Source organism: Lynx canadensis, chromosome A3, assembly GCF_007474595.2.
Source record: "Lynx canadensis isolate LIC74 chromosome A3, mLynCan4.pri.v2, whole genome shotgun sequence".
Classification (NCBI taxonomy): Eukaryota; Metazoa; Chordata; class Mammalia; order Carnivora; family Felidae; genus Lynx; species Lynx canadensis.
In genome coordinates, this window is record NC_044305.1 from 54,983,708 (window position 1) to 55,127,886 (window position 144,179).

The 144,179-nt window shown below is 45.1% G+C and overlaps 1 long non-coding RNA gene across 3 annotated transcripts; it reads left to right on the plus strand.

Annotated features, from left to right (window-relative positions):
- Nucleotides 1–5,808: 5,808 nt before the first annotated feature.
- On the plus strand, nucleotides 5,809–75,408 carry LOC115510452. Of its 3 annotated transcripts, XR_003967725.1 has the most exons (7): nucleotides 5,809–6,702; nucleotides 11,961–12,083; nucleotides 12,171–12,478; nucleotides 14,240–14,327; nucleotides 16,381–16,511; nucleotides 72,823–72,989; nucleotides 74,062–75,408. It is a non-coding gene; the product is annotated as an uncharacterized LOC115510452 (long non-coding RNA). The 3 variants fall into 3 exon arrangements; XR_003967726.1 differs by lacking the exons at nucleotides 72,823–72,989; nucleotides 74,062–75,408 and adding an exon at nucleotides 35,923–36,775 and having other exon boundaries at nucleotides 5,810–6,702; XR_003967727.1 differs by lacking the exons at nucleotides 72,823–72,989; nucleotides 74,062–75,408 and adding an exon at nucleotides 28,324–29,180 and having other exon boundaries at nucleotides 5,810–6,702.
- Nucleotides 75,409–144,179: the final 68,771 nt, after the last annotated feature.

Below are 144,179 nucleotides of genomic sequence, written 5' to 3' on the forward strand. Positions count from 1 at the left end.
TGCTTAGACACCAGCACCGGGAAACCGGAAGCACCAGTCCGAAGTGAAGTGGGACAATTGCCCAGTGAATCAGGGGGATCTGGCAGAATCAATCGGCAGGTCTCACTTCGCAAATTCACCTGTCTGCTCTGATTTGGATGTGATGCTCCAGGCCCGTGCGGATGGTGTTCAGAGTGGACTTTTTTTGGAGGTGATTCCCATTGACCACTGAACTGTGGAGATCAAGGTTCCGTCTTCCCCCTTGCAGGAAAAGGATGGCATCTTGGACCCTTGCCTGTGGCCTGGGTAGTGTTACAACCTTCTGTGAGGCCTCTGGGCATTTGTGTCTGTAAATACTCCTGCTGGCTGAACTAATGATGGAGAGTAGAGATTCTAGCCCAAAGCTAACACCCTAGAGCTTTACTCCTCCCTCACTCCCCCCCCCCCCAAATATTAACAAAACAAGGACGTTATCACATTACCAATCCTGGGTGCAATTGAATGTTTGCCAAGAATTCCACGCTTCCCCCTCCCATAATACGTTTTATTTTTCTTTTGGGGATTTGTTTTCTGAGTCAGTTTACTTCTTCGTGGTCCAATAATCACCAAATGGAATTCTCTCCATCTTTCATCCTTCATCATTAGGGGGAAAAATACGGTATCATTTTCTGGTGAGGAATAAATATCTCAAAATGAAAGACAATATTTAGTGACCAAAAAAAAAAATCCCTCAAGAGCACTATTTTTTCTGATGAATCAGAGCTGGAAGTTATTAAGGGCTCGGAGCATTAAAACAATGAGCACTCACGTCCATTCCTTCATTTTCATAAGAAAATCAAACATCCTCTTTTAAGGAAGTGGGGAGTTGCTTAACAAATCTTTCAAGTGAGCCATAGATAAGTGCATTGGCGTGGTTTGAGGAAATGCATAGAGGAAATTAAAAATATTTATTTTATTGAACTAATATTCCCAGCTGGAGATTAAAGTAGCAAATGGAGCCCACAACTGTAAGGTGGATGCTATTCGGCCGTTTAGTTTCTATTTACTTAGTTCCTAGCTGTCAACTTGAACCTGAGTGAAAGTTTTCAATTGTAAACATCTTAAGTGCTTATAGGAGTGTTCCTTGTATATAAAATGGGGTCATCTCCGATTATATTTTCGGATAAAAATATGTGGAGTTTGATTTTCTTTGAGCTGGTGAATTTTTTTTTTTTTTTAATACGCACAGAATTTGAAATTCCTGGGACTCTAAGTTTGACTAAAATTTTGCTGTGGCGTAGAGAATTATGATTTCATGATCGTGCTAGTCGGGAAAGTTTCTGATGCCATTTATAATAGCTTTCAAAGGAAAACATTTTTGAAGGTGTTATTTAGGAATCGGGGCTCGCTACGTTCATTTCGGGCTGCTCCCTCTTAGCTATTGGATCTGAGCGTATGCTATTCAAGCTTCGTTGTGGTCGTTTCAGTCCTCAGTGTCTTCTTCACGGATGGACAACCGTAGTACTTTTTACTTTGGATTTATAAGGGAAGGGGTCTCTGGAATGCAGACATATCACACTGAGATAGTCATGTTTGCTCAAGAGGCAAGATAGTAGCCGCAATAGGTAAGCTTCCATCAGTAGTTACTGTGTTCCAGGCAATAGACTAAAGAAGTTTATGTCCCTTATTTCTTGTGGAGACAGTTACCGTTTTGTAGTAACCATAATTATCATCATTTTACAGGTGAGGAAATTGACCTCTCAGAGCGGATACCTAACTTTCCCACCAGCCCCTAGCTGGCATGAGGCAGAGCTGGGGTTCTCCTGGTACGTGCCGGCTTGCTTTCTCCACCAGACGTTGTGGGGCTTCTCTTACAATGACAGACCCGGGTGTTTAAAGATGGTCCTAAAGCTCCTGGGGCAAAAGGTGATAAATGCAAAAGCAGGGCTGCGTTTTTCCCATCCCCTTCCAGTTCATAGAAATTCTCCTGCAAAACAACTGTGCATTTGCAAGCAGGCTTTTCCATGGAAAAGCTAGCGTGGGCACACATTCAATTCAATTCCCACTGTGCTTTCTCGCAGAGGTTCTTCCACAAGATTACAAAGACTGGGAACCTAGCCTATTATTATTAATAATTTTTAAAAGTTATTCTGGCTTCTTTCAGGGCCATATCAGTTTCAAAGATCGCTGTCAGGGTGGGAGCAGCTGAAGTTGAAATGGCCTGAATGCTAAATGTAGCCTGAGAGCGGAAACTTTGTTCTTCAGAGTTGAAAAGTCGGTGGAATATTCATAGAAATGTAATATGAGCACAGGATACCGAGTCAGTGTCAAAACTTTGTTCCAAACCATATTTGCTATTTGTAAAACTGCCTCCTCAGGGAGGAGGCTGGGGGATGAGAGGGCAAAATGGGGTGGATTACAGCATGCCTTGAGACAGGGCTGTGGGTTGGGGGCTCTCTTCCCCACAGAGGGAGGGTCTTTTCTCCACAGGAATTAGAGTTCTAGGGGGACAAAGGTAGTGGGGTCCAGCCTTTCCAGGAGGACCATCTCTGCCTCGGATATATGGAAACCTTCCTTCACGTTTCCACCTAACATTTGTGCCTGAGTTTGAAAAAGGAACAATGGAGAGATCTATGTGGAAATCGTTGTGTGCGTTTTTTTTGCAAGTGCAGAAGTGACTCCATTTGCTTTTTCCTTGAGGTTCTCCTGATCAAGATATTGATTAAAAAAAAAAAATCATGGCGGTGTAGATCCCAATGAGTGCCGTCTTCTGACTTGGGATTGTATCTTAAAACTAACCAAAGGAATCATTTACTGATGACCCAAATTTCCTTTCACGAATTAACAAATTCTCTCTCATTTTTCCCCCCGTGGAACTCTACTCATCTGTAGTTAATCTAAGAATTAACATTTAGCAAATTACTGCCTTCAATGAGGTATGTGCCTAGTGGCTCGGTTGATTAGAACCCTGTGCTAATGAGATCACGAGTTTAGTCCTCAGGAGGGCTGGTTCCCTTCACCATGGTCCCCCTCTGAACCCCAGCCAGGTCTCTAAATGAACACTGCTTACAAGTGGCCTTCTGGGGAAGAATCAACACAGATTTTTCATCATTTGTGGGAAAAACAACAACTCAAAGCAGATGCCTTGAGTATGACAGTGATCCCATGGGGTAACAAAATGGCACCCTAGAGGCTGCAAAGACTTTTTGCAGACTATGGAAGGCTTTCGGGCTGGGAAACATGTTTGGTATGTGTAGGTGGCTCCAATCCTACAAAGTTAAAGGGGGAGTGTCATCTAGGAACAGTAGGAAGCTGGATGCCAGGGGGCATCTGTGGGTACAGACTGAGAGGAGCAGACTTCGAGGGACACTCGAGGGCAATTTTGTTGAGTTTTCACTAGTCATTTCTTTAAAAGACGGATCATTCTGGGCCTCCCCATTAAGGTCTGTAGTCATCAACCCATGTGACCATTTCTTCCACAGCCAGGCCACTCCAGCCTTTTGTCTCAGGCTGGCAGGAGACACAGTAGCTAAGAGCTTGAAGAGCAGGGGTGGCTCTCACTCTCTTGCTTTCTCTCCATTTTCCACTCCCAGCAACCACTTTTTCAGATCCAGGTCCATTTCCAAGGCTAAATCTCTCCCAAGCCTGACTGGGTGCATTGATATCCTCCGAGGCCATTTCTTGGGTTTAGGGAAGAATAATGTGTAATGAGCTCCAGCTGTGCCTGGTGGCATTCCCCCCCGTTGAAACCAGCAGGCTTTACTGGCTTTCTCCCATTTTCCAAGAATATGCTTCTCTAGGCAAGGGACCACCTCCTTTTTTTTTTTTTTAATTAAAAAAAATTTTTAACCACTGCACCCTTATCACTTAGCAGATTGCTTTGTATTTAGAAGTTCAATAAGTATTTGTTGAATATTCAGTTATGCAATGGGTTCCACTTGAACAGGGGCAGTTTCTTAAATGTTATCATTTTATTTTTCTCTTTACAAAATTATACGTGCTGACGGGAAAGAAATTAGAAAACAGAGAATAAATATCAGTAGCCTTTCTTGACATTTTGGGGTGCATGATATTTACATCTGTATGCATATCTGTCATCTATACGGGACTCAGACAATACATATTATTGTGCAATCTTGTTTTTACTCCTATAAAAATCTTTGCATGACATTATATATTGATATTATACACTCTTCCGCTTGTTATCTTTAATTTTTTTTGGAGCACTTGATTGCATGACTGGACTTCAGCTTAATCAGTCACATATTAAAATCTCCTTGTCGCTTAAACTTTCTACACAGTTTTGTTTATTTCCTTGGGACGAATTCCTACAGGAGGAATTGCATGGTTCCGTGGTTTTCTAATTCACTATGTGTTGGCAAGTTATGGGTCAGAGAGGTAGCACCGATATGAACTCCCGCCTGCAACAATCTAGCGAACAGCTACTTTGCTCCCTTGAACTTGAACGGTATTATCTTTCTTTTATGTGTTTGCTGATTCACAGGCAAAAGATATCCATGTTCGTATACTTGGCATCTCCTTTATTAGTAGCGGAACCGAGTATTTTTTCATGTGGCCATTTTAATGCCTGCTTTGCAAGTTGACTGTTGACATCTTTGAAGAGCTATGTGTTTTGGGGGCCAGTAGACTTACTCCTCTCTGTTTCACAGGGTTATTGTAAGAATTAGTTGAAGCAATCTATTCGAATAAGCTTAAAACCTACAAAGCGATACAGAGATATGTTGATCAGGTTTGTGACCCGGAAGGGTGAGGGTCAGAGGGAATGGTACCTGCCGACAAATGGGCTCAGTAAATGGGTACCAATGAAGGCCTGCGTGAGCTCTGCCAGAGGAGAGGGCAGGGAGGGACACCTGTGAAGAAAGGGAAAGAAGACCTGGCCTGAAGATCTGTTACCTTGAGAAGGTCACTGGGAATAGACAAGGTCAGAGATAAGACAGGGACCGGCAGCTCCACATGGGAGCCAATTAGAAACAAAAGGGAGCAAGATGGGTCCGGGAGCTATAGGAGACGATAGAGATCGTGCCCCGGGGGTGCTCCACGGTCTCCCTGGGGGCTGGGGTGCAGGCATCTCCTCAGATGTCCCTAAACCAGCCACGGAAGAGAGAAAACATCAGCAGTGCCACTTTTCTGAAGGCTCATCTCCAGTCCAGCGTGACCAGGCCAGGTGTGTTTAGAACACAAAGGGCAGCCGGTGCCACTGCCCACAGGTGTCACCTTCTGGTAGGTGTACACCTGTGCTTTCCTGTAAGTCCCAGGAGTAACCACATCTGGGAAAGGGAACGACAGAAATAAGTGGTAATTAGTTAAAGGTAAAATACTGCACTAAAATTGCCCAGCATGTATATTACCCCAGTTATGTAAAATAATATATATAAATATATGTCCTATGGGGCGCCTGGGTGGCTCAGTCGGTTGGGCGACCGACGTCTGCTCAGGTCATGATCTCACCGTTTGTGAGTTCCAGCCCCGCGTCAGACTCTGTGCTGACAGCTCGGAGCCTGGAGCCTGCTTCGGATTCTGTGTCCCGCTCTCTCTCTGCCCCTCCCTCGCTCATGCTCTCTCTCTCTCTCTCTCTCTCAAGAATAAATAAAACACTAAACAATAAATTAATTAAAATAAATGTGTCATATATATAATTATAAATATGTTAATATGTTATATACCTGGTATATATATATATATATATATATATATAGTGTGTATGTGTATAGAGTAATACGCAATACATATACTATACATATAGTATGCATATTACTATATATATGATATATATATATTTTACCACATATATAAAATACATAGTTATAGGCATATACATGCATGCCCATGGTCATCTCCAGAGAGTGGTAATGAGGGGAGACAGGGAGGATGAATTATCTTTGCTTTTATTCACGTTTTTAGGTGTTGCTTCACTTGCTCCAACAAATACGTATTAATTCTCTAATCTGTAAATGATCGAGTAAAGAAAAAAAAATTGTTGAGACTAAAAAGACGTCTGCTGTGCGTGTGACCTGGCCCTGTCACTGCAGCATGGGTGGAGATTTGTTAGGCAGCGGAGCGGGCTGTTACCTGAGTCCCTGCTAACTCGGACAGAGGAACCCCTGGAAGTCCCTGACCGTCACACCTGGGCCCCGCAGAGTGCTGGGCTCATTGGCACGTCACACTTAGATGACAGGGGTAGCCGTGCCTTCTTGGCAGGCAGGACTCTAGCCAACAGGTAAGACCTTTCCAGGCTGGGAGTAAACATAGGCCGCCTTTCCAGATCAGGTGAGCATCGCCACCTGGCAGGGAGGAGGCACGGATTCGTTGCAGGAGAAAGAACTTGAGCTTGGGGCAGGAGGAAAAATGAGAACTTGAGTTCAAGGGCTGCCACTGCCGCCATGAAATGAAGTATCTGACTGGGACTTTTTGCTTTTACATCAGGGAAAGCTGCTTTAAGGCAATCCTGTTTCCTATGTCTTTCATGTTCCACTGTCCTGTGATCTGGGGACAGAGTAGGGGAACAAGATTGAGCTGATCTCTGACTTTCTGGAGCTACACTGGAGTTGGGGAGATGGACGGATGGTACACCATGGACCGAGCAGAGAGAAAGATTGCTCCGAAGGAAACCAAAAAGAGTGGGAAGATCAGGACTGGCCTATTTTGGATCCGGAGGTAATGGGACGTCTTCCTGAGGAGAGGATGCTTTAAACCGAGTCAGGAATGAAGAGAAGGGGCCCGCAGGTGAGTAGTAGCTGGCAGAAGGGGGATCCAGGAGGTGGGACTCGAGCTCAGCCTGTTGGCTGTGTGTCTGGAGAGCAGCAAGTGTGGGGAGCTGGTCAGGATGAGGTTTGAGAGGCCAGCAGGTATCAGGTCACGCCTGGTCCTATATGTGGGCCATATCTGGATGTTTGATTTTATCCTCAGTACAAAGGCAAGGTCAAGTGTGCTTAGAAATCTGACATAATAATGCAACATTAAGTTTCAACTCGGCATGTGTAAAGATTTGCTGAGTGACTGCAAAATAAATAAACGGATTGATGCTCCAGGGTCAGAAAATGTCTTTTATTTTATTTTATTTTATTTTATTTTATTTTATTTTATTATTTTTTATTTTATCTATTCTATTCTATTCTATTTTATATTTTATTTTTTTTCTATTTTATTTTATTTTTAAGCTATGGTTTTGACTTCTGTTACATGAAAAATCACTCCCATTTAGATTTATTTCCTCCAGATGAGGAAACCATCCCAGCGAAGTGACAAAAGACAGGACCATATCCCTGTGAAACCAGCAGGCACCCGGGAGCTAGCAGGAGGGAGAGAACAAACACGGGCTTTGAGGTCAGGTAGATATGGTTTCCAGACCAGCTCTGCACTTACTGATGTGGGGCTTTGGAATAGACACCCTGTAGGTTCTCTGTGAGGCCATTTTCCATCTTTAAAATGGACGTAATACCATTTACCTCCTAATATATCGGTGTGGACTCAAAGGGGAGAATTTAAACATCTGGCACACAAAAGACACTCAAGAAATACTGATTTCTATGTTCCTTCATCCCCCCACATTTGACCAAGCCTTCCCCAAATAGAACATCCTTTAGAGTCTTACCCATTTTTTGTTGTCACTGATGGGACATCCGAAAGGATGTGAGGGTTTTTTTTTTTTTTTTCTTGTTTGTTTGTTTGGTTTGTGGTAAGCTGACTTTGCACTTTAAAAGGGAAAAGAAGGAAATCCGTAGTACCTCCAACAATGAGCCTTTTTAAAGCCTGCATTGGACTCCAATTTCAAAGAATATTCTTATTAACATACTTTCTTATAAATGGAGCGCTGCTCATCAAATATTTATAAGTAGTAGCCCGAGAAGCCAGCACAGTGCTTGGCAAGCCTGGGGACATTTCCCACGTGCGCTGTGGGATGGCGTAGGCAGGGGAGATCCTTTAATTTTGTGACATGGTTTGGGGGCTCCAGCGTGAGCTAGTCTTGGCAAGGTTTCTCCCTGCTCTTGGCCTGTTCTGGAGCCTTTCAGGACTCCCACGTAGACCGTCCTTGCAGGCAACTCCCTTTGAAGTCCCCGGGAGCTCTTTGAATGGAAAACATACACAACGGGGTGTTGATGCAAGGAAGCATCAGACCTGATATACGTGGAGAATAAAGGTGCTTCTCACCCCAAATATTAGCTCTTTAGCCCAGAAACTATGGTTTGATCATTAAATAAAAAGGCCACCCCCTCCCCCCCAAAACCCACAATCTACCACCAAAGCACCACCATCCACTCACTCAGGAAACGATAAACCTGCTAATTACCAGAGAGTTTTAATTAAGCAACAGATATAGACAGTGCAGGGCTCTGTTTTTACTTTAGGCATATCAATAAAATAAAATTCCCAATTCCAGGGAAACTTGCTAAATGAAAAAAAAAATAAACATTACTGTCTTTTGAGATATCACTCATCGAGTGCGATAATTTAGAAAAATATCTCTATTAGAGATAGTTAGAGATATTTTTTGGTTGCAAATGCAGTCGCCGGTACAGCACCAAGCTGCAATTCGCAGACAGGTTAAGTAAATTAAATCACTCACTGTCTTTTTTTTTTCCAATGGCTTTAAAAGTTAAAGGTAATTTGCAAAGAAAATGCTCCGTTTGAATTGGTTTGTAATATCTGTTAATGATCTTTAAAAAAATCCACTTATTCACAATCCTGTCCCTGAGGGAATTCCAACGTGCTATCAGAAAAATTTCTTAAGTCTGAAATGTCATTAGCTAGTGATTTCTTTGAAGTAAAAAGCCCTGAAAAAATAAATTATATAAGGTATACAAGTGCGCAGGACAATCACTTTGATGAATAATATCTGTGTTTTTCGTACCTAAAAATGCAACAATTGAAATCCAAGCTGCTAAATTATAGAGCTGTCTTCTGAATTACCTCAGTGTAGGTATGCCTGTTCTGTTTATTTCACACGTATATTGAGTTCTTCCATATATTTATAGATTGTTGATGTGAAAACAGTAGTGTTGGGCCAATTTTGATTATGTTCATTGTGTTTACCTTTTGGAAACGCAAGGTGTTGCCTAAATACAGCTCTACAGGTGTTGCCATCCAGAATTAAAACAATAGGCTGTTTCCACGCAGTATCGTGGATCCCAGGGCCAGGCGCCCCAAACGGGGGTGCAAATACCTTCGCAGGCCCGCGAATTGTCCAATATTCGATAACAGAGCTGTGAAATACTACACCAAAGGGGAAATTTTCTTCCTGACCCCAGCTGGCTATCGGTTTTTGCCTGGAAGCAGGGGAGTCTTTGTAATACAATATTAGGCAGTGTAACTGCGGATGCTGGTTTGGCTGCTATAAATAGCTAATCTTTGTGTTTTTTTTTTTTTTTCTTTTTTTTTTTTGAAGGAGGAGTGGGATTTTCTTAAAACCATTGGCTGCAGGTTAATTACACATTTCATAAGAACACATTTCCTTGTAGCCAGCCTAAATTTGTTACCTTTTAATCCTGCTTTATATAAGGCTAGAATTGTATGAGCCTCCAGGAGCACCTTCATTAAGTCTTTATTTTCTACGTTGGACCTTTAACTTTTTTTTTTTTCTTCTTTTTACACATCACTTACCTCTTAGCTAAACTGCGAAGGGACCCAGTTTTATTCATTTTCCCTCAAGGAGAAGGCATTCTCTCCTTCCTAGTCCAGCTAGGTGTGATTCTTATTTTCTGCTCTGTAACTGACATCTGGAGAATACACTGACCATAGGTAAGAACAAGCCACTGATTGATTTTAATAAAGATGTTCGATAATATTTAGTGCTTCCATTTACTTCACTGAAGGAATGGAAATCAATATTTGAAATGTTTTGGGGAAGTTTTCTTGGGGTTCCATGTATGGAAGATTACACAGAGCAGGAACATGGGACCCAATATGCTATCCTGGAGAGAACACATCCCGTAATTACCTTGCAGGACAAGAAAGAGAATATACAGCCACCGTGTCCGATGGCCTCTAGGATGGGACTCCCCTTTCCTGCTTAAAGATAACCGCTCTTCTGATGTCTAACACCACAGATTTGTGTTTTGTTTTTGTTTTTCAACTTCAGGTGTATTTATGGGCTGTATCTGTGTTGCTGGGTGCAATCCTATTTTCCTTGTTTCATTTCCTTTGATTGTATTAATACCCATTTCAGCCTTGATGATCATTTTGGTTGTTTTCCGTTTTTGGCTCTCTCAGAGAGTGCTACTGTAAGCTTCTTCATGCACGTCTTTGATGGGTGTGCGTGTGTTTTCTTTGGGTAGATAGACTAAGGGGGAAGTTACTAAGTAGTAGGGCATGACTGTGCTCAGCTTTAATGATGTCCATTTTCCAAAGAGGTTGTATCAGTTTCCACTCCCACCAGCAGTGGGCGAGAGATCCGCTGCTCTAATCCTTATTAACATTTGGTATTCTTCCTCTTTTTGATTTTGATCATTCTGGTGGTATGTACTTGAATCTCATTATGGTTTTAATTTCATTTCCCAGATTATTAATAAGTTGAGTATCTTTTCATGTACACTGGCCATTTGGATATTTTGTGAATGGGCTTTTCAAGGGTCTTGGTAATTTTTCCATTGCAATGTTCATCTTTTCTTTTTTTTTTTTCAGTGTTTATTTTTGAGAGAGAGACACAGAGTGTGAGTTGTGGGGGGGGGTGCATGGAGAGAGGGAAACACAGAATCTGAAGCAGGCTCCGGACTCTGAGCTGTCAGCACAGAGCCAGAGACGCTGGGCTAGAACTCATGAACCAAAAGATAATAACCTGAGCCAAAGTCAGACACTTAACTGACTGAGCCACCCAGGTGTCCTGTGTTTTTCATCTTTTCTTACTGTTTTGTAGGAGATACTTATATATTCTGGATGTGATCCTTTTTTATTCATATATATTGCAAATATACCACCCTGAGTTTGATTTTTCACTCTTTTTATGGTATCTTTGGATGGATAGAAGATTTTAATTTTAATGTAGTTTAATTTTTGCAATATTTTCCTTTATAGTTAGTGCTGTCTATGTCTTATTTAAGAGAGCTTTGTTTATCTGAAGGCCATGAAAATATCCTTTTATACTGTCTTCTGGAAGCTTTATTGTTTTACCTTCCACGTTTAGATTTATAATCCACATGGCATTGATTTTGGCCTATGGCGTGAGGTTGGGATCAAATTTGTTTTTTCCTCCATGATATCTACTTACTCTGTACCATTAATGAAAAAGACTTCGTTGCCCAGTACACTGAAGCAATCTGTTTGTCATAAATTAAGTACTCACTTATTTATAGAATGATCATATGATTTCCTCCTCCCCCCTTTATTCTTTTAGAATGTGAATTATTTAATAAATTTTTGAATGTTAATCCCATTTTACATTTCTGGACTAAACCCAATGTACTTATGATATATTATTTATTTGAAGTATTGCAGCGTGTTTTGATAATTTTTCCAACAATGAGTATGCCTGAAATTTACCTGTTATTTTCCTTTACCGTAATACCCTTGTCAGGTGCATTATCGAGGTTTAGCTGGCTCATAAAATGAGTTGGAGAGGCGTCCTCTGTATATTATTTAACAAAATTAAAACATAAATAAGACTAATCTAATATAGTTATTTAAAATATATGTAGTTTGTCTTAAGTATATCATTAGGTTCTCCAGAGAAACAGAGCCAGTGTGTGTGTGTGTGTGTGTGTGTGTGTGTGTGTTTATTATAGGAATTGTCAGCACAGTTACAGAGGCCAAGAAGTCCCACAATCTACTGTCTGCAAGCTGGAGAGCCAGGAAAGCTGATCATGTAACTCAGCCCAAGTCTGAAGGCCTGAGAATCACAGGGATGTGTGTGGAGGGCAATTGTGTAAGTTCTCGTTGATTCTGAAGGCTTAAGAACCAGAAGCTCTGATGCCCAAGGGCAGGAGAAGGTGGATGTCCCAGCTGAGGCAAGGAGAAAATTCACCCTTCCTCTGCCTTTCTGTTCTATTCAGGCCCTCAGTGGATTGGATGATGCCTACTGGTGAGGGTGACCTTCTATACTCATCTACTGGTTGAAACGCTAGTCTCTTCCAGAAACATCCTCACAGACACATCCAGAAGTAATGTTTTACCAGGTATCTGGGCATCTCTTAGCCATGTCAAGTTCATGCATAAAAATAACCAGCACAGTAAGTATTCACCACAATGTTCTTTCATTCCAGGCTTCTGTAGATGTTAACTTAGACTTGCGGCAGGAGACTGGTTTTGTGTGAGTTTGTTTGGGGAAGAAAATGGAGGTTCCACTATCTTCTGGGAGTTTTCCGTGGGCACTGACAGCCTGCTCGTGTGCCCAGGGCCGAAATCTGTTATTCCATCTCAATCCTAGAACCCACGATCACAGCTCATCCTGGGTTTAAAGGAGGGCCTATGAGATGAGAAGCTTTTTGGACATATGACCAACATTCAGATAAAACACCTGCTCCCACCGAGAACCTTCAAAGCCAATTTCATCTGCTTTTGGCCCCTTCAGGTACTGTTCCATGGAGGTTTTTTTTTTTTTTAATTTTAATCTTCTTCAAAACTGTATATCTCATACCTGACCCCATCTCTCCATTCCTACTTGCTATTGTCCAAGTTCAAGGCCTTATCAACTCTTGCTTGGACTATATGGCACTTGTGGGGCACCTAGTGTCCATTTCATCCCCTTTCCAGCCGTCCAAGTGCTCACTCTAAAATGGGCAGCTGGCCTGTAAGTCCATGTTGAAAACTGCTCCGTGGCTCTCCATTGCTCTATGAGGGGAAGTCCGGGCTCATGAACACGGCACACGACTTCTCCTATGACCTGGCTCTTGCTTGCCTCTCCAGCAGCTCTCTTCTCCTCTTCAGTCTTTGCCTCACACTCCGGCAGCTCTGTCTGCTGCAGTTCCCAGTGTTCCCCCAGGGTTCTTTGTGTCCCAGCTTTTGTGTATGCTGATCTTGCCCCAGGGGATGGACTGTCTGTGTCTTTTGCCCGGGCAGTCCATTCTTTAACAATCAACCCAGGCCAGAGACCCTTGATCCCACCCAGCTGGAGCTGCATGGTCTCCTTTTCATCCATGCCTCTGTCTCTGATTAGACTCTGAACTTCCTGAAGGCTGGGTCCAGATTTTAGTTATTCCTACATCTATAACTCACTATGTGTTGGATGATAGCAGGTGTTCAATAAACACATAATAGACTTAAACAGAAGGAACAGCGCTTACTAGTTGACTGGTTTGAGTTTCATTCCGTCTTTTTTTTGGAAGCCCCAGATGGAATGAAATGGTCCAAATGCCATGACTAGAAGGGAGGCAGGAAGGCAAAGGTTATGGAAAATCTGCAGATATCAATCTCTTCCTGAATGACTGATTGCGGTTCATCTGATTAAGACTCTTATGATGGAATTCGCTTTTTCTAGAATGGACTAGTAACAAGGATTTTCTATAAAGATAGATTTTTCCAGAGAAACAAATTTGAACACTTTCCTCCAAGAACTTAAATGAAAAAAAAAATAATCCTACTTGAAAGGCAAATTGACCAATGTCCTTCCCCTTTTCTCTTATTAATAAAAGAGTTTACACAGAAACTCTATAAGAAATTGTGTAAGAGATTCACAAGGATCATTAAAGTCTCTACTAGACATTCACTTTCACTTTGCAAAATTGGCTATACCCTCAAAATGGTATCACGTAAAAATGGACTTTCTGGGGCTCTTATATATGAATGGGTTTTAGTTGCACAGTGGGGCCATTCATTTTATTTGGCCCATTTATTGCAAGTACATTCTAAATTTGGCCTTAATTATTTTTCCTTTCACAAAAATATTTTGTGGGATCTTTTTGAACCCTGACTACTTCCTTCTTGCCCCTTAAAACAGAATCCAGGAGTGTTATTTTTGTTCTCTTCTAATTAAAATAATTGCTTGGTTCCTTTTAACTAGATTCATGCAGTTATTAGCCTAATACATGGATGGGTGCCATGGGGTGCTTGAGAAACAAAATGAAAAGTGATCATGTAGCTTCACATGAAAAAGATTCTGTGGTGCCAAGGAGTATTATTCCTTTCAGCCGGCATCTTATAAGGGCCTTTAGTAAACCTTGTCCCCCACCCCCCAGACCCTTACTAAAAGACTATTAAGTGAAAGAATGCTTCTATTTTCTCTATTAGGTAGACAGTGAACTCGGTACAATTTGAAGAGGGGCACTTGATATGCCGGGTATGGCACAAAGACTGGGGGTCTGGTTTTAATCTCTGCCCCTGCTTTGTCTTACAGAGTAGCTGCAATTGAAGGATAAATGCTCCATGCCAGTTGGTGTTTGTTCAGAGGACACTGGAAGAAGAGGGACAAAGGTGGCTTGGATGTATGTGTTCATCAAGGGTTGTCAGGACCCCATTTCTAAAAGGAGGTTTTAAAATAACGTTTTTGACATCGAGATGGTTCTGGAAGTTGATGTCGTCCAACAGTTTGGCAAACGAAGGAAGGAGGCCTGTGGGCTAAAGCTGACGTGTTGCCTGTCTTTTGTAAATAAAGATTTATTGAAACACAGGCACGCCCATTTGTTGACGGATTGCCTGCTGCTGCTTTTGCACTAGAACACGGAGTAGTAGCGACAGTGACCACATGGCCTACAGAACCGAAAGGATTGACTGTGGTTCTTTACAGAAAAAGGGTGCTGGCTCTTGATGTAGTCTATCCAATTCGCTGAGTATCTTCTAAATAGCTACTCCATGCTGACAAATGTATTCATAGGCATTCGGATAGCAGCTCTCATCTGATGAAATGCTGAGGGCCTTTAGGAATGTGCTGATGTAACGGGTGTTCAGTACTTGGCGTATGGACAGCAGGAAGTGACGCAGATTTGGGGCCGGAAGTCATGGTTGAGAAAAGACTCTGTCATTATTGTCTCAGTGGCAAGTCACCGATCACGGCTGGGCTCTTCCTTTGTCTGCTACATGAAGGAGAAGGTGCTGAAACTTCTGGCTTGGAGTTCACTTTTATTAACTACTTCAAGACCTTATGGAGGTCAACATTATGGAGGTCTGCCTCCAGGCCAAAAGTTGGGCACCCCTTGCCACTAATGGGTCATTGAGTGGGTCAAGTGAGAGAATGTGAGTCTCTAAACCGTAAGATGCTGTATTTGTGACATATGAAAACAGCAGGGTAAGTGTTATTTCTGTTTGGCTTGTGAAGACGCAAGACAGATAGCCTACCCCAGGTCAAGTGCTAAGCCATTAGAGGAGCTGGAAGCTAGGTTTCCTGATTTAAGTCACCATTCTTTACAGCATACCATATGCTGTTTTAAAAATTTTATTTTATTTGAGAGACAGAGAAAGTGCAAGTCGGGGAGGGGCGGAGAGAGAGGGAGAGAGAGAGAGAACCTCAGGCAGGTTCCTCAAATCAGTGTGGAGCCCAACTCACAGCTTGAACCCACGAACCGTGAGATCATGACCTGAGCCGAAGTTGGACGCTTAACTGACTGAGCCTCCCAGACGCCCCCACCATATGCTTCTTTACAGCATGTTTCTTTCCATGGCTTCAGAAAGGCTCAGTTCTTTCGTTCATTCATTCATTCATTCATTCACTCATTCACTACTGAATATTATTTAAAAGCCTGCTATGAATGGAAAAGGAGCTGAATTTTTCAGGGAGAGTGAGGACTATGTAAAGAAAAGTTGGAAGACTCTTAGAATGATTTTGTTCTTGAATCGTGATGAGAATCCTCCAGAAGGATACAGATTCTTCTCTCGATTTCCTCTGTCCTGCCCAACGGGCTGGCCCTTAGTTGAGATATGGAGAACAAAAGAGTAGATGGGTTGGAAAAGGAAGAGCAATCCTGTCATTCAACAGCCTGACATGTTCTTTTATGGTGTGTGTGCGTGCGTGCATGCGTGTGTGTGTGTGTACTATTTATGTGTGTGTATATACCATGAAAGCAAAGAGAGAGATGCTGAAATGTTGATAGCAGATTGTACCAGCAACTAACGGTTGCAGACCATCTAGGTTTGGAAGATTTGCAAGTTAACATTTTGTGTATAAAGTCCAAGGGCCTCCAGATCAGAGGAATTTTCAAATACGAATTGTCCAATTAAGTGACATAAATTAAACATGCCAGATGTGGACTTATTTTACCACACTGTTTAAATACAGCCTTCATTCAGATTGTATTCATTCAATGATGTGTCCTGTAATTTTTGAAATGATGATTATCAAATGTGCCCAGAGGAAGCAGCTTCCACCAAAATACTAAGTTTGCCTTGTCATGGTCAGAGAAGTGAAATTCTTGAAAGTTTCTGTTTTTTTTTTTTTTTTGAAAGTTTCTGTTTTTGATACTTGCTATTTTAACAGGGAAATTTGCCAATATTTTCTTAATATCCAGTGTTGTGGGCTACTTGTATTTTGTTTTTTTTTTCCAGGTTGATCCGCGAGCCTAAGTCTATGGTTCTCTGAAGCAAAGGTGCCAGTGAAGTTGCCTCATAAAAAAAAAAACAAAAAACCTTCCAGAATCTTCCATTGGAGAATTGTCACCTGCAAAGACCTCTGAGAGGTACAGTAGAAAATTCTGCCTTATTCTCCTCCACCTCCCATCCCATAAGTCAGTCACAGCCCTGACAACTGAATTTGGGGGGGTTGGTAGTATCTGCTTCTGTAATTCATTAACGAAACCATGTTACTTCTCAGATGGTCCCAGGACCCAGGCTGCTGCTATTTTAAGAAACGTAATTTGGTTCAGCACACAAAAAACATATTCATAGCAGGTCTTAGTAGTGATACAGGTAACACTTTTCAGATAACTGTGAGAAATTTGTAAGCATTAACTAATTTATTTAACTTCCCTGTAATTGAGTGAATTTTCTTCCATTTGCGGCGGGAAAGCCCTTCCTTTTCTAATTCTAATCTTTTAGCAGGTGTTCTCCTGAATAATTGTCATTAGGGTGGAAATGTTTTGTAGAGGGGAAATAAATCTTTCAACACAGTGTAAAATCCCACCAGAATAGATGACCTCCATTTCCTCAGTGTATAGCCTATTTTTAAGTGATTAAACAATGCTCTGGAAAAAAGTCACATTTCCTTGAAAACCATAGGAACCGTTCTCATATTACTATAGCCGCTGTCACTACCACTAATGTGTGTCATGTTCCTGATGGTTTACACGTATTACTTTGAGTTCCCCAGGAAGGAGAACTTGAGGAAGAATTTCATGTGCTGTCTCTTTAGTGGAGAGGTCAGTCCCAGAATGGGATGGGTTTGGGAGAATGGTGGTGAGGCTGAGACGAAAGGAGCAGATACAAGGGTGTGTTATTGATGTGGTCCCAACTTGGTGTGTGGCGTAACTGATTGCTCAGTCCTTGGGAAGGTGGTAGGCTAAATATTGACCTCCAGAGAAATGTCTTGTATCCTAATTCCTAGAACTTGTGAATGTTACCGACTGTGCCAAAGGCTTTGCAGATGTGACTAAGGGTCCTGAGGTGGAGCGATCACCTTGGGTTATCTGGGTAGGTCCTAAATCCGATTGTAAGTGTCTTTATAAGATGGCGGCACAGGCAGAGGTAGATCTGACACATGGAGGAGAGGGCAGTGTGATCAGGGAGGCAGGAGTTAGAGTGATGGGGTCACAAACGATCGCATGTGGGCGGTCACTGGAAGCTGGAATCCATGAGGAAGGGACCCTCCGGTAGGGCCTCTGGAAGTGGCACAGCCTCTACTGGCCCCTTGGCAGTACTGACCGCAGACTTCTGCAATAATCCACGTCTGTTGTTCTGAGCCATCACGTTTGTGGCAATTTGTTATAGCAGCCACGGGGACCCAATACAGGGACTGTCCTCCCAGAGCATAAACCATGAGGTCTCAAGATGGACTAATAGAAGGAAGATGGCAAAAGAATTTGTTGGCTAGTGCCAACCACCGGTTGGTGAACGGTTTTCCTCGTGGGACATTAACACCCCCTTACTTCCCCGTCTTACCTCTGGGCTGAGCATGGCTGGGAGTGGAGTTTCGCTGGAGTTGTCTCATGCTTCGTGGGTGATAGGGAAGCTCCGGGAAGGGAGGGCAGAGCCCCGCCAAGGGGACAGAAGAAGAGGCTCCATTGGGTTGCACATGACGAAGTCTGTGGAGTGGAGGCAGGGGGAAGCAAATAGCTGACAGTCCCGAGCAGTGTGGCCAAGTCGCCACCTGAAAGGTGGCACACAAGGGGATTTGAAGCAATGTTCTCCTTGGCCCTCCTCACAGGCGCACGAGGCACGGGTGGTATGATCTCGTCAGCATGCACTCATTCTCCGGTCTTGAATAGCATTAGCTTCTGGAGCTCACTGTCACTCAGGGCTGCACGTGTCACCTTCAAATGCGGTCATGGAAGTCCTTTCCGTCAGTTGGGTCAAAAGCTGCCTTCGCGGACTACTCCACGAGTGGCTCTAGGTTTACTTCTTGATGCACATTAAAATAAGGCTCATTCTTGCACGTGATAGCTCTCTGCAAATATTTGAAGACAGTTTTTATCCTTTTCCCCCCTACCACGCAGAGCTCCTCCCACTTCTTCAACTGGAGCATAGGGGAGGAGCTTTCTCTTTGTGGCTGGTGGCCACGCCCACCCCTCCTCTGGCCAGGTTTCAGTTTGTGCCCCCGTAGGGAAGCTCACAGAATGCCCCAGAACTTCAGGTATGGTCTTCTCGGGCATATGGGGTTCCTCCCTCCTTGGTTCTTACATCGTTTAATGTAGCCAGAGATTCTTGTTATTTCATTTTTTGCCAAGCACGATGTTTTTTTTTGGTTGTACTGAGCATAGTGTTGATCACAGCGCTTCTGACACTTGTTTGTGTACGGATGACCCTGGAAGTGTAGGTTAGTACCAAAGGTGTCCCAAGGGCTCCAAAGAATGAATCACTTTGCAAGTGGTGTTACTGTATGCTCAAATCGTGGAGATCAGAGTGTCACCCCACGTCAAGGCACATAAACAGGCACAGTTTTGTGCAGCGTTGAGGTCAGTTGGGGATCCCTACAGGTCAGCACCAATTGGCCACGTGAGATTGAAGGGCTCTCTCAGCCAACCTGCCCTGTTACCGGCCTTCCTCCTCAGAACAAGGAGCCAACCAACCAAATCCAGTTCTGGAGAGGGAGGAAATCTACCCTGATAGAGCAGGCAGCGTTCTACTTGTGGTCCAATCCAAGACCCCAGCACCTTCTTGCAGGAAGATTACCATGGACTAAGAAAGCCAGTGGACAGGTGTTCTACATCCATTATCTGCCATGTTCACAGTAACCCTGCAAGGTAGATATTTGCAGTCTTCAGGTTACAGATAGAGAAATTAAGGCTCAGTTCAAAGGAACTTTCCCAAGGTTTGAGCATAGCAGACCTAGGGTTGAGATTCAGGTGGGTCAGTCTTTCTGCTACACCGTGTGGTGGCTAAAGTGATTTTGAAGCCGTAGGAGAGGGAAGGGTGGGGGGTCTTTGGATCTCTGTAGGTGCACTGAGCCTTGAGCTGACCCTTCCAGGCCTCCCCAAAGGAGCTGGGTAGAACACGGTTGGCATTAAATGGCTAGTCTTTGTAAGTTCTCCCTCAGTGACTGGGTCTTCTAGTGTCATACACGTTAGGAAACATCTCCGCCACATCTGGCCCAACCTCCACCGTTCACAAATTCGGGACTTTCTTTGGCCCAACACCCATTTGCTAAGCACCTTCTGGGTCTTTTGCACCAAGCCAAGATAGGGACGGAAGAACAGGGGCCCTTGGTTTAGGTCATGCAGGCTGAGAGTGCAGGGGTTTGGATGAAGGTCTCAACTGTCTAGGTCATTGATTCCAATCCTGCAGAGAAGCCAGTAACATTAGAACTTCCTCTGGGCGTCTACCCAGACTGAGGTGTTCTTGAACCCATGAGGTTGGATAATATTGTGTGAAGCATTATCCAACCTTGTACCTCTATCTAGTTTTTTCTTTTCACTTTTACCTCATTCAAGCAACTAGGCCAGTGGCTATTTTTTTTTTCAGGGAGGGAAGTGACAGTGAAAAATACGTCTTCCCTGGTGGTGGCAGATTCTTTAGGTTGACGCTCTCAATCCCCGCCCTGCTGGCTATTTCCTGTAACAGAGGCTAGGAAACCAACAGCTCACCTTGCCACCACCCTTCAGATCGGAGTAGGCGGATGCCTCCAGTGCTGGCGGGAAACGTAGGCCATGGTCCATCGTAGCCACTTCCTTCCCAGCCAGCATTTGTCCTGCTCACATGATATGGGATGCCCAGGGGACAGCGGCCATTGTTAAACAGCGCTAAACAGGCTGGAGGCTAGGAAGAGCCTGGTTCTTTGACTGCGTCTTTGTTTAGCCCTGTGCCCGATTTTTTAAAAAAGTTTTATTTTATTTATTTTTGAGAGTGGGGGACAGGGAGAGAGGGAAAGAGCGAGAATCCCAAGCAGGTTCCGTGCTGTCAGCGCAGAGCCAGCACGGGGCTTGAACCCACGAACTGTGAGATCATGACCTAAGCCGAAACCAAGAGTCGGACGCTTAACTGACCGAGCTACCCAGGTGCCCCTGTGCCCGACTTTTTTGTGTCTCACATTAAATTTCTATTTGGTCAAGCCTCTGTTGTTGGGTTTCTGTGATATCCTTCCGGATGCAAGCCTTACTGTTTTGCTACATTCTTGGGGGAACAGAAAGCCTTTAGGGCCCAGCTAAAGAGTGGAGATTACAAAGTCTGTGGGTACATTTCACAGTCTTGATGGTGGGGGAAAGGGCAGGGAGAAGGAGATCTATCCTTGGTCTCTTGACCATCTGGTAGGAGCTGTAATTGTGGAGCACGAGGCTGTCCAGAAGCTTGGGCAGAAGGCTTGTGAGGACCAAGGAGGGGGGGGAGGACTGAGCGACATATCAAAGGTTGCCTGAATAGACACATGACATCAAACACTGATGGCCTCTCCCTTACCATGTCTTAGAACTAAAGAATCCCCAGAACTTGGCCATGGCTTAGGCACAAGGGAGGCCCCAATTCTGATATATTTCTCTCTCTATATATAAAATATTTATTTTGAGAGACAGAGAGAGGGAGCATGAGCGAACCCAGGGGAGGGGCTGAGGGAGAGGTAGAGAGAGAATCCCAAGCAGGCTCCATGCTGAGCATGGGCTCAATTTCATGACCGTGAGATCATGACCTGAGTTGAAATCAAGAGTCGGATGCTTAACCGACTGAGCCACTCAGGCGCCCCCAGAACTTACATATTTTTAATGCCTGAGCTGAGGACTGAGATTAGCACCGGCTCTGTGTTAGCATGGGCAGAATATGTAGAAACCCTCTTCGCAAGGTCGAAATGGATGAGTCACACTGGATGAACCCAGGGGTCTGCCTGCCTCCACTCCTGCGTGGGGGCGGGGGGCGCGACACCATACCCCTGAGTGGTGGCACGGGGCTGCTGGGGTTCCGAGTGTTTTGGGGGTCTCGAGCTGACCTCTGTGACGGGCTCCTTGTTCTCTCTTGCGATCCCTGAGGTGCTCCTCAGTGTCAGGACTTGTTTCCATTCAGCGGGTAAATTCAGGATGGAGGTTCAGGGAGGGTGGGCCGAGAGAGGATGTTTGTCTCTCTGTCCTCACAGAAACGTTGCTCAAGACTGCTGAGGTGAAAGGGGGGGAGAATTCAGCAAATTGGTTTTGATTTTGGAGATGATTATAATTAAGCCAAATCGTTTCCTGCCTTCTTTCAAGGCTACCACTTTTCCAACTTTCCGTTCAGTTCGGTTCAGCCGCAGCACTGGGGTTATTTGGTCCTCTCAGAGTTGGCTGAGAGGCGCTTTTCCAGCCCCTGGTAACCGTGTGACCTGGGGCAAGTCACTTTCATGTGTCGCCGTGTCATCTGTAAAACGGAGTGGACGACTGGACCCCCTCACAGGGTTGGGTGAGGGGTAAAGCCCTGGGAACGGGACTGACACGCAGCACACAGAGCACGCCGTGGGCTACTCATCGGGCTCAGGCTCCCTCACCTGAAGCCCCATCATTCCCTAGGAGACAGGGGGCACTGGCATCACTATGAAAAAGCTACATCATCCGGTGCAAGTCTAATGCTTGCCTTCCGACAAGAGCGGCGAGCTACAAGTTCACGTTTAGATCTTTGCCTAGGTGTCTACTGAGTAGCATTGCTTTTTGCGTTTTGTTGGAGAGGAGGTCATTGGCTTCAATTCGCTCCCTTGTGCTGGAAAGGTGGTGGCTTGATCACCGAAGGGACCCTTCTGCTCCACCCCCGTAGGGGCTTCCGAAGATTGCCCGGTTCTATCGCGGGGTTGAACTTCCCATCAGGAAGTCAAGTATGGTCGGAATAAATCTTTTAAAATGAAATCCCTGCTTGCATCATTTATGGTTACATCTTCTTTCCTTTGCTCGATCCTAATGGTTGCTCGAGTTTGGATGACGATCCCTTATTCCTCATCGCAGGAGCAACCCTCCCCGCCCCCACCGGGGGAGAGGGTTCTCCATGAAAGTTGGTTTCACTCTGCTGCTCAGAAGGGCTGTATTCCAATGAGCTCCTTCCCTTCATTCGTTATGCTGAAATCATATTTCTAGAGGACAGAGATGAATGCCGTGTACTTATCTGATGAAAATGCCTGTTGTTTTAAATCTATTCTCACAGACTTTTCCCCTCTGATAGACATTCGGCGACACAACACATTAAAAATTATATCTGTATCAGTAGTTTCCTCTGTTGTCGTTACTGTGGCCTGTGCGCATGTGCTTGGATCGAAGCGAGCGGCGCTAACCCAGGGGTCCCCTGTTCCGAGCGGAATGTATCGACAATTCTGAAACAGTTGCCGCTTTGGAAAAAGCAAGATTGGGTTATATTTTTTATTGATTGGCTAGAAAAATCGCACAGTTGTGTAAACACCAAATGTAAAAATTACATTACAATGAAAAAGTACAAGGAGACACTATTTACCAAAGGCTTTTTACCCAAGTGGCAGTAATGGAGTGACCCATTGTTATGGGCAATTCGGCAGGTCTCTCTTCTAGGCCATTTTCCAAGTGTTTTTGCTGTTCAGCAGGGCCTGGGGATCAGGACTGAGTATAGTTTAGTCCTTGCCCACCGGCGTCATCAAAACCTCCGTTCATCTTTGAGTTCTGTGCCCCCCACCTTACCAAAAGAATAACGCCTCCCCCAGAATTACGCAAAAATCGTCGGCAAAGTTAATTGAAATCCGGATCTCTTAATGGTTTTCTCTTTCTTAAGTGATGGCTTGCCTTCTGAAAAGTGAGGTTTAAGTCAAAAGACGGCTTTAATTGAAGATGAGTGAATTGGTAGGAGAGAGAAAGTGGAGGTAGAAAATTTTCCAAGAGACTGAAAGATAGTGTTTGCATTTAGGATTTCCTTTCCTTTCAAGTTTTACGCTGGGGCTTAAGGAATGTTACCAGATGCGAAGAATGACCACGGCCGCTGCTCCGTTGTCTCCTTCAAGGGCTGGAAATGCTTTGAAGGAGACCGGCCTCTTCCCTTTCCTCCCACGGGGCCAGAGAGAGCATGAGGGGCAAAAGAGAGCACTGGAGGACTTCCTACCACCAGAAGGAGGTCAGCTTCTTTATTCTAAAGATTCTCCACCTTTCTGATGAGTGAGGTATTCATATCATAGGGATTCAGGCCTGTGATTTGGCTTAATGCCAGCAATACGTGTTATATTTAAAGCAGCTGATAATCTGCAAAGTAAACTCCTTCGCTGGATTTGCATGCCCATTTGGGGAGGCAAACGTAACTGGTATTTTAATCTCTACTTTGTGCGGGAAGACACTGAGACTCCAGTGGATTGGAATTTGTCCAAGATGACCCAACCAGTGAGGGGGACTCAGGTCTTTCGGCTTTTAGGGGAAGAGGTAGGGGGTCAAGGCCCAGGCACTTACCTTGATGGAGCTCCCGATGCCGGGGTAGACAAGGCTCATCGTCAGCCACTAGGGACCCACACGGTGTCCCTATAGTGCCCTCACTTAGTGCCAGTCCTGCCACTGGGCTTTGCAATTCAGAATGCTGTTCTGACTCTCTTTGGTATCTTCCCAAATATTCAGACAAAGAACTCCAAAAGGCATCTGGTCAAGCTTTGCGAGGGGAGAAAACTTATCCTCCGATTCCCGAAGCCCTGAAGTCAGGGATTTGATTATGCTTATCATGATCTCAGCTTCCACCGCTCCAAATGTGATTAGTTTTGTAATTAGTTAATGTCATTACCTGTCATCAAATCCAGACAATGTTGGTCTCTCAAACCTCCCGTGGCACACAAACCCACAACCTGACATCTTTTCACTATTTAACAGTGAGTTGCTTTAAGAATCCTGGCAACTGTCCCCTCTTTCCTAGACCACAGGTCTGAGAGTTAGGGGAAAGATGTATTTCTTGTGTTTCTTTAAGGCGATTTAAAATTCTTCGGTCCGCTTCCCAAAACTTTTCTTCACTCCAAGCAAAGCATAAATATAATCTTTTCAGCAAATCTTATACCCCACCGTATTTTCCTTCTTATGTATGTTGGCTATATTTTGCTTTGGGCGGAATGGCCAAAATAGGACCCAGTTTACCGTAGGGAAACACCCTGTTAAGAACTATTTTTACCTTATAGAAAATGCTGCTTGTCTTATTACTTACTTGCTACTAAAGACTGGGCAAATGGTTTTCTTCTTTGCTTCGGTTCTACCATCCAACTGATATTCTCTGCATGCCTGTTGGGTGCAGGTACTTGGAATACAGCGGAGAACAGACTGGTGAAATCCCCGTCCTCTGGGAGCTAATGTTCCAGTGGAGAAAGGCAGAGAATAGGAACTGAGTGTTTAAAAGTACAGGACACAGTATGTGGGCTGGACATGTTCCGTTTGTCCCTCCAGACCCCCTCTTTCCCCTTTTCCACCCTGCTCTGTGGAGAATCCTGGGAAAGTAGGTCCCTAGGGGTGACATCAATGGCTTCTTTGCCAATAGGGTCTGGCTGGATCAGGAGCTGGAAACTGAGGCACAGGAGAGTGAGGTCAGGGTGCTGCTGACGGGTGAGTCCCTCCCGCTGGCCCTAGGGGGACACAATTGCTTTTCTGTGTGGCGGGAGTCACCCCCTCCCCAGTGCTGCTTCAAGCCTAGGGGTGATATCTGGTCGCCACAGTTTTGATTTTCTTAACCCCAGTGACGCCTCTGTAAACAGACCCTTTGCTGGCCTCTCCGGAGTCACCCATTTGAATGAGCCCTCTGTTTCTCACCGGGACCCTGACTGGCACAGTAGGTTAAAAGGCAATGCCATGGAACAATGCCATTTCTTCCAGGCGTTCCCCCCCCCCCCCAACCCCGTTTGTCGGCTACATTGCTTGCTGTCCTGTGCACACTTTTGGACTAAATGTCATCTGACTTCAGGCTGCAGTGCTCCCCTAGGACTCAGTTTCTCATCGATGGAGGCCACGTGATTCGTCCTCATTATACGTTGCAAAACAAGGGCACCTCCTCTACATGCTCTGAAGACGGCGATTGTGTTCTGCGACCCTTGGCCAGCCCTCAGCACCTCGTGAAGTGTAAGGGGGCCACACAGACTTGCTCACTCCTAGACGGGTTCAGCAAGCCCCTGCTAACCAACAGGAAAGTGCGGGTGCCTGAGATGTGGTCTTCGAGACCCTTCCCAGCCTTGCTTCCTGCCCCCACAGCCCTACCCCCTGCTCTGTGCCTGTGGGGGCAACTCGTGCATTTCTAGCTCACCATGTACTTTTATTCCTCTGTGATAAAGACCCGATTCAGGAGTCCTCTTAGAAGACTTTGCTGGTTTCATCATTTTACGGAAAGGGAGATGATAGATAGGTTAGACAGATAGATGATAGATAGATAGATAGATAGATATTTAAAAGTTGTAATTTAATTAAATTTCCTAATTATGAGAAAGTTTCATGCTGACCATAGAGAACATAAAATACAAGTTAGGAAAATTCATCTTCCTATCGCGTGTAGGTACCACAGACATTTTGGATATATTCAAGAGGCTTCAACTCTAGCTTTGAGGGGAACGCACTTATCCGTTGCCAGGCCATCCCTGTTGACCGACGCCTTCTTGTTTTCTAAAAACTTTTATAGATTCTTGGACTCTTTTGCCTGCCCGGTTCACGCTGGCCTGAACTGCCCACTTAAGCCAAACTAAGTATTTTCCTTGTCTGCATTGAAGCTTATTGCTTAGGTTTGGGGAGCGAATCCAGGCTCTGTGCTTGGTAGTTCATGGCATCTCCTTCTTCTTCAAAACAGGGTCCAAGGTTTCAGATGGCCTGGAGCGCTCCCCATGCTTGTGGGTGGTTTATATACTTATCACCTTCCTTCTGGAAACCCCTGAAGGATGCTGTCCAGTCAAGGAGCTTTTGCTCCTCTGTAACCTCCCCCCGGCTAGAGACTTCAGCGTGTGTTAAGGCCACATTAGGGCTTCCTGTGCAAAACGCCCTTGAAACCTGAAGTTCCCCATTTCTCTTGATAAAAGTGAGGTGGAAAGACGAAAAGCGTAACAGCTTTGTTACCTGATGGCACTTATTAGTTATCTTTCCTCAGAAACAGTACTGACAGACTTCATGCGGATTTAAAAGTTATACTCTGGGGGAATTTGTCAACTCAAGCCACTGACTGAATGCCATTCATATGTTCCGTTTTTGTTTTGTTTTGTTTTTAGTCTGAAATAGGATAGTGCACTCAAGAATCATTCAATATAAGTTTTAGTTTAAAATTCCCAGTTTCCAGCAGCCTATTCAATACACACACACACACACACACACACACACACACACAGGCACGCAGCAGTCTGGCTAAAAAATATCCTCAGGAAACCAGCCTGGAAGAACAGAGGGTGAAACATGAATGAGCTATTTAGCTTTTCTTGGAAAATGGCATAATTCTCAGAGGGACCAAAGCCCAAGCATTCCCCAGATTTTTGTCAGGCACATGTACCAGTCCACAAAATGCTGGAACCCCAAACACAGAATCTGGATTCATTTCAATTTCAGTAATTCAGGTGTTTGTGGCATAGAATAAACACCACCCAGAAGGCAGCAATCCTGAGTTACCAGAAGTTCCAGCGTGCAATATAATTTTAGGCAACATTTTCAGCTTCTTCTACAGAGGGGATAGTTAAGTTAGTCATTCAGTTCGCACAAGCAGAATGTTTTACTATTTGAAAAAGAAATCCCGAATCAACCGGAGTTTGGGACTAATATGGCTGAATTAATTTATTTTTCTAAGGTCATGTAGATCGAGCTTCAATCTGCTGGTGTCTTTATTTCGGCAAGTCGGTGGAGTGTCCGTTGAGTGGATGTGACAAAGTCCTGTTGTGTTAGACGTTGTGAGCTGGGACTTGACGTGATATCTGCTGCTTCTGGGGGAGCTTGCGATCCAGCCGGCGAGAGCAGACAATTCTTATGAAACAATCAGTGGGGAGCGCAAGGCATTAAATACAAAGTGTGAACAAGTATGGGACAGGAATCGAGAGGAGAGAGGGAGACAGAGTGGACTAGACTGTTTCTGCAAGGCTGGAGGCCACAGGGGATAGGCTGGAGGGATTTGTATAGGTTGAGGGGGAGAGATGGTTTGTCGGGCTGGGATTTAGCAAGAGAAAAGCCACTGCTTGCAAGAAACATAAATTGAACATCCACATGCCAGGTATTTCTTAAAAAGAACTAAGATCTTTACGTTCACGAGCTAATTCTAATAATAACCGCAAGACAAGGTATTTTAGCCCCGATTTTGGGCATGAGCAGGATGACTTTTAAAGATACTAAAAAATTTGCTCAAGATCACCTTGAAGGAAGCTGCTAACCTAGGATTGTCTTGGGTACAGCAAAGAGGTCTGCCTGTTTATTTCCCTGGCTTCAGATTAGAGCAGGAGGCACTCTGGTCAATTGCGTTTTGCACGTCCTGGCACAACGAGTGAAGACATGGATGGGAAAACTTAGGGGTGAAAACAAAACACATCTGGATGTTTGCTGAGCTTCGGAGCCCAAGAAGAAGGGGGAGGATTGCTCATGCTGGAGGTAGCTGCAGTGATGGCCACCCTGGACATCATGCGACCCCCCCACCCCCAACAGCTCCCATGTAGCGGGGGAGCTGGGGGTGGGGAGGAGGGAGGTCTTCTTTCTCCACTCAAAGACAGAGTCAGCACATAGGTTCTGCTGCCCTGGGACAGGCCTCAGAAAGTTTTCTACTCGGAAAGGAGTTGAAAAACATGTGGCAGATGGCAAATTTTCCCTAAATCTGTCCTCCTTTTCTCCCTGGACGTGAAGTCATTCAGCTAGAGACCCTACTTCCCACCCTCCCTTTCTGGACGTCAGACGAAGTTGTTGCCTATGAAATGTGAACAGAAGTGATGTGTGCAACTTCTGTTTTCAGCTCCTAATTGGAACTCATTCTTCCTAGGCTTCCTTTCTTCCTCCCTTCCGGTGGGCTGGAACCCGGATGTGCTGGCCGCCCCATTAAACCAAGCACAGTGCCCTGCAGGATGGGGGGCAACAAGAGGGAAGGATCTGGATCTCTCCATCACTGTGTGAAACAGAACATTCTGCCAGCCTGCACTGTCCAACTCGAGAGCGTGAAAGGGAAAGCAATTCGATCCTGGGAGCCACTGTGTTTTGTTGTCTGTTTCACAGAAGAGCTGAGGTTTTTACCCTGAATAATGCAGAACATTTCTGGGCTGGGAAGCAGAGAATTGATTTCAGGTCATTATCTTGTCTTCCCTCATTTTTTTCCTTCTTTCCTTCATTCCAAAAATATTACCGAGCACCAACTCTGTACCAGCCATGCTAAAGTAACAAAAGAGTCATGCTCCTATCCTGCCGGCGCCTCCCTTCTAGCAGGGAAGAGAGACACAGCAGGTAGACAGACATAAAATTGAAGCACCTGCCGACTGGAGTATGTGTTGCGAAGAACATAAACGTCCAGATGCATGGGCGACAGAAAGCCACTGTAGCCAGCATGGTCAGAGGAAGCCTCCACGAGGAGGTGGTGTTTCAGCCGAGCCCTAAAGGAAGACAAGAAATAGGTGTGCAGAAAGTGGGGACACACCCTTCCAAGCGGACGAGAGCGTGTGCCAAGGCCCCACACGAGGAAGAACTTATTGAGCACAGGGAACTGGAGACAGGAATGAAGAGTGGAGAGAGACACATTCCAATTGGCGATATGGCTGGGGGCTGGTATACCAGTGGCTTTTGAAGGGTTTCAACAAGGGTGTGTTGCGGGAGAGAGAGAGAGAGAGTGCACTCACTCCATTATTAAGATCGCTTTTACTACTTTATTTTTTTATTTTTTTATTTTTTTTAATTTTTTTTTTCAACGTTTATTTATTTTTGGGACAGAGAGAGACAGAGCATGAACGGGGGAGGGGCAGAGAGAGAGGGAGACACAGAATCTGAAACAGGCTCCAAGCTCTGAGCCATCAGCCCAGAGCCCGATGCGGGGCTCGAACTCCCGGACCGCGAGATCGTGACCTGGCTGAAGTCGGACGCTTAACCGACTGCGCCACCCAGGCGCCCCGCTTTTACTACTTTATAGACAAAGTACTGTGAGAATTTCTGCAGCTGGCATAACCTCTAGTGGTCCTAGCAGTGAAGGATGAGATGGGTCATAAAAGTCGCAGGGGCACCTGGGAGGATCGGTCAGTTAAATGTCCAACTTTTGGTTTCGGCTCAGGTCACGATCTCCCAGTTCGTGGGTTCGAGCCCCGCATAGGGCTCTGTGCTGACAGTGTAAAGCCTGCTTGGGATTCTCTCTTTCCCCCTCTCTCTGCCCCTCCCCTACTCTCACCCTCTCTCTCTCTCAAAATAAATAAACTTAAAAAAAAATGTTACATTCACGTAGATGAAAAATGCAGCATAGGGGATATTTTAAAAATCACAGAATTTCTCTATCCATATAATATTTGAATTCAGTTAAAATAAATACAGGGGCACCTGGCTGGCTCAGCCGGTAGAGCATGTGCGTCTTGATTTCGGGGTCATGAGTTGCAGCCCCACGTTAGGTGTGGAGCCTGTTTAAAAAACAAAGTAAGTACAAGCCAGTAGTTTTAAACATGAAGTTGGAAGAGGGTTTTGTAAGCAACGTGTTGTCAATTTCACACAGGCTGCGAAATCCTGGTTCAGACTTTAGAGGTGCCGGCATCTTGTCGACATGTGTAGTTTAGGGGTGTGGCTGAGGTTGTTGAAAAAGGGGTCTCCCCAGAGACACTGTGCACTGCCATTTCTGGGGCTTGTAGGGGTTGTTGCCGTGGTGGGGCTTCTGGAAGCTTCTCAGGGCCCTGGCCTTTGGAATTTCTACTCCTGGTTTGGAGACAGTGAAGAAGGAAATGGGCACATTTTCATTTATAAAACTTCTCAGACTGTTAAAGCTACCTGTTTTTTTCTCAAGCAAGTGAAGGCTGTATTTAAGAACCGTCGTTTCCTTCAAGTATTAATTTTTCTGAGTGAGATTTTGCCTCTTAAAGGGCAATATCCTGACTCCTTTTGAAATAGCTGTTCACAGGCAAGTTCTTTCAGGAAGGAAATGATACAGTTCCCAGACTTGCAGATGTCAATGCAGTTATTATTGGGGTGTTCTTTCTAAGGTTTTGTGTTTCCCCAGCCTTGCTGAGATGTAACTGACATCTAACGTTGTGTAAATTCAGGTGTCCAGGGCCTGGATTAGACACACTTACATATTGCACATTTCTAATTTTTTAACCGTTGTCTTCAGAAATAGGACATTGTTGTTTATCTTTTTTTTTTTGGACAGATGAGTGATATCAGGGTCTGAGGTAGACCAAATTAAGGATATTGTGAGATGCTAATTTCTTGGTGATTTTTTTTTTTTTTTTTTTGCATATCTAAGAAATCTAACAAGAAAAGAAGTCCAAGTTTCAGCTTCTGCACATCAGGAAATGGTTAGTGTGGCCCAGTCTCGCCTTACAGACCTGCTGGGGAGGAAAACCTTCCTTTCTCTTCCCTTCCCCCCATCTCTTTCCATCTCTTACCCCAAAGGATTCTCCGAGGGAACCGGGGTACGCTTGACTGCCCCTGGAGAATGGCCGCCCTCTGTACAGCTGCTCCCGGGAATCAGCCTTGGAACAGGGCTCTCCTGGGGGCAGGAGGAGGGAAGCGGGGTCAAACATAGCTGGATTTCCTATGGCCAGGCTTCCTTGCATGCTCTTTCTTCCTCTGCTCCAAAAAAAAAAAAAAAAAAAAAAAAAGCCCCTGGAAGAGGCCTGGGGAGTCAGATCAAATGTACTGGCCCAGAGCCAAAGCTTGACTTGTCCCAGCCTGAGTCTCCGACCAGGGACTCCACGTTCTCAAGTCTTCATTTCTGTCCCGTTGAAACTGATAGGGAAGGTTAATGAGATTAACATGGCCAAACACTGTAGGCTTCTGAGAAGGAGCCAGATACGTGCCGGCCGCTGCGGAAAATACTGGCGGGGCCGTTCTTCTTGGGGACATTTTACTGGACTCTCCTCTGGTAAAACTTGATTGTTTTTATCAGACAATTCAAAAGTAGCGTGTATTCAGGGCTAGTCACACCAGTGGCTACTCAGTAAATGCCTGCTGGGTCCACGCATGAGTGCCTTATTTTATTGTATTTCGCTTCTGACCTTTTCACCAACTTGGCCCATCCCTGGCCACCTTTCCAAATATACAGTGATTAATATTTTCTAGGATAGGTCCTTTGATTCAGAAGAGCCATTGGGTCTGTGATGAAATGTGGTAAAACGAAGAAAGAGTCAAGGACAAACCCCAAACCCTGTATGGGGCAGAAAGAGGAACTCTCTCTGTGGTTGGAGATTTTCTGAATAAAATGTTCCCGAGAAAGGTGGAGAAGATGGAAATGTTTGTGTGTCTGTGTGTGTGTGTGTGTGTGTGTGTGTGTTTATGAGTATTTTTAAACACGAACTAGAAGCGAAAGGCGGAGAAGGAGGAAGAAATTTTGGTAAATCTATAAAGTCCCCACAATTTATGAGAGTTTAAAAGGCAATTTCTTTTTAAGGGGCAAATTCCTAATTTCCCACATAAAAGTATGGGAATTGAATGGTAAATCCTTCTGTGGCGACAAGACCCCTGAAAAGAGGTATGAAAAAGAGTTACTGTTCCTTTTCCATTCATGTGTCTTGAAAGCCCGTGGATGTGAAACTGCCCTGCCAACACACAGCCCGGGGTTTCAAAGCTGCCCGGATGACTTTTCAGAAATGATCTATTGTGACGCTTTGTTTTGTCCGGGTTGCCCTCGTTTTGTTCTGCTTGGGCTGTATCACTCTTCTGCCGCTGCCATGAATCCACTCTGTCTGCTCCTCCCCATTCAGAGGTATTTTTACCCCCTGCCCCGCAAGGGGAGTCCGGGGACAAGTGGCTGAAAGGCTCAGCATTGCTGCTGTGGAGAGAGGGACCGAGGCCGAGAGGCCAGGGGTGGGGGCGGGGAAGGAGCAGGTGGGTGGGGTGCTGGGTGCAGAGACTCACCTGGGTGGTTAGGGTGTCGGGGAAGAAAAAGGACAGGGAGCTGGGTGGGGCAGGGGGAGGGAGGGGAGCGCGCAACGCAACGTGCACGGGCTTTATCCTCTGCCTGCCGGGAGGCTGAGCACCGTGGAAAAAACCTTTCCTTACTTACACTTGAGCTGAAGGGCTGAGCTGCTTGGGTGCGGCACGGGCACCAGGAATGGGGGCCCCCGCAGAGCCTGCGAATGAAACCCTGCCCTTAATTTTCAGTTTTGAATCGGTTAACTTACCTGCAGTTACATACATGAGCTCCCTGGAGCCCGGGTGTGGTCGGACTGGAATAAAATGACAAACGGTACAATGGTTTGTAAAGCAGACCATTACATCTGAAATTTGTTGTTTGGGGAGTGACTCAGATGTGGTTGCCATCCTCTTGGAAATATCATTGGTTTTCAATTATATTCTAAATAGGGAAGATGCTTCTTTTTTACATCTCTGTCCTACACATCACTCGCTTTTTTAAGGAGATTTTTTTAAAGTTTATTTTTATTTATTTTGAGGGGGGTGGGCAGAGGGAGAGGGTGAGAGAGAATCCCAAGCAGTCCCTGCGCTTTCCACTCTGAGTGACCGCTGCGAGATCACGACCTGAGCTGAGATCAAGAGTCTGATGCCCACCTAGGTGCCCCGCATCACTTACTTTTTAAAAAAATTTTTTTCCCAACGTTTATGTTTGAGAGACAGAGGGAGACAGAGCACAAGCAGGGAGGGCAGAGAGAGAGGGAGACACAGAATCCAAAGCAGGCTCCAGGGTCTGAGCTGTCAGCACAGAGCCGGACGTGGGGCTCGAACCCATGAACTGTGAGATCACGACCTGAGCCAAAGTCCGGGCGTTTCACTGACTGAGCCACCCAACCCCCCCACCCGCATCACTTACTTTTAAGTGCAAGAGGGCTGCTCAAAAGTCCCAAAGGGTCCCGTGATAGGCTGGGTTATAAATTAGTAACAAACTCCCGCCGAATACCACAGTAGCTTACCACATTAGTTTTGTTGATCTCTGTACACATCCAGCAGGGGGCAGCAGGGAGCTCTGGTCATCACAGCTGTTCAGGCATGTGGTGCAATAGAGGGTCAGTCTCTGTGCATCCATGATCTCCGTGGACAGAAGAAGGTACCTCTCAAGACTCTCACACCGGCAATTAAACGTCTGACCCAGATGGTGCTTTCCCTGACAACTAAGTCCAATGGCTGCACCCTGTTGCTGGGGCCAGGAGGCTCCCTCGCTGGGGTGCAGGAGAAGGTGGAGAACCAGCCATCTGCCGGAACACGTTCTTAGGAATAAGCAGAGGGCTGCATAAAAAGAAGGAAAGAAAGAAAGAAAGACAGAAAGAAAGACAAAGAAAGACAGCAAGCCATTTTCAAAACTTTAACCGAATGGCAAAAAACCGAATGGCACATGTTTTGACCACAATATGATTAGCCCTAGCCTCTACTGTCCTTTGAGCTGTGTGACCTCAGGCAGATTACCTAACTTACCAGGCCTCCCTCCATTCCATCACTGATAAAGTGAATCGGTGGGTTTGATCACTGGTTCTCCAACCTGAGTGAGCTTTAGATCACCAGGGTCTTATTAAAGCATTCGTGATGGGACCTCACCCCCCACCGTCTCTGATTCAGCCGGCCTGGGGGTGGGCCCAAGACTTCGGATTACTAACAAGTTGCCCGGCGATGTTGATGCTTCTGGTCCAAGGATCACATTCTGAGCTGGTCTCCAGGTGAACTCTAGAGTCTGATGCAGCTGAGAAATTTAATCTTTCCTATAGGGAACGGGGTAGAATTAGTCGAGGAGTTGCCTAAGAGCTGCAGTAAAGCTTTCATGTTGAAATTTGACCGGAAAAGGATTCACCGGAGCGTCACCAACCCCTAACCTTTTGTGAGAGCACATTTGCATGTTGGGTTGACACATAGAGCTTAAAGACACATCTCAATTACAAGATGTGGTCCAGACAGCTGCCCTTGCGGGGACAGAGGCGGCCACTCAACTCTGAGCAATTACTTAAAATTAGACTTGTCAAATTTGTTTAGGGTGACCAGGCAAGTACATACATTGACCTAATGTCACTCTTCCTAGGGAGACGTTGTAATGATTTTGTATATCAGTCAAACTATTCAAATACTAACGCCGCCTTCATGCCGTAATCAACATTCTGGTCAGATGTCATCTTTAGAAGCCCTTGGGGATTTGCATCGCTTAATTATTCTTCAATACCCAAACCAAGCATTCTTTAATTGGTGTAAATTGAACGGTGTTCCAGTGCAAACAAGGAGAGGGCACACTGATCAATGATTCCGTGCATGTCTATTGGAAAGCCATTGCCATTAGATCAAATCACAAACCTCAACTCCTTTTGCTTCAGTGGGAGCACTAGCTCATGGAACCAGCAAATACTATTTCTACTTACGTGGTCACGATTGACACGCACGGGGTCTGTTGTGAATCCGAAAGGTCTCGCCTTTCAGGGAAAGGGTTAAAAAATCCATCCCAGAGGTACTTTCTGTTCCAATGTCAAAAACTGCCTTTTGCTGAGAATTCAACTAGAAACAAAGTGTTTCTATCCTCCTATCATTTGGTGTCTGTCTCTTTCTTTCTCTTTCTCTTTCTCTCCTTCTCTTTCTCTTCTCTTCTCTTCCTCTTTCTCTTTCTTTCTCTTTCTCCTTCTCTTTCTCTTTCTCAATTGGACATGATATGAAATTTTCGTTAATTTGTCAAGCCATTCTCTCCCATGATATACTTTTTGTTGTTGTTGCTTCTCCTGAGAGTGTGTGATTCACCCCATCCTACATCGGGCTGTGGCCGGGTAACGGGAAACAGGTGTTCCCTTCTACTTTTAATATGACTGAAAAAAACCTCGAGGAACTGTACATAAGAAGCCCAGGAAAAATCCTCATAAATGTGTCGGGGCCACTTTTCATTCTTGTCCCTTTGTATCAACTCTCTCGAATCATTCTTTGTTGCTGGGGTGGGAAGAAAAGGAAGCCACAGGACCGTCACACGCCCCTGGCTCAGATCTGCCAGTCTCCCGCTCCCTCAGCTCAGAAAACCGCGCTGATACTCGAAGTGTGGTGTCCATGTGAGTTCGTTTCTAGTCTATGTTTTTAGTCTAGTTTTTGACAAAATGCGCTGGTTCTTAGGCGGGGAGTCTTTCAGGTTGATTTAAGTTTGACTTTCAGAGCGGTCCAGGGTTGGATGCTTCCAATGGAGTAGGGGTGGGGTGGGGAGTAGAGAGGTGTCAGCTTCCTTGACGATCTTTGTTCAATTGCTTAGATATAAAGAGGGACTTCTGGTGGGTAAGCTTGTTGGGGTAGCGTGTCTCCATGTCGGGTGCTGTCATTTACACGCATCCTGACAGAGAGTATATGGCTTCGTTTCTAGCAATCTAGCCAGAAGTTTTGAGGACCTCGGTGCAGGCGTTATGAGGGTGACTTAGAGTCCGGGGCTTCACCAATCGAGCCCTGCTGGAAGCATGCAGACAGGGTGACATCTGACGGCCATCTTCCTGTGCCTTGGTAGGTGTCACGGACCAGAACATCACTCTTAAAATAAAAGCGCATCTGTGCCGGGAAGCCAGAGGAGATCAGCGTTTCTTTATCTGGATCAGTGTTGAGAGCGAAAGAGCAGACTTGAAAATGGGCGGCGGAAGCGATCTACCCCCCAACCGTTTTGAGGGACCCCTCGGAGTCTGCCGTGATGTGGTTCCCCACCCTCCCTGTGTCATTTTTACCACCCTTCCTCCTACAGACACAGTTGCCTGGCTTTCTGCAGCCCTGAGACTGTCAAATATGACCTGAGAGCAAGGTTCCGGTCCTGGCGGCTCCTTTAGAAGACGTGTGACCTTTCTGCGTTTCGATTTCATCACCTGCAGAAAGAGGGGGTCTGACTAGGAGAACTCTAACATCCTTTGGGGATATAACAGCTGAAGAGCTATTTTCTCCGGTACCAACGCCCATGGAAGCCAAGGGAAGGGAGCCCATGCTGCCTTTCTTTGGAGTCCTTGGTCTGGGCTCTCATGCATGGACATGGCCATCAGGTGGCCTGGAATCACATTTACAATGGAGACTCTGGTTCAGTAAGTCCGAGGTGGGGGCTGAGACATTTGCTTTTCTGACAGCTGTCAGATGAGGTAGCAACTTGGAACAGTAAGGCCTCGGGCAGTAGGCTAAGTGGAGCGCCGGGGTTGGTGTGGTTTCCTCAGCGCTGGGTGTCCACACAGCCCAGTGCGTTGTTCGGTGTTTGAACAAATTCATGCCGGGATGGGAGGGGGAGCATTGGAGAGCAGGGTAAGCCACGGACAGCTGATCCTGTGCTCAGGTCTCATCGTCACCATCTCCCATATTACTTCATTTTTGTCTTTTTCTTTTCTTTTTAAAGATTTTTTTTTTGTTGTTGTTTTTAAGCAGTCTCTACATCCAGCGCGGGGGTCGAACTCACAACCCTGAGATCAAGAGTCGCACGCTCTACACTGAGCCAGCCAGGAAGCAGGAGGGAGGCAGAGACTTAGGGCAGGCACGGGGTGGGAAGAAGCAGGTATCTCTGCTTCACGTCTGTCTCCTGATTCATCATTTGGAGACCATAGCTCTCAAGCACATACTCTTTCATGCTTTCTTTCCTCCCCCTGTTGGTTCCTCTTTCATGTCCATTTCAACCACAGCCAATTATTTAGAGGGAGTGCAGGGTTCTGCACAGCGTGACTGTGGCTCAAAACACCACCGTTTTGTGGAGGGAGCGCTGGGCTGGGAGGGAAAATATATGGGTGATATTCTGGCTGGCCCACTGACTAGGGCAGTGAATGACGATCCATCAAATGCTCTGAGCTCTGAAGTAGGAAGGACCCTTCCAGCCTAACTGTTCACAGGACATAATGTTTGTGAAGGTCTTACTCCACATGTAGGTTAATGTGAGTTTGAGTTTTCACTCTGCTGTCCCAGGGGTAGTCCTCTCTGGGGGCCAGAGATCCTGCCCCAGGCTTCTCTTGCCACCCTGGGCTCTCTTGAGTATGAACTTAGAGAAGCAAGTTCTCTCCCGCTTCCCTCTCTGTCTCCCTCCCTGCCTCCCTCCCTCTCTTTCTGCTTTTTTTTTTTAATTAAGTTTATTGATTTATTTTGAGAGAGAGAGAGAGGTCATGAGCGGGGGAGGGACAGAGAGAAAGAAGAAAGAGAATCCCAAGCAGGCTCTGCACTGTCAGTGCAGAGCCTGATGCGGGGCTCGATCTCACGGACCGTGAGATCATGACCTGAGCCGAAGTCGGATGCTTAACTGACTGAGCCACCCAGGCGCCCTGGAAATGTTTGCTTTTGCATGTAATCTATTCTGAGCACACAAATTCCCTGAACTTTACTGATAAGAATCAACTTGGGGGCGCCTGGGTGGCTCAGTCGGTTAAGCGTCCGACTTCGGCTCAGGTCATGATCTCACGGTCAGTGAGTTCGAGCCCCGCGTCGGGCTCTGTGCTGACGGCTCAGAGCCTGGAGCCTGCTTCAGATTCTGTGTCTCCCTCTCTCTCTGACCCTCCCCCATTCATGCTCTGTCTCTCTCTGTCTCAAAAATAAATAATCATTAAAAAAAAAAAATTAAAAAAAAAAAAAAAAAAAAGAATCAACTTGGGTTCTTGAGAAGCTCCCTCCACCGTTTCCAGGCAGTTTCCCCGAGTCAGCGGGTCCCGGAGGGGTCAGGGGGCAGTGAGAATCAATCCTCCCGTCCTGTTCTCCTTTTCTCTGTCTTTTCAAAGACTTCCAATTGGTTCTTATTTTCAGAGAAGTTTAGGAAAGAGTGTTTGGTGCAAGGTTCCTGGTGTGGCTGCATTTTGGGTCACCTGGGAAAAGTCCCGATGTCTGGGTGACACTCCAGATCAGAAAGGCTGGGGATAGGACCCTGCATCAGTAATGTTTAATATCTCCCCAGGGCATTCCCAGGTGAAGTCTGGGTTCAGAAGCTCTGGCTCCATTTCTGACTGACTCACATAGCCCACGGAAGAAGTCGGGGGAGCCCATCACCTCGTTTGTAGGTCAGTGATTCCCTAACGTGACCACACATTAGAACCGTGCAGGCACCTTTTGAAACTCCTGATGCCTAGGTCACACTTTATACCAATCAAGTCAGAATGTCTGGGGGTGGGAGCCCGGCATCAGGATGTTTTAAAGATCCTGGGTGAACCCCCTGGGCAGCAGAGCCCAGATTCTATGTGGATGCAAGTTTCGGTGATGAACCATGTGGCTCAGGCCTTCAGCTTCGCTGCTACTGAGGATAGGCTGTCTTTCCCCCGTGGTCTTGAAGCACCCCCAAATCTGCTGGGGAGTTCTGTCCCATCTTCACAGGGACTTCCTAGCAGCGGACCCCGTTAGCACCAAGCAGGAGAAGCCTCTGCCTAAGCGTGTAGCATTTCTTCCTCTCCTGTAGACAACCACCTGCTGACCTAGGAGAGGGACTTTTCTTAGTATACAGTGTGCTGCTGAATTAGGGTGAAATTCACATGACGTGGTAAGTTTTCATGGGCACAGCCACTTTAGTTGATTTACCTACTATCGATGCCTGCTTTGGCATTCTAACACCACGAGTCGTCATGACAGAACCAAAAGCCTGCAAGGACTAAAACACTCACGATATTTTGGGGAATCTTTGTCATAACCCCATGTATGGAAATTCTGAAGTTTCAACATAGTTTATTCTTATTTTTTTCATGACATAACTTATAAGCTCAGCTAGATGAACGCATAGGATGGAAAAGCTATGAAAATTTGGAAACAGAAGAGTAGTGAGGGGACACTTGCCCTTCCCCTCGTGAGGGAGATAGTACATATGTCACGGAGCTGTATTAACTAAAGGATGTGGTGCAGGTGCAGAAATAAGCAGGTCAATGGAAAAGACCAGAAGTTGAGATCGAGGTGGCGTTTCAGGCCGCTCAGGAGGAGAGAGATTCGTCCGTAGAAGGCGTTAGACACATTTCATTGAGACTGGCCGTGTAGAAATCAGGAAGCTGGGGGGCGCCTGGGTGGCTCAGTCGGTTGACCGTCCGACTTCGGCTCAGGTCATGATCTCACCGCTTGTGAGTTCGAGACCCGCGTCGGGTTCTGTGCTGACAGCTCAGAGCCTGGAGCCTGCTTCGAATTCTGTGTCTCCCTCTCTCTCAGCCTCACCCCCACTCGTACTCAGTGTCTCTCTCTCTCTCTCTCTCTCTCTCAAAAATAAACATTAAAAAAAGAAATCATGAAGCTGGATCTCCTTCTACTCCTTTGAAATACATTCCAGAGGAATAAAATATTTAAATGTGGGGCGCCTGGGTGGCGCAGTCGGTTAAGCGTCCAACTTCAGCCAGGTCACGATCTCGCGGTCCGTGAGTTCGAGCCCCGCGTCGGGCTCTGGGCTGATGGCTCAGAGCCTGGAGCCTGTTTCCGATTCTGTGTCTCCCTCTCTCTCTGCCCCTCCCCCGTTCATGCTCTGTCTCTCTCTGTCCCCAAAAAAAATAAATAAACGTTGAAAAAAAATAAAAATAAAATATTTAAATGTATAGAAAAAATAGAAAAGTATCAGAAAATAACACATTGGTGACTACCTTAGTAAGTGTGTAGTAGAAAACTTCTTCTAAGCTTAACAGAAAAGAGGCAATAGAAAGCAAAAAATTGATTAACTTGGCTAAAATGTAAAATTTTTATACTAGAAAAGTAATGCAAGAAAAGCTTTAAAGATAGAGCGGAATTAACCTCAGAAAAGTACTTTTTGTTATAGACAAATGGTTAATATCTCTAAGCGTAAAAAAATGAATGAGAAGCTGAAAAGGACAAAATAAATAAGGGGGAAATATACAAACTGGTAATAATGTAGTGAATGCAAATGGCCAGTGAGCATGATACTGTTCACCTTTGCAAATGATTAATGTCAATGCAACGTTAGTTTAAATAAGGTATCTTTTTTGTTGTTGTTTCTTTCGTTGACGAAGATGAAAAAAAATCAAGATTCCACCGTGATGGTAAGGGTATGGGGAAAAAGGCTTTGCAATACATTCTTGGGTTCAGTATTTTTGGAGGGAAGCTGATGGTACAGATCACATTTATAGATGCAAATACCTTTTGTAAATACTGTCATCAACCTGACATCTTGGGCATTTGGTTTATAGAAAACCAACATAAAGATGTTCCTTGTGGACCCCATGAGTAAAAATTAGCGCCGTAAACAACAGAAATAGAAAAAAAAAAAGATGGTCCCCGCTGCAGTGAAGAGCTGGAAACCGTCTCAGTTCTCATCAGCAGGTTTTAATTTTATTTATTTTACTAAAAAATTTTTAAAGATTTTTATATTAATTCCACTCAGTTAACATATCGTGTAATATTAGCTTCAGGTGCACAATATAGTGATTCAACACTTCCATACATCACCCTGTGCTTATCAAGTAGGTTTTTTTAGCCCATTTTATGGAAGTTGACACGTAAAATCTGTGCATATTTAATGTATACAACTTGGTGAGTTTGAGGATAAATGTAGACCCATGAGACCATCACTGATAGGATCATAGCCACAGCCACCACCTCCCAAAGTTTCTTCCTGCATTATTACCACTACTATTTTATTTTTTTGTGGTAAGATCACTTAGCACGATATCTACCCTCGTAGCAAGTTTTCAGTGTATAATAGCCAAATTCTGGAAAGAGCCTACATGTCCATCAACTGATGAATGGATAAAGAAATTGCGGTTTATATATACAATGGAATACTACTTGGCAATGAGAAAGAATGAAATCCCGCCGTTTGCAGCAACGTGGATGGAACTGGAGGGTATTATGCTAAGTGAAACGAGTCAGGCAGAGAAAGACAGATACCATATGTTTTTACTCATGTGGATCTTGAGGAGCTTAACAGAAGACCATGGGGGAAGGGAAGGGGTAAAAAAAAGTTACAAACAGAGAGGGAGGGAGGCAAACCATAAGAGACTCTTAAATACAGAGAGCAAACTGAGGGTTGATGGGGGGTGGGAGGGAGGGGAGGGTAGGTGATGGGCATTGAGGAGGGCACCTGTTGGGATGAGCACTGGGTGTTGTATGGAAACCAATTTGACAACAAATTATGTATAAAAAAAAGAATTGTTAGCTATAGGGACTGTGTTATACAGTAGATCTCCAGAATTTATGTATCTTGCGAAACTGAAACTTTGCACGCTTAACCGTCACCTCCCCATTCCCCGCCCCCCCCCCCGCACCCCTCCCCCAGTAGGAGTTGATAAAATAAGTTGTGATGTATCCATATGATGGTTTTCCAAGGAGCCATTGCAAGAGAGGTAGAGTTTTCAACATTGATATAGATTCTAAGTACTTTGTTTTTTTTAAGCAAGCTTGTAATTATGTTTGTTTTCCTCTTTTATTAACAAACCCATCTTCTAGCTCCATGAAGGTGCACGATAATTCACCTCACTGCCAGCCTTGTACAAATGATGGCTGTTCCGTGCCTTTACAAGTTGTGCTTATTCATTTTTACCAGAGATATTACATCTAACATAGAAGACCTGAAACATGTAACTCCATGTTTTCGAACCATGGGCTTAAGTTTGTGTGTGTGTGTGTGTTCACACCTGTGTGTGCACAGACACGTATGTTTGTACGCAGGTACATGTGTGCATGTATGTCTTTGTGCCTATGAGTGTCCAGTCCTTGGATAGCCTGTCGCCTAGCTGAGGATGCCAGCTACCCCACAGCCACACCCCAGCTACCTGGAGAAGTTCTGTTCCTTTTGAAGACAGATTTCGGGCATTAATAAACCAAGTAAAACCACCAGCTGTCTCTCTGAGGATCGAACCTTTCTACCTGTAGGACTCTTTTATCTGCTGAGTGGAGCAGCATGGGATGTGCAAGCCAAGGGAAAGCACAGATGAGTCTGATAAAATTTGCCATTTGGCATGAAGATCCGTAATCGTCACTCAGTCCTTTGAAAATTCTTGCCTTCCTTTTTGAGTTCTTCTGGGGTCTTGGCCACCTCTTCCGGTCCTTTGGAATTCCACCTGGTGACTGTGGCCCTGCCTGCCCACCTCACTCTCCATTTTGTCTCCCTGCTCCTTCCATCCAGTTGGTCTGGTGTAAAAGGCAACGGTATTTCCAGTTGCGTGGGGTTCTCGGTCCTACTTACAGACACGGAGAGGTTGATTGAGAGCAGTGACTGCCAATCTTTCCAGTTGCTCATCCTCATCACTAAAATATTTTGAGCATAAACTTCTAATACATGCCTATTGATTGATTGATTGTGCACCTCTACTATTGTCCTCATAGATTGTATACACTACAAAACATACATAAGAGTGAAAATTCAAAATGATGCCATTAATAAAGTATAGACGTTCTGATATTTTCTTGCCATGTAGACCCGAGGGGGAAATGGCTTTGCAAGTCTAACTTTAGGGGCCTCAAGGGCACTGCAAACTCTTGGCCTCTCATCCAGGGCGAGGCTTCCTTCTCTAGTGATCTGCCTGGTCTAAGCTGCCCACTGGGCTGCTGCAGAGCACAGGACACAAGGTGCTGTTGCAAGGGACTTGAACGATTTTGTCTCTCGGAGTTTCTTTCATGCTCTGCCCCCGCCCCCCCTCCCCCCTTGCAGGTTTTCCCCTGCTCTTTAAGCCACACTGTATTCTCTTTCGTGTGCTCGGTTTCTCGGTTAACTCATACTTGGCCAACCCACTCCTAAGCCAAGCAGGCAATTCCAGCCCTGCCCTCCTCCGCCTCGTGGGCAGAGCCCCTATTTGGAAGGACCCTGCTTCCTCAGCCTTCTCGAACTGGGACTTGTTTACCTCCATCTGTACCAACGCTGGCTTGACGTTGCCATGGGTGGATGGTCTTACAGAACTGGTCCAAGGTCTTGAGGAGTTTGAAAAGCAAGGATGCAGAGACGTACAACATGGGCTGGACCTGTGTGACAGAACGGAGCCAACTGATGGGTGCCTCTGAGATGCAAGTCCCATGGGAGCAGAGAGTTTTCCTGATACTCCTCTATCCTTAGCAGCTAGAGCAGTGCCCGGCACAGAGGAAAGCCTCGTTGAGTGAATAAATGATACACATTTTATCCTGGAGTGGTACCAATCAGGAAAGCTCTTCCATTGGTTGCTTCAATTTGGGGTCTGAAAAAACAGCTCAATTCGCACGCAGGTTGTTCTTCTTCCAGACTCGGAAAAGGGATGCGGGAAAGCCAAGTTCAGCTTTTGGGTGTAATCGAGTAGGCAACTAGACTATTGGGTAAGAAAGGCTTTAATGTCATTTCCAGCAGTTTCTGTATCCAGCTGTGCTAGTCCCCATTGAGACTCCTTGCTTCCTCTGAGACTTGATTTCATCATTATGCTTTTTTCCCTTGTATCTCTGGACACATTTTTTTTCCCCTGCTGACTTGTGCGCCTCTGCCTCAGAAATCTCTTAGCTCCCCCCTTATTCTGCCCCCCACCCCCTGTCACAGATGAACTTTTGCTCTGGGCTTCCTTTCTATTGCACCCCCCTCCTCCTTCTAAAGGAATTAAAACTTAAGTAAGGTTTTTAAAGTTTATTTTTATTTATTTTGAGAGAGATAGAGAGCAAACGGGGGAGGGGCAGAGAGAAAATGGGAGACAGAATCCTAAGCAGGCTCCACGCTGTCAGCGCAGAGCCCGATATGGGGTTCAAACTCACCACTGCGAGATCATGACCTGAGCAGAAATCAAGAGTTGGACACTTACCTAACTGAGCTACCCAGGCACCCCAAGTACACCCCAAGCACCCCGAGCTACCCAGGCACCCCAAGTACTTTTTATTGTGGTGGAAAACGTAACGTGAAATTTACCGTCTTAACCATTTTTAATCCTATATCTCGGTAGCTTTAAGTATATTTACATCATTGTGAAACAGATTTCCAGAAGTTGCAAATCTGAAACTCTATACCCATGAAATGATAACTCCACTTTTTCCCCTTACCCAATCCTTGGTAACTGCCATTTTAATTTCTGGGTCCATGAATTTGATTATTTTAGGTACCTCATGTAAGTGGAATCATACAGTACCTGTATTTTTGTGACTGGCTTATTTCACTTAGAGTCGTGTCCTCAGGTTTATCTCTGTTGTAGCCTGTGACAGGATTTTCTCCTTTTTTAAGGTTGAATAATAATACTTCATTGTATGTACAAATGATATTTCCTTTATCCATCCATCCATCGTTCAATAGACATTTGGGTCTCTTCCACCTGTTGGCTATTGTGAATAATGGTGCCGTGAACACGGGTGTGCATGTATTTCTTTGAGACCCTGTTTACAGCCTTTCGAATTTATACCTAGAAGTGGGATTGATTGTTAGATCATATTTTTAAGTTTTCGAGGAACTTCCATGTTGTTTTCTTCTGTCATGTCTGGACCATTTTACAATCCCACCAAGAGCACAAGAGTATTCTTTGCTAACATTTGTTATTTTCTCTTTTTTTGATAGTAGCCTGCCTGATGGGTGTGAGGTGATATCTCATCGTATTTTTAATTTTTTGTGGCACCTCCATACTGGTCTCCACAGTGATCGCTCTGTTCTACAATCCCACTAAGAGTGCACAAGGGTTCCAATTTCTCCACATCCTCACCAATCCTTGCTATTTTCTGTATTTGTTTTTCTTTTGATTTTGTTGTTTTGTCTTGATAGTAGCCATCCTAAGGGGTATGAGGTGAGATATCCCTTTGTGGTTTTGGTTCACATTACTCTGATGATTTGTGATGTTGAGCACCTTTTCATATGCTTATAGGCCATTTGCTTGTCTTCTTTGGAGAAATGCTTATTCAAGTCCTTTGTTCACTTTTTATTTGGGTTATTTATTTTTTTAATTTTTAAAACAATTGAAAAGAGTTTTTATTTAAAATCCAGTTAGTTAACTTACAGTGCAATATTAATTTCAGAGGTACAGTAGAGTTGTAGGAGTTCTTTACGTATTTCGCCTATTAACCCCTTATCAGATATATGATTAATGAATATTTTTTTTCTATTCTGTAGATTTCCTTTTCACTCTGTCGATTGTTTCCTTTAATGTGCAGAAGTTTTAAAGTTTGATGTCGTCCCAGTGTTTAATGTAGTCCCAATTGTCTATTTTGTTTTTGTTACGTGTGTTTCTAGAGCCATGCCAAGAAATCATTGCCAAATTCCATGTCGTAAAGTTTATCCTCTATGTTTTCTTCTGGTAGGTTTATGGTTTGAGGTCTTAAATTGAGGTCTGCGATCCGTCTTGAGCTAATTTTTGTATATGCTGTAAAACAAGGGTCTGACTTCATAATTTTGCATATGGATATTTAGTTTTCTCATCACAATTTATTGAAGAAACTGTTTTCTGCACTGAGTGATCTTGGCACCCTTGTCAAAAATCATTTGACCGTATACACAGAGTTTATTTCTGGGCTTTTTATTCCATTCCATTTGTCTATATGTCTGTCTTTATGCCAGTATCACACTATTACTGTAGCTTTGTAATAGTTTGTAATAGCTTTTGTAATAGTTATGAAATTAGGAAGTCTCAACCCACCAGCTCTGTTCTTTTTCAAAATGGTTTTGGCTATTTGAGATCCATTAAGTTTCCATCTGGATTTTAGGATTTCAAAACATTTTTTTATATCATGCCTTTGGGATTAGGTAGGAATTGGGTTGAATTGGTAGGTTGTTTTGGATAGTATTGACCTCTTACCAATGTTATCCTCCAATTCATGAACATGGGATGTTTTTCCATTTTTTTTGTGTGTCCTTAATTTCTTTCAGGAATGTTTTGTAGTTTTCAATGTACGAGTCTTTCACCTCCTTGGTTGGTCTAATTTCTAAGTATTTTATTCTTTCTGATGCTATTATAAAGGGGGTTGTCTTCTTAATTTCCTTTTTGGTTCTTCATTGTTAGTGTATAGAAACACAACTGATTTTTGTGTGTTGATTTTGTATCCCACCACTTTGCTGAATTTGTTCATCAGCTCTAACAGTCTGTGTGTGTGTGTGTGTGTGTGTGTGTGCAGTCTTTAAGGTTTCCTACATATGAGATCATATCATCTGTGAACAGAGATAATTTTACTGTTCCCTTTCTAATTTATATGCTTTTAATTTTTTTCTTGTCTGATTGCTCTGGCCGGCACTTCCAGTACTATGTGAATAGAAGTGGTAAGATGGGGTATCCTTCTCTTGTTCTTGATTTTAGATGAAATGCTTTCAGTCTTTAACCGTTGAGAGATGTGAGCTTTTCACAGACAGTCTTGACTGTGTTGAGGCAGTTTCCTTCTTTCCTACCTTATTTAATTTTTTGATCGTGAAAGGATGTTGATTTTTTTTCAAATGCTTTCTCTGCATCAATTGATGATATCATGTAATTTTTGTCCTTTATTTTGTTAATGTGGTGTATTTATGCCCTTCTTAACATAGTTCTGGATCCTGTTAAATATCTCTTCTCAATCTTCAGCTCTCTGACAATACTCCAAATCTTCAGTAACACTGTGGGCGAAGATTTTTGTCAATGTTATATGTTGTGATACAGTAATTTTAAAGACATATTTGATTCCTCTAGCACTCACTATTCTGAGTTTTGTTTAAGAGAGCGTGACTCTGTTCGGAAATGATCACCCAGCCCTCTATTTACAAAATTTCTCTCTGATTTTTCTTTGGATTCTTCACTACCTTTAATCCCTTCTCAGTTCCCTAAGTAACCTCCTATGTATCCCCTCAAAATATCATTCTGAAATCTTTTCCTTTTTCGTGAAACTGCTCAGTATGGTGACTCATCACTGAGATAATATTAAAACAGTAGTAACTGGAACTTGACATTCCCCTGGATGCCAGCACTACCTTCTCATTTTGGGTTTTTTCTGAGTCTATGCCACTTAAATGCAGGTGTTAAGCACATCTCTGGTGACTGGTGCAAAAGAAAACAAACAAACAAACAATAAAACGAAAGGATAATAAATGGACCTAGCAGATATTTGGTAAGATGGGAATTTTATTTATTTATTTTTTTTTTAAATTTTTTTTTTCAACATTTTTTATTTATTTTTGGGACAGAGAGAGACAGAGCGTGAACGGGGGAGGGGCAGAGAGAGAGGGAGACACAGAATTGGAAACAGGCTCCAGGCTCTGAGCCATCAGCCCAGAGCCTGACGCGGGGCTCGAACTCACGGACCGCAAGATCGTGACCTGGCTGAAGTCGGACGCTTAACCGACCGCGCCACCCAGGCGCCCCGGAATTTTATTTTTAAAATCAGACTATACTTTCAAACTTAAGGTCACTTTATCCATGCTTTATTTACAGATGTAATCCGTTCCGTTCAGAAAGACATGCCTAAAGAATTAGGTCATGCATGGAGGAAGAAGAGCATGGAACATAATATAAGAACATGAATCAGGAGAACTCTCTTGTCCTCACTGATATTTGTGATCCCCAAGCTCTGTGTGTGTGTGTGTGTGTGTGTGTGTGTTGGGGGGAGGGCGTGTGCGTATGTGCTTTTTGTTTGTTTGTGTGCTTTGAGAGGCTGGAAGTAGGTAGACATGAGGGTGAAACAGAAGGGGAGTAGCACAAGCTCATTCCCAAAATGCTGTCTTATAATTATTTTCTAAATACTGTTATAATCACACTTACCTGCTAGCAGATCAGTGATACTGATGAAAATGGCGTATCTAAACGGGACAGGTTACATCAAGTTTTCTATCGGAGGCCCATGAAAGCCAGCTAAAAAAATTTTCGTAACTTCAGCTAGGACATTTTTTAATTAGGTAATTGGCAGTTGGGTCTTAATTCAATGTTTTTTGTTTTTAAAGATCAAAAGCCTTTCCTCTCTCATTGGTGTCCAAGAAATAGGTGCCTGCCTAACCCTGTTATTTTATGGGTAAAATAGTTCAGTCTTTATACCACTATTATAAAATTCTGGTGTCAATAATTCAGTTATAGGGCCTACAGAGAATTTCCTATGAGAAACCCATACAGACATCCCAGTCAGCTTGCAGTAGATGATTTATCATTGCCTACAGCACTAGAAACTCTTCATCCCTTGAAACCTGGGCTGGACAACTGAAACAGGCAGGGAACCCCAGATTCCTGTCTTTCCCGAAATTGCCAGGCAAGTGGGAATCGCCTGAGTTCGCCGAGGTGTTAGGTTGAACTCGTTCTAATCTCCTGTGTGAACTCGGGTTTTCTGCCCCTCCGATGGGGTTGCCGCAAGCATGATGCTCTTTGTCATGGGGTGATTGTACTCATTGAATGCAGCCGAGCTACAGGAGTGTTGAATTTACCTTCAAAACCTTGGCTTTGTGGCTTCCCCAAACCCCAAACAAGAATTCTTCGGGAAGAGCTCCTTCAAGAATTTTTGCTTGGCTGGTCCAACTCCCAGGGGCTGGTCTGTGGCGGGATAATCTCTTGTAAGGGTGTTAGGTTCTGTCTTATTCCCTGTTACATCCGAGCTCTTTGCTGGGAACAGATTTTGTGTGGGTACAGCCACGGTGATCACCTCCAAGAAACCGATGGGGTTTAACAGTGGTAGGGAAAAGGACAAAGTAAAGTCCTAATTTTGTCCTACTACAAGTGCCAGTATGTGAAGAATTATCATTAAGTAATATGGATTTAAAAGATTATTTTGACAACAAATAACACAAGTATGTTGGGTCCCCTTGTTACTGACAACCACTGGGCTGTGTTGCTCAGAAAGAGAAAGGGGAGAGTCTTGGCCCACAGAAAGGACCCCCCAAGAGCTCGTCAGGCTCTTGCCCAATTTTTGTTCACTCAGCACCGTCCTTTCAGGATTTCTGTTGACTTAGGGAAGTGGGGGTAATTAGCTCCCTGCTGCTTCAGGAACTCTCCGTCCACGTGTTCTCTGACCATCGCAATTTGGAACAGAGTATAAGCCTGAGAAAAAAGGCTTGATCAATCATTGGTCAATTAACCCAATTCAGGAACCGGTTAAGTGGCCTGGCAGGGTGGCAAGTGACGTCCAGGCGTCTCCCACAGTGGGTGCGACCTTCTCTCTCCTCTCCCTTTCCCTGACAGCTGGGCTTCCAGAATGCAGATGTGGGGCCACCTTTTTGACACACAGTGGTAATTTTGGCTAGAAGGAGAACATCTGGGGAGCTTCCTGTAGCAATCTCGGGAGGCTGAACGAGATAATCAGGCTTAGCAAATTGGGTTGACTAGACAATGAAATATTTATTGTGATTCCTCCTTTTTTTTTTTTTTTTTTTGAAGTTCAAAAATCCTTGTCATCCCTGGGCTGAAGTCTGTATACATGACAGGAATTCACAATTAGATTAGAAGTGGCCTGCTACCACTTACTGATGACCTCAACCTACGCAGGCAGAAGGCAAGTGATTGTGGCTGCATACGGGCTCCGTTTAATGGGTTTTCCCCTAATAAAACAGAAAAGTCCATGAAACAAAAGAAAGCAATTCAGAAAACCAGCCTGCGTGATAGTCTTTCACTAGTTTTTGGTGCATGAAATATTTTCTTATACGGGTAAAAAGAGAGGCAAACGACTTTAACGTTGTTATAAGATAGACTTTTTACATGAATAAGGTTTAGTCTTGAAGATATTTATTTTGGGGGCACCTGGGTGGCTCCGTCGGTTGAGCGTCTGACTTCAGCTCAGGTCATGATCTCACTGTCCATGGGTTTGAGCCCCGCATCGGGCTCTGTGCTGACAGCTTAGAGTCTGGAGCCTGCTTTGGATTCTGTGTCTCCCTCTGTCTGTGCCCTTCCCCTCCTCATGCTTTCCCTCTCTCTCTCTCTCTCTCTCTCTCTCTCTCTCTCAGAAATAAATATAACATTTTTTTTAAAAAAAGATATTCATTTTTAAGTTTACCTTGAATGTGTACCAAAAGCATTGTGGGATTACTAGGTGGTTCAGACCAAAGTGCTGATTTCCCTTTAAACATTTAGATAATGGAAGAAAAACGTAGCTACATCTGCCTTGTGTGGTTAGTGACCAACTACTCTTTTTGAGTTAGTTGATTAGGTCTTGGCTGCATCCTTGAGCCACGTCGCATAACAGTGGAGAAGCCTTACAGATTTGTCATCAAAGAGGGCTCAGCTTTCTGCCCAGGGTGGACGACTCACACTAATTAGTAATTTGGCACCTAAAAGTTTCAATCCATCAGCAATCAACACTGATTGCAGAGGAAGCTGAAGGTTCCTCATCTGGGCTTAAGATGACATCTGCTTGGGGCCTCCCTTCCTGTCTCGCCCCAGTCCCTGCCACTTCCCAGGGGATCCCATGTTCCCGGGAAATCTTGGCGTTCCCCAAGCTGTCCAGATCGCTTCTTCCTCCGTGACTCGTTGACACCTGCCGTGTACTCCTAACTTTGCCCTTTGGGCAACCTCTTGCCTATCTTCTCTTGGAAAGCCCCTGTTTCCATCCTTTCTTCCTCCTCGATACATTTCCGAGCAATCCACCTTCCTACCGTATTGTACGCTGAGAAAGGCATCTCTCCTTTGGGGTCCCGTGTCCTCCTCCTCGTGGTTCCAAAATATCACTTTTTCTTCTTACAACACCCCCCAGATATTTATTTAGTGAGGGCCTCCCCTGCGGTAGGCATTCAGATAGATTATACGCAAGACACGTAAAAAATGATGGTCTGTACCACAGGTTTTTATTTCTATTAAATTGTATGGCATATGATCTTGAGCAAACATTTATAGTCAATATTTGATAAAAAGTCCGATTCAATCAGGTAAATAAAGCATTAGAAAAAATAATTTCATTCCTTTGCTAAACTAAATCCATTAAGACCCTAACACAAGTAGAACTGAGGACAAAGACTCTTGAAAACAAAACAAAAGAAAACAGTGAGACCCATTGCACATTTGCATTTTCAAATTAATTGCTGCCCTAATTATTTGTCAGTAGAAGCATAAATTGAGCAAATATAACTTACAGTAAGCTTTTGGACACCCACAAGATTCTCCCCTCAAGAGTAAATTGTCATAAGGGCTCCCTGTGACGGTTTATTTTTGCTGTCTTTCCACGATGGAGAAAAGAGAGACGATTGGAAATGGGGCCGTGTGGAAATGAAACCGGGACTCCAGGTGAAGAGACAGACACAGGTAGGTGATTTTAATCTGCCCCTGTAAGGTGTGAGAAGGTAACAAGCGAGAAAGACCGTTGGGGCCAAAGATACGCTTTGGAAACCTTACTGAAGCTGCTCCTCCGTCCACATTAAGTGCAACTCCCTGACCCCAACATGAAACCAAAAGGTGAAAAATGCAGTTAAGCGTGGCGTTGTCATTCATCGTGCCTTGCATAAATAGGATTGATTGGCTTGAGTATCTGCTCCATCTGCTTTCCCTTACACCATGTCAGTGGAGCTATAGGCATCTAACACAGCTGGAATATTTTTTCTCTCACACAATCAGGCATACATTGTTGGTGATCTCTCTGAAAAGCTTATGAAACAACACAATGATGTTGAATAACAAACAGCTCCAAATCTCGGCGACTTACGTCAACCGCCATTTTTGCCCACGCTTCCGGGGCTGTGGGTCATCTGTGGCTTGGCTGGACTAGGCTGGGTTCGGGTAGGCAGCTCCCCTCCGCTGTGCTCTGCAGGTGCACGGGCCAGTCGCGATGATTGTTCCGTGCTTCGGGTCCAATTCAGTTCTGTCTCACCGGACTCCCCTTCTGTAAGGGTCATCCGGAAATTATCCGGCCCCCGATCTTTTCAAGGTAGAAGGGGAAGCTCTCAGGGGAGTGAGCGTAAGCATGCAGTGCCTTGCCACCTAGACTCCAAACTGGCTTATGGTCGTGTCTGCCCACCTTTCATTGGCCAAAGGAAGTCCCACTGTCAAGCTCCACGTCGGTGCGATAAAGTAAATTCTTCCCATGGAGGTCAGTGTGTGTGTGTGTGTGTGTGTGTGCATGTGTGTGTGTGGGGGGGGCAGGGAAATGAACATATGCCGAACAATAGTTTAATCTACTATATCTCTCCGTATTTAAGGGAAGACCTTCATTGTCTGATTTGGGCCTTCACACGTGAATTATTTAAAGTTTGCCTTTCCCCGCCCCCCCCCCCCTCGCCATGAGTTTGTTAATTAAAAATATGTTAGATTAGCCAGAAAGACCTCTCAGAAAGATAACTATATGGAAGATTCGGAAAGAGATGTGAATGAACCTCCAGCAACAGTGGCCGGATGTGACCCAAGTGAGTCTTGCCCTGCTGTTTGAAGAAGGGGGTCCGTTGGATATCGGTGTGCGGGTCTCATTTGGCTTCGAGACCATGCACTGAGCTGCCTGGTATAGACCAGACAGGCAGAGATTCTGCCTCAGCAGATGTGTGCGTGACTTCACTGCTCTGATTACAGCATCACCTCTCCCCTGTCACCAACTGGCAACCCACAGCAAAGGATGTTTTTCTGATCATTTTGCACTCATTAAATGCAGCTGTCACAACAGTGGATGCGAGGATGCATGCAAAACTTTTCTGCCACGTCAAAATAAAGCTGAAAAGCTTTTTTAAAAAAGCGCTGAAACCTTTGAAGCCTATTCTCAAGGAATATTGGAAATATTGCCTTTTGTCGGTGACAAACGAAAGGGTTCTGTCGCAACACAAATTAAATCTTGGGCCAGGCTAAAGAAGCACCGGCCATCAAAATTTTGCAGCAGAAAGCATTTGGCCAACCACTGGGGTTCCGTTGTGTTACTCCTGGGTCCGAATGCCCTGGAGGGCATTCCCATTGGAGTGGCTGATCCCTGCTGATGGTTTTTTTTTTTTTTTTTTTAATTTTTTTTTTTTCAACGTTTATTTATTTTTGGGACAGAGAGAGACAGAGCATGAACGGGCGAGGGGCAGAGAGAGAGGGGGACACAGAATCGGAAACAGGCTCCAGGCTCTGAGCCATCAGCCCAGAGCCCGACGCGGGGCTCGAACTCACGGACCGCGAGATCGTGACCTGGCTGAAGTCGGACGCTTAACTGACTGCGCCACCCAGGCGCCCCCTTGCTGATGGTTTTAATGGGGCACAGTAGTTCCCCGATTCTTGAAGAGATGCTAGCAGAATGAAATAATTGGGTGCCTACTACATACCCTATTAGAGAAGACAAGTGGATTCTGGGCCTGTAACGCAAACCTGCTGATTAGACTCTCGGAATGGAGGCGAGGGCCTTCCTTGACTTTGGCTCACTCGTCGGAAGCCATTTCGCCAGCACACGGACCCGCAAAATGACTCTACACTCAGTAATGTGCTTCTTGACGTAGCATCTCCTAAACTTTCCTGGTGTTTACTGAGCTCCCTCCTCTATTTTGATCGTTGCAGCGACCACCCTGTCCCTGCCATGGCACTGTCTGCTCACAGATCTCCACTAGACCGGGATTTTGAGAGTAAGGACTGGATTTATCATCATATGTGTGGCCCTAATGGTGTAATGCAGGGTTGCCTCCCCCCCCCCCCCCCGGATGGTGAAAGGCAGGAGAGAGGAAAGAAGGGAGGAAGGCAGTCAGTGGCATCAGACAGATTCAAGGAGTGGGGAGGCACATCTTGCAGCCAGATGTTGTTGGTGCCCATCAGGCCACAGAGATACAGATGTTTTCGCCTCGTCTCCTCCCCCCACTAGGTGTACCTCACAGGTCCCTGGGCCCGTGGGCAGTGATTATTGATTAAATAATCAGAGACAGCACTTATCCCTGGGATGAGCGTATCAGTCACGGTCCAGTCAGGAGAACCTGCCTCGCTCGATAAGTTTTACTTTGGACAGAGCCTAGAGGGGGCAAGAGAATGTGTCCCAGCCTCACAGCCATAATGCAGGGAAAGAAGAGCGGGGGCTCGGTGACAGGCACGGCGAGGGCCAAGTGGCTGGGCCGTCTAGGGGGGGTCCAGATCACTCTTGCCTCACAAGACGTGACTCACTTCGGTGACCCAGAGCCTGCCGCACCGGCTGTGGGGTCTGACGGCTACAGGCGCCTCCCTCGCCATCTCGTGATAGGGGATGATGCCACGGGAGACTTCAAGGACCGGAACCCAAGGCACTGAGATGCTGTCTTCTGCATGATGCCACATCAGTGAGCAAATCCAAAGACCAGAGAGAAGTGCCGGGCGTAAAGGAACCGTGGGTGCGAACCTAGGATTCTCTGGTGGATTGGTTGCTGTCCCGGTAGGGACCCGAGATCTGAAATAAGAGGTGGAGGCAGAGGATGAGCAAGGGCCGAGCCCGGAGTGTGCTTCGCTGGCTTGGATGAGCCCGCGAGGGAACAGGAGTCCGTGGGCCACACGACGCCCTGCCTCCTCCGGGAGAGTGGAGAACTCACTTCCTGGTTGCTTTGCCTCTGCACAAGTATATTTCGACCAGGTTTTCTTCCTAATTTGAATGTTTTGGATCTAGTGGGTAAACAGTGAGCAAGAAATCCGGAATCTCTGGTTGCGTGTCTGCGGTGTGCCAGCGACCGCCGGCTACAGAGCTAACTCCTTCCCTTCCTTCTGTGACTCACCTTGAACGTCCCCTCCGCAGAAGCCGTCCTTAAACACCCAGTTCGACGTTGCACTTCTCCATCATTTCCTACCTTCGGCCCTCGTTGTTTCCCCTGCCCGAGGCGGATTAGAATTTATAATTAGTCCGCGTACCTGTTTAGCTGTTTGTCTGCCTCCTCGAGGAGGGCGAGGCCAGCATCTAGATCCTGACGCCCCGTCGCTGGCACGTCTTGGAAATGACAGATGAGCATGACTAAGTAAATGCGCAGAACGTGTAGCATGAAACTAAATACGATCCACTCCTTTTTCTCAAAGGCTTCGCGATATCGGGAGGAGACACAGACCCAGAGAAGTCACAAAACGAGGCCTTGCAAGACAGTCCCTTTTTAGAGAGACACGGCAATGAACTCTGATAGAAAGCGCTGCCGGGGGGGCGCCTGGGTGGCGCAGTCGGTTAAGCGTCCGACTTCAGCCAGGTCACGATCTCGCGGTCCGTGAGTTCGAGCCCCGCGTCGGGCTCTGGGCTGATGGCTCGGAGCCTGGAGCCTGTTTCCGATTCTGTGTCTCCCTCTCTCTCTGCCCCTCCCCCGTTCATGCTCTGTCTCTCTCTGTCCCAAAAATAAATAAACGTTGAAAAAAAAAAAATTAAAAAAAAAAAAAAAAAAAAAGAAAGCGCTGCCGGTGATCTTGGCAATGGTGTAAGGGCTTCGGCTGAGGAGCGGGAGCGGAGCAGAGTGGGTTTGTGGTAGGAACGCGACCGGCATCCCCTGGCTCCTGACCAATGAGCTTTGCGCTCACGGTGGATTTTGACCTCCGGTCAGCGTGTGTGTGCGCGTGCGCGTGTCTGGGGCCTCAGCCTGAATCATCAGGTAGTTTTGGTGTCATGGAGGGTCCAGCCTGTTCGAGGGGACTTGCCCTAGATACCTTCTGGTTTGTCTCATTGTACTTCCATCGCTGTCTCCCCTGTCCCCCCTCTGGGGTGGTCCAGGTGTCTCTGTCATCCTCAGGGGGTGCTGGTAACTTACACCCATTCCGTGGGCGGCAGACAATATTTAATCATATTATCCAGGCATCTCTTAACAGTGCTTCTCCGCACCTCTCATTTTAATGAGAAAGCGCTCACCAGTCGGTATCAATAGAGACAGTTTTGAGTATTTCCTGAGAACTCTTGGGGATAATTCAGAGGCCTCTGGGGTGTGGCGGAACCAAGGCTGGATCTCAGAGGGTTAACAATGCCCCCCTGGAAGGCGACCCCAGACACCGGCAGCTTATGTGGAGGGACCGGCCCAACCCCAGCCCTGAGAATTAGGGAGGGCAACCACCTAGGGTCGGGGGAGTGGAAGGGGGACCACCCGGAACTCGGGGAGGCTTTAGAATTTATATTTTCATTAATGAATGCTTCAGAAAGTGTACTGTCCCTAATTCCCTTCCTTGAAAGATGGAAACTTTAATGTGCAGTTAATTAAATGTTGTGTTGATTTGCAAGCCCTGAGCTCTCAGAGGCCTCCGGGAGGTGGAGGCAAGTTTAGAAATCAAACAACGGGAGGACTGGCTGTCCCCGATCTGACCACAGAGCGAGTGGCACTGTTTGCTCCAGACGCCCGGGAGGCGTGCGAGGCGCCCCTGTGGCCAGGACCTGCGTTCTGGGCCCCGTGGTTCCCGCACGGTCTGTTTACCGTGGAGAGGAGCAGACCAGGGCCGTGTTGCCTTCAGGGGCATTATTATTTTTTTTTTTCTTTCCTTTTTTTTTTTTTTTCCTGGTGTTCCAGCACTTCTTTGTGCTGAGAGGAGCTGTGTCATACTGGAATTCTTTTCACAACAAACTAAAGAACCCAGCTGTGGCGCTGGATACGTCCCTGGAAGCCGCAGGGTTCTGCATGCAGTCGTTGATGGGGAGAGCGGTTCCGCTGCTAAGGTGGGCTCCGTGTACATTACAGTGCCAGCCGGCCCGTGTGGGAGGGGGACATCCGAGTGGAACTTGGCCCTCGGAGGAAACCCAGGGCCTGATGGATATCCAGGTACGGAGGATCAGAGGCTGAGCAGGGAAGGGCCACAGGGCTCACCGTCCCTCACTGCCACTGATAGGCGGGGAGACGTGATCAAGAAATTCACTAGCCTGGTTTCGCAAGAGGAAGTCTGGTCTGCTCCAAACAGCGAGCACCTGTTAACAGTGACAACCTTATCATCCATTTGGCCCTGGCTAAAGGCACGACTTATGCAATTACCAAATGACATCTTGCAGGGTTATCTGCCACCAGAGCACGCTTTCCTAGACACCACGCCTGGCAAGGACAAAGCGCCGATACCTGATTAAGATACACTTGCGTCTCACTCTGGCATCCGCAGTCCTGACTTGTAACTCTTCTGTGCGGTCATCTTGTTGAGGATGCCCCGGAAAGCTGGCAAAGTTTCCAGGATTGACTCTGGAAAGGCTTGGCGGTGCTACTATATTCTTATTATGAATAAAAATTTTAAACCCGAGCTGATAAACATATTTTTTTTCACACTGAATTCATCAGGAATACATTAACATTTTCTAAAAGGTAAAGGCAGAAAAAAAAAATGAAAGAATTAAAAGGAGAACAACATTAGGATGTATTTGGCCATTAGGATCCCCGTTTCCATCAGCTCCTGTTTACGAGCCAGAACTTCACCCCGTATAACTAACACTTGGGGAATTAGCCTATGGAATAATTATCACTCCTGATGAACAGAGTAAGAACTTGTTCCCGTGTGTGTGCAGAGCCATTCATCCTAAGGAGGAAATCTGGAGTGAAAGCTCACAGCATATTTTACATAGGTCCTGTAAAAGGATCCAGGCAAAACAGGCTTTGCAACATTAGTTATGATCATATATGGAAAAAGCAGTTACTTTCTGTGGTGACATATGGCTGAGTTGGTACGATGCCCAGGAATCTCAGTGTCCCCCCCCGCCCTGCCGCCCCAAGAAGGGTGAGCCCCGGCCTCATCCTCGGCCCCGTTGTCATCGGGACCAACAGCACAGGCAGCCCGTGGAGACGTCGCCGGTGAAGAAAAACCACATCCAGGTGCACCACGACCAAAGCTGCTGTTGGGCTCTGGCGGTTGGCAGGTGCCACCGTCCCCGTCTGTGAAAATGATTTTTCCTAAATCAGGGAAATTGTGAATGGAGCCCAGGCCCATCTGCTTAAAATTCAGGCAGGGGGACCTCCCACAGTAAACAACGATGGCCAAGAACAATGGTAAGAAACACACCGACGCTTTTATTGTAATGACGACTCTATCCTTCAGCGATGGGAATGTAGACTCTTTCTGCTGTTATTCTATAAGCAGAGTGGTTCCTTCCAAAATGTCTAACATGGCCCAGCAAAGAAATTGAGTTCTGTTATAGGAGAGACGGAGAAATATGACCCCCTGAGAGCATGGCGTTCATTCACCTGCTCCCTCACCGATGTGCCCATTACTTGATTTCAGTTAAGCCTCTGTGAGTGCCAACTCTTGATCTGCAGGGTATCCACTCCCGTGAGAAGGGCAGCAACTCACAAGGAAGCTACCGACTAATTCAGGCTTCGGTTATGAGGATACTTGAAGCGGGTGGGAAACCCCTTCCCCTTGGCCCTGGGGGTGGGGCTGGGAGGGACTAAGCCTTCTGTGTGACCCCGATTGCTGAAGGCAGGTGGGGAGGGCAGGGCCGCTGGGGTCGGCCCATTGGGCTGAGAGTCCTGCTCAGCTGCTTCCTAGCCACCTACGCCCGATGGATGTCCCCAAACCTTGGCTTCCTCACTCACAAGACAGAGAAGCAAAGCCTCCTGCCTCCGAGACGTGATGAGGCTTCAGTGGGGAGTTGTATGGAGAGAGCTTTGCAGGACCCTGGCGGTAGGGAGTGCTCAATGGTGGTGGCACTGTGTAGCTGGGGGTGTGGGAGCTGGGCTTGGAGAGGGGTGGGGGTCCCTCTGGGTGACTTCGGGGAAGATGCTGTTAGCCGTGTGTTTCGTGAGGAACACTTTGGGGACATTTTGGTGCGTGGGTTAGGAAAGGGAAGGGTGGAGGGTGTTGAGCTGTGCCCCAAAGATCAGTATGGAGGGTGGAGAGGCTTTGTGAGGGCCCCTCCTGGTGGGGTGGGGGGAGGAGAGGACCCGACTGGGGACATACTTGGAAAGTAAAATAGGAGAGACAGAGGAATGAGACAGAGAGGGAGAGATGGGAGGAGGCGGTCGGGGGTGGGGGGAATGAGAGAGACAGAGACATATACAGAGAGATATACAGAGAGATAGAGAGAGATAGAGAAACAGAGGGGGAGACAGAGAAAGAAGGAGAGATATCCAGAGATATCCAGAGAGATATCCAGAGAGATATCCAGAGGGGGAGACAGAGAGAGAAAAAAAGAGAGAGGAAAGGAGATGGGAAAATGGGGGGTGGTAAGGGAGGGGGGCCAAGAAAGAGACAGGTACAGGGACAGAGACAGAGTCCGAGAGATAGAGAAACACAGGGAGAGAGGTGGGGAAAGCGAGACAGAGAAAGAAATGGAGAGAGAGAGAGAGAGAGAGAGACAGCAAGGGGGACATGGGGGGATTTTGGTGATGGAGTTGGGGTTCACGACACCGACTGAGGTTAAGAATACAGCAGGGAGGGGGTGCCTGGCTGGCTCAGTCGGTAGAGCAGGCCACTCTTGATCTCTTGGGGTTATGAGTTTGAGTCCATGTTGGGTGTACAGATTCCTTAAAAAATAACGAACACTTAGGGGCGCCTGGGTGGCTCAGTCGGTTAAGTGTCTGACTTCGGCTCAGGTGGTGATCTCTTGGTTCATGAGTTAGAGCCCCGCTTTGGGTTCTCTGCTGTCAGCACAGAGCCCGCTGTGGCTCCTCTGCTCTTTCTCTGCCCTCCCCCACTCACGCTCTCTCTCTCTCTCAAAAATAAATAAAAACATCTAAAAAATAATAAATACATAAAAATAAAAAAAAAAAAAAGAACAAGAGTGCAGCAGGGAGGAACTGAGTAGAAAGGGTGTGGGGAGGAGAGCCACCCTTCCATCCAGAGCAGAAACTGCCCCCTGACGGTGCCCGACTGGGTGGAAGGCGCTCGGCTTACCCCCAGTCCAGAAAGTCACTGCCAGGGGGTGGGGGGGGGGTGCCCGTGTGCCTGTTCACGTATTTCCAGCTTGTTCCCGAGCTGTGTGCCCAGATCGGGGCGAGGCTCCGGAGGGTGAGAGCACGCTGCCATCCGTGGAGCCGAGGAGGAACGCTGTGTGGTTTGGGGCCGAACTGAGTCAGGGGACCAGAGCTGAGAAGCAGGTGCTTCTCCAGGCATTCAGACTGCAGGTCTGTTTGGGCACAGCATCCTCAGGCTCCATGTGCCCCCTTCCACCCCCCCCCCACCCCCCCAACGCACCTGCTTCGGGGCTTGCAGGCGTCACCACGTTCACACGTTCACACATTCATCAGCACCCCAAGGAGCGCCTCCTCCTGCCGGGCGGGCTCGGTCCAGGACCCCACGGTGATCCAGGCAGAGACGGGGTCCCCGTCCTCTCTGCGCTTCCGGCCGGGAGAGGAGTTTGGTGCTCCAATCCTTTTCGCCACCCGTGGCCCGCCGGGTTGGCTCTCTGGCTAGAGAAATTCCAGGCAGGTTGTGATTGGAAAACAAGGGGCTCATCCTCCCGCTTTGAAACCACAGCTGCTCTGCCTTCTGCTAGCACTTCCCTTGGGCCTTGGCTTCAAAGGCCCCACGGAGCTGTTTTTAGGGGAGCAGCTCCGGGTTCTCCCACAAAAAACATGTTCCTGGGGAAATGCGAAGAGGGTGGCCTCAAAGAAGAAATGAGGATATTGCCTTTTCTTCTGCAGACTGGTGCAGACTCTTTAGCAGTCTAAACCAACGATTTCCTTTTTTTTTTTTAAGTTTATCTATTTATTTAGAGTGAGTATGCGCGTGTGTGTGGCGGTGGGGGGGGGGTGCAGGGAGGGGCAGAGAGGGAGAGAAAGAGAATCCCAAGCAGGTTCAGTGCTGTCAGCTCAGAGCCCTACACCGGGCTTTGACTCACAAACCTTGAGATTGTGACCTGAGCCGAAATCAAGGGTCAGATGCTCAACTGACTGAGCCACCCGGGCGCCCCTAAACCGACGATTTCCATAACGACTGGTGTGGCCTTAGCCGATGTTCCCCAGTGCTTTTGCCAAAAGCACTCACGAAGCACTTTGTGCGGGGGCAGGGCCCGGGCTGTCGGTCAAGTGCACCACATCTCATCTAAGCCCCACCGCCAAGGCCTGTGAGGGCGGGAGGACAGGTGGACCCTTGAATAACACGGGTTTGACGTGGCACGTGGGTTTTTTTCAAATACATGGATTGGAAATCTTCTGGAGACCCGCAACAATTTGAACAAACTCACAGGCAAACCGTGTAGCCTAGAAATACCAAATAAAGAAAGCAGGAAAGAGAGAAAAAGGTGTTATTATTGTAAGAACGCAGCATGTAATACACAAAATCTGTGCCAATCGACTCGTTATATGATCAGTAAGGCTTCCTGGCAACAGTAGGCCATTAGTAGTTAAGGTTTGGGGGAGTCAGAGTTTACACATGGATTTTCCACTGCTTGGGGGTCGGTGGCCCTCACCCCGGCACGGTTCAAGGCTCAGCTGTGTTTGAGAGTCTCTGTGGTCTAGGCAGGGGCCACTGGAGTTCAGAGAGGTTAAATAACTGGTTCCCGGTCACACGGCTAGTCACGGCTGGAGATGACTTTTGAACTGTGATCTTTGGAGTCTGAGAACAGAACTCATTGTATTATAGCCTATCGCCTCTTCCACATTTCTTGATTATCAATGATTTCGTTTTCCGCTCTCATTGGGCGCTTCAGCAGACTTCGGGGTGGGAGGGGGGAAGTTCAAGGAAGAGGTCCTGGGGGGAGGGAGAGGCTAGTGCTAACTTCACGGGCTATTTGTTAATCAAATGAGCCCTCTTCTCGCCTTCAAGTAGCATTCTCCACGCGCCCTGCACCTGGATTATCGTTCCTCTAAAAAACAGGGATGAGTGGCACGCAGTCCTCAAGCTTCAGCAAGACAACCCTTGATCTAGTAATTTCGGGCACGAAAACTTGCGTTCGGGTTGTTGAGCCCTATTGAACGCACACGCGCTCATTCCGGGGTGAGCTGGCCCTCCAGCTGTGGCCGACCCTGGCAGCTGTAGACGGAGGCTCACCCCAGCGCTGTGACACCTGAGGCCACGCGCCTGCAGCCAGTGCCCCAGGAAAGAGTCACAGACACACACACAGACTTCTCTCCTTCCCACACACATCCTCGCGGAAGGGTCCAGCGATTTCGTTCCCTTTTCGCTGTTTGAGAAGTAGTGGAGGAGGGGATCCCGGCTAGAAAAAACGTTGTTGGTTTTCCTTCCCTGTGCTGTGAAGGCTTCTTGGGATGCTCTTAAATCCTCACCCAAGGGACAGGTCCGCTGTGTCTCCTCCACTTCCCTAGCAACCAGAAGTCAACCGTGGATCTCTGTCTTGTGTCCCTGCTCTGGGGTTGGACTTTAGTGCTTGTTTCTCTCGAAACTTGTTTGTCCCTTAATGGTGATTGAGTGAGAGGTCATTCTTCTCTCAAGTCCTCCTGTCTCTGCTCCTTCTTTACCAGTTCCCAGTGCACAAAAATGTTCAGATTCTGCATTTCGCGCTCCTTTGAACCAAGTTGCCCGTCCTCTGGCCTGCCATCCCCTCCCCCAGCAAAGCAGCCCACACGTCCTTCAGGAATGGGGCAATGGTAAAGGGGCGTGTGAAGCTTGGACATATTTGTACACACTGAGAAGTATTCGATAGGTGTGTATTTATATATGTAATTCACAAATATATGGAGACTGTCCATGGTCCCTCCCCGCCTCCGAATTGTATTTCATGCAAAAAGAACTTACTGGTGAAGAAAGTCACTTCAAGTGGCCATCGGTTCCTGCAGAAGTTGGTAGGTTGCACGTGGATTCCAGAAACCAACACCTGCCTATGTCCACGGGTTAGGAGGTTTTGGGAGGGCTGCTCCCTCCACCCAGAGTTTGGAGGTGTGTCCCGTGCCTCTTGCCAATGGGAGAAGGTTCTTTGTCATCTCAGGGTCCTGACTTCATGTGGTTGGAAGGCACCACTGGGCGGGGGGTGGGGGGTGGGGGTGGGGGTGGAGACCCTGGTGGTCACCAGGAGCAACCCGGATAGGCTTCTTCCTTGGTTCCATCCCCAAGAGGGCAGAAGCAGGTTTCTTCACCCCCCTTCATCAGTATCTCTTCTAGATACAATCTTCGCTCTAAGATTGTGTCCTGAAAAGTACTGTTGGAGAACAAACCCCTGCCACTTTCTACCATTTCTGACAACCTTAGGTTAATTATACGGGCCTGATATTGTCAAGTCAAATTCAAAGGCAAGTCAAAGATGATGAGAGACAGCCAGATACTGTTTTCACTGTGTGCGTGGCTTTCTTCTTGAAGAAATGCTACTGAGGCATTCAACCTGGGGGGTTGGGCAAGTGCAGCTCATTGATGTGGGTAGGGTGAACGACACTCCAGGGTCCTTGGCTTCCTGCATGACAGACCCTGAGTCTATGGCTGATTGGGGGTCACTGCTCAAATGGACGCCGTGGCCTTTCCTTAATAAGAGCATGGGCTGAGGGAATTGCCATGACTCATGGTCACTCACAATGGGCTTGTGTGGTGCTTTGGCCTCTGCATTGCTTATTTGTACGAGGTAGCACATTTCCTGTATGTGGGAAAAACTGTAATTTAGACTCAAAGACCTTGACGCTTTAATATTAGCACCTCTGCAGGTTATCATCCCCTCAGGGGCAGGGATCAGACCTTCAGTCTACATGCCCCATTGCGGCATCTTGTAAGGGCCAACACTCGTAGGAGACTCCACCCTTGGCCCCATTTTCATTCCTACTTTTGCCCTCACCTGAAGCCTAGGATGGATGGATGGATGTCTTAACAATCCTCATTGTCAGGGATCCTTTCTTCCTATTGACCTTAAATGCTTCTCACTCAAGTCCAAGCCAGGAGCTTCTTGCTCCCTACTAGATGGGGGGTGAGGGACAGCTGGTTACAATCTTCTGTGTGTAAATCCACAGTTCTTGGAGAAATGAACACACACACACACACACACACACACACATACCCTCAAAAGCTCAGATTTCTACCTTTAGGATTATTTTTTCCCCCTCTGGAAAATATTTCCCAGATGAGATATAAATTAACTTTCAATTTCTCAAAAATAGGATTGCCTAGCTGATGTCATTTCTTTACATATATTTTACAGGAAAAGAGTGGATCCTTAAGTTGTGGAGTTTTAGAAGTCTTGCCAATAAACTTTTTCTTTCTTGAGTTTATTTATTTTGAGAGAAAGAGAGAGAGAGAGAGAGAGAGAGAGAGAGAGAGAGAGAGAATGCGTGTGCATGAGCAGGGGAGGGTCAGAGAGAGGCAAGAGAGAATCCCAAGCAGGCTCTGTGCTGTCAGCCCTGAGCTCGATGTGGGGATTGATCTCCAGAACCCTGAGATCGTGACCTGAACCCAAATCAAGAGTTGGGTGCTTAACCGACTGAGCCACCCAGGCACCCTGCCAATAAACTTTTTGAAAATACGGACGAGAAGTCTTCTATGGAAAACCATGTCGTAAATAATAAACTCTTGAAAAGAAAGTGTCCATGAACTTAAGGGTGTGTGTAATATTGTCTCCCTGAATCTTAAGGCATCAGGAAGTAGGTTTTTAAATTTGGAAAAATGTATGCACCATAGCAGCTTGTGCTGTATCAGAGGATAAGCCTCAGTGCTTGGCTCTGCTCTATTTTTATTTCCATTATGGGTTGCGGAACCAGGACTGTGTAGGTAAAGAGTTGGCTTCCCCTTGGACCATGCCGGAAGCAATGGGTGCGGGATGGGCGGGGGTGAAGAGAGGTGCCGGGAAGGCAGTGGGAGTCTCGGGAAGGAAACAAGACCTTGCCTTCCCTCCTTTCCACTCCTGACACCGTCCTTTACGATCACAGCCCCCCCAGCAAAACGCAGAAGCGAGAGGAAACCCTGAAGACCCACGGTGGGTGTGGAATTCTTGTGGGGGAGGGGATCGCTCCTGCTTTTGCCGCAAAGGACAGGAGGTAAGAATGATAAAGAGAAGGAGAGCAGGAAGGTGAAGTGCAGTGGAGAGAAGGGGGAGGAGCAGAGGGGAAGGGAAGGTGCCTGGGGAAGTGCAGGGAGAGGCGGGCACACAGCTGTCAGTTTCTGGGAAGAGAAGCAGAAAGTAACAGTGACATCTCAAGGTGCAGCAGCCTCGGGGCTGCTAAGAACTTGCTCATTGGATTCAGCCCCTGAACCAGCTGTTGACTCGGGCCCCCACCCCCATGCTGACACCTCGCTCTCCTCCTGGCCACTGGGGGCGGTGTTGGGGTCACCCAGCTGTGTCCTTAACAGCTTCTGGAGCTGTTCTCTTTCCATTCCCACCTGGACCGGACTAGCTCAGGACCTCGCTGGCCTTGCCTCCATCTGGCTGCATTCCATGTCTGGCCCCTTTCCCTGAGACCCAACAGCCCCTCCGGGGCACAGCAGTGCTCCAAACATTCATGCTTCTGGCCTGCGCCCCCCCCTCGTCAGCTGTCTCTCCCACCACCTGACCTTGAACCCGGTGTTCCTGCCACCCAGAAGTAGTGGCGGGTCCCCCAGGCCAACCAAGAAACGACCAGCACTACAGGAGCTCATGCGAGCGCCAGGCAGGCACTAGCCTTTCTCCCTTTGAGGTGGGCACTGGGATTGTATCTGTTTTCCAGGGAAGAAAACTGAAGCTTAGAGAGGTTCACAGAGTCAGGGTCCTCTTGCCTTTTTGGAACAATGTAGTAGATAAGGAGAGAGAGAGAGACAGAGAGAGAGAGAGAGAACTGGCACACAATTAGTACCTACTGTGTACCAGGGGCCATGCTAGGCGTGGATACGTGTTCCCGATCGAAGATGCTGTGACTCGAGCGCCCAGCTGTCGCATTTTTCTAGAACAGAGACTTTTGATCTGTGTTTAGTTAGAGGAGAGACAGCCTGTCTTCCGCAGACTTTGTTGGTTTGTTTTTCATCTGGCGTGATAAGGTAAAGGAGTTTCTCTGTCTGCCTCCTTCCTCATTGTCAATCTTTTTTGTTCCTTTGCTTGCAGCTGTTGTCTGTCTTTGAGTCACGCGAACCACTTGCAGGAAGAGCTCTAGAGAATTTGGGAAGTGGGGGGGGGGGCGGCGGGGTGGCTGGAAAGGAGAGACAAAAGGTGCGTTGTTTTCCGCGAAGCCGGAAGACGTAAGGAAAAGAAAGCTGTTCTCAAGTATGTCGCCTGCAGCCTTGTGAGGTAACATTTCTTTAGATGGCTTCTCTTCCCCTCCCTCGTGCCCAGCTGGCTCTTCATCATTTTTTAAACATCTCTTTGGGGCGCGGGACATGAAAGTGAACGGCAGGTCAAAGTCAGGAGTTCGGGGTTCTGGCGTGGTTTGGTCTGATAGCCTCTCTTCCTCTGTGGCTGTGCCCTTAGTGGGGGCAGGTGAGGCTGGTTCACAATTCTGGTCACATCACCCTCTCCTGGATGACAGCATCGCACCTTCATCTGTCCATTTACATTTCAAACCACCTCCCGCCTGCTCTTGATTAATTATTTAGTGACGCTGGTCACTTGTGAGCATTTCTGAGCTCCCATTTCACGTACAAGGTCCATTCCTTTTTTATCCAAATCTTCTTTCCCTGAATCCTTGTGTAGTTTTCGAAATGAAATGCTACATATTCCTTTTGAGCCCCCAGCACCCATGTATTGGCGCCTCTTCTTTGTGGCGGTATACCTGGATATTCGGCGAAGGGGGCGGATTCGCCTGTGGGGCTCCCCCTCTCTGCCTACCCCTGACCTTGATCAATTCCCCTTTGTGGGAGCTCCAGTTTTTAATAAGTCAATACAGGGATTTGGAGTGCGCCGTCTCAAGGTCTCCACTATTTTTAAATGGTGATGGAATCTATGAGAAGTAATAGAGGGACATGGGCTTTAGAACCCAAGGGAATTTGGGGTGTCTCCCCTGGCTCTGGCACTTACCTGCTTATTTGTATGGGACACCTGGTAAGTTAGGTCATCTGTCTGGCTCTCACTTTCTTTCTTTTTTTTTTTTTTCAACGTTTATTTATTTTTGGGACAGAGAGAGACAGAGCATGAACGGGGGAGGGTCAGAGAGAGAGGGAGACACAGAATCGGAAACAGGCTCCAGGCTCTGAGCCATCAGCCCAGAGCCCGACGCGGGGCTCGAACTCACGGACCGCGAGATCGTGACCTGGCTGAAGTCGGATGCTTAACCGACTGCGCCACCCAGGCGCCCCCGGCTCTCACTTTCTTTACCTCTACAATGGGTGTGGAGAGATACAGAAGTGGCAGGGGGTTAAGAGGAATGCACGGAGGGACACTGAGAATGCACCTTGAGTGTGGACCGTGAGGGAGATGGTGCCCTAAGGGTTTAATCTTGACCTTCTCAAACAGGGTGAATAAAATGGTTGGCATGGAATCAACCTTCAAGAACAGTTAGGCAGTTTACCGTGGGGTTGCCTTTACCCCAGGCAAAATTCTTACCCATACCAACATCCGGTAGTGGGAGAACCGCACTGCAAAACAACCTGTTCTCGGAGTTGGAAACCTGGGGTCTGTTCTCCGGACTTTTGAATTCCGGTTCTAACACTTGTTAGTTGTGTGATGTTGGAAAAATGATTTAATCTTCCCCAACCTCACCTTCATCAATGGCAGAATGGTCCCAAATTCAACCTACCTTAGAGGGGACACTGTGAAAAAATGCAACGCTAAAGATGTAAACACTCAGCACACAGCAAGCATCCAACTGATGATTTTGCTTTCTTTCGTTTTTTTTTTAAGTTTATTTACTTATTTGAGAGAGAGAGAGAGAGACAGAGCATGTGTGCACAGGCAAGTTGGAGGTGGGGCAGAGAGAGAGAGGGAGACAGAATCCCAAGCAGGCTCTGTGCTGCCAGCATGGAACCCGACCCGGGGCTTGAACTCACGAACTGTGAGATCATGACCTGAGATGACATCAAGAGTCAGGTGCTTAACCGACGGAGCCACCCCTGATTTTGCTTTCTTAACCCTGATAAATTAATGTCGGTTGGTGAACGAGCTCTGATCATCTCTCAAGAAAAAGAAGGAAAGTTCCGATTTTTCTATTTTGTCACCAAAAGGATCACTAGACTTTACACAAAACAGAGCACATCCTTCACCACATAATAAAACCGAATCTACTGGTTTTTTTTTTTTTTTTTTTTTTTTTGGCAAGAAAAAAAAGCATAAATACAACTGACATCAATTCTCGGTGCATATTGTGTCTCGTCTCCCTGTTTTACAGTTTTCGGAAACCAAAAGTCCATCTGTCTCTGAGACCTTTCTAGTTTCCAGAAAAGAAAACACTGTCTAGATATAGTAGTGCTGTATCATTTGGCTGACTCGCAGCGCCCTTGCACGCTTCCCTTCTGCCGGCGAGCGCGGGATGCCAGGATGCGGATTTCTGGCCGCCGCTGCCCCTGCGGGTTAACCCCTATCACAGGTCACTCTGCTGTGTTAATTTCATCACAGCCTAACCCCCCGGCGCTTCAGTGGGGAAATCACAACAGAGAACGCGCAGCTCGATGCACATTGCTCATTTCCGCCGGTGTGAAAAGAAGGGCGAAGATGCCCTGGACACCCACGCCCTTCCTGCCGCAGGGTTTATACAGCCCCGGATCAATCTGAGAACGACCGATCTAGTACGCCCGTTCGTTAGCCGCGCGCACACTGGACTGCTTGATGGAGAGGCTTGTGCTTGAGAACATTAAAATCTTGACTTCCCCTTTTCTAGTGAGGCTCCTTTGGCACCCCCCTTGACTCATCAGTTCTAAACTCCACACTTCGTGTTTCAGTTCAAATGTCCCCTTCCTCCAAAAGAGACAGAGAGAGAGAGAGAGAGAGAGAGAGAGAGAGAGAGAGAGAGACAGCTGGGTCCTGTTAGCACTCGGACTGCAGTAAAGAACAGCAGCAACAACAAAATTGCATCCATTTCCCATCTTCAGTGAAAAAGTGACAAATCGTGGAAGACAAACCTCACTTGGTTCTCAAGTAATGTCCCGGCTCCCACAGGGGATTGGTGCGTCAAGCCTCTGTCTCTGTCTTGCATAGGGTTGAGTGGCTGCCTGCTGGGGGGAGGCTCCAAGCTCCTGGGGGGAGGTCAGCAGGGACCTAGGTGGGAAGAAGGCAGAGTGGAGGGTGCAGCCTGGGGAAGCCTTTCTCCAGCCCCTTCCCTCCCTGTATTCATGGCAGTACCCAAAGCCCACCCTCGTGGATGGTCTCCTCAACCCCCGCCCTGGGCAGGTCTCAGAGGTAGCTGGAATCTCCCTGCTCCATGGCGGGTTTTGGGGTGCAGAGGGGCGGTTGGCAACTCTCAGGGCCTTGTTTCCTCGATTCAAGATACCAAGAACGGGGTTGCCCATGCCTACGTAGCAAAATTTGTTACGAGGATTAAGTGGAATAATACCCAATGATGTTAATACAAGAGCAAAACAGCACAAATACTCAGGGGTTTAAAAAAAAAAAATCCCTGCCAACTGAATAACGGGTGGGTTGGGACCCCAGGGCCAAACTCTGCGTGCCTGGCAGTGGTAGTCAAGGAGGCAGGGTGGCGGCTTGACCTGGTCACGTGACTTCCCATCAGTCATGGAGGACAGTGGTGTGTGGGATGTCCAGGGTACCTGGTGCACCTGGCTAGAGCTGCTTCCTGCCACTTCCGTTCTCCCCTTCTGGCCCCAGTTGGCATCACCATTCACCGGGCCAGCAGCTGGTGTCTCCAGGACGTGGCGTCTGGGGCGGAGAAGTCGCCGGAATGTGCGGGCTGGGTGCTGCCTACCTACATTCCGCGACCACTCAATAGGAATACGGCTGTACGCTGGGGGAGTCCTAGAGGATGCCGAATTCATGATGGCGATGACACTTCTGTATGGAGGGAGGCCAGAAGCCCTTTCGGAACAATAATTGTTTTCGTATAGCCTCCCATGGCTCCCATGCTTCCTCAGGCCAGCTCTAGGCAAAATTGCAAAGCTTTGTCATGGTTCCCATCATTGTTGTTGTTGTTGTTGTTGTTGTTGTGTTAATGAAGTCTGTGAAAATTGTGACAACATCCAGGCACGATGGACAATAGTCAGACTGACACTCCAGCTTCGCTTTGAAGAGCATTTAGATGGGTGTGAGATGATAACACTGGTAAAATAGGATTAAAGGCATCATCAGTGCCAACATCCCTGACCATTGAAGAGCAATAGAATGAATGGCCAAGGTGGGTTACGTGGAAATGTCATCAGTGGCCGCACAGGTAGCGAAAGTCACCACCATTGAGGATGAAGTTGGACTGCGCACAAAATGGGATCCGGTGTGACTGTAGCTTCAGCAGGATAGAGTTTACTTTTCTTTTGCACGAAGTCTGCACGTAGATGGTCAAGGGTTCTGCTAGCCTTGGCCTCCTCTGCTTTGTGTCTCTCCTCTGGAGTGACGATCGCTTCGCTTGTCTAACACGCTACCCTTCAGCGGTGCCTAATTGCCGCTCTTGCTGCTTCTTTCTTGGGCTTGCATGGGCTTCTGTTCCCAAGGACATCTTTTGGTCCAAGATAACTGCTCCAGAGCTGCTCCATCACACCTGCTTTCCTGCCAGCAAGAAAGAGGGATGGGGAAGGTGTGGCAAGGGGCAGACGCCTGCTGTTACCTATGGAAGTGTCCCAGAAGCTCCGATGTAACACCTTCACCTACATCCCCCTGCCCAGCCATAGTCTCATGGCCACACCTAACTGTCTCCGTCCCATTGCAAAGACCAGGTGCTATGGAAGAAGTGGAGAACATAATGGGGGCTGGGGGGCACTCATGGTCTCTGCCAATCATGTAATTTCAGAGCTTCCGGAAGGTGACTTTTGCCTTCCCTTCCACTTAGCTGATGCCTCAAGTTTCTCAACAGCATTGAGTCTTTCATTAAAACAAAGTGGACTTTCTTATGCTGTGACCTCCAGGTCATTTGTAGGGTTCCCGGCGCTAGTTCCTTCCCCCTCCCCCCCCCCCGTCCCCCAGCAACCCCCCAGCCCAGCTGAGCTGGTGTCGTGATAATACCGTGTTTTTCTGTTGTGTCCATATTCATAGAGGGCAGTAGCTATTACAGCAGCCAACGCTTACTGAGGCTTACACCACTCCGGCTCTTATACTCACAGTTAGAGAATCTTTTGCTCATTTAACTACCAGCTAGATAAGGGCTCTTAATGGAAGTGTGGACTTGAGCCAGGATACCCACTTCGGGCACAACTGTACCACTTAGCCCTGGTGCTAACCGTGATGCCACATGGCTTCTCCTTTATCCCGTCTGATTTCCAGGTAGACCCCGGCACTGTGTCGATTCTAGCAGAAGAGGCACATTTTTCTGGGTCCTGGCTCTGAGTGTGCGTGTGCGAGGAGTGGAGGTGAGGTGGGGGAAGCCACGCGAAATACCCAAATGAATGTAAGGCCGTTTGGAAAGTTCCCTAAGAGGTGAAAGCAGGTGTACTTTTGCTGTAGGTATTCAGGAGACATAACGCTAAGGCCCTAGCAGGGACGCTATAAAACGAGTTAATTGCTTTACTCCCCTGCATTTCCTTCCTTATGGAGTAGCTGGAGGCCCTCACCAGCACACATTCCAGCACAGTTAAGGTCATGTTCCTGTGTGAGCCAGCTGTCAGCCCTTGGGGATCTGGTCAGACTTGACTGGAATCCTTATTCCAAGTGTTTTTTTCATCAAAGGTCACTCTTACACGGACAGTTCCTGAGTTTGGTAGATTTTTCAGAGACTAGAAGGATTTCTAGAGACAGATTATTCTCTCTCCCCCCCCTTTTTTTTTAATTTGAATGTTAGTTGGTTAATATACGGTGCAGTATTGGTTTCCGCAGTAGAATTCAGTGACTCATCACTTACATACAACACCCAGTCCTCCTCTCTAGATTTCTAGACAGATGTTATTATGGGTTGGGATCTTCTCTGGCATCTCCTCCTGCCTTCTCTCTCCCGCCTCCGGAACAACTTCGGTTTTATTTGTGGGACACATGATTCCCTGGCCTTTGTGAGTTGATATCCAATCGCTGACTCAAGTATGTTCCTCACCAAGAGCTGATTCCTTATGCTACGAGAGATTCTGGAGAATTCAAGTCTCCTTCTCTTCTTGCTCTTGGTGTTTTGGTGGCTAGATTGATACAGCAGGAATTAGTCTGTATCTTCAGGTAAGAAGTAGATGACCCAGTGCTCCTGGATGGTGGTGATGAAAGAGCCTTGGCCCTTCGTGGCGGCTTGGAAGGCAGGGCCTCAGATCATGGGGAGTTCATTGTCCCCAAAGCAGTGGGACTTGCTGTAGTCTTCAGAGGTGGCGGCCACTGACAATTTTGAGGATGATTGTCATGAAAACATCTGCTCCTTAGTGGATGGGTTCGGTCACTGGTGGAAGCGACCAGAGATGCCTGGTGCTTTCCATATCTAGTCTCCCTTCAACCCTGCGCACACGGGAAGGCTCGGCTGCCCTGAAAGTGGCTGGAGACCGTAGGACTACAGCTGCCCAACGGGCTCGTTCCGAGTGAAGCGACGTGTCATTTTTGGTCTGAGCCAGTTAAGAGTTTTCCATACTCTCTCTTCCCTGGGAGCCATGTGTTGAAATGATAGCCTGGCCAGATGGGAGGAGCCTGGATCCCCGAGACAGTAGGTGGATGAGGGCCCTTCTGACCATCCTTGGACCTGGCATGCACCAGATATAAACTTCTCTCGGGTGATGAGTCTTGAGAGAAACACCAACAGAGAGAAAAGCTCCTGCTCTTTTGGCCTTTGTTACCATAGCATGGCATGGTACGTCCCCAGTACAGGTGATATGGACTTTCTATGGACTGCACTCCGCCCTACCACTGAGATATTCCTGGACGTCTAATAGATTCCAAAGTTTTGATGATCGGGGGATGTTTCAGGATTAGAAGAAAGGAAGGATTTTTCTGCATTCCTTATTATTTCTGGGTTTTTGTTTTTTTCCCCTCCCTTAAGTGGCCATCATCTCAAAGAGACCGGGTGAGAAGGTGGCAGGTGCTGAATGGAAACGCCAACAGACAGAATTGGAGAGGAGCACTTGGTAGGACGCTTCCTAAAAACCCTGCTTTGCCTCATCGGTATGCTGTTCCGGAACAGTTCTGCCTGACGCGGTGCTCCCGCAGGTTAGTACAAAGGAGGACGTGATGCCGAATCCATCTGTTGCCATCCCCCCTTTCACAGCAGCTGAGAATCCAGGCTCCGTCTCCATTAGTAATCACCCAGCATCACGATTAAACCCCTATCGCACCAGATGAGAAAACCCCAGGAGGGCGCTCCGTGTCCGTTCCATTCAAGTCCGAAACCTGTTGTGCATATGGGCCTAGTGGCACCAGCGGCTCGAGGGGGAGACACCCCCGAAGATGATTAAGGTAGCAGAGAATTTGCACAGTCAACTCCTGGAGTGCCGGATATGGTGCCCGATACGGCACAAAGCGAGTGTTCATTCACTCGGTGGTGACTCTCAGTGGAGAATGACTGTGTTAATTAGTAGCAGAGATTGTTGAAAAACGCATTCTGCTGTGCAGAAATAGCATGTGACTCCTTGTCCATATTATCTTCTCCAGCACAGAGAAAGGACTCGCACAGCTCAACCTACGTACGGTGTGCGTGACTCCCTGTGATAAGCCAAGTTTAACTCTCCGCCCTCTATTCTCTGATGCTATTCCTGGGGACAGGGACACTCCAGCCACACAGTCACAGCTGGCAATATCAGCAATCCTTCCGTCTAGTATGGAAACCAAACTGTTGGCGTAAGGGCTTGCGAGCAATTCTGCTCATGTGTACTAGCTGTGCAGCTTCTAGAAAACCCCTTTTGGTAGAAGGAGGTGCTGAACTAATGCAGGGCTGCAAGAGGATGTACTGCGCTATAAAGGAAACCTGCTTCTAACTCCCAGACAGAGCCAGGGGTGAGGTTCTGGCTCACTAAACACTTCCTTTCCAATCTGACTTTTGGGGTTTCACCTTAGAAGGTGGAAAAGGGTCTCCTGAGTCTAATAGCTCTCAGAGAGAGAAAGATTTGTCTTGACCCCCTCAATGAGGAGCTTTGGACACTGTCCATGTGTTCGGTGACCTTGTCTCTGATGGTGAATTCTCAAGAGCTCCTACTCTCTAGGTGGGCGGGATGCCAGCGTTCACTTGTCTTGTCGAGAAAGGAGGGGCTGAGCAGGTGAAACCTTTCTGATTTTTTCTTTCCAGGATGCTCTCCAGGAACATTCCGGTTAGCCTACCTCAGAAGAGTAACAGCCTGTGCGTGAACCCGTTACCCTCAAGACTTTGCTCTTCTTCCCACAATACCTTTTGGTGGCCAGTCGACTTCTTCGACTTCCTGTTAGCTTTTCAAATGGTTGATTTAGAAACTCAAGTTATTCTAGCCTTGGTTATGTGGTCTCAGGATTCTCACAACTAGTTTTCCTCGTTATGAATATTGAGAAGAGTTTGTTGGCATGTTGTATGATGAGGAAGGAGCCCTGGGATGGGAGTCCAAAGGTGTTGTAAACTGGGGCGGGGTACTTCATCTCTCTGAACCTCAGCCTTGTCAACAAGAGGGTGGGTTAAAGTGCTTCTTACTACCAAATCCTAGAAGTCCTAAGAACTGTGCTCCAGAGGAGAAAACACACATTGGCAAATGTGGATTTATTCACTCTTCCGCCATGCGTTTGTAGACTGGTTTGAGAGAGTTCTGAATTCACCTAGTAATAACATTAGCTTAATTTCATATGGAAGGACACAGGTTCCACGGCTTAACCACAAAACTTGTACCCTGGTTGACTTCCACCCTTTCCCTAACAAAGTAGATGAATTAATCCAGACAATTACTGTCAGGTGAAGGGGCAAGGTTGGAGATTCTCTGAGAAATCTGATGGTTGTACAGATGATAGGGTTAATTTGCAAGACCTCGTATGGAACACTTTCATTATTTCGGTTGCTATTATAGTTAGATAGTGCTGGCTGGGTAGAAATCTATTAATGTTATAAAGTTTGGGTCAATTTACCAATGGAAAGGACAGCACCATTCTAGGTTTTTTTCCCCCCTCTCTTTCTAGAAACCATAGCATTTAGAGAAATTATATGATGATATTGGACAAATATAGCCAAACCCAATCAGCCCAAAAGTAGTGGAAAAGCAAACCATTAAAACCCTCTCCCAAACAGAAGCCTATTGGGAAGCAATGTATAAATAGAGGAAAGCTTATGAAATGAAATAGACAGGATATAAAATTTCCATATCCTCAATCCCGCAACAAGGACTTTTCCTACATATATTGCCATTACCCTGATAAGATTGGGAGTTGACCAGTGGCTCTATGAATTTAAAGCAAATGGTGACAATTAGGTCCTCAGGGTATACCCTCATCTTCTTCATTCACTGCATAGCCATTATTTTGGAGTTTTCATTTATATTTTTATGTTTATGGTCCTTGGAGGAGGCTGAATACTACATTTTGACGGTGGAATCTGAAAGAGCTACAATTCTAGATTCCGTAAATACTTCTTGATCATAGAAACGCCTTAGTTTTTGGGGCGCCTGGGTGGCTCAGTCTGTTAAGTGCCCGACCTCAGCTCAGGTCATGATCTCACGGTTTGTGGGTTCAAGCCCCACATCGGGCTCTGTGATGACAGCTCAGAGCCTGGACCCTGCTTTGGATTCTGTGTCTCCCTCTTGCTCTGCTTCTCCTCCACTCATGCTCTGTCTCTCTCTCTCTCTCTCTCTCTCTCAAAAATAAATAAACATTTAAAAAAATAAAAAAAGAGAAATGCCTCAGTTTTAACTTTGAGAGCTGTCTCATTGGTCAAGCTCTTTGGATGGGATATACATTAGGTCAATCCCCCCAATTCACGTTCTTGAGGTATGCTTTTCAGAGGTTCAAACTGTGGGTGGCTTAGTTCACATCCTTTTACCCCAAAATGAAAATTCTGGGATTCTCATTAGCCTTCTCCCAAAGCAAACCTTTAAAGCTTCCCCAACACGTGTAAAAACCAAACTTTATGAGGATCCGAGACCAGCCAGGAAATTTTAACAAAGACTAAATTTTAGAACAGCAGATCTTTAGTTGTGCAAAGGACATTGCTAAACTTCTGGGTTGGAAGGTATCCTGATCTACCTAATTCTATTTATGAAACTGCATATGTGCTTTGAAACTCCATTTAGATCCAACTCTCAGCTAGAGATGGAAACCATATGTGTGTCTAAGGCCCATATGTTAGGGCTTGGAGAGTCTTAGATTTTGTTTTGATTTCCAACTCCGCATCATTTTCAGATTTGGAGGCATCTGGGTATGTCCTTGACCCTCTGTGTCACGTGGCAATATTTTTGTTTTCCCTTCTTCTTCTTCTTCTTTTTCTTCTTCTTCTTCTTCTCCTTCTTCTTCGATGATTCCCATTTCCATATGCTTGGATAGGTGTTGTGGCCTTTCATTCTCAAAAGATCATTCTAAGGAAAACACAGAATTGAAGCAAATACGTGGCAAAATCAAGTTCACAGTCTTGTATTGGGTGAAAAAGTATTTTGTTTATTGTCTACTGGAATTCATTAGGGCTTCTTTTTTCCTTGATTCCTTGTTTCTTCTGTTTAGTGTGGACTTCTATTTCTGCTGCACACGTACCCAAAGATTATGGACATAGCCCAGCTTAAAGATGGCTGGCTGACCCCCAAATCTTTTCCCCCATTCTTTCGAGGTAATAAGCTAGTTGTAGCTGGCCATGTGGCCTCTCAGCTAGGGACTATCTTTGAAGCCTCAGTTGTAGGTGCGTGTTGATGAAATGTGAGAAGTAAGGATAGGAGACATTTCAAGGCCTATATCCTAATACATAGCCTTCCCCTTGGTTGGTACTAAAATATAGAATATTCTAAAACCAGCTTTGAATGCAGATGATAGCAACATCCTGGGCAATGATGGAGAAGCAGAATGGAAAGAACCAAAGTCTTCTAATGTCTGCAAGGATAAGAGTCACCTGCTGACCCATCCTACTGCTGGATTAGGAGATAAAAAGCTTCTTTGTCCAGGGGCCTGGGTGGCTCAGTCGATTAAGCATCTGACTCTTGGTTTTGGCTCAGGTCATGATCTTGTAGCTTCGTGAGTTCAAGCCCCTCTGTGCTGGCAGCGTGGAGCCTGATTGGGATTTTCTCTCTCTCCCTCTGTCTCTCTGCCCTGTCCCCCTCCCTCTGCTACTTGCGCTGTCTCTGTCTCTTTTACAATAAATAAATTCTTTAAAAATAAAAAAAATTAAATCTTCTTTGTCCTTAAAATTAGCTTTTACCCTAAAATTATGTGTACACCTTGGGGTTCATGCATCATAATTAAAGGAAAAGAATTCCTTTTCTACATAGAACCAAGAGAGATTCTTAGGCTGTGGGGACATGAATTCAACAGGAAATAGATTTTCTGGACAAAAAATGAATAGATCCATTTGGGAAAAAGTAGCCAGTCTGGTTATTTACCCTGACAGTGTTTAGAGTTAGAAGAATTCTTTACTCAACATAGGAACTCATTTTTCTTCTTCAACTTTTTAATGTTTGTTTATTTTTGAGAGAGAGACAGAGTGCAAGCAGGGAAGGGGCAGAGAGAGAGGGAGACCCAGAATCCGAAGCTCCAGGCTCTGAGCTGTCAGCACAGAGCCCGACGCGGGGCTTAAACCCACGAACTGTGAGATCATGACCTGAGCTAAAGTCAAACACTTAACCGACTGAGCCACCCAAGTGCCCCTACTTGTGCAATTTTAAAAAATCGAGTTAATGATGGGGTAAATGTTGCTTCACAGCAGCTTTTTAGTGACCGTGTGCAGACATGAGAATGCAGTGCAAAGTGCCCAAGATTTTCCTTAGGGAAGAGAGTCGGGTAGCTTTCTCTCCGTAGTTCACCTCCCCAGGGGCAGGCTTTGGTGGGCAGCTCCTGGGCTTCGCCAGGTGAAATCCGGCAGGACCTCCATCTATGAGTTTACCTGACTTAACCTCAACTCCCTAAACGACCCAGCTCGTTCACTTTTAGGTTTGGTAGGTATCTCTTATGGTATCGGACCCATGGCAAGTGTTCAATAAACAATGTTCTGAGGTCGAGGGCAACTCCTCACAGCCTCCCACTGCTGCTGGCGGTTACCTGAATGGGGTGTGGAGACAAGGAATGAGATCCACGTTTCTATGAGAGTGAACACAGAGGGGCTAGACTTGCAGCTTTGCTTCCTTCGATTTATTTAAGATTTCAAGATGCACCAAGCCTTTTTTAGAGATCTCAAAAAAAATTAAGATTTTTTTTAATTAAAAAAATATTTCTAACGTTTATTATTGAGAGACAGAGAGACCCAGAGCGTGAGCAGGGGAGGGGTAGAGAGAGGGGGAGACACAGAATCCGAAGCAGGCTCCAGGTTCTGAGCTGTCAGCACAGAGCCCGACGTGGGGCTCGAAACCACAAACTGTGAGATCATGACCTGAGCCGGAGTCGGTTGCCTAACCAACTGAGCCACCCAGGCGCCGCCCCCCCCCCAAATTAAGATGTTTTTAAACATAAAAAGCATTTATCGTAGTGTTTCAGGGTTTGTATTTGACTCGATGCATCGTATTTGGTTGACAGAGTGTAATCTGGGGCAATGTTTGAATACACGTACACATCGTTCAGTGGGACTTTCAGTAGGGCTTGTGTGATGTTTACAATGGTATTGAGTATTAAAAAAACCAAAAGCGGGGCGCCTGGGTGGCGCAGTCGGTTAAGCGTCCGACTTCAGCCAGGTCACGATCTCGCGGTCCGTGAGTTCGACCAGAGTCCGCGTCGGGCTCTGGGCTGATGGCTCAGAGCCTGGAGCCTGTTTCCGATTCTGTGTCTCCCTCTCTCTCTGCCCCTCCCCTGTTCATGCTCTGTCTCTCTCTGTCCCAAAAATAAATAAACGTTGAAAAAAAAAAAACAAAAACCAAAAGCATTGTCTGGGTGTTTTGTAGACAGATGCCATGTTCCTTTTTTTTTTTTTTTTTGCATTGTATGGTTTAATCAGATGGTACAGAGGAGGGCTTTATGCAACACGTGGTAAGTAGTAACAAACAACAGTGTGAGCTCTGATGTAAAGACAGTGAGGGCCGTGATGCAATTTCTATTCAGTCTTCCACGTACTTTGATTCTGAAGACAAATCATCATGACCAGGCTTACGTCTGTCGTAAAGCTGCGTTAGGAGTGGCTTTCCGTGACAGCCTCCAGGCCGCCTGAGAATCCGGCAATCACACTTTTGGCCTGGAATGATGTCAGGTGTGCTTGCTTGTAGCAAATCCGTTGCTTGAGAAGATTTGGTTATGGCTGCAACGAGCATCCTCAGAACAAAGTGAGCTCAGTGATTGATTTTGGCCGTGAAATGATCAAGGTAGGAAAGTTCATGATTGATTTACTACAGTGATCGGTCCATTAAAGAGTTGAACAATATGAATGAACAGCAGGGCCCGGGTTGTTGGTCGTATGCAGATACTACTACTTCTGTGGCTGATTGTTCTCGTGAATTTATACGTGAAATCGTTGTGTTCGTATACGGAAAATAAAGTAGATGCTCGAAGCAGTGTTTCAGAGAATCCAAATTGCCACTTTTTACCAGGCACCTGAGTAATATATATTAAATATTTAGAATATTAAATAACAACTGAGTGCCACAAGGTCTGAGTACAGAAGGAAACACATATGGATTTATAAACCTATGAGGTCACACTGTACAATCAGTGACTGATTTATTCATTGATAAGACTAAGGCAAACGTTGTAGGTCTACCGTCTGTGGAGCAGTTGGGTTCTTTGGCCCTGTACCCAACACCTGTACCCAACACCTGATCAGACATCTTGCACATGTTGTCACTGGGCTGCAAGGAAGAACAGGCATGCGAGAGAGGTGTGGACTGGTGGGTTACTGTTATCATTCCAGGTGAGGCAACTCTATATAGCCCTTCTGAGGAAGAGGTACAAACTTCCAGTTACAAAATAAATAAGTCACAGAGATGGGAAGTAGAGTGTAAGAAATACAGACAAGATCTGTTGTGTTTCTCAAATTCCACCTATAAGTGAAATCAGATACGTGCCTTTCTCTGGCTGACTTGTCTTGCTTAGCATCATACCACCTAGATCCATCCACGTTGTTGCAAATGGCAAGGTTTCATTCTTTTTCATTGCTGAGTAGTATTCCAGTGTGTGTGTGTGTGTGTGTGTGTGTGTGTGTGTGTGTGCGTACTACATCTTTTTTAGCCATTCATCAGTAGATGGACATTTGGGCTCTTTGCATAATTTGGCTAAACATAGGGGAAGGGAAAGAAAAATAAGTTAAAAACGGAGAGGGAGGCAAAGCATAAGAGACTCTTAAATACAGAGAACAAACTGAGGTTTGGGAGGATGGACAGTAAGGAGAGCATGTTTTGTGATGAGCACTGGGTGTCACATGTAGGAGATGAATCACTGTTCTACTCCTGAAGCCAAGACGCCACTGTATGGTAACGAGCTCGGAAAAAAAGGAAATACAGGCAATGGTATTGTAATAACGTTGTATGGTGACAGATGGTGACTACACTTACGGTGAGCCCTGAGTAATGTCTAGAATTGTCGAGTCTCTGTGTTGTGCACCTGAAACTAATATATTGCTGTATGTTAGTTACACTTCAATAAAAAAAAAGAATACCACGGACCTTTTGAAGGTGACATCTCTCTGTTTTCCTCCTACATCTCCAGTTGCCCCTTCTGGGGCTCTTGGTCTCTTAAGTGGAGGTTTCTTCACAGCATCTTATGGATCATCGCAATGTTTTCACTTGACTCCTGTCCTGGGAAGTCTCACCCATCCCTGTGGTTTCCGTTTCATTTTTACTCCATACCTGCCCCCTCCGGTGTAGAGCTTTCTACTGAACTTCAGATCCATTTTCAGGTTCAATTATTAACATGCCCGTTTGACCGTCAAATTCAAAATGGCTGCATTTGACTTTATCACTTCATCTTCACATCTTCCTTCTAACCTTCTGTCTCCCCTGGCTCTCCCTCTCTATCTAGTTGCCCAAGATTCCCCTTCCCTCAACTCCTCTCCACAATCAACACATCACCCCATCACATGGCAGTCAAATCTCCATGTTCCCGGGCATCCCTTTATTCCAGGTCGCCGTCGTTTCCCACCCCGCTTTTCCTTCAAATTTCCCATTTCCTCCCGCTGCCGGATCCATGCAATCCCCCGGCTCATACTTTTCCTTCGTAGCATTTACCTCGGTTTGCGATCGTATACTCGAGTGACGATGCGTGATGCTCGTCTCTGTCTGTAAATGCGAGCTCCACGAGCGCAGGGACTGGACCCGTTTTGGTTCTCATTGTCTGGTTACTTAGCGCATGGTAGGAGCTTAGTTCACATTTGGTATTTGTTGAATGAATAATTGAATCAGTCTAGCTTCTTGCTATAGCCTGATCACACTCTCCGTCTTTGGCCTTGCTCTTATATCCACGTATCATCTTGCACAACATTTTAAAGCACCTCTAAGCATGCCACGTCCCTGCATGTCATCCTTCAATGAATGATGAAGTCTGACCCTCTCCACACACCTTAGGAGTTCATAATTCATCCCCACCAATGTTTCCCATCTCATTTCTTTGATTTTTGCTGGTTGTCTCCCTCCTGTCTCCCGCCTTATCTTCCTCTGCTCCCAAACCCTCCTAACCTTGCTAACTCCTCCTCATCCTCCGGGTCTCGACTTAGATGTCACCTGTCAGGAATCTTTTGGGGACCCTCCAAGATGCCTCATGAACCTGCTTCGTGCCTCTGCGCTAATTGGCATACGTCACAGCACCTTGAACTACAATACTGATCCGTTATGTGTCTTTCTCCCCAGTGTACCCTTGAGGGTAGAGTCCAGCACCTGGGAAAACAGTAGATGATCAACACATGTTACTACGTGCATGATAGACGGATGTACAGCTTCGAGCACCAGGATGCATGATTTCATGGCCCAGGGCTGTCTTGGAATGATGGTGAGTTAGGACCAGTGTAGACACATGGCCACCTGGGGTCACTGAGCCCTGCAAACGCTCTTCTCCATCTAACTGGATTCTCCTGATCCTGCCGGGACCCCCACTTCAATAATTAATAAGAGAGAGGGTAAGGAGTGCGAGAACGTAATAGGCGTACAACGAGGAAGGAGGAGGGAGGGTGGAGAATGGATAAAAAATATACAGCAACCACACAAAGACAGTGATAAGGAGCTAGTGGTGTTATCGCTCGTTATAGCCTGAGTGATTTGTGATCTAAATTGTTCCGTAGTGACAACATTACGTGTGATGGGAGTTCTCTGACTTTGTTTTATTGGGGTGTGGTCGCTCTATGGAAACGGCACAACTCTTTGGTACTTTGGGGAATACGGATCTTAATTCCAATTATTGTTCTAATTATTAATTCTAATTCTGGCCAATCACAGCACTGCCTGTTGTCTCTGTCCTTTTTTTTTTTCCCCCCCTCATACAGCTTAATTAGAGTTGGGTTTTCAGTGATTCTTGCCCTTTTGGTACCTAGGATAATTTTTAGAACAGCTTGAGCTCGGTTAATATTTAAAATTTAAAGTAATACGCCACAGAACTCCCGTTTTCACTTGTTGGTGGCTTTTAAAAAATTCCGCCACTTAACTGAAATTTCCATGCTTAGTCACAGCCCAGTTTTTAGGTAATTAACAGTTAGTGCATTTCAGATACTTTTCAGTTAAGTTGAAGACATATTTGTGCTTTGTGAATAACGTTTCAGAATTTTTCTAATTATTGGTGAATCAAAACACCTAAATCGAAAAGCCCAGAACTATATAGACATAAAGGTGAGAGAATTTAAAAACAAACACTTAAGAAGAAGCAAATATTGTTAACTTACCACTCGGTCATTGCTGATTTTCTGTCTACTGAAGATTATCTTTATTTCCAGTTAAGGCTTTGTCTGTCTTTAATTGTGAGGTATGGAGTGAAACCAATAAAAGAAATTTGTATCATTATATTCGCTTCGGTTAAATTCAGCAGTCATTTCTTTTTAAATATATATGTGCATTTCCTAAAATAAAGATTATATATATTTAAGGTGTACGAAATGATGATTTGATATACATATACCCTAGTGAAATGAATACTGGAATTAAGCTAATTAACATATTATCTTACACAGTGATCATTGTGTGTGTGTGTGTGTGTGTGAGGTCACCTGAAATCTACTCTTGTAGCGAATTTCCAGAATTCAATAAAGCATTAGTAACAATAGCCACCACACTGTCCATTAGATCTCTAGACGTGTTCATCCTACATAACTGCAGATTTGCACTTTTTGGCCAATGTCTCCCCATTTCCCCCACCTTCTTGCCCCGGGTAGCCACTGTTCTACTCTCTGTCTCTACGTATTCGACTTTTTTAGATTCCACCAATAAATGAGATCATGTGGTTTTTTTCCTTTCTGTTTCTGGTGTATTTCAATTAGCATTATGGTTTCCAGGTTCACCCATGTTGTTGCAAATGGCAGGATCTCCTTCTTTTTTAAGGCTGACTAATATCCCATTATATATATATACATATATATATGTATATGTACATATGTATATATGTATATGTACATATACATGTGTATACATATACATATATATGTATATATACGTATATATGTATACATACGTATATATATACATATATACGTATATATACATATATACACGTATATATATACATATATACGCATATATACATATATACATACGTATATATATACGTATATATATACATATACGTATATATATACACATATATACGTATATATATACGTATACGTATATATATGTATATGTATATATGTATATACATATACGTATATATGTATATACATATATACGTATATATGTATATACATATATATGTATATATGTATATATATGTATATGTATACACACACACACACACACACACCAAAATTTCTTTATTCATTCATCTGATCTTACAAACCATTCCCAGACCACACAAACTAAAGAACAAGGTGACAAGCACTGTAAGATAAGCCCTGCCAAGCATTGCTATAGAGAAAAAGCCATATGGAAACTTGGCCTTGAAGTAGGAGTTCATGAATTAGAGCCCTGGATGTATAAAGCCATGAAGCCACTTCTCAGTCTGTCTGGAAGGTCTGTCTGTCAGTTGGGTTTGGTGGAAATAAATGTGTGTGTGTGTGTGTGTGTGTGTGTGTGTGGGAAGGGGACTGGGGCAGGACTGGGGGTCATGGATGACAGAAGGCCTCATACTGAACAAGGAGAGAATAGTCCTCGGGCTAGATTTTCAGGGCAGGCTAACCTTTGGGGGCTGGTCAGAGAAAGTGTAGGGAGTGAAATCAATCAAAAACACAATATTAGGAGGAGGACACGTTGGTCTCCTGGAACCAAGGATGAAGTTTCCGATCAGCGCAGGTTTGCTGCTGCATTTCTCTCTTTTCTGAGATGGGAATGACGCTGTTTTTTTCTTCTATAAGAATTGTCGCGATCGCACTGTGTCGAGCCCCGCGTCGAGCTCCGCACTGAATGTGAAGCCTGCTTGGGATTCTCTCCCTCTCTTCCTCTGCCCCTCTGTGTGGCTCACATGCGGTCTATTGATCTCAAAATAAATAAGCATTAGAAAAAGAGAAATTTTCTCGTAAGAAAGTTTCAAAAGGAATCCAAAGAAAAAACAAAGCTAATTTATTCTCGGATCCTAAAACCTAGCTTAGACCAACCAATAGCCATAGCGGGAGCCTGGAGCGCCCCACAAAGGCCCACTTACTCCAAACACTTGCCCTCCCCCCTTCTTCAAATGGTGCTTTGTCCGGGCGGTGCCCAACTCTTGACTTTCTACCATAATTCTAACGGCTTTATCATTATCAAACAGAAGGTGATACATTTTCAGAGATAAGAGAGGCGGCTTCTCTAGAGAGGAAAAAAAAAAAAAAGAGGGAAGCATTGAGGCAATGGTTTGGATGCTTTAAGAGAACAAAAGTGTAATTTTTCTTAATGACCTGAAGGTTTTTCGATGATTGGAAAACTTTAGATTGGAATTATTCAGAATACTGATCCAGGACCTCAGAGTCTCTGGGTAAGGGCTTCCAGAAATGAGGTCTGCTCTTCCAAATGGTCTGGTCTCACAAGACTGACTAATCGTAGCAGTGAAGGGCATAGATTTGGAGTCAGGCTGCCTGGGCTCACATTCGTGTTCAGCTCCACTCACTGGCTGTGTAACGTTGATCCGACTGCTGGGCTTCTCCGTGGCACAGTTTCTTCATCTGCAAAATGGGTGTAAGGATAGACTGTCCTAGCCTGAATGTTCCTAGAGGCTGAGTGTGAACAAAGGGGTATCTCTGAGGTGTTTATGTGAGAAAGGGACCCCAGACAGCAAGGGGGAGGACAGGGGAAGTATCACAGGGACAGAGGAAGGCCAGTCCAAGGATGTGGATGTCGGGACAGCCACCGCGGTGGGTGGCAGATTGCTCCAATGCCGGGGACTTCATCTGTCTAGCAAAGACACCACGTGTGGCATGTCAACTGTGGTTGGTTAAGCTTACAGCAGTCCCTGGGCACTTGCCAAGCTCATCTGCTTTTTTGCAGGACCCAGAAAGGATAGTGGCACTGATTTTGCAGGTCCCCCCTTGGGTGCAGTATTGCTTCTGGTCTCCTGTCTTGTGCATATATGTGTGTGTGTGTGTGTGTGTGTGTGTGTGTGTGTGGTGGAGGGTAGTTTCTGGAGTGTCCACTTGTTTTTTTTTATTTTTATTTTTTTACCACAGTGGCCCTTATTCCACAGTAAGTAACCAAGGTCTGTCAGTTGCTAAGGTTTTCTATCCCAGTGACATTTTAGCAGTCTCGGGAAATGACCAAATGACCACAGGGTACGGCATTCTCCCAGCGGGAGACGTACTTGGGAATGGACTTGGGTCAGATCATCACGGTACAAAGACACCCTAGATGAGATCTTTGCAGATCTTCTGGGAAGAGGAAGGCTGCTTTCCTCTGGCAAGGAGGACATTGCTTCTGCCAGCGCAGAAGCCTGCGGTTCAAGACTCCCAGGCTCAGTGGCCCCAAACCAACCCCCCTTCCCGGACTTAGCTCCAGGAGACCTGCCCTGGCTGTGCGCTCTGTCTCCTCTGTGTTCCTGCACCCCTTAACTTGACCGTGAGTATGGTTCTCAGCAGTCTGCTCGCAGCTTTTTCTCCTGACCTGCTGCCATAAAACGTCTCTTGCTTTGAAGGCTATCTTGAGGTAAGAGCTGCCAAATCCAAGTCTACTATTTTCCTCTTATTTGGGACTTTCTCATATTCATTTTTTTTTTTAATCAACAGACTTAATTTTTTAAGGCAATTTTATGTTTATGGACAAATGGAGCGGAAACTTGGAAACCGCAGAGAGTTCCCATGAACCCCCTCTACCCACCATCCCGCTCACACCCCACCCCCCGACAGGACTTCCTCAATTAGTAATATTTGCATCAGTGTGGCACAATTGTTACGCTTGATGAGCCGATCAACACTGTATCAAAATATCCATCCGTCAATAATACCAGTAAAACTATTTAACTACAGTCCCTAGTTTCCATTAGGCTTCACCCTTTGTGTTGTACCTTCTATGGGTTTTGACAAACGCATAATGGCATGTGTTGTTTCTTTTTTCTCAAGATTTCCAAAGCAATGAACAAAACCCCCACCACCATACTTACAGTCGCCATTGCCCTGCCACGTGCCATGTAAGTGCCAGGCTATTGCTAACCTGTGCTGCACCTTCCACCTGTCCCTTCTCCCAGGCAGTCGCAGGTGAGAGTCCCAGGGACCGTAATCAGATCACCCCACTCACCCCCAGCGATGACTTATTGCCATCTGATGGCCATCTGATGGCCATCTGATGGCCAGTGATCCAGCTCCGGTGCGTTATTCTGAGTGACTGCTTACTAGAACCGCCCTGTTCCCAAGCATCCCACCCTGGATGGTCCCAAAGCAGAGGCCAAAGACAAGCCTACTGTGTGAGAGAACAGGAGTGGGGAGCTGGGGGAGAAAGACCTGGAAGGGCGGAGAGCTTGTATCAAGGGGATTACTGGGGAGGCCATGGTGCACGGCTGACTGCTCAGTCCTGGGGACCTTCCTTGCGAGACGCGCCTCAGAGCTGTATGCCTTTGACCCCAGAGTGGTCAGCAGCCATGCACTTCATGGATTGTGGGAGTGCTGAGCAGGACTCTGTGGGCCCACCCGCACCATCAGAGGAGCCCGGGAGGGGAGGTAAGAGGTGGAGAGAGCAGAAGACCTGTCACGGTGCACCTGAGCTTGCGACCCACATGGGACCGATCAGTGGAGCCGTGCCGGGCTGGGACTGCGGTGAGGACAGGAGGGCCTGAGGTAGTCATGCTCCCAGGGTGGGGGGTGTACAGTCAAAACGAAGGCATGAAGTACCCAGAACACTGCTGGTAGATGGTGAGCTCTAAAGATGGGGCGCCTGGGTGGCTCAGTCGGTTAGGTGCCCAGCTCTGGATTTCGGCTCAGGTCATGATCTCACAGCTGGTAGAATGGAACCCTTCTTTGGGCCCTGCGCTGACAACATGGAGGCTGCTTGGGATTCTTTCTCTCCCTCCCTCCCTCTCTCTCTCAAAATAAATAAATATTTTTAAAAATAAGACATATTGGCTGTGATGGTGACGACGGTGGCATCGATGATGATGATGATGGTGACACCATTCTCCTTCTTACCATCACACGGAGAAAAAAAGAACCAAGCAGCAACCTACGCACTGAGTGTGCTTGTCTCTCTCCCCCCGGGAAGGTGCCATATACTATAGAACGGTCTTTGATGTTCCCTGACGTCAACCAGTTTTTGGCAGCCCTTTGGCCGAATTTGGTCTCCTGCAAAACTCAGATTTTTAAAATACGTGCCTCTGAATGGCTCGGGCCAGGAGCTGCACTGTCCTATCCAGCTACAGCTCCACTGTGCTCTCCAGTTCCCCCACTGCTTCCCGGGGAAGGGGTGACATCCCCCAGTTGGTCCCGACGTTGGTGGGCCCGGAGTCGTTGCTGGTTGGTGGAGAGGAGTTAAGAGCTTCCGTGGTCTGAGTGTCGCCATCGCTTTTTTCTGAGTATGGCACGGTACACGGGGGACCGTCAGAACAATCCTCCTTCTGGAACTGAGTCTGGAGAGAGGGGAGAATAGAGGGCGGGCATAGACTACCTGCACCGGGACCTGAGTCCCATAGGCGAGAGGCAGTTCCTACTCAGTGCTCTAGGTGGCGCCATTCACACCAGACTCCACGTGGTGGGTGTCCCTGGAGGTGTGTTCACGACCCTCCTGGTCACGTGGCCAGTGGCTCTACTCCTTGGCTAGGTCACAAGGGAGATTGGAACTTCCCTGGCTACCTGGGGTCTTGCTCGCGGGACTCAGCGGTATGCTTCTGTTGCGTGCTTCTGTTTTTTTCAAGCGCTTGGCTGAACTCACCGACAGCATTTTGTTCCCTTTGGCTGTGTAAAATCTGGTCTGCTCTGCCACCGCACGCTTGCTTCCATCAGTTAAAGACCAGATTTGGAAAGCTATACTGTCACCAATAAGAAGAAAAATTTTCATCGAGTCTTTTTTTTTTTTTTTTTTTTCTTTTAGAGCGAGAGACAGAGTGGAGCAAGGGAGGGGTGAGAGAGAAAAAATCTTTTTTTTTTTTAATTAAGTTTATTTATTTATTTTGAGAGAGAGAGAGAGAGCACGAGGAGGGGAGGGAAAGACAGAGAGGGAGAGAGAGAATCCCAAGCAGGCTCTGGGCTGCATGTGGGGCTTGAACTCACAAACTGTGAGATCATGACCTGAGCTAAAACCGAGAGTCAGACGCTTAACCAACTGAGCCACCCAGATGCCCCTTCATTGAGTCTTTTTATCTTGGTTTCATGACATGTAAAAGGCAGCTTGCTGGTAAAAGAAATATATTTTTTTTTTTAAATTTTTTTTCAACGTTTTTATTTATTTTTGGGACAGACAGAGACAGAGCATGAACGGGGGAGGGGCAGAGAGAGAGGGAGACACAGAATCGGAAACAGGCTCCAGGCTCCGAGCCATCAGCCCAGAGCCTGACGCGGGGCTCGAACTCACAGACCGCGAGATCGTGACCTGGCTGAAGTCGGACGCTTAACCGACTGCGCCACCCAGGAGCCCCGGTAAAAGAAATATTTTTAAGAATATTTACAAATAGGGGCGCCTGGGTGGCGCAGTCGGTTAAGCGTCCGACTTCAGCCAGGTCACGATCTCGCGGTCTGTGAGTTCGAGCCCCGCGTCAGGCTCTGGGCTGATGGCTCGGAGCCTGGAGCCTGTTTCCGATTCTGTGTCTCCCTCTCTCTCTGCCCCTCCCCCGTTCATGCTCTGTCTCTGTCTGTCCCAAAAATAAATAAAAACGTTGAAAAAAAATTTAAAAAAAAAAGAATATTTACAAATACTCCAAACGTTTCCAAATATTTCAAATATTTTCTAATATTCCTATTATTAACTTATGCCAGTTAATAGGTTTTTTTTTTTTTTTTTTGTCAAGTTTACAGAGAAATAAAAAGACATCATGGATAAACACCACATTATGGCTAGGTTGGAAACAAATTTCAGGAATTGAAAGATCAAAGACAATTTACAGGGATTTAAGATGTATGTGCTCACAATATGTTCTTAAATACAAGACAGTTTGATTCTAGGTCATATTAAACCTAGATCCATTCAACAGAAATGCTTTTTGCAATAAGTGAATGTTATAACAGTTGCCAAGGTAATAAATACCTTCTACCTATTTCACCAAAATATTTTTTGTTGTTGTTGTCGCTAACAGAAAGAAAAATACATTTGTCAGCCGTAATGAGTTTTCAAGAGGTTCTAAAAACTCGGGTGTGCCTCGAATTAAGAAAGCCAGACATTTAAATAGTTGACCTTACAGAGCACATAAATTAGAGGGTAATTACTTAAATGTTCTTCAGTTTGTGAAAGGATTTACAACAGGGTTCCTCTAAATAGCCAACTCTCTAGCGAATTTAAATTGCTGGTGTGTGTATGTGTGTGTTAAAATTCATTCTTTTTTGTTGTTGTTGTTTAAATTTAAAGAAACACACCTGTCGCGTAAAACAGGGTGTGTCTGAATTAGGAAGAGCTGAAGCATTTTTCTCTACGTTAGGCACATTTTTAGATTGCATTATGACTTATACACAGCAAGCTTCCTTTTGGGAGGAAGGACTTTTCAGCAATAACCCACCAAGTCACTGAGGAGCTCACTACGCTCTAGCTCCTGGGAATCGGGTGGTCTTGCCTCCAGGTTCATCCTTGGAGAGAAGAACTTCCACAGCATTCGATGCAGGCTTGGGACTGAGGGGAAGGTGAATGGTTTGTGGAGCCCAGGGCTGCCCTGGGTGGAACCTTTCTATCTGGGGGTGGGAATGGGGCGGAGGTGATCCCGGGAGGTGAAAAGCAGTAAAGAATAGGAGGAGAAATCATTGCCTCTTACTACCGTTTTAACATGTACCTAATTGTACATCAACTGTTACTTCCCTGTGATTGCAGATCTTGGCCCAAAATATCATCCTACCCCTCTTTCTTTACCCTGCCTCTTTTTGGTCATAAATAATGCACTTAATAGCATTATTAAGCAAGCTATTAGATGGACAAGTATTACAATGTTTAAAACCTAGTACCTGGAGTTGCAGATTTATTATTTTTTTAAAAAAACGTTTATTTATTTTTGAGAGATGAGAGAGACAGAGCACGAGGAGGGGGAGGGGCAGAGAGAGAGGGAGACACAGAATTCGAAGCAGGCTCCAGGCTCTGAGCCATCAGCCCAGAGCCCGACGCGGGGCTCGAACCCACGAACCGCGAGATCACGACCTGAGCTGAAGTCAGTTGCTCAACCGACGGAGCCACCCAGGCACCCCAGTTGCAGAAGATCTATGACACCCCTCCACCCCCTTTTACTGTTAGAACTGTCCAGGTTTGGAGAAGTCCTATGGCCATCCTAGCCACAAGCAAAAAATCCATCAATGTTAGGTTTTTCTCGTTTTGCAGTCTTTTTTTTTTTTTTTTTTTTTTTTCTGGTGGGGACTAAAGCTCACTTTTCAAGGGTGAATGATGGGATGATTTAACATGCCAATATCTCTTCTGTGCAATAATATTTTCCCTCTTGATGCCTGTGAGGAGAGAGACAAAACTCCCTAGATTCACAGAATTTCTAGGCAAACATGATTCGTTTTCAAAGTGGTGGTCGAGGGTCCGACCGGCACCTGCCTCAACAGTATTAATCACAGCGATGATAATTAATGAATTTCTTTGCTTCCTTAAGCGCCCAGGGGGATGCAGTGAGGGTGATTCTTACAGGGCAGAAGAGAGGTGTCTCTGAAGGCTGGTGTATGGCTATTGTGCCCCTCCCTCCCCTTTCCCCCTCCCCCCCCAATATCCCCAGCATGCCTCAAGGGGACAGGCCTAGAAACCAGTCAGCCTCCTTGTCAGAAGACATGCTTCCTGCAAGGTTTGTTCTCAGACAACCTGGGCAGTGAGCAGGGTCCCACCATGTGGGACCATGTGCGCCAATGTGGACCATTCTGGAAATTAGGGTGGATCTGCTTTCAGCTATCACAGCCTAGAGGGATTCCTCCTGCCCATGGCTTTGATGGCATGGGCAATTAAGCCTCTGTTGGAGAAGGAGTGGGGGAGAAGGGAAAAGAGCACAGGATTTTGAGCCGGACCAATCCGGACTTTGGTTCCACCTGTAGCGCTTATTGGTTACTGACCGTGGCCAACCCGCTTAACGTCTCTGAGCCTCAGTTTTCTTCGTCTCGTAATCGTGCCAGCTTGCAAGTGTCCTACTGAGGATTAATTAGGACAAGTGTTAGACAGAACACAGGAACAGGTATAATAACAGCCACCTGGCTGGTTGTTGTTGTTTTTTGTTTTTGTATTTGTTTTTGTTTTTTTGCATAATGAACTTGGGTGACAAATGTTTCAATGCTGTTTGCCCTCAACTCAGGTTGCTGCCCCCTTCTACCTGGAACACCTTTCATCTTCTCTTTATCTCTCTACATCTTATCTCTCTCTCTCTTCTCTCCAATCCCTATTGATTTCTCAATCTCTCTCCCTATCTCTCCATCTCTGTCTTTGTTCATGTCTACCTTGAGCTCATCTAGCCTAGAATGTAATGATTCTATACACCACTTGAACCTGTGTCTTCCTCCTCTCCACTCTGCTAGAGTGTTTTTTGAGCATAGGGATCCTGTTTTGGATGTGGTAGGGCTCAGGCTGTATGAAAAACAAGTACGGATTGGTTGTCTTTGAAAGAGGGAGCTCCGAATGTAGAGGAAATGCTTTTATTTCGCGTAGCACCCAAATTCATATGGGCAGTACGGGGAGGGTTGTGCTAGCGAGTTCCCTGATACATCCCGACGGTTGAGTGTTGATTTTTAAAAACCCAAAAATACACAGTCGATGACATTGCTCTTTTCTCCATGTCATAAAAAATTTGGTTGTGAAGCAATGACTAAAGACATCGGGCCCAGGAAGTTTTTAATACCTGAACATGGCAATCAGGCGAAGAAAGGCTTATTTATAGTGGTCCTCTATCCATCAAAAGCATCTGTGGATTTCAGTGTCTCTTGGCTCAGCTCCAGGCATGGCAGGAAATCGAGAATTGTGTGCCATGGAATACAGCAGTGGAGGTGTCAATCAACTGAAAGGAACTTTCTCGAGCCAAGGCACAACAACTGGGCCATGATGCGTTGCCGATTGCACCCACATTCGCTCTGTGCCAGCCAAGGAAGCCAACTTTTGAAGTTAGATAAGGTGGAAGTTGGGGGCGGGGTAGAAATAAAATCCAGAGTTATAAAAAGAAACAGCAAAGATCAGGAAAATATTTAAAAATTCTCTGTGACCACATCCCTGGATCTAAAATATAGCAGAAGGAAATAATTTAAGACACTTGTCATACGTTACAGTTGAATGGTGACCACCTTCTCATGGCACTGGCAGCATCCTCATGACACAGGAAAGGGGCAAGAAAAGGCGAGAGCCAGGAGAGAGCACCGGTGTAATGAGGGCCAACTTTTGACATTAATCATCAACTGGAGACCCTCCTACTCAATAGAAACTTCTGTAGGGCAGGCCTGTGTCTTTTATATCTTGGTCTTCTTAATGTTTATGGTATACAGTGCCCATTCAATAAACGACAGTGAGATAAACGATGACCGAAACATGCGCTCTGACTTTATTCCTCTAATTTAAATGATAAAAAATGCATATACTGCTTCTTAGTGGGAAATCTGCCAAAATATACAAAGCACTTTAGAGTCGTCTCTACTGTTCCTTATTCCTTCCCCTCTTCTCCAAGTACATGAAAACATAATAAGCATCTATGGGAAGTCAAGTACGGAGCTACTTTATGCCTGGGTTGTGTTTCCTTCGAGAAACACACATTCACTCTAAATTCTAGGTTTTTCTTCTCTGTTGAAAGGTAGGATATCATTCGGAGGTTTCTGGGGTGACTTTGGTTATGGGGATTGTTCTTGTACATTTATCAGACACCATTGGTTAGAGATTGGGGCTAACTTCAATATTTCTGAATTGGAAAGAGACACCTTTATGCATATGCATTTTTGTGCTCTTGCCCGTTCATTTGCTTCAGGTAATTCCCTAGAAGAGCATTCTGTGTTACGGAGCATACGTATTCAAGGGGTTTTGACATGTTACCCAAACGTGCCCCATCACGCGATCAGTTATTGACCAGTGCCAAGCAACCAAAGCATACCTAGCTAGTTTCAACGAAGAGGAAATTATTCTCAGTTATTGGGTGCTTGCGGTAATCGGAGGGCTGGAGGACCCGTTCTTAGGTTGAGCCTACAGGGAAACCGCTAGACCCCGGGATTTCGTTACCTGTGTTGTCACGAAGAAAGCAGCCGGTGCTGCGGCAGGAAGTCGCAAGATCCGGAGGCTGCTAGAAGTAAGTCTTAACCGCCTCCACTCACATCTGTGCTGTTGAAAGGATGTCTCATCAGGTCAACTGACAATGGTCAACAGGTTTGACTATATCCCCTGTGCTGTTGAGGGTGCATTAGTAAGTGGAGAAGTGCAAAATGCCAGCCCAACTCCCTTTCCCTGCGCGCTGGACCAACGTGTTCCAGCGAGCAAGATACCGTGTCACATACTGGTTGCTGGTTCAGAGCATGTAGTGCAACTATAGGACAGAACCTTCACTTTGCAAGGTTGTTGTGGCACCGAGGCTTCAGTAGGCTATTCTGCCATTCTTTAAGGGTGGCTGCTTCTGGGGGATATGAGGCATGTTAAACTTGGTGAATCCTTTGAGTGCCGGCCCATTGTCTCACTTTCTTTTCTGCAAGGTCAGTTCCTTAATCAGAAGCAGTGTGTTGGATACTCTGTGCATAGCACATTCAATAAGTCCTGGGGGTTGTTGGTAGAAGGAAGGTGAGAGGCAAAGGAAGCTTCCACTTCCGTATGTCTCCATGCAAGAGAAGACGTTGAAGCCCCTGCCATTTTGGAAGGGGACCAGTCATGACTAATCTGCTACCTGGTGGCTGGCCAGACTTTGAGTTATAAGGCCAGCTAGACCAGTCTTGTTGAAGAGAAATCCATGATGATCTCCATCTTTACCACCCTAACTACTTAACTCATGAGTCCATTGAGAAAGCATTGGGGGAGCTGGAAATGCGGCTGATGGATGTCCAGAGGGTTCTGTCTTGTTCCTCTGATTACTGAGAACCTCTTTCATGAGGAGAGCTTTTCGTGAGCATTCACACCCCACTCTGAGTCCATTCTAACACATGCGTTCATACACCTATTCTCCAAACCTCCTTGTCACTAATCCTTCACTCTTGGTTTTCCCAAAGTTTTCACCATATGGCCAAACCATTATGCATACACAACTCTGATGAATTAGTGTAGATCTGTACCCCTGCTTGTCTTTCTAGACAAAGCAAACAAAACAAAACAAAAACAAACCAACAAGATGCACTTGAAGTTCTGCCAAAAAAAGAGGGTTTTCTTTTTCTGTTGTCTTTCAGGGAGTACTGAGGTGATGTGTGAAAAGTCCATTCGTGACTGTTACCAGTATTATCACATAGGCCAGTCCATTAAGCAGGCTCCATTTTTTCCTTCTTTTTAAGGCAACTGTCCACAGAGAACTCCCCATGAGGCTTGAACTTGACATGCTTGAGTGCCGGGTACATCTGAGTTTATGGCTTGGTCACTCAGATAACACCCAGTTCTGGATGGTCAACTCAGGACACATGGTTACTCATTGTCCTATAGTCAGGTATTCGGTCTACCAGAATCCAGAAGTAACCCAATATCTGTTTCCCAGCAGGAGAATAATTATATTCTTGGGAACACAACTTTGCTCCAGAGTCTTAGGAGCTTGGATTATTATTGACTTCTTAGGCTCTGCACGGTATCCAGCCCTGCCTCAGACACTTTGAACACAACTTGATCTGTATCTTAAGGTCTAGATGTTTTCAGCTACCAGGGCCATCTGGAAAGCCTTCTCTTGTCCTGGGTCCCCCTAAAAGGTGGTGTCCTTTTGGTTCGTTTGGTAAATGGATCGAATCAACACCAATGAATGCAGTCTATATTGCCTCCGAAGTTTAAAGAGGCCACTTTATTACTTACAGAGTTCACGATGTGCCATATCTCTTGAACTTTGAAAAGGCTTTCCTAGTATGTCCCAGACAACTGTAACTGCTGAACTTTTGATGTAGGGCCAACTCTTTGAATTTTTATCTCCTATTCTGGCACTCCTGTGTCTCACCAAGAAACCTAGGGTTTCCGTTATCAACATTCTGCCTTGTGCAATGTGAGAAGATCAACGCTTCTGTGGGATCGATTATGACAGAGTGAGATAAAAGGGTGAGATAAAGTTTGCTTTCTGGGCAAAAGCAAATTACTTCTAGTGAATTATGGTTATTGGGAAAGAAAAAAATTCACGAGATTCATCGATGTATACTAGTTACCAGAATCTGTTGATTTGCTCCAATAATGAGATTATTTTAGGAACAGCAAGGGCATTTATCACATAATATCACATATCTGATATATCGCATAATATCACAATCTGATAAAATTTTTGAAATTCAAAAATTTTCAAGACCCCCTTTTTTTTTTTTTGCATACACTAAGTGATTGAGTTCAATGGGCTTGGGATTAGAATGAATCATCCTGAATCTTTTAGGATCATCATCACATAATATCACATATCTGATATATCGCATAATATCACAATCTGATAAAATTTTTGAAATTCAAAAATTTTCAAGACCCCTTTTTTTTTTTTTTTTTTTGCATACACTAAGTGATTGAGTCCAATGGGCTTGGGATTAGAATGAATCATCCTGAATCTTTTAGGTCTTTGTTGGTGGTTCTTATCTCCATGATTCTACCTGTGATGTGGGGTATTGCTTTTGGTTTACTATTTTGTGTGAAGATAATGTTAGGGAAATACAGTTCCAAAAATTTCCACTTGGTTCCGCATGCCACGGCTCAGTTTCCAAGCATGTCTTTCCCAGCTACACACTTAGGAAGGAGGCGCCAAGCAGGGGACGGATCCGCAGATCTCAAACCTTATCTTTCTAACTCTTCACTTGACTGGTGGGCCACAGCGATGTTCTGGTTCCCCTTGAGTTTGGATTTGCTCAGAGCCGGCACCTAACAATCCCTGGAAGAGGTGGGTATTTTCCTTTCATCTCTGATTCTCATTTTCTTCATCGGCAACATGGGGAGAAATATCGCAACCACTAAAATATTTGTCTTGAGGATTAATGAGAGGGGAAAAGCAAAACTCTCAGAAAAGTACCTGGCACAAGGTTCAGTACGAAAATACCAGTACCACCAGGATTCTTGATGACGAGAATGCTGCTGCTAATGCTGATGATAATGACGATGGTGATTCTACCTCTTTTGAAGCCATCCAGTAGACTTCTGGATCTTTCGCCGTTTAGACGATGAGCACTTCTCATTACATTGGGTTTTTGGCATTTTACCATCTTTGTTGTGACTGCTGTCAAGGGGCAAAGAAAATTCCACACTTGGGGAGACATACGACACTAAAAATTTGGCAAGCTGGGTCATGTCCATTTTTTTTGGTGTGGAAGATTTGAGGTTTGATTTTTCCTGCACTGTGAACCCATAAAGTAATGAGGCATGGCGATTCCGTCCAGAGCTTAGCACTCTGGCCAATGGTTTCTTCTAAGTCTGACTTCTACACTAGACCACAAGTTTCCTGAGGGCCAGGGACAAGTCCTCGTTCACTACAATAGCCCTACCGTGTGGCTGCCTCTCGTATGTGCTCAATAAGTATTTGTTGCTTGAACAAATAAATGCCTTTACCTATGTATGTCTTTAAAGCATCTTATTTTCTTCTTCCTTCCTACCTTTTCAAGCTTCCAACTACATCAGGCTTCTGGCTTTTCACTAAATACTCCGGGATATTTATTCCTCTATGCCTTTCACATGCTTTTTTTTTTTCTTATTGGTATTATGTCTTTCCACCTGTCTATCAACTGGAAACTGTCGTGTAAATGTCCTGCAAGAAACCTTTCTGAAAGATTCATCAACCGTGTGAGCGACTCTCTGACTCAGGCTCTAATAACATTTTACATTTGCTCCTAGCATAATCTTTATTGTTTTGAACCCTATTTACCTGTGCACATATCTGCCTTCCCACGTAGGCTCTGTCCAGCACAGACTCGGGCACATGGATGTGCAATCAATGTAGAATTAAAGCATGAGGCTCAGTTCTGACCTTCAATTGATGGAGAACAGGGGCAATACCTTTTCCTGGTTCAGACGGCACCAAACATTGCCCATATCACTCTTTTGTGATCCCTTCTAGCTGCGAGGCAATCAGGACTCTTTCTGCACAATGAAAACTCTCAGAAAGTTGTTTCTCCCAGTTGGCAATGAGAAGAAAGGGCAACACCTGGTTTCTAACCACCATATTGTCTTGTTGAAAAGCCGAAGTTTCAAACAGAACATTTTTAGACATGGCTTAAATATTAAGGAAGTAGTTTCTATATTGGAAGAATGTGGACTAGCCATACAAAGGATGAAGTTCTTCAAAAGGAAAGGTGGATGGATGGAGGAACAAAAAAACCAGGGGCGGCACCGAAGAGTTTACCTGGTAACCCACGTTGTCACTTTCATTTGATGGCATCAGAAGATAAGCATCTTGATGCATGGCATAGAGTCTCCTTTCAAATAAAGTTATGAAAATGAGAATAGCATTTCATTTCCTGAACTACATCAATGCAGTTTATTTATATAGCTCATGAAATATATAATGTGAACTTTTTGACAAGGTTTAAGAGGGCAAGACGATCTAATGAGTGATTTTATTAATTTTAAGACATCCCCGTTTCCAATAGAGGTGGAGGAATGGTTTAAAGAAGTCAAAGGAGGGGCGCCTGGGTGGCTCAGTCGGTTGAGCGCCAGACTTCGGCTCAGGTCATGATCCCCCAGTTCGTGGGTTCAAGCCCTGCGTCGGGCTCTGTGCTGATGGCTCCAAGCCGGGAGCCTGCTTTGGATTCTGTGTCTCCCTCTCTCTCTGCCCCTTCTCGTCTCCCTCTCTCTCTCTCTCTCTCTCAAAAATAAATAAATGTTAAAAAAATTTAAATATGTCAATGGAAAAAAATCTCAACTGCAAATAATAGGTTATTTTAGAGACATGGGAGAATGAATATAGCAGCGTTCCTCTGAAGAATATTGGAATTGTGAGCTTTGGGCTAAGTTACAAAGGAGACGATCCTTTGGGGCAGGTATTTGGAGGTATTTGGCATGGTTGATGGCAGTATTAAAGAGAAGAAGATGCTGAGAGGGTCTTAGGTTGGCAGAATAATCAAAGTAACAAAGACGGAAGGATAGGAGGGTTTAGAGAAGGTAGATGGAACATGTGAATGGGTTAGTATTCTCAACTTTTACTATTAAGATTGGACGAATAAGCCCACAAATACATACAGGTGTGGTCTATCGATAGATAGTCTTGTACAATGAGGACAGGAGGGGCGCCTGGGTGGCTCTGTTGGTTAACTATCCGACTCTTGGTTTTGGCTCAGGTCACGATCTTGTGGTTTCGTGAGTTCGAGCCCCATGTTGGGCTCTGGGCTACCAGTGTGGAGCTTGCTTGGGATTCTTTGTCTCCCTCTCTCTACCCTTCCCCCACTCGCACTGTCTCTGTCTCTCTCAAAATAAATAAATAAACTTAAAAAAGTGAGGTATGGAAACTAAGCACAAAAATTCATGGCTATTATAACTATTCGGCCACAAGGTACCATGGTTTAAAGCTTACAACATGGAGCCTGGCTGAAAATTTCGAAGCCTGGCCCCCCTCCTTCCTTGGACAAGTTACTGGATCTCTCTTTCTCTCAGTTTTCTCACTGGTGCAATGAGACAGTGAAATCAGGGCTGTAACATGGATTGAATGAGTTAATATTTCTTTAAATTTTTTTAATGTGTATTCATTTTTGAGAGAGAGAGAGAGAGAAAGACAGAGCACAAGTGGGGGAGGGGCAGAGAGAGAGGGAGACACAGAATCTGAAGCAGGTTCCAGGCTCTGAGCTCTCAGCACAGAGCCCAAACGGGGCTCAAACTCACCAACCACGAGATCATGACCTGAGCCGAAGTCAGACGCTCAACAGACTGAGCCACCCAGGCACCCCAATGAGTTAATATTTCTAAAGCATTGAGCTTGTATAATTCTGTGATATTCTTCTTTATTTTTAAAGTTTATTCATTTCTTTGTCTATTTATTTATTTATTTATTTAGAGAGAGAAAGAGAGTGCATGAGTGGGGGAGGGATAGAGAGAAAGGGAGACAGAGAATCCCAATCAGGCCCTTCTCTGTCAGCGTGGAGCCCGATGCTGGGCTCGAACTCACGAACTGTGAGATCATGACCTGAGTCGAGATCAAGAGGTGGGTGCTTAACTGACTGAGACACCCAGGTGCCCCAACTCTTTGCTATTCTTATCATGCAACATGTAGATAACACCTCACATTTTCCATTAATTTCGTGGTCTGTATCAGTATATAGTTATGATTACCTCAGTGCTTTTTATATATCCAAATGAATTGATACTCTTCCTGTTTTGGTTTCTCCGTGACATTTGGTCACTTGAGATTTAAGTTTCGTTCATGGCTACATGTTGAACATACAAATTTCACAACAAATTAACAGATGATTTTATTTATTTAATTTAAAAATGGTATCATAGCTGCCTTTATATTCAACAAGCTGTCATTCCACATGGGTTTAGTGAGTGCCAATTGTTGTCAGGCACTGTTCTAGAGAGACAAGGATCCCCGCTGTCCTAAAAGATTTCTGAGAACCAAGCAAAAATTTGGTGCCTCATACTTTTTGTAAGCAATTTATCAGACGTTGGGGTTGACACTGTAAAGGAAGACCCCGGGGAAAAAATGAAATATTTCAAAAAGGTTTGATGCAAAAATCAGAATTGCATTCTCCCAAATGACACGAAGATGTGTAATAAACAAAAATATGTTGTCGGTTGTATCATAAAAGTTATCCAGATTCCTAGGTTGTTACCAGATGCTAAGGGTTAGGTTCTTTCACTGTGGAGACGAACTAACAGAAACAGAAGGGAAGGAAAACCAGTCAGACAAAAAATAATCCTGGAAGAATAATTAAACCCAACAATTGAAAAAGACAAAAGGCTGAGAATTTATTACAAATTACAAGGAAACACTTTAATGAAGTCTGATTTCTCAGCATAAAAATCAGAGATTACGATCACCAGAAATCAGGAGAGGAGAAAAAAAATGAAACCGTATGTGAGTTTATAATCTTCTGAGAACTGTCCACAATGAATCTTATTGAGTCTTTATATTCAAGCCTAAGGAGAATTTTATTTTCCTCACTTAGGAGGAGAGGACAGAAGATTTGAAAGGGTGAGTAGCTTTCCCTGGATCACAAGGTTGGAATGCTCTGGAGTGAGGGTTTGAACTTGCCCTATTTGCTTCCAGAGCTGAAACATGTTTTTTAACAAATGGCATTTGGTTTCCATGGGGCTGTCCAAAAATTAGACTTACTTCTTAAAATTATTCATTCTCGGTTTATCATAGTTCCATCTTGTTAATGCAATGGTCTAGCTTAATGAGTGCTTTCCCATTCTGCTCCTGGTACCGACCAGACAAGTAGTGAGCCCACACATGCTTCTTGCACCCATGCATACATCCTCCAAAGTCCCACCCAACACCATCACATTAGATGCTCATTTCAATTTTAGTGATATTAAGATAAATAAGACAGAATTCCTGCTCTCAAAGGGTTTACAGTATGGTCTAGTCACTAAGAGTCACAACGCTTGAACAAAAGTATTGTGAGATAGCATATTATGTCAACTGATTATTATTAAGCTTCTTTGATTCAATTCCTTTAAGTTAAGTGCAAAGAATACTTACCAAGTGTTGACCATATGCAAAGAAACTGTAGTTTTAGAGACTACCATGCTCTGGAAAAGTAGGATGCATCCATATGACATGGCCCCATGAGAGGGACATATGGACGCATGCAGACTTAGTATTTTGACGAAGACAAAACTGGCTTACCCAAAACACACTTAGCATAGCATTTTAGGAAAACTCACCTAAGGAATTTGTCTACGTAGTTTTTAGCAAGAACAAAATTTCCACCTGAGCTTACCAAAGGCGGATGTGCTCAGGTCAAGAGATCAAGGGAGCTATTTCCAATTAGGACAGAAGCACCATTTGTTTGACTCAACTGCAAATTTTTAGGACATTATAAGTCAAAGTCAAAGTTATGACCCATGTCAAAGTACCTATTGTTCGGCCACAGACTTAGAATATTGGTGTGTCCAATATATATCTAGCATATGCTTCTCTCTAACTATAAGACTTGTCTACAGGCACTAAACAATATTAAAATAGTATTTAGTTATGAATTGATATATCTTTATTTAATCAGGAGACCAAGTAATATCCAGAACTGTTAAGTTAGATAATTGCATGCATAGAGTTAAGTATAGCTACTATGAGATTATTGCTCTAGAATTATGCTCTTTGTTTTTTTTCCTGGAAGGTAAGTCCCTTGCATCTACTGTTTAGTTTTTTATTTTAATTTAGTTTTTAATTGTATTAATCTGTATGTTTAGCATTTAACATTATCTATAGACTTCCAAGTCACATGTTCCCATATGCTAATCAAAATAAAAATTATAGGGTATGCTATATCTATGGAAAACAGATTTATAAATGTCCTCATATTTTAAGTAAAACAATGTCAAGTGAAAGAAAGCACAAAGTAGAAAGCAATATAAAATAAAAGAAAACAAAGTAGAAACTAAAGCACTTTCTACAGGTTCTGGAGACTTCATTAAAAGGAACTTTTGAAGCCCAGGCAACTCAGTTGTGTCTTCATTTCTGAGACCTTAAATTCTATAGAATTCAAATTTGACACAATTCATTCACATCAGGTTTGTTATCGACACCACCTTGTACCCCGGGACCGTCTGTCCAGTGAAGGGGCTTCCTTCATTAGTCACCAAGCACCCAGCAGGCCAAATCCAAATCTGTGCAGGAAAAGTAATTAGATATTTTAAGCAGTGATAAGAACATCACAAATAATCAATTTCTGTGGCATTACCAGCTACCTAGTCAAGGAAAAGTCTATAAACGCAAGAATTTATTACAGAATATCAGCCAGCCTATCAGGCATTGATTCTCCCGTGTGCACAGATTGCTGGGTTTAAAGGGAGATCCGTAAAGACGCTCACCTCTAATTTCCCCCCTCAAATAAAAAGAAGGCAAGGTGCCCATAAAGCCCTCAGTATAAGTAAATGAGTGTCTTTATGGTTGTAAAGATGTATTGTGAGACTTTTCACAAAAATAGGAAAGCAGCAAACTGCTCAGAGGTAATTAGATACAAACTGATGCCTGCCACTTCATAAAGGGGGCGAGCTCATTACAAGCACAATGCGCTGTGCTTAGAAACATATTTACTGTGTTTATTTCAAAGATGTTTATTTCACCTGAAAGAAAAGAATCACAAAGGCATTTCCGTGTAATCAAAACAAAGATCATCTCTTACCGACCATATTTATTTCAATTTCTAAAGTTCATGGCAGAGCAGACAGTATCTTAATCCCCTTTAACCTCTGGGCTCTTTGCGTGTTTAAAACTAACATCGCTTAAGAAAAAAACACACATCCACCTGGGGATTCTCCCCTCTCCCTCCCCCCCCCCACCCTGCCTCCCCCTTCCCCCCCACTGGAGACGGAATGAAATACAACAATTTGACACAATACTTTAACCACAGTTTCTCTGAGAAAGGAATTCCACACTTACATATTCCTTAAAAGATAAAACATGCAGTTAATCCTCAAAACGGAAATGAACCACAAAGATCCAAAAGAACTTCCCCAGAGCCATTTTGTACATGCTGCCTTCATAATGAAACATGGAATATTCATTACGGCAATTAAAATAACACCAATCAGAACCAAAATGTAAGTTGTGACTTAAAGTCGAAAATGGAGCTGGGTTAATAATATTCCTATTATTCAGGTTGACTTTGAGTTATTAAGATGGAGAATAAGGCAAGAAACGTCCATCCCATGCCCCACGTTAATTTTCTTTTAATTCTACTTGGAACGTGACTTCTGTGACATACAGAAGATACCTGAAATTAAAGTTTAAGTAGAAAAAGAAGGAAATTAAAAGAGTGAGGGGTAATTGTAAGTTTATAAGAAGTCGGTGGTGATGTATTTCTGTTTTGGGGGGGCATGGCTTATGGAGGGCAGAACCAGGCGGGAGGTGGGTGGTGTGGTCACTATTCTGTGCAAGGAGGGAGAGGCATGAGGACCGAGGTAGGCTCTCGGTAGAGAATCTGTCCCTGGTGGTCCTTGGAACACTGACCACCTGGTGTGTGGAGTTCTTTGTACAACTGGGAGGAGAATTCCACAGCAAAGCGCCACGGGACCTGTCTCTGACCTTTCGTGGCCTTTCCTGTGATACGGCCTCCAAAGTATCAGGTGTCTGAATTCGAATCCGCTGCCTGGAGAGGGCAAATCAAGGAACACGTATTTATTCTAAAAGTAGAGCTTTCAAAAGATGTAGTTTGGATATACGCTAAGGTTTGGCCTCACACTAGAACCTTCTCTTTGCTGCAAAGATTTGTCAAATGGAATTGAATGCATACACATCAACACACACATGATTTCCAGAGCAGGTTAATTTCAGCGTGTCCTTCTGTCTTTTGGAGGAAATGCCAGCAATGTTGAAATGAGATGCTGACCAAAAGTTGTGAGCGCATTACTACTCCAGGCTTCTTCCCACAGATGATTTAAATTTAGAACCCACTGAATTAATATTTTATTTTGAGGCATGGGAAAAAGAAACTGCGTGTCTCATCAGTAGTCGGGATGCGATTGGATAATGTCTCTCAAGTTTATCAATCACTGAATGAAAGGATGGATATAATTGCTCCAAGTTGAAATTCTTAAAGATATAAGTTGGCAGACATATTTTTATAACAAAGAGCTACAACAAAGCTTTGGCGGAGTTTACGGCAACGTCAACCTATGCCACAAAGACCCTTTTCAAGACACCGTGAGCCTTGTTAAAATAACAAGCAACATTTTTGCATGTGATTCTTTGGTTTTCTTCAATATTTATATTCTCAAAATGTGAAAAATGGTAGAAGCCACTTTGACAGTATCATTGAGCAGTGAGAAAAATGGTTTTCTGTAAAGCACCAGCTCCACCTAAACCTGCTTTAGGTCGAAACTGGAGACTTGGCAATAAATTGGAATTCAAAGAGCCAGGCCACACTGCTGAAGGGACAGGCTTTACTGGGAAGGGCGCAGTCCCCACCTGGGATACCCAGTGCACGGCGAACACATCCAATGGAGACGCAGACAGGACCGCTGACATTAGACTCCAGGTCTGTCACCGAAAGCCACGTAAGTGGTAGGTACTGTAATGACACACACATGCTTTCTGCCCCTCTCGCTGCACGTTCTCACAGTGAAAATGGCACACGTATAATACGACAACCTTGAGAGAGCACAAACCGCAGGGAAATGCTACCTTCTGTGCTGCAGAGGATTTCATGAGTTTTTACCAGCTGCCTGAATCTGTCCAGACATGTTCCAGTGCTCATCCCGTTAAGACTGGCAATTAAACAGAGTGTTATAGCTCCAAGACCCCAAATTTGATTCCTTCCTCTACTCCTCTTTGCAGAACCCAATTTGATTTTTTTCCCCACTAAAAAAATGCATCCCCACGTGCCGCTGACACGTGTGTGTGTCTGACGCACCTAAACAAAAGTGAGAATTTGGTAATAAGAAAATATGGATTCCCTGCCACGAAAGAAAATGCATTTTGCACAAGTACAAATTCTCCATGGTTATCTTGAAACAACCGTGTGTTTAAAAACATACCTATTTCGATATCGTCTTTGAACTCTGTCTCATCTTGTCTGCCACAAAAGTTCCCAGTGGGTTTACCACTGAACGCGCAGAGAAATGGGACGTGAGCTTTCAAAGACTCAAAGGGGTAGTAATCTGGAAAGAGGATAAATACAAATAAGTAAATATGAAAGTCTTGCAAGTCTATGACATGCTACAAAGAGGAAATAAAAGAATCGTCTGCGAAGTGTTACCAAAATCTGAAAAGAACCTTCAAAAGGAGCGCACTGTGTGTTTATCCAAGACAACTCTGTGTTTACTGAAATGAAAAATGCATTTCGTCAAGGGACTGGTAGGATGTACAGATCGTCAGGGGAGCTGAAAATAGAGCAAGAATGACCAAAGTTAAGAGACCTAATGACTCGTGACATCTTCCCTTAAAAATAAAACCCCCAAATGGGAAAGGGCTAATAAATTTTAAGATCACTCGCTGATTGGCAACTCAGATTTTGCTTTATTAGTGCGGACAAGTAAATTTTATGTGATAGTTTGTTGTATTTAAAGACAGTGTAAAACTCTCATTGCAAACAGTTGTTTACAGTGCGTTTTTCAGCGCCGAGCTGTTTTAAAGCTCAATTGTGCATTTTGCAGATAAAGTGGGAAAACTAACTGAAGGCTGTATTGTAAGCAGTGGTTGCCGTGGAAACCCTAGTTTCAAGAGCTGGTTCTCCATTACCACTTAATTTAGGCTTCCTAATTGCATTCCACTAAATCGGTAGCGACAATATCTGCAGAGCAAAACTGCATGCCCAGTCTAGCGCAAACCTCTTTGAAACAGGCTTTTTGAAAGCCAGGAGCTATAAAAACTCAGCATGACGTGGAGCATATGAGAAACCTGTAGTTCAAATGTACTACTGCCTGCTTTCTCATCCTTGGTAACTTCAGTGCGTTCCACACCAATCTATTAGTTCAGTCTACCTTAAAGATCATAAAGCTCTGCCATGTGGAAACTCATCTGTCCAGCAACACATTGGTGCAAAATAGATTTAATTGTACTCCCAACCCGGTATCATGTCCATCTTATTTTACTACACACCAGCAGGTAGCCATGCACACAGTCCCACTTTCCTTGAACTGCCCTTGCTCCACAATACGAGCAGAACAATACTTTCTCAGCTTAAATTATTTGCCACTGTTGGTCTGAGCGGCGAGCTAGACCGCCCATATGTGACTTGAAGAGAGGCTTGTCAGAACCACTAGACATAAAAGCATTCCAATTATCGACCACACTGCTTTAATAGAGGACGCAACTAATATGATAGTGTAAGTGACAGTGCCAGTAAGGAGCTCTCCGTCACTGTCAGATTAACACTTGAGTTAAACTCTTGTAAATCAGTCACATTATGCTGCTGGTGGAGGAATAAACACAGCCCTATTATGCTTAGGATTCCGGAGGGCTCTCTCGGCAAAAAGGAGCGGCACTGGATGCTCTATTAATCTGAATTTTGTCATGTTTATTATTTCGCAATTACTAATGTGGGTAACGTTGGAAAGATTTAAGTTGCCTGTGCTTGCAATCGGAAACGGAAGCACATGCGTTTGGTGGCAAAGGAGAGAGGGCCAGCCTGGCTCCCCGGCCGGGCGCGGGGGAGTGCGGTGGGCACTCTGGGCAGCGTCCAGCGGGAGAGGAAGCCAGCTCACCCCTGATTGACAAAGGGGTCCCACAATTCACGTTTTCTCTTTTAACAACAAACGCTTTCAAGCAAAATGCCTTGCTGTTTTGGAGTACATGACTTCATGCCAATCCGCGACGAGACTCATCATTTCCTTGCTCAGGTCCTGAGGATTTGGCATCTAGAGTAGAGGCGGAGAGACTCTTTTGCTCCGGAGAGACAAGTAAACAACTGCAGCGTTTTATCCTCTCCCTGGCGTCGGTGCGCGTTGCTAAAGCAGCCCAGAGGCTGCTGCCAAGCACTCCACTATTGTCTTCCACCTCCCAAGGTTTTGAATGCCCTTGCTCTCCCAACTGTGGGTCTTCTGCAGGAATGAATGAGGCATTTTCCAGGACAAGACTTTATGAATGAGACAGACTGTGTATTACAAGGCGAGAGGCTCCGTGAATTTCCTAGATTAAGAAAGCAAATGTTAAGGGAGCCCTGCGTTGCATCTCTGTGCAAAGTAGTATCGCGGAGGGGAAAGAAGGGAAAGAACATCGCCCGCAAGGCTTGGCCAGAGAGTCTCTCTGCTGAATCACGATATAAAGAGGCCAGGCGTGTAAGGGCCCTGACCCGGATAGATCCTGATCGAGGAACGGGGGCTGTTCCAAGGTGGGGGGGGGGGAGGGGAGGAGGGGGGCTCCCGCTGGGGGACAATTTCAGCCCGCGGAAGATCAGGCCAATGCTGCAGGTATGCTGAGCTGCTGCGCACGGGACCGCACGTTTCCTTTCCCTGAAATACGCTGCCTTAGGGTCCTGTGACCGAGAACGGGTTATTTTGGAGACCGGGTTCCAGTTCTGGGCTAGTTATCCTCGTTCCCGACGACCTAATCAGAGTAGATTTCCAAATTCCCCAGAGCTTTCTCAAGAAGGCCCAGATATCTACTTGGAGTTGCGAAGGCACTTCTAACATTGATGATGTGCCTGGATGCAAGCGTCTGGGTATCTGTCCACCTGCCTTCGCTTCTTCCTCACCGTGAACAGAGAAGGGTAAACAAGCACGTTTTGTGTAATCACCTTGATGTTGCCATCCTTCGGTTAAAGAAAACCCACTGCCCTCCGCGCCCCCACCCCCTTGCTCCTGTCACCGTGTTCTGGCCTGAGGGGCACTCAGAGGAGCCAGCAGGGACCCGGATCGAGGAAAAGTAGAGGCAACTTTGTTCAAGCATCAGGTTCCTGCTAATTTCCTCCCGTGCCGCCCTTATGGAAACGTCTCTGATTTTATCTGTGTTCTCCCACTTTGCCCCTACTTATCTCTGATCCACCTCACAAAACTAATAAAATAAAAGACTAATGTTTCCTTCTCATCCTTAACAATTAACGCCAACTCTAAAACTTCTTTGATCTCCTCTCCATTATCCTAAAACTCAACCCCAAATCTTTTGGCTTCAAATTAAGCCTTGTTTCAGTCCGTAGCCCAGGTCTACCCCATGGAAAGAAAATTGCAGCAGCCACAGAAAATGATTACAGCTGACTTACAAATCACAGAGAGTTGCATAAATAGTTATGAGGGAAAATTGCAGGATAATGCTGCTGATAGAATCAATAGCAACCTTGATAGTAATATACCCAGGGGTTCTATATATTATCTATCCACCGAAATGTCAATATCATAAAACCTACAGAGGAATTTATATCAAGATCCGTTCTGTGTTAATTCCCAAGTGAATAATAAATCAAATTGGATATCTCAAAGATCTTCTCTAATCGACTTGTTTAAGAAACTGGTTGAACTGGCCATCATGCTATTCCAACTAATGGATGTTAGTTTATGCAGCATTTTAACAGATTGCCCATGACAGTAAAGAACAAAATGAATCTTTTATATTCCATAAGTAATTAGGGCCCATGTAATTATATTTACCAGGAAATGTTTTATATTTGTATTATTTCTCTTTGAAGCCCAGTGCTTAGCAAGGGATCCAGAAAATAAGGGGGTCCCTACAAAATGCATTTTGAGTAAGCAGATAGACATCGATCGGGCTTTCTTCATCTTTAGCTATCACTGCTCATTTTCCCTTTTCTTGCCATCTAACGTGATTTAAATTAATCACCGTGAATTCTCATATGTCAGATAGAAACCTATGGACATTTTAGTAAAAAAATTAAATACACATTTCAAATGGAAGGCTTTCGTGATCCTAGAGTGACCATAAATGACACCTCTATGGGTCTTATTGTCACATCAGGTATTTTTGAAAGCGGCAAGAAGGCTCCCAGCTCACTAGGGGATTGCCGATTAAGTCTTATTCACACAAACAGAGCTTTCATAAATATATATTTTAAATTTTCTTAATGTTTATTTATTTTTGAGAGAGAGGGAGAGACAGAGCGTGAGCAGGGGAAGGACAGAGAGAGAGGGAGACACAGAATCTGAAGCAGGCTCCAGGCTCTGGGCTGTCAGCCCAGAGCCCCGACGCGGAGCTCGAACTCAGGAAGCGTGAGATCGTGACCTGAGCCTAAGTCGGATGCTCAGCCGACTTAGCCACCCAGGTGCCCCATATATATATCTTTTTAAAAAAGGATTTTGGAGTTTCACATTATCGTCCTATACTGAATCAATATTCAGTGTAATAAAATTCCACAAAAATAATCATTTTTCTTCTTCCTTCCTCCCTCCCTCCCTTCCTTCCTTCCTTTCTTCCTCCTTTCTTCCTCCCTCCCTCCCTCCCTCCCTCCTTCCCTCCCTTTCTTCCTCCTTTCTCCTTCCTTCCTTCCTTCCTTCCTTCCTTCCTTCCTTCCTTCCTTCCTTCCTTCCCTCCACAAATCTTTGTGCTATGTTTGTTTAGAAGATGTTTGTTCTGATTCAAATGATAAAGCAGTTATTTCGTGTGTTTTAGGCACCAAAAAAATGTTATCCGAAGTGGTCACCAGGTACCTATCTGCTCATGGCCTAGTGCTGGCGACTGAATCCAGTGAAGCAGCAGAGTTTTATCTGGTGGATGTTAGGATCTTTAATAATCTGCCATTGTCCTTACACAAAGCCTAAATTATCAGTTCTATTGGAAACAAAAAGAAAACGAGAAATCTTGTTTCAGTGAGTTTGATTTAATATTTTAATTCTTAGGAGAAAAAAAATAGAATCTGGGAAGGCCTGGCTCTATCGTTCCCAGGATTCTGGACAAAATAAAATATAGAGCCTTTTGTACAAAAGTTAAGAACTGTGAAACGGCAGCAACAGAATGTTGAACCAAGCACGGCCCCTTCTAAGCCCGGCGTCCTGTCTGAATGTGCATGGTTGTTGCCTGAGGTTGGGCCCCAGTGGAGTTCAAGTCCCGCTCCCCCTTCACTTTCTGTGTGCCCTTGACCAAGTTAACCTCATTGAGCTCAGGATTTCTGGTCTTTCCAGTGCGGTCTTTAAACACGCTTTCCCTCACACTTGCTGTGAGCCTACCATGGGAAAGGACGTTGCAAATTTTAAAGCATGGCATAAAACTATGTCTTATGTAATTATTTTACTATGCTTGAATTGTGGGCTTGCAATCCGGGCTGGGAATGGACAAGATTATGATGTAACCAAATGCTATCTTCATACTTCCTTCTCTGCCTTACGGTGAAATGACTTGCTAAGCCACATTGGACTTTGGATCCCATGACTACACCATCTGGTTTCCCTATGAAACAAAACCCAACAGCCACCTTCTGCCCACTGTCTCAGGTCCCCACTCTTACCAGTCATTGGGGCCTGAGAGTAAGTTAGTCACCAAGAACTTGTCATCCTGTGTTGGTTATCCTGGGCATAACATAATGAAGTCCCTGGGAACCATTTTTCTGAGGCCTCATGGCATAAACGTCGCACACTCCAGCTGAGTCCTCATTAAATCAGAAGAGCATGGTTCTTCCCTCGGATACAGGCAGGGAAATGCCCCCGTGAGAGGAATGTAGTATTTCCCTTGTTGGAAACCACAGCCACCGCTCCCATGTGAGATGGGTAGCAGTAGGTGGGAACCAGGTCACCCTGTCAAGTCCCCAGCCTGCTTCTGAAGGTCTCTGAAGAAGCCCCATGACCAGAGGGCTCCCTGAGGATAGAAGTTTCCACTGCACCTAAGGCAAAGGGATGAGGCCTGGCCCTCCTTTGGCCGTACACTTCGGGGTGGATTGGCTTATGAAGTAGAGACACAGGAGGCCCGGGGCTGAATCCCTTATCAATTGAATAGCTTAAGTGAGTCTAAGTAGCAGCTTCTCTGCCTTCTCCACAGAATCTTGCTGGCGTGCAGGCTTGTCCTGACGAGGCCCCTTACCATAGGACATCCTCAAAACGTCAGAGGTCATCTCAGAAACCAATGGGGGCAGAACCTACCATACACACGTTCCAAAGAAAACACCGGCCAACGTATGCGATAAACAGAAAATGCCTTTGACAATAAGGAGCTTCGGAAATTTGAGACGAATAATCTGGTGGCAAAATGGGCAAAAGATAGAAGCAGGCAGTTGACAGAAAAAAGGAAATTAGTATGATTTGCAGGTAAGACTGTGAGCAAATGGACCCTATCATATATTGCTGGTGAAGAAATAAAATTCCCCTCATCTAGAGAGAGGAATTAGGCCACATTTAGAAAAATTACACATGATTTACCCTTTGGTCCAGAAATCTCACTTCTAGGAAGCTATCCCATAGATGCACGCCAAAAATACAGTAAGGAGTATGCATAAAATTGTTCATTGCAACAGTATTAGTCTTAGCAAAAGATTGCAAACAACCCAGGTGTCTCCATTAATCTGGGACTGTGGGACTAAACAACAAAGCATCCAATTTACAAAGAAACCCTGTATGGTTCAAAACATAGGAATGAGAAAGATCTCCATACATGGAGAGAAAGCAGCAAAATACAGAACACAAACCACTTGCATAAAAGAAGCAATATAAATATCTTTACCAATTTGCTAATGGTTATTTTCAAAAAGAGACTAGAGAGATACACCAAAAATAAATACAAATCGTTACCTGAAGGAGACAAGAGGGAAAGGAGATTTCTCTGAATCATGTCAACATTTTGCAAATTGAAAACAATACACAATTTAAACTTCCAGACCCACTGAAATGAATGAACCCACTCTGTCGCAGTTTGGTGACATTATCACACAGAGAAAAGAATTATTTCAAGTAAGTTTAGAAGACATCATTTAGCCTGTGCATCCGTGGTGGAATATTTTAGAGGGTCAATAGAGCTGCAAAACAATGTTCACCTCCATTCAGTAATTTCACTGTTAGTAGTAATATTGGTAATATTACTTTGTGCTTATTTTACATATTTTGTATGATAACTAATTTGGAGCCAGTATTTTCAGAGTAAGAGAAAGGACATACGAGTGTAAAATCAAAGGAGATAAGCAAAACACTTGTAATGTGAACTGAATATTTCAGTATTTACTCAACCAAAAGAAAATCACGGAGCAGGGGGGTGGAGAGCCAAAATTGATGGTGTTTAAGGGTACAGACTTGCAAGGGGTAGAAAATAAGCTAGAGTGATCTAATGCACAGTAGAATGAATTTGAGCATCAAAAAATGATAGCTAATTAATTAAAGTACATGAAATACGAAAAATGCGAACTCTCAGTGATCCCAACAGCAAGTGGCTAAAAACAAAACAAAACAATGCACACGTACATACAAAACAAAACAGAACAATTCGTTAGTGGCCATTCTAGGTAACTGAGATATCACGTCCTTTGACAGCGGGCAACTAAAGAAAAAGAATCAAACATTTATCCTATTTTTTGTGTACAAATGCGGCAGCCCTAGTTGATGAAAGAAAAGTCTCTACACCAAATGTGGAGAATTCAACTCAATTAGAATGGCGGCTTTTTACGGCGTGTAGTGTATGATCTCACGCAAACACAGGTCATCAATGAAGGAGACCATTAGATGAAAGTGTGATGGGAACTTCATGGTGGAAAGATCAGGCTGTCACCACGTGATCCATCAAGCCATAATTGTGATTGATTGTGCTTCCAAAGATGGCCCCAATGACATCTCCTATCCCCTTTCCTAGGGTGAGCTGTGTCCGCCCCAGCAAGAGCTGGAGTCTCTTCCCGATCATTTTGATCTAGGCTGGTCTTATGGCTTCTTCTGACCAATGGAATGAGTTGGAAGTCAGGCTACGTGTCTTCCAAGGCTGGGTCTTCGGAGACCTGCAACTTCTGGCTTTATCACGTGGAACACACGCTCTTCAAAGCCAGTCGTCTCATAAGACAACCCGGAGACCACTGTGCCATAAGGAAGCCGAAGCTAGCCACGTGAAAGGAGAGGCTGCACGGAAGATCAGGAAAAAGTGCCCAAACCATTACACGTGGAATTGTGAGCAAATAAAATGATTATTGTCTGAAGCCATTAAGTTTGGGGGTAGTTTGTTATGTAGTTGCAACAACATAATTAGAAAGTCACTGTTTTGTGACCTATAATGAAGTATCCAATTCAGGCACAGATTGTCAATGAGGAAATCAATGAATGACTTTGGTAGACTTTTTTACATTGGAAAGAGCAGGATGTCACCATCTGAACATCACCAAGGATGGGAGAGCTGGACAGTAGGTACCTCTGAATGTGATGCAAGAGGGAGTACACAGCTTGGGAAATATTCTTTGTTTGTTTGTTTTTGGAAATATTCTTGTAAAAAAAGTCAAAACACCGAAAACCCAGAGTTGACCCTGAATCTAATGGATTCTTTTGAGTGAACTACAATTTATAGGAAATACAGATAGAGCTACAAGAAAAAATGAACAGGTGGATCCAGGGAGAGAGATATGTATAAGACAACAGACCTGGCTGATCTTCAAAGAGTCAGTAACATAAACAAATAAACAAACAAACAAGGGACAACTCTAAAAAAGACTTAAGAGACTATCAGCCAAGGAACATAGGAGTCTTGTTGGCATCCTGATTCATGCAGGCCAAGTGACAGGACACAAGCTGAGATACTCAGTGAAATCTGAATATGGAATTGGTGCTACATGGCACCAATAAATTATTTTTAATTTTTTACGTGTGATAATGACATGGTCGTTATGCGAGAAAATGTCTGTTTTCCTTCCCTTTCCCTTTTCCCTCCCTTCCTCCTTCCATTCCTTCCTTCTCTCTTTTGTTAAAGAGATATGTGCTGGGGCCCCTGGGTGGCTCAGTCAGGTAAGCATCTGACTCTTGATTTCGGTTCCGGTCATGATCCCAGGGTCATGGGATTGAGCCCCGTGTAGGGCTTCCTACTGAATGTGGAGCCTGCTTAAGATTCTCTTTCCCTCTCCCTCTGCTCCTTCCCCACTATCTCTCTCTTTCTCAAATTAAAAAAAAAAAAGAGAGAGGGCGCCTGGGTGGCGCAGTCCGTTAAACGTCCGACTTCAGCCAGGTCACGATCTCGCGGTCCGTGAGTTCGAGCCCCGCGTCAGGCTCTGGGCTGATGGCTCAGAGCCTGGAGCCTGTTTCCGATTCTGTGTCTCCCTCTCTCTCTGCCCCTCCCCCGTTCATGCTCTGTCTCTCTCTGTCCCAAAAATAAATAAAAAACATTGAAAAAAATTAAAAACAAAAAAAAGAGAGAGAGAGAGAAATAAAGAGAGGTATGCTAACTACATAGAGGTGAAATGACATGAAGGTTAAAATTTATTTTAAAATTCTTTACCAGGTAAAGAAGGAAGGAGAGCAAGCAAGGAAGGAAGAAAGAGAAAAGGGAAGAAATGATGACAAGTCTTGATAATTGTTGAGTCTGGTGAGGAGATTCAGAAACCCACTATATCAAAAGTCCTTCTACTCTTGTTTATGTGTGAAATTTTTCGTAATTAGATTTACATAATGAAAGTTTACCAAATGTGAAAATCGATGTACCTTTTATATTCTGGCTTGACTTGTATCAGTATTTCCTTGAGTCTAGGGCTTTATTGCTCCAAAGAAAAATTTATTTTTATCTACTCTTTATGATCAAGGTAAAATTAGTATACAACATTACACCCGTTTCAGGTGTACAACATAATAATTCCGTCTTTGTATACACTACAAAGTGGTAAGTCTGGTTACCAACCACCACCATATACCCCTGTATTCATTTCGCCCACCCCCCAACCTTCTTATTCTCTGATAGCCACCGATCCATGCTCTGTACCTATGAATTTTGTTTTGTTCGTTCATTTGTTTTGGGTTCTTGGATTGCACGTATAAGGGAAATCACTTATCTGTCTGACTTCCTTCACTTAGCATAATATCTTCTAGATTCATCCATTTGTTGTAAGTGGCAAGATTTCCTTCTTTTTATGGCAGAGCAGTATTTCTCATACACACACCACATCTTTATCCGTTCCTCTACCGATGGAGACTTGCATTTAAGCCCATCAGAGGCAGACAGCTCCTAGTTTCGGGCTGATTGGAAGTCAGACCCTCTGACAGCAGCTTTTAAAGTATGCAAACATATACAGTCCTGGGAGACCATAACTGTAATCCCGGCTGGCTTCCAGAGCAGGCTATTTGGAGGTGTCTCTTGGTGACAGTTGCAAAAAATTGGGGCTCCAGGTGGGAGCTTGGAGCCTTCTTTCTGGGAAATACCAGTGAGCTGTAGCGAGGCCAAGGGAAAGTGCCAAGATGATGTCCCCTGGTCTAGAGTCCCCGAGAGCTCCTATACAACCTCTAGATGTGTGGTAAGCCTGAAGCTGCCTCTTAGGACAAGTGAATAAGCCTTTTTCCCAGGAAGACAGGGGGTATGTGTCAGTCAGCTGTCTGTGCCATGCCTTGGCGTGTGGGAGCCTTTCAAGAACTATCCCTCCAGTTGTTTCAGTTGCATAGGGCCCGGATACCCAGTACCCCGAGGCCACCAGAGAGAGACACTCAAGGAGTATCCCCTGTGTGGATTGTGCATTTCTGCTGTGTTGCGAGGGCTGTGGGGGAGCCTGGGGTTGGGGCGAACCTGGCAGGCACTCTAAGATTAACTAATTAATCTTCTTCACATATGAGCTAGATCTGATGAGTTGGCTTGCAGACCCTTTAAGCGTGGACTTCCCATTCCCTACAACCCATGCTTCTCTTAGACGTAAGCCCTGTTGATTTTCAAAGCCAGGGATTTTTTGCAGCTCATCTCTCTGGTGTAGGTCCCAAGGGTTAGGATGCCTGATGTGGGGGATGGATCCCTTGCTCCTCAGGAGATGCTCCGTATTTGTGAGGTCGCTCCTGAGTGTGGGTCTCTGCCCCAGAGGTGGGGTTTTTGGTGAGATCAACCCTCTACCTCTCCTACCCATCTGATGCGGTCCTTTTATCCTTGTGGAGGAGCTGTTCAGCTAGTTGTCAGGTCTTTTCCAGAGGGAATTGATCCATATGTAGCCATAGATGTGGTGTGTCCATGGGAAGAGGTGACTTCAGGATTTTCCTACACTGCCATCTCGAACCCAACCCTTGTAGAATCCTGACGTTAAACGACCAGTGAAATAACCCAATGTTTCTCCTCAAATATTTGAGTGAAAGTGACGTTCCAGAAACACCCGCCACCTCTTACACTCAGGTAAGAAGCCAAGGCTGCTTATATCTTTGTCCCTTAACACATATTCTCCTATTACTTGGTTCTTGCTCATTCTTATTTTACTGGTATATGTTATCTATGTAATTATTTAGTAAGTTGTAAGTGCTTCTTGGACATTGATAGGGTAGGGAGAAAGACATTTAATGTAAACATGAGTGTTTGACAGTCTGACTCTGCTTGCTTTTAATAACTGGTTCAAAGTACAATGTGATACCTGATGTGGGCACTGGCGCCCCTCTTCTTGGGTTCAAATCCTGGCTCCCCAAGGGCCAGTCATGTGACCCTTGGCATGACTTCCTTCTCTGTGTCTGTCCTCCTTTGTAAAATAAAGAGAAAACTATCAGATCCTATTTGTAGACCCAGGTTCATAGCAGCATTATTCGCCATAGCTAAAAGGTAGAAGCAACCCGAATGCTCACTAATAGATGAATGGATAAAATATGGTACACACACTTAATGGACCTTATTCGGCCTTTACAAGGAATAAAATTCCAACACATCTTACAACTTAGATGAGCCTTGAAGAGATTATGCTCAGGGAAATAAGCCAGTCACACAAACATACAAATCCTGAATGACTTCACCTACATGAGCTACCTAGAAGAGTCAAACTCATAAAGATGGAAAGATGGAAACCCCCAGGTTTGATTGGGGGAGAGGGGGATCAGGAGTTAGTGCTTAAAAGAAAGAGTTTCAGTTTGGGAAGATGAAAAAGTTCTGGAGATGGACAGTGGTGATGGCTGCACAACATCGTGAATGTACTTAATGCCGCTGAGCTATATATTTAAACATAGTTGAAATGGTAAATTTTATGTTACATCTGTTTTATTACCATTAACAAAAGAATAATAATAATAAAAAAAGCTTAGTAGCTCCTGTGCAGGGTTGTTTTAAGAATCATTTAAGAATCAGGGCGCCTGGGTGGCTTAGTCGGTTGAGCGTCCGACTTCAGCTCGGGTCACGATCTCACAGTCCGTGAGTTCGAGCCCCGCATCGGGCTCTGTGCTGACAGCTCAGAGCCTGGGGCCTGTTTCGGATTCTGTGTCTCCCTCTCTCTCTGCCCCTCCCCCGTTCATGCTCTGTCTCTCTCTGTCTCAAAAATAAATAAACGTTAAAAAAATTAAAAATAAAAAAGAATCATTTAAGACTCATTGGAAGTAATCATCGGCAATGTATAGATGAGTGTCTTACCCATAGCGAGCGCTCCGTACGTGGCAATGACGCCATTATGAAGTTTATTACTGTTACTTTCCTTCCACTGCGAAGACAAGGCATTAAGTCAATCCACGAATGCACTATAGGGCTGGGACTTTTGGACGGTGGGCTCAGACTCATCAGAGAACCTAATGAAAATGAGGAAGCCCTCTCTCTCTCTCTCTCTCACGACGTTGCTCCCCACGACCATTTTGCATACATTTGATAGATCCCCCTTCCCTAGTAGAAGTCAGAATACATGGACCCCAGGCTAAGAACCCCTGCTTTCACACATTAGCGTCTGCCCACCCACCCGCTGCCCTTGGACAAGTTTTTGTATTATAACGGAGGCCTGTTGGAGAAGAAGCCATAACACAAAGGGATGACATCATGGTGGAATCTTCTTTCTTCCTTTTTTTATAGTGGTAACATACACATACCTAATATTTACCATTTCAACCATATTTAAGTGTACAGGTGGGTGGCATTAAGTACCTTCGTGTCGTTGTGTCACCGTCAGCATCACCATTCACACTGGAATTAGTCGACTATCTTGCTGCACTCTGAAGCCAGTCCGAGCTTAGTTTTGCAAAAAAAAAAAAAGTGCTCATGGAAGTTATGAGCCTTGGAAATGGGATGAATTGACAAGGGGTCCTTGAGACAGCATAGATTGGGAACCACTGTATTCAGCGTTCGTTCAAGACTCTCTAATGACTGCAGAGACTGAGACAGCTTCCCAATGTCACACTTGCTTTCTACATCACGGCTTTTTCACCGTATGCCATGTTTTCTTGGCATTCAATATGCTTACATATATTTCAAGATAATTTTTGGTCTTGAGAGCAAATATTTACTGGGTTATTAGCCAAAGGAAAGGAAAACAAAACATGACCTTCTAGGGCTGAGCCCATATCTGGGACGTGAGTTTAAGGAACATAAACTCCTCCACATGGAAATCAGCATCGGTTGAGTACAGGCCTGAATGTATGAGTTCTGTGGGGATTTCCCTGTCTCTCTCTCTACATTGCTAGTATTCAAGAAAAACAATGATGTGTGTGGAACCCAATGAGATTAGACTAAACCCCAGAATAAATACGGATTTTGATATCATCCTTTCCTGACTCATGTCTTGCATGTTTTAAATTCTCTTGGCCCCATAAACACATTACAACTAATTATGGCTGAGGCTCAAAAGGCTTGGGGGTTGAGTACATAGTGGATTCCAAGGCATGAAAACCTAGCTCAATTTCTCCATTTTGGCAAGGACATACTCCTACTCAAGGGCCAAAAACACTGGGGAGGTAGGGAAGGAGTTTGCAGCCAAATACAGGAAAGGAGGAAAGAGAAATAGAAACCAATCATCCATCATCGCGTCGTTAAAATCGCTTGGGGTTTTGGTTTTCCTTCAGTTTGTCCATTTATTGTAACAGCTGGAAGAATGAGCTCAGCGGACTTAGAGATATTTTGTAGTACTAACATATTTGGTGACAACTCAGCTGTCGGAAGCTGAGCGAAAGCAGAGAGATTAAAATCATAGCTAGAGATTTGAGAATTCTCTGACGTCATAGAGAAGAAATAGAAGATTTTCTTCTTTGATCTGATACGTGACAGGAGTGCGATCAGTTATCAGTTTCGAAAACTGGGGTATGACAGCAAAGAACAAGGGAGAGTGCCCCTAGGGCATGTGACTTGCCGAGGGCCTCGAACTTTGAGACCAGGGCAATCTAAATCACCAAGCGCAGTGGGGGATGGGGTGGGAGGGGGCCCTATGGTCCACGTTGACTTCGGGGGCTCACAAAAATACTTGCATTTCTTCGAAACAGACGAAAAAGAGATGCATTTTGGGTCAAAGAAAATGTTTTAATGTATAATAGGAATACATTTGGCTTTATATCAGCACAGTTGGAAGACACCATTTTTAATCTTATTTTTATGGAGGGAAGGTCTCATGAAGGCAAGAGAGTCTGGGGCCCATGAAGATCCAGAACGAGGTTCTGCGTGAAGCATTGGCACGTGGTTCTATGCCATCCATCCCAGCGCCTCCAATGAGGCGGGGAGGGGTCAAAGGCCACTAACGCAAAAATTCAATGACTTGCCCTCTAGTTCCGAATTTACCACTTACCAGCTGCGCAACGTCGGCCCTTCTGAATTCTATAAAATGGGAATAATCATGGGTGTCCAGGCGGCCTTCTGTAGTTGTTACGGAAATCGAATGGGAATAACATGTGCGAATGTGTTTTGTCGACTTGGGAAGTTTCCTCCCACAGGAGAATCTGTGAGTCACTTCACACATTATGCCTTCACTTCTTTGGAGATAAAGCGAGGAGGGTGGCTCTGGCCTCCAAAAGGAATCAGAGGAGGGCTGTGTAGAGAGGACTGGCCAGCATGAGAAAGTGCACCGAAGTCATAAACGCTCCCCGTGATTGTAAGTCATCGCTCAGCGATTACCTTTATCTGCGTATCGTTAGGCAGAAGACAGACTCTGGTTCGAACACCTCAGAAATGTCACTTGGATCTAAAAACTCAACTCAAGAGCCAAACACGTGCCTTTAGCTCATCAGAAGCAGGGTTTTAAATCCACCCACCCCCCCAGTGGGGATGCTGAGATGGCCCCCCTGCCCGTGGATCTTGATCGACACTGCCCTGGTGCACACGTGCTTTATCCTGTGTGCCCACACACGAGTCCTTCCTCGTTAAAGAGCAACCCCACCCACCCACAGCAGGTGTGATTTGTGGAAAGGGCCTGAACTTACTCAGGGCCACTAATTCCTTCTCTGGCTCAGTGGTCGGTGCACTGCCCAGTAACCACTGGAGGGAATTGCAATCTCCACCTGTTAGAAGGGCTCGGCTTCTAACAGGGAGACCTGGCTCCATGATCATTTCACCCTAAGGGAAGTTAGAGCTGAAAACCCAGAGAGGGGGGTAGTCAACAGGGAACAGAACCCATCTCCCAAAGGGTAAGAAGGCAGAAGTAGTGGAGTAGGAAGGCGGGTAGGGTCTTCCCTGGATGGAGCTCCATTTAGCACATCTAGAACGCAAGCCCACTGCACAGTCACATCGATCGATAAAGGCACAAACTCTGTTCTGATCATCCGGTCAAGCGCACTTTTTTTTCTAGGAGACACAGGCTAAATATGAATAATAATCACATTAGACCATCATGTCTGACTCTTGTTTACCCCCGTGTCTGACAATGGTGTTTATGAGTCCGACCATGAGCCAGTCTGTGCCTGGAGAGAGAATCAAGGAAATACAGCACACATCCTACACATATACAGCAAACAAACTGGTAAATATACCACCCCCCCACCCCCCCGGCCACACGCTTTGGTTAAGCGATGTGCCCATGCCTGGATGGCTCAGTGGGTTAATCATCTGACTTCGTCTCAGGGCATGATCTTGTGGTTCGTGGGTTCGAGCCCCGCGTCGGGCTCTGTGCCGACAGCTCGGAGCCTGCAGCCTGCTTCGGATTCTGTGTCTCCCTCCCTCTCTCCCCTTCCCCTGCTCACACTCTGTCTCTCGAAAAATTCAATAAACATTAAAAAATTAAAAAAAAAAGGTGGTGTGCTGGAAACCATCCCTCGCACCCCACCTCCTAGCTCTCTTGCGCTCCCAGTTCGTGGACCCGTGACTTCTCTTCACCTTCTCAAACCCTCTTCTGCCTTGCATCTTCTGTTTGTGTAGCCCCCACTTCTCTGCTCCTTTTCAAAGTTATACTTCATAAAGGAACCGCCTTCGCTAAGGCTAAGGGCTGGCCACATGAATCTGCAGGGCCTAGAGTAAAATCGAAGCGCAAGACCTAGCCAGGAGTGGGGAAGTCAATGTCCCATTCCCAGGGTGGCTGTCTTACCCCTGATGGAAGCTGCCCCTCTGGGGATTGCAGCCCGTGCACCAAGATGTCCCACACACCCGTGTGGAGGTGGGCGAGATGATCCCATCGAAGCGCTCACCCAGTGATCCATTGGCTGGATGGCTGTCACTTGCCCTCTCCTGGGACGCCGCAGGTCTGGTGACTGACTCCAACCAGCCCTCATCCTCGCCCAGGCCCCAGTGGGGTTGGAGGGTGACACTGGGATTTGGCTTTCCCCTCCATCGCCAGCGTGATGGAGGCTGGTAGAGGTGAAGAGGCCGAAGTGGGAGGCCTAGGACGCAGGGATGGGGGGCCAGGGCGTGTGCTAGAGACAAGAGGCGGAGATCACATCCCAGAGAGGCGGGAGGAGGTGGGCCAAACCGTCAGCACGTGCCCTACTGTTCTGTTGTCCCATCGGATTTCACTTATGAAACCCAAATTCCTAGATAGAGTTCGTTTCAAGAGAGCGAGCACAGGGCATTAAATTCCAAGTGTGGCTGCACTGGTCGCGTGCTGTCTCCGTTCTTCTTGCCAGCCAGGCTCCTGCTTCCCCCTGCACTGGTGGTCTTCTCAGGCCTGCCAAACGCAGGGGCTGCCCTGTCCTCCACTGTCACCTCACCCGACCCAGCTGGGTCGGCAGCCCTGGCAGCTCTAAAAGCTCTTTCCTAGAACTCGTGGTTCTTACTTGGTTCATCCTGGCTGCTCTGGAGTGAACCCAAGCGCCATCTTGCACTTAACCCTGGTCCTCCATGCTCGGTTCACCCCTTGGGGCTCCGTGCTGGGTTGACCCCTGGGGGTTCCGTGCTGGGTTGACCCCTGGGGGCTCCGTGCTGGGTTGACCCCTGGGGGCTCCGTGCTGGGTTGACCCCTGGGGGCTCCGTGCTGGGTTGACCCCTGGGGGTTCCGTGCTGGGTTGACCCCTGGGGGCTCCGTGCTGGGTTGACCCCTGGGGGCTCCGTGCTGGGTTGACCCCTGGGGGTTCCATGCTGGGTTCACCCCTGGGGGTTCCATGCTAGGCTCACTCCTGGGGCTCCATACTGGGCTCATGTTTTCTCACTGACATTCTCTCCCATGGATGTTCTCATTCATGCTCCTGGATCAGACACCACTCCACACCCATGACCCCTACGTTGGCAATTTCCTCTGAAATGCTTTTCATAACTGATTTTAGAATGTTTGGGCTTGCATTTTGGGTCTTCATGCTTGTAAAGCAATAACGTTTCGCTATTCTTGGTACCTGGAATTAAGTCGGATCTTTTCAGGATTTTGCAGTTACAGAAATCACGAGTACATTCCAGAATTTATATTTCCTGGTGTCCAATATGGTGAAGGTAATGACACACTGACTCTCTTTTGTAAACTGGTTCCTTTAGGAAGTCGGGAAAATGATTTTAGTTGATGATATAGTCAGGAGTCTCGAGATTATATGGCTTAGGGCTGGAAGGCACCAGAAAACCTCTCAGGGTCCCAGAGTTTCCATGAGAGGCCCAGGGGCTGCAACTTGGGGGTCAGAGGGAGGCCGATTGGGTAGTTATTTTCTGTGTTGTAATTCCATATACAGTTTCATCAGAGGAAAGACCACAGCCATCAAGGGAAGGTAAGTAAATTGGAGGGGCTGTGGAGGGGCCAGGACTAGAGCTTTGATTCCAATCCCAGGTTGTGTATGGGGGGAGGGGTTGAGAATAGTTCCGACTCTACATACATACATAGGTACATACATAGGTACATACACACATGGAGACGTGTTTACACACATATGTATACACATACCACTCTGTAATACTGAAATTCATTCTGAGTTTGGGAAATTAAGCTTTCATTTCTCTCTTCAGCATCTCTAATTTTGAGGAACGTGTATATTTGTAGTTGTTTTGGTTTCACAGTTTTGTAATGGCCTTTGAGGAAACATGAAATCACTTAGGGACACTGGACAGTTTCATGGCTTCTTTAAGGGGTATGGCGTCTGGGGTCCCAGAACTTGCACACAGGATAAGAGCTAGTTCAAAATTCTTTTTGCCAAAAGTGGACCCAAGGTGGGACATGATCTACTGTCCTATCAGAAGCTTGGTGAGTAAAGCCTAGGTTCTTCGAAAACGACATAGTTCTCCTTAAGGAGTCCCAAATCTTTTGATATGTTTTTATTCATCATCAGGGCCACGTTCCCAAGAAATGTATTTCTTGAGTTTGTTTTGTATTGAAATAAAGCTGCTTTTACATTTCCTAAAATCAATGAAGATGGGCAGTGCAGGTCAATGAGAAGATGTTGAAGTTGGACGCAGACAGGAATCCTGACTTGGGGCATTCAGCTATGTCATTGGTCCGTGTTGTTTTACTTCTTCTGTAATGTGCAGAAATGAATGCCCTTCATATGCTTATGCTAAGAATTAACTTACTCAAGAATATGATGTGAAATATAAAACATGACGGGTATGCAACAAATGGGAAATCTACAAATATAGCTCTGTCAATGACCAAAGGATGAATATTTATTGATTCCCCCCCCACATATATACTTATAAAATTTTCCATATTATATTAGTTTAAAGGATCCTCACACTATTTGGTGTATACACTTAGAGAAAAAAATAGTTTTACATCGCGATGGAACTATTTATTTATCTATTTATTTACTTATTCAATAAATATTTATTGAGCAAGTATCGTGTCTAAAGACACCGTATGCAACAAAGATAAGAGAGTCTTTATACTTTGCTTCTAATCTAGTAACAGCACACAATACTTTTATGTAGCCATGCGACGTTTTTATGTATCTTGAAAATTTCAAATGTCAGAAGCAAATTTCTCAGCAAACTAAAAGACAGTTTCTGATGAGTGTTCAGGCATTTTGTCTTGAATTCATATTATCAACTTGATATCTCTGCTGTGTTAAGAGATACTCATGAGACAGCTGAAAGGGATAATATTAAAATAGATTAGGTGATTGTAATTCAGTGTCTATAAAAAGCTATAATCTAAAGGCCTAGAAAGTTTATTTCTATAACTACTAAAATGTAAATGGACATTCAAATGTAGCATTCATATTTTTAGCCAAACATAGCTTTTATCACATATAAACAAACAAGTAATCCAAGATTGTCAAAGAAGTTGTTAGAAGTATAAAATGACTAATTAAAATAAGAAATACCGGTCTTATTACCCTGCAGTGGTCTGGAACTGAATTGAATGCTGTTTGATTTAGGAATTATAGCAATTCATATCTTAAGGGCTCTGGAGTCTTCATCAAACCATGGAAAATATGGTACATTAACTCTGGAGACCATACACAGACATGCTAAGCTAAGGAACATTCTAGCCAATGGAAATTTCTAGAGGGGGAGCCATGCTTTTCTTTCTTCATTCCATGTCTGATCTGCTTAGTTTTGGGTAACCATTGTTCAACACCCAACATTTTCGTCTAGCTTTTTGTTTGTTTGTGTGTTTTTCTTTTTCTTTTTCTTTTTTCTGAACTGGTAGAAAATTCTCCTATTTTGGAAAATCACCTGTTCAACAGGCATATTTCCTTGTTCCTCCATACGGGATTTTTGTGGATCTGAAATGGGCGTGGTGACTAAAATCCTATAAAACTCGATAACAGGGCAATCTAACATGCCCAAACCCACTTTTGGGAATTAGGGTTATCGAAGCACAAATTTTAGTAGAAAGCAAAGGTCAGTTAGGAAAAATACTTAGTCTGCAATCACTCAATGACAAAAACACTGGAGTGCATTTCTTCTGCAAATTCAAGATTTATATTGGGGTCTTGGAAGTCATTTCTCTCTGCTAGTCCCACTCTCATATGGGACTTTTTAAAGTGTAATTTCGATTTTAAATGACCCATCTTGCATTGGTAAAGAGGTTCTGAGATTCTTTTGGTTAATTCTTTGAATTAACAGCGGATGGAATCTTTCCATGGGTATTCCGCTGTAGTGGGCAAGACAAGTGAAAAATGAAAACAAAGTTCAGTACACATCGGCACAATCAATGCTCGCAGGACACTTCCCTTTTTGCTGCTTTCTTTCCTCTGTTGCTACTGTTTCCCTTTTACGTGCCTTCTTTTCTCCTTCCCTTCTTTATTTCCTTCCTTCTTTTGTACTGATATTAATGAATGGATATTTCATTTGTAATATTCTTTTTTACCCCAAGAGAATGGTCATTCTGCCTCTTCCTTCTGAAATATTTTTTGTTAAGTTGACCTTTTATTTTATTTTATTTTATTTATTTATTTTTAAAAATTTTTTTTTTAACGTTTATTTAGTTTTGAGACAGAGAGAGACAGAGCATGAATGGCGGAGGGGCAGAGAGAGAGGGAGACACAGAATCGGAAACAGGCTCCAGGCTCCGAGCCATCAGCCCAGAGCCCGATGCGGGGCTCGAACTCCCGGACCGTGAGATCATGACCCGAGCCGAAGTCGGACGCGTAACTGACCGAGCCACCCAGGCGCCCCAAGTTGACCTTTTAAAAAACGCTTCATTACCTATATGAAATTCTCTCATGGGCTAAAAATCTAGGCTTCTATTGCCAATGCACATCCCCAAATTTCAGATATAATTTGATATATCTATAGCTACAGAAGAAACGATCAATAATAGATATCAATTTTTGCCAAACAGAGGAAAGCAAAAATAATGTATGAGAAAGAAATTTCAAAATCTCCCTTGAAATCTGTGGATAATAATTCCTGCTGGAAATGCTTCTTTATTTGTATGTGACTTGGCATTTGTTTATCAAGTTAATACAATTTATCCAATATTTATTGAGTGCCGACTACGTGATATATGATGAAAAGAAAAAAAAATGTATATCCAAATGAAATTTCTTGGTACATCATTCCAGGAAATGAAATATGTCTTAGTACTGACACTGACCTCGTCTCACTGAAAAATATTAAACTCAAGTTGTAGAAATGGTCTTTTTAAGAGAGTGTCAGTATGTTTTTTGTAGAGCATGCTATCATGTGTCACTGCAAGGAGAGTAGGAAGGAAGGCACCAAGATGCCACTGTGGCCCAGAATCAATGAATCTTGAGTAGATAGCTGATCTCATTTGGTTAGCGATGCTCAAGGAGCTACATCCATGGAGAGGATTTGTGGGTATTTTAGCTGCGACTTCAAATTTAGCAGATAGTACGTTTAAGGGGAACTTGGTGGCTCAGTCATTTAAGCGTGTCTGACTCTTGATTTCGGCTCAGGTCATGATCTCAGAGTCATGAGATTGAGCTCCATGACAGTTCTACATATGGAGCCTGCATAAGATTCTCTCTCTCTCTCCCTCTTCTCCTCTCTTGCTTGTGCTCCCTCTCTCTCTCAAATAATTTTAAAAAACAATATTTAGCAGATAGTGCATTAAAAAATAATTTCACTTCTTCCTCAAAGTTTTTTCTTAATTGATTCACAGGCCAAGTTTTACAGTTTCAATTGTTGTATTTTTTTTTTAAGATTTATTTATTTTTTATTTTTTTAGAGAGAGAGAGAGAGAGAGCGCACGTGCAAGTGGGGGAGAAGGGCAGAGGGGGAAAGAGGGGGAGAATCCTAAGCAAGCTTCATGCCCAGCATGGAGTACGATACGGGGCTCGAACCCATGACCCTGAGATCATGACCTGAGCAGAATCAAGAGTGGGAAGCTCAACTAACTGAGCCACCCGGGCACAACATTTCTTGTATTATTTCAAAAAGATCTGCGTATGTTGGGGGACCTGGGTGGCTTAGTCAGTTAAGCATCCAACTTTGGCTCAGGTCGTGATTTCATGGTTCGTGAGTTCGAGCCCACGTTGGGCTCTCTGCTATCAGCACAGGGCCTGCTTTGGTTCCTCTGTCCCCACCCCCCCCCCCCCCCCCCGCCTGTCCCCCAGTTGGGTGCATGCTCTCTCTCTCTCTTACTCTCTCAAAAATAAACATTAAAAAAATTATCTGTGAACGTTAACGTTTCTCTTACATCCAGGATTCAGTTAAACGACAAATATAAGCAAACATATGTGGACAAGAACAGAGCTGTGAGAATGTCCAGTCTGTGCATTCAACTGCCTGTATCTGTGTCGTGGTTCCATCCCCCAGCAGCTGGGCAACACCAGGTGAGTTATTGACCCTCTCTGTGCCTTTGCAAGACAAGATTGGTAACAGAGCTCACTCGCGGAGTTGTGAGGATTAATGCGTTGAAAACATTTAAAGCAATTCCTGGGACAGAGCAAATGCTCGGTAAATGCTTATTATTGTTATTGTTACCATTATTATATTAAAAGGTATAGATAAATTTAAATCTTAATGAGTATAGTCAAATACAGTCTCGCAGGGACACTTTCTTTTGAGTAAAGAGAATGTATTGCCTATGGGGAAAAATAGCACGGACTGAATTAATCATAACCAACAGCAATGATATCTAAATGCAGACACTCAGCAGACAACAGATGGAGGGCAATAGTTCTGTCATGATTCGCCTATTTTGTTGGTAATGTTTCTCACTGTGCAGTTACTTCATGACGCTCTGAGGTCCTGTATCTTGAAAGAATCCTTTCTCTCCTTATTGTCAGCATCTTATCCTTTTCCATGAACTTGGCATCTCCTTTGGGGTCTAGGGGAGTCTTCTCCTCACTTCCTCCCCTCTCTCTTGCAGACCTTCTATTGGTACCTTGGTAAGGGAATACTGTTTTGTTCTTTATTTGATGAATTTCATAAACACAGGAATTTTACCTCTTGACAATGTTTGCATTCTACGTACAAGCTGCTTTATGAATCTGAACAATTTTCAACTGTGTAATGAACACGGTATTAAAGACTGTATTTGAACGGACTCCGAGGATGTAAAGAGATATATTGTCTCAGAGTGGCCTTCGCTGAAGACCACACCGAATTATCTGTGGGGCCGGTCCTTACAGTTTTTGTTGTTCTTTCCCCAAAGTGTAGAGAAACATGTTCAAAACCTCATTTATGCTCAGTGTGATTCGATGCAATGACATGAATATCATGAGAACGATGATTCAAATTCTTCCCGCCACAGGGGTAGGGGACACCACTCCTAAGATGAATTTGGAAAGAGAACAAGGCCACACAAACTTGCCGAGGCCCGCACCCAAAGACTGAAAGTTGATCTGCCCCCGTAAATCAACTATGTGTTGAAGTATACAGATCTCCAAGTGGCGAACACATGTCCCGAGTTGTCCATATACACTTTCTTTTTTTTTTTTTTTAATTTTTTTTAACGTTTTATTTATTTTTGAGACAGGGAGAGACAGAGCATGAACAAGGGAGAGTCAGAGAGAGGGAGACACAGAATCTGAAACAGGCTCCAGGCTCTGAGCTGTCAGCACAGAGCCCGACGCGGGGCTCGAACTCACAGACCGCGAGATCGTGACCTGAGCCGAAGTCGGCCACTTAACGGACTGAGCCACCCAGGCGCCCCCGTATACACTTTCTTAAAGAAGAAAAAAAACAAGACTGTGAAAGGTTGGGTGCCCAAAGCAAAAAACAAAAACCTAACCAAAAATTAAACGCTTAGACTACACCCATACTCGAGGAATAGAACTGCTAGAGGGTGAGCCATAAATACTGTGCCAGAAAAGCTGATTAGAATGATATTAACGGATGGGGGCGCCTGGATGGCTCAGTCCATTGAGCGTCTGACGTTGGCTCAGGTCATGATCTCACACTCATGGGTTCGGACCCCATGTCGGGCTCTGTGCTGACAGCTCAGAGCCTGGAGCCTGCTTCGGATTCTGTGTCTCCCTCTCTCTGCCCCTCTCCCGCTCATGCTCGGTCTCTCTGTCTCTCAAGAATAAATAAACGTTAAAAAACTTTTTAAATGATATTAACAGAGCCCTACATTTTTCAAGATACCTGTCCTCTGAAAACTGAGCAGTTTGAGAGGGTGTCTGGGTGAAAACAGACTCAACAGCAGTTCTATCAAGATCAGAAAGGAAGAAAGTGATATATGGCAACTGGTAATTAGTGAACTAAAACTCAAAGTGGAACACGTAGTCAACATTGGATACCCTTTATAGTGAGAGCTTCTTTGAACTTGTCTTACCCACAAGCCCAGAGGGAGCCAGGTTCAAATATGACTTCCCTTAGCCTCTCAATATTCCTCTGTGTTGTTTGTGATTGGCCTGGAACCAGAGTTTTTGTCTACCGTTCAACCTCAAAACACAAAGAGGGCAAGACTACTTGCCGGTCCTTGCTGTGGAAGCCATTTAGTTTCCTCCTTACTTCGTAGTAGGTAGGGAAGCCGCCCAAAATGTGTTTTTTTGTTTATTGGTAATGGGTCTTGTTGGCATTACATTACTTAAGAACGTGTCTGCTGCAGTTAAAAGAGGTATAATGTTTATATTAATATTTTAAAGTTTGGTGACTCTTGGAGCATCAGCTTACATGCGTGTCAGTCGGCGATAATGAACATGAGGAAGTATTCCACAGGAAAACTGTAGCTTTCGAGGAAAATGTCAGTGTGCTTAGTCTCCCCAGGACCAGCTGCAGGACAATGTGAGCTATTAGTGTTAAGGTTTCATTTCTGTGCGCCTTAAAGACCATTTCTCCATGAAGTTTTCCCACTTGAAATCTTAGCGAATGTTATCAACTACAGGTTGCTCAAGATCTGATGGTGAAGAAATCGGCTTGGAAATGGTTGTGGGAAAACAAAACTAAGTATTTGGATTTCAATTCTTTGCCAGAAATTTTGATTAAAATCATACTGGTTAGGAGAGGAGCACTCTGGATCCAATAATACATTCCATTCTGCATCCTGGGGGCCCCTCTCCATGAACTGTGGTACGTGCCTATGTTGACTTAGGGCTCAGCGTCCACAGCACTTACTTCTTGTTCTTCTCAGAGACATGGTTATCCCCTAAAACACTACGGGGACCTCTCCCTTCTACCTCCTACTCATTGTCATCTCACTTGTCTTGCTCTCAAGTGACGTCTTACTGTCCCCTTCGACAACACTTGACCTGTCTCCTGGAATCTCTGTGCTCCACAGTGGGCAGAGCCTAAATACCGGAAGCACAACTTGCTTCTCTTCTTTCAACTTCTTAACATGACTGGGCCCTGTCTTTCTCCAAAGGCACTTAATTTCCCACTCATCCTGGGGAGGTCACATCTTCCACACTCAAGAGCACAGGGACTGAACTAAAAGAAGGAAATAAAACTTCTTGCTCTCCAGGGAGTATTTCCAAATCAATTCAATCAATCCTTGGGGCATGCTTATTACATCCCAGATAGCAGGTGTCATGGGCTGGGGTGGGCAGGGCGAGTAGATCTGGAAATACAAATAAGAGAGTTCCAGCTATTGACAAGGTTGGTGGAGGAAAGTAATACTCGCACCAATCACTGTGTTAAACAGAATGCAGAACAGAAAAGGGGATTTCAAGGGCCGGGGCTACTGAAGAGGTAACCACATCTTCTCCAGTGGAAGCTGGAGAGAGACTTTTGCCGTGTTGATGGGGCTTGAAATGGGGCCGGGGTTCAGGTGGCAGAGGAAGATGCCAAAGGCGCAAAGACGGAGAGTCAGAAATGAGTGGGATGAGTCATGTGCTGATTTCATGTGTACAGGAGGGAAGGAGAAGGGCAGAGAGGGAAGGGGCGGTGTGGAGGGTGGGGACAATTGCAGTGGACCTGCACAGAGGGTATCATCTCAGACTGGGCCATCAAAGGCTTTTCCAAACATTTCATTTTCTGAGAAAATTTAGAAACTACATAGAAGCATAAGGGAGAAAGATATTCCTCATGACTTTCCTGCCTGGAGGGAAACTGCTGGTATTTGGAGACGTCTCTCGTTCACCTCCTCTCTACGAGTTTTAGAAAAACGGTTATAAGTGTTCTGAATTATTTTTATGAAACTTCGCGTCAGTGCCCTTGGATTGGCTCTTCAAATTCAATTGGTAACATTTTAATGGCTATATAGTATCCCCAATTAACATACGTTCTCCCTTTTTGTCGGGTGACCTCTTGATGGAGTACTAGCATTCAGCATCGAAACTATAAGAAGGGCTTGCACATTGTACATACGAAATCTTTGTTTTCATTAAGACACCATAATTAAACCTCACTTTCCTCCTTTTCATTAGAAATTTATGCCACTTGATTAAAACTCGAGGCAACCCAGGGCCACGGAGGCCTCCTGGACCACAGCCAGCTTTCTGGAGGATGTCAGAAACTGTGGGTACCCTTTCTCTCCCTCTCCCTGCCTGGCATTCCCAGCGAGTGATATAGGGGCTGTTCTACAGACTTCTCTCTGAGATGCCTGAGCTGCACTCCCCATTGGCCACCAGGCTCCTGCCCAGCACAGGCTCTTCCTCTTGGAAGGCTCTGGAGGGGCCCCTCCGGGACACCGCTGCCCCTCCACTTGCCACAGTATTCGTGGCCAAAATCACGCTGCTGTCTGGGTGACGCTCTGGTGAAATCTACCAATCTTTATCCAGCTTCTCATTTTCCACCCAACAGGCTCACGCACCCACACTCCTGCTTCCTCTACTCAGGCTTCTAGGATTGGGCACCAGAAATGAACGCGACTCACTGGAGCCACAGCTTATGCTAGTGGCTAGTCACTGCCTAGCTGAAGCTACTGGGGACGGTGGCCTGATTTCAGGTGCAAATTCAGGATAGCCTTCTGTCCCCCTGTTCACGTATCCTTTGTCATCTTTCTCAAAGACTTTTTAATAAAAATTTGTATTATGCTGATTTATTTTTGAGAGAGAGACAGAACATGAACAGGGGAAGGAAGGGCAGAGAGAGAGGGAGACACAGAATCTGAAGCAGTCTCCGGGCTCTGAGCCATCAGCACAGAGCCCGATGCGGGGCTGGAACTCACGAACCATGAGATCATGACATGAGTTGAAGTCAGATGCTTAACTGACTGAATCATCCAGGCACCCCTAAAATTTTTTATTTTAGAGACAGAAGGGGAGAGAGAGAGGGGGGGGGGCACTAGCAGGGAAGAGGGGCAGAGGGAGAGAGAAAGAGAGAGAATCTTAAGCCGGCTCCACACTCAGTGAGGAGCCCGACACAGGGCTTGATCCCACAACACTGGGGTCATGACCTGAGCCAAAATTCAGAGTCGGATGCTCAGCCAACTGAGCCATGCAGGTGCCCCATTTGTCATCTTTATCGCAGTGATGATATTTTATCCTTTGTTTACTTCTAATTGGCTCAGACCAAGACAATTATTTCAGATCTTTTACTCCCCTAAGGCCAATTTTCACGTCTGCCCAACTCATGTGAAACAGCTTAAAACTTTACTTTCTATTAAGAAGTTAAAAACACCTAAAAAGATCTCTTTTTGTATTTTTACTCATCCTTTAATATATCCCTGAATCAATACTTCTCTTGTGCACCCGAAAATGCAACATGGAATACCAAAGTGCCAAAATCGATAAAAGATGAAACAAGAGGTTCATTTTCAAACTCGAAATAATTAATGAATTGGTAAAAAACTGAACCAAATCAAAAAGCTGCCTTCTGCATTTAACAAATAATAAATAGTCAATTCATTTTGGTAAGAATATGCTATTTAATTTCAATCATTAGGGCAATTGCTCTCATTTTGCATACTATTAAAAACCTGTTCAAATCTGGATACAAAAGTCAAATATGTATGGAGAAAATTTGGAGAAATACAAAAATAATATGAAGGGAAACATAACCCCATGGAACAACACAGTGGACAGCGTTATGTAGGGCCAACATCATCTGAGAATAAACACTGGCTACTTATTAGCTGAGTGAATTCATGTGATTTAATTTCTCTTTGCTCTGGTTTCATCATTTTTAAAATAGGGATCCAGGGGCGCCTGGGTGGCGCAGTCGGTTAAGCGTCCGACTTCAGCCAGGTCACGATCTCGCGGTCCGGGAGTTCGAGCCCCGCGTCAGGCTCTGGGCTGATGGCTCAGAGCCTGGAGCCTGTTTCCGATTCTGTGTCTCCCTCTCTCTCTGCCCCTCCCCCGTTCATGCTCTGTCTCTCTCTGTCCCAAAAATAAATAAACGTTGAAAAAAAAATTAAAAAAATAAAATAAAATAAAATAGGGATCCAAACAGTATACATTCTGCGAATCATCTTGGTGACTAAATAAAATAATTAATTAAAATTTTTATCCCATTCTTTGGGATTTAGGAACCCTCAGCCAGTATAGTTTTTATCCTTTCTCCCAATGTGTATACACACACACACACACACACACACACACACGCGCGCGTAATACGTATCATATACATGTACAGCTATTTACAAAACTGGGGTTACATTGCATTTAACGTGCTATGGCCTACTTTTTAACTTAACATTGTCTTGTCAGCATTTCCCTGAGCTATTTTGCATTCTTCGAACACATGGTTTTTAATGGCTGAATAGCATTCTGTTCTGTGGATTTACTATAATTTTACTTAACCAAATCTCTATTGTTGGTTAATTAGGCAGCGGCAATTTTTTGCTATTATAAATAGCATTGCAGTGAACATCCTTGTACATAATCCTTTGTTTGTTTCTCTGATAATTTCCTTGGGATAAATTCCAAGAAGTGTAATTATTAGGTCAAAGGACCAGAACATTTGTAAGAATCTTGATCCGTGTAGCCAATCTGCTCTCCAGGAAGTTTGTCCTAATTCGTATTCTCTGCAGCAATGTCGGAGGAGTTTTTACTTCAATCATACCTTGATCATCGGTGGGTAATGCACAATATCCATTTTGGAGACCGCTAGCCTCTTTAGCAACAGGAAACCTTACAACATTATTCACGTGTCAGCTTTGGTGATAGGAGTGGGTTTTTGGTGATGTTAGGAGAGCAGACCTTTAGGGCAGATTTTCTTTTAGGCAATTCCTCCCAGAGTTCTAAAGTGAACTTTGAAGTGTTTAAGATATAAATATGAAAAATTAAATGTAACTTAAGTAACAGTGATCACCATTATTTAATCAATTATCAATAATTCTTTTGCAGATAAATATTATACTTATTTTTAAATGTTTATAAAACTAATGGTATGTATTTGACATTTAATTTGTCGTACTTGACCTCAGCAGTTTACTGTCCCTGTAACTTGGATGAAGGTGCGTCCTCAGGAACTGAAAGTGAGCCCCGGCTTCTCCCAAGTTGAAATCGACTCTGGGTACACGCCATTGGGTACGCCTAAGGGCTTGCTCTTGACATTTAAAGAGGGATCAAAGGAAAGTCTTTTTTATTCATAAGACACTGCTTAACGAGACTCCATGGTGGAGAAGTAAGTTGGTGATGGGATTAGGGTGGGATAAATAAATTCAGCAAAGCTGACCCCATCAGAAGCTACTGGAGGTACTACCTTCAGATGCCCCAATATTTTTGAGTCCCTTTTCTCAATGGGATCTGTAAGTCAGTAAGGCCAATATAATAAATTACATCTACCACTGTGATGTGAAATGTGGGCGCGCGCCTGTGTGTGTGTGTGTGTGTGCGCGCGCGCGCGTGTGGTGTCTGAGCTATGGGTTTTGTTTGTTTGGAAGAATGCAAACTGTTTAGAAAGGAGGGGACTTACACTTCCCTCCGGGAGGTGGGGGTTGTGGTGTGTGGGCACTGAATAGGGCAAAAGAGAAAGTCTTTCAGTTTGCCTGTGAGTGTGATGGCAATTACCACGTTTGTCTGAACAACCGAGAAGCAGTTTCTCTGCGCTATGGAGAACTGATTGGAGCAAGGCATGCTCAGAGTGGAAAGCGGGTTGGGGGGTGGGAAGTGGGTGTGAGTGAGTACTGCCAGCCCTTGTGTTGGGTCAGAGAGCTGAGAAAAGACTGGAACAGAAAGCAAACTATTCAGGACGGTGAAAATCCATGAAACAACCCATAGCCGAGACGTCGAGAAAAAGGCAGCGCTTATACACAGAGAGCTCAGTAATAAACTGGTTTAACAAAATGGGGGTTTTAAATTAGATTTCACTGGTCTCCTTCATAACTTGCTTGCTTATCATGTTGTTTGGGTCACAGGTTTGAGTTTGTTTAGTATACATATTTTTATTTATTTATTTTTAAAAGGCCCCCGTTAGATGCTGTCTGTTGTATCCACAGGGATTAATTTTAACTCGGATCCTTTGGTGATCGGTGTGCTGTACTTGGAGAGCTTAACAACTGGGGTTTTCATATCACGCTGTCATCACTGAGGTCTAAGGAGTGACTAGATTAACACTGGAATTTTTCTAAGGTTTGGTAGCTTTGTTTAGCCCGTAGATGTGCTGCTTTGCCGAACACACGCTTTGATTTTGATTTAGGCCGGGCTTTGATTCACTGGGTGATTGGGACGGTGGGCTCTGTGAGTACATGGTGGTAGATGAGAGCACAACGTCGAGAAGGTCTGTAACTAGAATATTCTAGCGAGTCAGTCCAAGTTGGGACTTAGGACTCTGATTTCCTCTCCCCGCCTTGAATTTGTGCTTTTGGCACATGAATCCTTCTTGATTCTTATCTTAGTCTGTAAATAGCACAGAAATTGCACATGGAAAAATGGAACAAATCATACTTTCTTTCAAAGGGCAAATTAAACATTCCATAGAATAAGGGAAGAGTTGTTAGCAGGGGAAAAAAAAAATGCAGCTTTGCTAGGGCCAGTGTGAAAAAAGAACAGAGTCAATTGGACTCAAACTCGACCTTAAAGAAAGTTTTGAGTATTTGCACTTTTTTCTTTAACCACCCTCTTAGCCTTCCTGCCAAATATCAAATCCTGAGTTTTCCGAAGGTTTGAAAATATTCCCATTAATTTTTTCTCTCATAGCCCTGTATTTACCAGGGCTTAAAATGGAAATACTGAAACCTAGTAATAAAGGGCACTATGGTATTCCCGGTCTGTCTGAGGCCAAGCACTCCTGGCACAACCCTTAGGGAGTCCCATTCCTACCAGGCTCCAGGAGAGTTTTCAGTTATAGACGGTTTTGAAAATTCGGGTTCACTTAGAATAAGCAGTTGACTTCAAGAAATGGAGGGAGCTATTCCTTTGACAAAAAAAATAAATCAATCAATTCGTGGATGAAACTCAGAAAGTATTTTCCTAAAAGGGGGGAAGAGACGAAGGAGCCGTCCGTGACAATGACCTCGGAACGGCAGGCTCTTTTCTCATCGTTGCGCAGGAGACACTGGCTGCGGCGACGACGATTTGGTCAGAGTTCACGAACGCACACGGACTGCTGCGCACCCGTGCCATCTGAGAGCGCCGCCTTTCTGCAGTCCACGGGCCTTCGAGAGACATCCATTCAAGATGCCGGCGGGGGCGGGGTGGGGGGTGTTCTGACTCACTGCGCCTGCCCGGCACCCAGCCCGGTGCGCGGCCCACAGCGGACACTTGGGCTGTTCCCTGGGTGGCTGGGCAGATTTGAATGAGGGAAAGAAGACTGTGCTTGGGGAGAGAGCGCCTGGCCCGAGCGCTGAAGGAGCCACAGTGCGGGGAAGCCCGGTCTTGACCAGATGCGCACAGCTGGTTAGTGGTCGGGTTAGGCCCAGAGTCCAGACACCTGCCCCCCATTCTGCATCTGCTCAACCAACCACGCCAGCTCAAGCCTTTCCTAAAGAGGTGGCTGCCCCCTCCCCCCCTTACCCGTGGCTCACCTCATCCTGGCCCTTAATTTTAAAGGCATCCCCTCTCCTGGTCCACTTTTTCGTTTATAACAGCAGCACCGCTGGGATTTGAACCCTGATCCACACCCTGCAACCCCGCATCTCTTTGCCTTGGGCAGACATTTCTGCTGCTTCCTCACGCTGGGCCTGTAAGCAGAGTATCTTCACTCCTCTGTCCTTTCGATCTCCAGGAGGGGCAGCTCTCCTTTCTGGAGGGGATACTTTCAGCCAGGGTGTCGCGCCCATCTGCCCCCTCCCCCCCTACTCTCCTCCCCCCCCACCCGCCCCAGTTTCTGGGCCCTGAGCCATTCTCAGGATAGGCTGTATTCCCACCTGAGGCTGGGGCTGCTTAGGCCTCCACTCCACTGCACTGAGAACTCTTCTAGAACTTTCTTCCCCTTTTGCTTGCTGCTCGTGGACATTTGCTCTCAAAAAATTGTTTTTTAATGTTTTTTTTTGTTTGTTTTTTAGAGAGAGAGAGAGGGAGAGAGAGAGAGAGAGCATGAGCAGGGAGGGGCAGAGAGAGAGAGGGGGACACAGAATCCAAAGCAGGCTCTAGGCTCCGAGCTGTCAGCACAGAGCCCGATGCGGGGCTCAAACTCACAGTGAGATCATGACCTGAGCCGGAGTTGGAGGCTTAACCAACTGAGCCACCCAGGCGCCCCTGCACATTTGCTCTTAATATGTAAATTAGTACTTCAAGAAAAAGGTCATTTCAGAAACTATGGGAAAATAAATCATACAATAAAACAAAAATCACCATAAGTCTATATGTCATTTTGGCTAGTTTCATTTTTTTCCTAGGTACTTTTTTTTTTTTTTTTTTTTAATTTTTAGAGAGATAGAGTGCATATGAGGGATGGAAAGGGGCAGAAGCTTAAGTAGGCTCCACATTCACTGAGGAGCCTGACGTGGGGCTGGATCCCATAACCCTGGGATTGTAAACTGAGCTGAAATCAAGAGTAGGATGCCGAACCGACTGAGCCACCCAGGTGCCCTGACGTATGTGCAAAATTTTGAGACTCACCTGGCACAGGTCCTGTGTTGAAAAGTATGCGGAGGGGAGCTCAATTACAGGTTACAGTTACCCTGGGTACCTTAAGAATCTTTATCGATTAGAAGAAAAAAAAAATCCCACTTGGTTTGGGTCATTCTTGTAAAGATGCAGTAGATCATTACTCAAGTTTCTGGCAATAAAAATGCCCACTACATTATTTACAGATTTCATGGAAGAAAAAAAAAAGCTTTTTAATGTAATAGTTCTAGTGTCTCAATTGTGTAATAAGTTTAAGCTGGAACAGAATTGGCTCATTTATTGGGCCGAGAGGCAGCATAGTTGTGGCTGAACGTAGGATGCCCTTGGCTTTATGGCCCAGCTCTACGACTTGCTCACTGTCACTTACTAGTTGGTGATAGGGTCAAAATTCTTATCTTCTCTGACTCCTTAGTTGTCTTAGGGAAAAAGCTGGATGAATCAATGTTAATAGCCACTGCTAGCCAAATGCCTGGTGGTGTTTCCTCTTTCAGAATTCTCTCCCGCTTCCCCAATCTGCACCCTACTGCGGTAAAATTAATTTCTCCCTTTTTTGTGCTTTTATAGAATAGGCACTCAAGTCTATCATAATATTTATTTCAATGTGCATTCTAGTTATTTAAGTGTCCGTTGTCTCTCCTTCTCTACTTGCCAATACTGTGAGAACGTGAGCTGGTTAAATATGAGGATTTAAAAAAAATCTTTGTGTTATCAGAACCCAGCCTGGGGGCAGCTGGGTGGCTCAGTAGGTTGGGTGTCTGACTTTGGCTCAGGTCACGATCTCGCGGTTCGTCAGTTTGAGCCTCGCGTCGGGTTCTGTGCTGTCAGCTCAGAGCCTGGAGCCTGCTTTGAGTTCTGTGTCTCCCTTTCTCTCTCTGCCCCTCCCCTACTTGCTTTGTCTCTCTCTCTCAAAAATAAATAAACATTAAAAAAGGGGGGCACCTGAGTGGCTTAGTTGGTTAAGCGTCTGACTTTGGCCCAGGTCATGATCTCATGGCTCGTGGTTTCCAGCCCTGTGTCTTTGGGCTCTGTGCTGACAGCTCAGAGCCTGGAGCCTGCTTCAGATTCTCTGTCTCCCACTCTCTCTGCCCCTCCCCTGCTGGCGCGCTCTCTCTCTCAAAAATAAATAAACATTAAAAAAGAAAAAAAAAAAGAACCCAGCTCGGACACAGTGGGTGCTTAATAAAAGTGCCTGTCAAATGTATAAACCCTCCATTTCTGGCACCGATTTTCAAACTTAAGTGCATGGCTTCATGTTTGTTCCTTCTGCATTTTACCTTTTGGGCCTCACCTTCTCAGTGGTGTTTATTGTTACTTTGTTGGAAGATAGAGCCAGAAAAAAGTCACACCAAAACAAAACCGTGCATCGATAAGAGTGCAGTGACACAGCTTGCTTGTACAAAAATTACTCATGTTAGCAAGTGAGGTGCGGTAGAATCCACAAGAGTGCTAAAGGCCCAATAACAATGAAGATACTACTTATTATGATTTGTTCGCGTTTTACAAATGAGCAAACTGAGGCTCAGAAATGCTTACTGATTAAGGACAGCACAGAGACTTAATGGCAGAGCTAAGCCTACTACACATTATACGGTGGAAATAAACGAGGTTCTTGAGATACAGTGATAAAGAGAAAATGTTAGGTGAGGAAACCATAGAGAGCGGGCATCAGGAGCTGTATGTTATAGTGAACACACTAGAAAATAGAGAGAATTTCAGGGCACGGAACCATAGTAACTAAGAACGGCCAGGCTCAAGCATCGATGGAGACGGAGACATTCGAGGGTGACCAGATGTATAGCACAGAGCCATTTTTCTTATGTGGCTTATAATTCCTTCTTCCCCAGAAGTCAACAATTGGCCCGTGTATCTGAACAGCCTACAGTTTTACTCACTGTGTCTGAAATCCCTATTGCCATCCTTGTTCACCTCCAAATTCAGAAGGACAAGAATATAATTGGAGGAGTAGGAGAAGTGACATAGGCAGTCAGCAGAGAAATCCGGTTACCTATAGGTACTATGATCTGAGCTTTAACAATTCATAATTAGGTTAATGTACATTGGTGCAGAAACGTGAAACATTGGTTTAACTATTTGTACAAGGCCTGAAAATAATTGTTTACCGATGGAATCACTTTAAGCTGTTTCTTGCAGAGGTATTTAGCGTCCTTGACACGATAGAAACTTCTGACTTTTCAATGAGAGAGAATATGGCGAGACAAAGGTTTCGCTAAGGATGCAAAACTACACATTATCAAAAAGTTTCTAAGTTAAGATAACACAAGGAATGTAAAGAACCTTCAAAAGTGCATATGAAGAAACCTTTGAGGTTTGTGTCACAATTGGGCATGTGGTGGGTTTTCCCAGGCATACATGAGCCACAGTGTGTTATAAAATTTACACAAACTCTGAAGCCTTTTGCCTCTGTAATGTGGTTTCTTTCCTTCTTATTTTTTTTAATTTTTTAAAATTAAAATTTTTTTTTTTTTTTTTTTTTTAGAGAAAGAGAGTGAGAGCGGGGCAAAAGGGGGCAGAGAAGAGAGAATCTCGAGCAGGCTCTACGCTCAGCACAGAGCCCAATGCAGGGCTCGATCCCACGACCCTGGGATCATGACCTGAGCTCAAGAGTTGACGCTCACTGACTGAGCCACCCACACAGCTGCCCCCCTGATGTGGTTTCTAAGTGCTATCAATTAATAAAATGTATGCTATGGCAAACATTTGGTAAACATTTGCTATAACTACTGAATGTACTTACCTCGACGTTTTGATTTCTTTTTTCTTTCACTTCTGAAAAAGCATGTTATGGATTGCCGTGGAAGCTGGCCACCACGCAGATGTCGAAGTGTGACTTTGGGATGTTTGCAGGTTGTGAATATGTGGAATTCGGATCTTGAATGCGAGTTTAACATTGCAACCTTACACAGTTGGAGAAATTTTGCGATAGCAACAATTTCACATTTGCATAAACAGCTTTATTATAGTCGGAGTAATATATAGAAAGAACACAAATTACTCTGACCAGAGTGAAACCTATAAAGCAATCACATTTGAATGAGGATTTTACTTAAAATCATAGACTCATCAACTTTAAAGTGCTTTTATCTTTCACAAGAGACAAATTTAGCCTGTTATGAATAAAATCCCTTAATATCTGCATTTTTCTGGCTGGCATATGTGTATTGCCTCAATGGAACTTTAAAATAAGACCGCACACACCAAAAAAGTAAAAAAGAGGCAGAGAACCAAAACATTCGACAAGAAAATTCTCTTTTTCATTCTAAATAGTAAAATAATGGAATTTAAAGTGTTTATTTTAATTGAACTTTAAGCCTATAATCCCTTTGCATACTTGATTTCACTCTGAGGGTTCGGAGGGTACAGAAACAGCTATAATCTTTTGAAATGTATCCTTCTCTTACCTTCTGTTGGTGTTGGCACCATTTTCCACTCTTGGTTTGGGTGGTGCAGTTTTACAAGTATTTTGTTAAAATATTCAGGGAATTGGGTAGCTACGTTCCGCATGTCACAAATTACCAGGTGTTCTTCTTGATTAATCAGAATACTTGATAATACCTTTTTAAGCCTAAGGTTGAAAACAATTTGTATGTCACCATCAAAGTATGATATTCACTTGAAGAATTAGGTCAGTTAATTCAGCATTTTGGATAAATGTTGGATTAATTATTTGGCTCCTAGGAAATTTCACTCAGGCATGTCTTAGTTGCCTACAGTTTGAAAATAAAAAGCAATTGAACTGAGAAATACAAACATAGTATTGCGTGATATTGCTGTTTTTATTGTAACTCTAAAGTCGGTTTTATATAGCAAAACTCCGAACTTGAATGGAGGAAACCTTTATAGTTTTTAATACGTTTTAACTCAACTGGTTATTAACTCCGTCTCTTAAAAATATTAATTTGTAAATTTGAAGGGAACGAGACAAAATTGGGTAATCATTCGAAAACCGGCAAAACCATTTGAAATGAAAGCACTCATCTACAGAATTTCATTTTCCCAGTCTCATTCAAATTGATGTTAACTTGTCAAAGCCATTTTAATTTTTATATATTTTCCTCACTCTTAAAACACGGAATGGTGCTTTGGTTCTTTAAATTCAGAAGTGGAGTGCTGAATTCAGGAGACAGAGCTGCGGAAATGTGAAGGTGTTTGTATTGTTCTCCTGACAAGTCAGTGGCTTGTGCAGATGTAAAGGGGGAAAAATCGTGCTTCCAAATTGGAGATCTTTTAAGGGAAGGGCTGAGCAAAGACGAAGGGAATTCTGCTAATGCTTCTCCAAATATCAGCTGCAGATTGGAGTACAGCTTAGCTGATTTTCATCTTTATGGTAAATTAGAAAACGGAAATCGAGTAGCAGATTCTAGCTGGGTGGTCACTTCTTCGCACATTTGGATTTTTACTCACAACCCTGCGAAATAAATACAGATATGGCCCCCATTTTACAGATGGATTAATGGAAGAAAAGAGCGGTTGTGCGACCTGTCAGAGCTTGTACAGCTAGCAATTTGAACCCGGGCAGCCTGCCTCTAGAGCGCACAATATGTTATCTTGCCTTCCTGTAGCTGAAATCAGTATGACTGCATATTGCTTTGAGCTCCGAGCAAAGGGTGTGACAAGAGATTTTGAATACCAATAATTTCTTCAAAAAAGATTTGTTTTGATGTTCATTTATTTTTTGAGAGAGAGATGAGAGAGAGATAGACTCGAGCAGGGGAGGGTCAGAGAGAGGCAGACACAGAATCCGAAGCAGGCTCCGGGCTCTGAGCTGTCAGCACAGAGCTGATGCGGGGCTCGAACTCACGGACTGTGAGATCATGACCTGAGCCGAAGTCGGACGCTTAACGGACTGAGCCACCCAGGTGCCCCCAGATGTCATTAGTTTCTTGAAAATGACTTGACAACAAAAACAAGCGAAGAGAAGGAATTTGAAATCACATGGGATCCCGTTAGGAAGCGATGAAGATGACAGAGCTTTTGGAATATGGAATTCGAGGTGTGTCCAAGAAGTATGGATGTATCCGCACACAAACACACATTTGCTGACCCCTCAGCTTTTCTTAGAAGAACAGTATCCAGGAATCGGCCAATCCTTCTTGCTTCTCATCTCGGGGCATACTACATAGAATTGCACAGTCAAGGGCAGCTCACCAGCCAACCCAAATGTCATCTCTGCAAGTGTCTGCTCGTGTGTGCGTGTGTATTATGACTTTCTTTCCCCTTCAAATTGCTGCCAGTCTTTTTTTTCTTTCTCTGCATATAGTGTCTTAATAAATGTAGCATTTTCCCCCTCTGGCAGCTGGTATAGGGCTATTCTCGTAACTTTTTTAGTTGCACTGGAGGCTGACTGCTCAGATCGGTGGAGGGACTCCCAAGGGATTCCAAGTAAATTTTCTCATAGCAAGTAGCCTGTATTTAACGCAGATGCTCTCAAATGTACTCTTCAGAATTTGCGATTTTTTTCCTCTCTCTCTCTTTCTCCCTTTCTGTGGCACATATTAGGACTACTCACTAAGTATTTCCAGTTGGCTGCCTCCTGGATACACTGTAGGACTGCATTCTCTGACTTCCTGTGACTCTGTGGGGTCATGTGACTGAGTCTAGCCAATGAGGTGCAGCATAGGTTGGTGGCCCAACACCCTCTAGAACGCTGTGGCTCCACAAATGTAAGCCACATACGCAATTTCAAATGTTCCTGTAGCTGCATTAAAAAAAAAGTAAGAAAAACGGTGAAGTGAAGTTTCACAAGCGATTTGCTTTAACCTAAGACACTCAAAACAGATTCAGCATGTACTCGACATAGATTTATTGAGATATTTTTGCAATCTTTTGTTATTTCTACAAAGTCTTTGAACTTTGGTGCGTATTTTATTTATTTAATTTTTATTTATTTCTGAGACAGAGACAGAGCATGAGTGGGGGAGGGGCAGAGAGAGAGGGGGTCGCAGAATCCGAAGCAGGCTCCAGGCTCTGAGCTGTCAGCACAGAGCCCGACGCGGGGCTCGAACTCACAGACTCACACACTGTGAGATCATGACCTGAGCCGAAGCCGGACGCTCAACTGACTGAGCCACCCAGGTGCCCGAACTTTGGTGCGTATTTTAGA